Source organism: Megalobrama amblycephala, linkage group LG7 (assembly GCF_018812025.1).
Source record: "Megalobrama amblycephala isolate DHTTF-2021 linkage group LG7, ASM1881202v1, whole genome shotgun sequence".
Classification (NCBI taxonomy): Eukaryota; Metazoa; Chordata; class Actinopteri; order Cypriniformes; family Xenocyprididae; genus Megalobrama; species Megalobrama amblycephala.
The window spans coordinates 32,755,176-32,870,736 of record NC_063050.1 but is presented as its reverse complement, the minus strand read 5'-3'; the positions used below and the strand labels follow the sequence as shown (position 1 = coordinate 32,870,736).

The 115,561-nt window shown below is 38.0% G+C and overlaps 1 protein-coding gene across 1 annotated transcript; it reads left to right on the top strand.

Annotated features, from left to right (window-relative positions):
* Window positions 1-15,568: 15,568 nt before the first annotated feature.
* On the top strand, window positions 15,569-97,727 carry dachc (dachshund c). The gene is made up of 11 exons (XM_048197116.1): window positions 15,569-16,313; window positions 40,999-41,114; window positions 45,945-46,067; window positions 69,189-69,361; window positions 73,603-73,738; window positions 74,927-75,061; window positions 85,796-85,941; window positions 86,049-86,196; window positions 91,265-91,408; window positions 93,037-93,105; window positions 96,842-97,727. Exons 1-11 carry the CDS (start codon window positions 15,775-15,777, stop codon window positions 96,877-96,879), a joined length of 1,767 nt encoding a protein of 588 aa, XP_048053073.1. The 5' UTR covers window positions 15,569-15,774; the 3' UTR covers window positions 96,880-97,727.
* Window positions 97,728-115,561: the final 17,834 nt, after the last annotated feature.

The window sequence follows — 115,561 nt, the reverse complement described above, 5'->3', positions numbered from 1 at the left end:
CCTGGGTCACTAGCATCACTTTTCTGATCTGTGAAAACTATCACAGTTCAGTACGGGTCAGCTGACCCATGCCAGGGTCACTAGCATCACTTTTCTGATCTGTGAAAATTTTCACAGTTCAGTACGGGTCAGCTGACCCTTCCCTGGGTCATTTACATCGCTATTCTGATCTGTGAAAAGTTTCACAGTTCAGTGTGGGTCAGCTGACCCTTCCCTGGGTCACTAACATCGCTATTCTGATCTGTGAAAACTTTCACAGTTCAGTACGGGTCAGCTGACCCATCCCTGGGTCACTAATATCGCTATTCTGATCTGTGAAAACTTTTACAGTTGAGTTTTGGTCAGCTGACCCTTCCCTGGGTCATGTACATAACTTTTCTGATCTGTGAAAACTTTCACAGTTCAGTACGGGTCAGCTGACCCTTCCCTGGGTCACTAGCATCACTATTCTGATCTGTGAAAACTTTCACAGTTCAGTACGGGTCAGCTGACCCTTCCCTGGGTCACTAACATCACTTTTCTGATCTTAGAAAACTTTCACAGTTCAGTACGGGTCAGCTGACCCATCCCAGGGTCATGTACATCACTATTCTGATCTGTGAAAACTTTCACAGTTCAGAATAGTGATGTACATGACCCAGGGAAGGGTCAGCTGACCAAAACTCAACTGTGAAAGTTTTCACAGATCAGAAAAGTGATGCTAGTGACCCTTGGATGGGTCAGCTGACCCGTACTGAACTGTGAAACTTTTCACAGGTCAGAATAGTGATGTACATGACCCAGGGAAGGGTCAGCTGACCCGTACTGAACTGTGAAAGTTTTCACAAGTCAGAATAGTGATGTACATGACCCAGGGAAGGGTCAGCTGACCCGTACTGAACTGTGAAAGTTTTCACAGATCAGAAAAGTGATGCTAGTGACCCAGGGATGGGTCAGCTGACCCGTACTGAACTGTGAAAGTTTTCACAGATCAGAATAGCGATGTTAGTGACCCAAGGAAGGGTCAGCTGACCCGTACTGAACTGTGAAAGTTTTCACAGATCAGAAAAGTTATGTACATGACCCAGGGAAGGGTCAGCTGACCCGTACTGAACTGTGAAAGTTTTCACAGATCAGAAAAGTGATTCTAGTGACCCTGGGATGGGTCAGCTGACCCGTACTGAACTGTGAAAGTTTTCACAGATCAGAATAGTGATGTACATGACCCTGGGATGGGTCAGCTGACCCGTACTGAACTGTGAAAGTTTTCACAGATCAGAATAGCGATGTTAGTGACCCTGGGATGGGTCAGCTGACCCGTACTGAACTGTGAAAGTTTTCACAGATGAGAATAGTGATGTACATTATCTGTACAAGGTCATTTATACTATTGTGAAAGTTTTCACAAATCGAGCTCGACCTAAAACAATGTTATTTTATTCCAGCAGTCTGCGTGTTCATTGGTAATAGACGTTAAACATGAAGAACGCCTTTATTTCACATTCCTTACTGGCGGACTTACCAAGGGGTTTACGGACAAGAGCTTTGCTGTGAAAAAATTCACAGATCAAGCTGGTGAAGATGACACCAGTTTCATTCCTCTAAGTGTTCAACATTTGGAGCTATAGCCATTATAAAATTAAGAGTCGCTACGAAAAAAAACCCTGATTTCGGCCCAAAGGACAGCGTCACCTTAATTCACAAATCATGGAGAACGATATTCGGTATTATTTACATGTCTATGACAGCGCACTGCGTATTTATAGCCAAAAGAAATCTGAATATCAAACCGCAAACTATCTTTACTGCGGTGTATTACCGAATAGGCCATAACCTCACTGAGAAATGTTAACAAGAGGCAAAACTAGGTTAACAAACCTTATACCTAAAATTCTGTGTGGTTTTGCTGTTATTACTGTGATTTATGAAGATCACATTCTGGGAAACAGGACTCAAACGTGACAATCGCACCACAAAACACATTACAACGTCTCAATTGGAGTCGATTAATCTTTGCGCAGCTGCCACACCTGTCAAAAGACCTCTAAGAGAAAAGTAGCCTACTTTTCTTTCACGCTTAATAATATCCTTTACCCTCTCATGTGGAATGTCAAAAAAGCTCTACGTCCGACAGACTTGAACTCTTCCGGATGTCAAGCCTGTTAGTAACTTCATCAGAAGTGCATCAATTCCCATTAGCTGCAAATGAACGTGCGCGAGGCGCGTCACCTCGTTGCCCGTTTGATCAGCGGCGCCGTTTAAATGCCACTTCGACTCTCATTAACCTCCGCACCGGACATTTACCGCGCGTCCGAGCCGAGCTTCCCACTAGACAAACAAAAGGGGTTGATAATACTAATGCTCGTGGTGTGACAGCGCTATTTATAATGATTAATGATCCCGTGTTTTAGTTGATTACGGTGCCGCCGAGTCTCCATACTTGTTTCAATTAGTGTTGTGAAGGTCGCTAAACTAATCCCTCACCCCCGTGCGCATAATATTTTCCCATTAATAATCATACAATGCTTTCTGCCCTCGTGCTTATTTGAATCACCGACACTGCTAAAGGAAAAGACATCTTCAAGTACTACTGCTTTAGACAGGAAATATGATGATGATGTTGATGATGTTTGGTGTGCTCTTCCCAATGCTGTGACTCATTGACCTGCTCCCTCAAGGGATTTCTCAATTGAGCTTTAGTATTTAATACATCGTTATTTGTCTAATTAGAGTGGATGGAATGATATTTAGGCTTCATGCATTTGATCTGCTATACTGAAATCTTTCTCTGCAGGCTTGAGTAGGCCTAAGTCATAAAGCCTATTATTGTTGACAGGACCAGAAGCAACCTGTCATTTTAAATCAAGCCCAGTTCGTTGTACTTTACACAGAGCTTTATATCATTGCATGACTAAATTATGTTTAAGTAACAACATAAATGTAACCAACTACAGTACCTTGAGCCAAGTACTGCAGACAATTAGGTGATTCACTTCACTCAAAAAAATAACTTGTTGGTCTAACTTAATTCAATTATGACACCTATTTCCACACAGTTGAACTGATTTATTTGAACATAAGATAGGTTAATTGTACTGATGAGTAAAATTCATGCTAATTGAATGAGATCACACCAGTTTCATTTGACATATTCTGTGAATGTTTCCTGAACATAATTCATTCTTGTTGATCCAACCAGTGCTATTGCAATTCAGACTGGTGCCCTTGTGCAGTGTTGCTCAAGTTTTCTGCACTTTTAAGGAAATGGAAAGACCTGTTAGTGTTTAAGTGTTTAATGTTTAGTTATTTTGAACATTTAAAAGAGTTTGTAGCGTATATATATGAAACATTTTTTGTTACCATCATGGTGAAGATGTGCGCTTGTGCTTAGGTTGTGAATAGCTGTTGTACACAGACATACATGTTTCATGACCATTGAGAGGGATAAAGCTGATGACCATATGTAGACTGTGTAAATTATGTGCTGGCCCTCAAACTAATTTATTTATATTTCTATAAAAACTAAACTAAAATATCACTTTTTCATATGCTAAGTAACATTTATAGCATGCAAGTAATGATCAGGTAAAGAACTTCTCATCACTGGCTTTAGCACAGTTAAAGCTTGTTGAGAACAACATAGATTTATTTCATGCAGCCACCCATAGCCTAACCACAAGGTCTACACTTCAGCATAATGGTAACCTCAAAAAAAATCGACATAACAAACTCTTTTAAATGTCAAATATAACTGAACATCAAACTTTAAAAGGTATTTCCCTTTACTAAAAACACATTAAACAGCACTTAAGTTCATAATTTACTGTCCTGATCTTTCCCTACGCAAAGCATGCTGGGAACTAGAAATCCACTGCCCAGTTTCAATCAATGCAACATAAATGATTCATGTCGTCCCAACACAAATGGTTTAGGTTAACCTAACATTTTGCAAATTTAATTTCATTTAACATAATACAATTGAGTGCAAATGCCAATTAAGTAAAAAACTAAAGATTTGTGTTGGTTCATCTTATTTTATTTAAATAAACTGAACAAGCAGCTAGAATCATTTTTTTGAGTGTTGTAAAATTGAACGAAGGACAAAAAACGGACATTAGGCTATATTATATAGCCTATATTGTGAAGATAGGAACTAGTTGACATACAGAGCTGATACAGTGGCTATCTCAGTGCTTAAAGTTTTGAGCCCATTTTAAAAATCCAAATTCTATTTTGTCACACTCTATTTTAAAGGTTGATGTAGAAAAAGTTGAGATTACAGAAAAGAAAGTAAATAAAGTAAAAATGTTTAGTAGGAGCAATCTTATAATTTACAATCTTATAATTATAACTTATAATGTCAAGTTTGAAGGTGAAAGAACTGAATGCTCAGTTTGCTCACTGATAAGAGGCAGAACAATTCCACCTTGCTAACTATCACAACTAAGACATGTTCCTGGATCAACATATTTTGTTGATCCTGGAACAACATTCCTGTCTGAAATTTAGTCTTAACCCTATTCCTAATCCTACCCATAACTTATCCCTAAAATCAGAGGGGAAAGATATGTTAATAACACTTATGTAGAAGCACCTAACCTGGGTGCAAGCCTAAACTTTACATAAACGGTAAACTTGTTCCTCAAATCTGACTGGTTGATTGGAATGTTTTTCAAGAATCAACAAAGATGTTGATCCAGGAACATGTCGTACTTGGTGAAATCACATTCACCCACAACTAGTCTTGCCTTGATTTGAGAATTAATCATCTCAATAGAGTATATTTATGATGTAAAATTTAAAATACCATATACTTACCTGTAAAGGGGACAGTTTGAGTTTGCTTTTATAAAGTTATAAAGGCTAACCACTTTTTGAACCATCTATTACTGAGCCCACATATTGGAGAAGCATTGTGGATTGGGGGAATACCACTTAAAAAATGTAATTTGTATGTTTGGTTAAAACTCGCAAAATTACCTTTAAGTTTATAAAGATTACTTTTATCCCAATGTGTAATTCATACCTCTGAAAAATCAATATGGAAAATTATTTTGTATTAACACAGTACATGGTTCTAGTTCATCTTTCTCAGGATGTCCACCGTGATCATCACAGCTTCTTCTGGTACCTCATAAATTCTAACCAATTTTGGGAATTCTGTACTGCAAACTAAATTTTCAGTATCATCACATTTTGTAATGACTGTTGGATAAACGTGAGCACAATAAATTTTTACAAATTAAAAAATTAAATGAATTAAATTCAAGTTGGGGTAAGTAGTCATATTTTAAATGTTATAATTTACACAATTTACTTTTTTTGATAAACTGTCACGTATGGCTGTAATGAAGCACACAACAATGGAGAATTCAATATCTCAGTCTTTAATCACAAATATAAATGGGAACTCTCAGGAGTAATATAGCACAAACACATTTAACATTGACGTCACTGAACAAAGAATTGAGAGAACAGAAGGCTTAAAGAGTTAGTTCACCCAAAAATGAAAAATGGCCAATACTGAGCTGGCGTTCTGACGTAGAACCTGGAAGCGCTGAGCATAAACAGTGTAGGAGAATGAAGAGAAGATATTGTTGAATAAAGTTATTTTGTTTTGTTTTTGCGCACTAAAAGTATTCTCGTCGCTTCATAACATTAAGGTTAAACCACTGCAGTCACATTGACTGTTTTAGCGATGCCTTTAGTTAAATTGCTGTCTATTGAGGAGTCAGATACCTCTCAGATTTCATTAAAAATATCTTAATTTGTGTTTTGAAGATGAACAAAGGTCTTATGGGTGTGGAACAACATGAGGATGAGTAGTTAATGACAGAATTTTCTTTTTTGGGTGAACTAACAGCAGGTGTGGAACTCAAATCAGCAACCAAGATACTAGAGAACACTGGCAAGCAGGAACAGAATGAAAATTAAACCAAATCAGAACAAAATGAGACCATTACATGACCAATGGTTTGAATTTTGGTTTCATTAATTTGGTGAATCAAAACATGTATTGCAGATTTTTTTTTATGTATTTCAACAGCAGAAGCTTGTCCAAAATCTCCACAAGAGCAACGTCTTCCCAAGTCCTTAACTCACTCCACTGGCCCGAACTAGCAGTGAGTGTTTTACCCACAGCTTGCTCTGCTGTAGTTGAGTGAAGGTTATTTGCCAGCTGAATGACCCCTCTTGTTTAGGTTTGATGGATGTCGTAGAAAGTGAACCCAGCAGGGGGTCTAAGGGACAGAATGTGTGTGCGAGAGAGAGTGAGTGTAAGGAAAAGGATGCTCTATGATCTGTGAAGAACCAGAGCGAGAGAGAAAGAGAGTGTGCACCTGAGTGTTAGCATCAATGCTTATGAGGCTTATCCATCAAACTCAACACACAGCTAAGCACGAATGAATAACCCTCGCCCTCTCTCCGCCTCAGGAGGAAAGGATAAAAAATCACACTGCCTTTGAGGTCACAGAAGTTGTTGGTGGAAAAGTTCAGTTGCACTCGTTTTAAAGGAAGCAGTCTTTCTCAAAACAGGTTACAGACCTCTGGAATGGACAGTAAAGGGAAGATAAACCTCATGAAATAGAATGAAAAATCACAGGACAAATCTGAGTTCTAAAGTTCAGTAAACTCAGGATATATTTTTCAAAAATAACAGCAAAGCAAATAAAATGCTGATTTAGTGTCCAGTTGCTTTGTAAAAAGCATTATAGAAATATAGGGAAAAACTATTTGACTTATAATAATTCACAATTGGTGATCTATTCTGAAGTATTAGGTCTACTTTAAGGAGCAGTGTTGGGTAGATTACTTACAAATTGTAGTCAGTTACTGATTCCAAATTACATGACAAAATTGCAGTTAGTAATGTAATCTAAATTACTCCATTTAGGTAATGTATTCTGACTACTTTTTGTAGTCAGGTCTGTATGTGTGCAATTCCACAAACCTGGAAGACCTTCTGAACATATGTATAAGAAAGCTTAGAAAGGAAAATTTAAAACATAAAGTAGAATCAATGAATTATGAATAATTTACTGCTATTGTGAGAATAACATGTAATCATGTAATCAATAGAAAAGTAACCATAGTCTGATTACAAGTATTTTAAAATGTAATATAATCTATTTACAAGTACTTAATTCCAGTGTAACTTGAGTTACGTAATCAGATTACTTTTTTCAAGTAACTAGTAAAGTAATGCATTACTTTTTGAATTTACAACAAAATATCTAGGCCTAAGTTACTTTTACACATTTATTGACCAACAGCTCTCCTGTCCCATGCATGCTGAGAGAAAGGGGGTACTGTAAGTGCAGAGACGCTGTGTGAATATGATGGTTATTGTAGTTCTAGACAAGTAGTTCCCAAACTGGGAGGTGCGGCAAGGCTGCGGGATAGTGTACAATCAGCAGATCATTAGAAACCTCTGCAGGGTGAAACAAGACCACACTGCATAGTTATTAATTACCTTATTATGTGGCCACTTGCCAGATATGTAAATAATTGAACACAAAATATTAAATTGACATCTTAATCCAAATTTATTTATTTTTTCACTCAAAAATTACAATTATCCATGATTTACTCACACTCAAGCCATCCTATATGACTATCTTCTGAGATGAACACAATCGGAGATATATTCAAAATATCCTTAGTCCACCAAGGTTTAATGGTTTTGAATGGGGGGGGGGGTGCGTTTTGAAGTAAAAAATAATGCATCCATCCATAAAAAAAGTAATCCATACGACTCCAGGGGGTTAACAAGGGACTTCTGAAGCAAAGCGATGCGTTTTTGTAAGAAAAATATTCATATTTAAAACTTTATAAATTCAAATAGCTTCTGGCGAACGACCATACACAGAATGCGCAAGTCGATGCAAGTAGGCTATAGTTAGCTACTATATTACAATATAGTTCAATATTCAAATAATATATAATTTTTTAATCAAGGCCATGTCTGAGAGGGTGCATATTTGTATATTAATCAAAGAATCTTGAAAAAATAGTTTAATCAAAAATATGATGCAGCACAACATTGAAATAATCAGAAATGTTTCTTAAGCATATTAAATGATTTCTGAAGGATCACGTGACACAGAAATCTGGAGTTATGATGCTGAAAATTCATCTTTTTCGGAGGGCGGGGGGGAGATGGAAACAGTGTGAATAAAAACAGTGAAATGCAATCTTACAATTTTATGCAAACCTGTAATAATTTAATATATTAAATTACACAAATATACTTTAGGCTATGTATTTAATCTCACTTTATTAACCAATTTCTTTGCTGTTGACCTTCAATTATCCAGCATACTAATAAGCAAAAATTACTTTAGATTTAATTTAGAAATAAGAGTGTTGAACTTCCATCTCATGTATATTCTTCTTTAGACAGCACAGCTGAAAGGTTTGTTTGAGCTGCGCCCTCTACTGAACAGGCGTAAATATACATTTCCTTCGGCCTGAAGCTTATTCATTTCACTTTTGGTGTGAAAGGGCCTAAAATAGAACTTTTTTGTTGTTATTAAAAAACAAACAAGCAAGCCCAGCCCAGGTGAGAAAAAGTAACGCAATAAAAAGTAATGCAATTACTTTTATAGGGAGTAATGCAATATTGTAATGCATTACTTTTAAAAGTAACTTTCCCCAACGCTGCTTAATTCTTGGAATCTGATTATGTAATCCAGATTACATGTAATCAGTTACTACCCAGCACTGATAAGGAATCTGACGGTTGATTGGCCAGGGATTGCCCAATCATGTTCATGGAGAATTGTATTGGGAATTTAAAAAAAAAAAAAAAAAAAAAAGTGCAAAAATAGAGAAGTGCAGTAATTTTGCGGTGGATATATTTTACAGCACTATGGATTCACTTCTTTGGAATCTGCAAACGTGACTGAGGCTGACCATCATAAAACTCTGAAAGGTAATCAAGTCACTGGCTTTTGGCAATGATATGTGAACGTTGCCATCTGATACTTTAAGAAAATCTCTGATCCAACTGCACTGGGATTTTGCACTGTTTGCATCATTCCGCTTGTCTGTGTTTACACATCCTAGACAGGCTATCAGTCTATGCATTGGGTATTTTTCAGTAACCCTTTTGTTACACCAGTAGGTGGCGACAAGGCGCTGTCATAATGAGTGAGTCAATTGCTCTGTCCCAATTCAGGGGCTGCGTCCTCTGGAGGTCACATTTGAAGGCTGCATACGTCATCGAGTCATAGGCCCCGTTTACACTAGTACGTTTTTGTTTTAAAACACATAACTTTTGCTATGGTTACGCCTGTCATTTACACTACTCCGGCATTTTCGACCCTCAAAAACAGATTTCGAAAATGCTGCAGAGCCTATTTTAGTTTGAAAATGCTGGGATTGCGTTTCAGTGTAAACTTTTGAAAACGATGGCGTGGCTACCCATGTTCACTCTGCTTATCCTTGATGGCCGTGTAAACAATAACATGGAGACTGAACTGCAATCTTTGCTGGCTTTGTTGTCATTTTTAGCAGCCATTGTGCAGTTAAGTCCCTTTAAGATAAGTAATTTCACTCGGCAGCCATCTTTGAAATGCCTCTCAGGCATCCAAGTGCAGGTCTATCTTTTTGAATTGGGAAATATCACATTTCTTCAAAACTGTTCACTAAGTTTACGGTTAAATTTGATATTTGAAAACACCAATGAAATCTGACAAGGTTTTCAGTCATGTAGTGTAGACGGAGATCGTTTCTGAAATGCTGTGGAAAGGCTAGTGTAGATGAGGAACATTTTCATTTTAAAACGCCATTTTAAAATGAAAACACACTAGTGTAAATGCGGCCTTAAGAAAACTAAATGTTAGATTGCAAAGTAATAAAGAAATTACAGTATTTAACACCTCACGGGGAATAAGAGTCAATTTTATTATGGTTAATTTTCTTAAATAAGACATTGATGACGTATACAGCCTTCAAATGTGACCTCTGGAGGACACAGCCCCCAAAAATGAGATGCAGCAATCAAGTCATTCACTCAACTTATTTGTTCATTAAAAACTGATTCATTTAGGAACAAAATACTACTACTGTGCTGCTCTGAGACATACAATAGTTGATACTACAGTGGCTTTGTTTTGGACATTTTTCAGTTGTACGGGTTGGAGGACCAGCTAGATCAACTTAGTCAGGCTTGAAGACCAACTTAAACCAGCCAAGACCAGTTTAAACCAGTTAAGCCAAACAAACCAGGGGTGAACTATGGTCACAAGTTCCGTCCTTATCAATAGAGTTCAATGGGACTTACAACCATATTTGACTTATGATACTTTTGGAAAACACACCCCAGATTAGGCTTTTTTAATTTTTTTAGCAATGTCCCCCCCCGAATATGCCCTAACATAGGTGAAAAACAGTATGTGAAATGAGTAGTATGTCTGAATTCACAGTATTCATAAAACAGTAGGCAAAAAATACCTGGATGACCTCCCACTTCTGCTGAGTTTGGAAAGTGCACAACTGATGAACACTTTACCATCTCATGAGGCCACAGAAGAGGAGTTGTGACTGGCCATTGCCAAAGACACACACCATGAGCACACCTTAATACTACACATTTATACTATAATTTATAATAGAACACGCTCTTTAAACAATCTCAAAGTAAGTTCCTCATTAAATGTATTATTTACTCAGTATGCAGTTTCAGACAAAGCTAATGTAATACGTGCCATCATGCTGTTGGTCTGAATATCAGCATGAAAATGAGTAATGAGAAAAATAGCAGTCTACACTTATTCAGAAAAATACCACTGTGACTTCTATGTTATTGCTCAAATGACCTCTGTTGTGAAGCTGAGTGGCAGCATATATAAGAAAATAGAAGGTTAACCTAACTGTTGGGTGCTTGGTAATTATTAAGACATGTTTGACAATGTCAAGGAACTTGTTTTTAGAATAACCTATTCAGCTTTCCCTCACGTATATTTGATAAAATTAAACTTGTTCATTTAGAGTGACATTTTCAAAAAAGTTGAGTTTTCAGCTCTTAGGGGAATATCTTGTTCTGCATAATTACCCAAATTTGATTGGAACTGAACTTGACTTCTGGAGATGACTTTTAATGAATGTAAATCAGGCATCTCACATCCCCACGATTAATTTTGTCTGTAACAAAAAAAAAAAAAAAAAAAAAACTTGTTAGAAAACAGAAAAAAAAGTGTTAAAGCACTGACAGAGGAGTGCTGTCAGGCATTTTTCTGCTCTATCTCATCTCCATGACTGGCACTCCAGAGATATTTTCCCCTCCCTCACTTTGATCATGGAAGTGATGTTCTAGAAGAAGCTGTGAATTCCAATGTGAGGTGGGCATCTATTTAGCATACCTAAATAAAATTGGGCAACCATATTCCGTTTGACCCTTGGAACGTGGATCTAAATTACATAGCCTTAGTTTTGTGTGCTTCTCTCTTCTCTGACAACACGTTATCGTCCACAACAAGGTTTCAGAGAAGAGTGAATGTATCAAATGTTAGGTAACACCCACAGTAAGCAAGGAAGGGCAGGTCACACGATAGTCTTTGATTGATTTAATGGTTGCATGCTTCAGTAGATTTATGGCCATGTGAAGTAATTCAAAACGCAAGCATGCAAATTCATCTGATAGGGATCTGTTTGAGAGAAAATGAAATTGTCAGGTTCTCCAGTAGCCAGTTATTGATGGACAACGTTAAAAAGTAAGAAAAAGAACATAACTGTAAAACAAAAAAAGATTAGGTGTAGAAAAGTTATGAAGCTTTCCAAAGATAATCTTAAGGTTGCACAGTATATCTGTTCCATATGTTATATGCCAATATTTTTACAATTATATTTTTTTCAAATTTCCATTTTTATTGTTTTAAAAAAAAAGTGAGTTAGATTTAGAGTTAGATTATTTTAATATTTCAATATTAATATTACTAATAGTTTATTACTTACTTTTAAGTCATCCTACAGCATCCTTGAGAACCATCATTTAGATGACTTTTGCAACACTAATAATTGAATAAAACTGTTAAATGTAATCTTAAGCGAATCTGAAAAAAAAAAAAAAATTTATCTTGCGATATATTATAATGTTGTAATGTCTAAATTCACATTTAAAATGATTAATTTTAGTTTTTAGTGTTTCACTTTTAATTCATTTAGACAAAATGATATAGAATTTTAATACCGGCCATTTATCGTTATTGGACGTAGTATGAAACACGAATCTTTGTTGTATATGCTTTAAGGCAGTGGAAATATTTCATTTGAAGGTGAAGAATAGGATTTTTTGTGGTGTGGTAAATTCATACACTCAGATTTTTCCCCGTTATCCTTGAAGCTGTGAACAAATCCATACATTCTAATCTAACGAAGGACACATTCAAAGCAGCTCCCCAAAACCCACATCCATCTTCAGGAAAACAGGACACTGGCGTTTTGGCAGAGCTTGAGTTATGGCAGCAAGCGTCAGTGGCTGCATCAAACTCCATTCTCTTCTGAAGGACCTTTGTGGAAATGGCATGATTAATCCATCAGGGGACGTGGCTATGCAGGGTGTATGCATGGCAGGGGGAATTAAATTACAGGGACCATCCCAGCACAGTGCATTTTAAAGTGTGGCAGCTTTAGCTGATGGATGTCACTGGTCTTAATAGGCTAGTGGTGTGTGAATTGAGGCATTGACTCCCTCCTACTCCGTGTCCTGTACATAGGTGTTAAGGTTGACATGGGAGATAAGAGGAAGTAAAACATGAATTCGAATGGATAGGAGTGAGATTTGACTCAAGTGAACGTCCATGAGGGCTTATGATGACGTTCTCATTGCATATCAATATAGTAGTTGTATTGATTGAGAGAACAGCCTCACTTAAACACGCCTCAGAGGAATCGATAAGCATGTGTATTCTCCTATTTTAAATTATATCCACATGGTTGTCTCTCTATACAGTACTGTCTGTAGTTGAACATATTGATCGCAATTGCGCAAAGGCATCGGATGTACATTATAACAAATGTTCTCTTTGCATTATAATAGAGGAGCGACAAATGTGCCCGATCGATGAAGAGAAGGTCAGGGAATGGACTCTGGCCGCAGCTCTAATAGAGAAGTCAATGAGGAACTGCTGTAATCACTGTAGTGAATTGAATAAAGGAATGTGGAACTGAGGGATGCAGGCAGTTACTGCTAATTACTTTAAAGTAACTAGAAAACATCAGTGTTAAATTCCTCCTCAAATGCATAATATTACATTTAATGGGCCGTACCCATTCATTTAAAAGCCAAGGTTGTGCTGTGTAGCGTTTATGTTGGTGAATGCAAGGTTTAAAGGGTTAGTTCACCCAAAAATGAAATTTCTGTGATTAATTACTCACCCTCGTGTCGTTCCACACCCGTAAGACCTTCGCTCATCCTCAGAACACAAATTAAGATATTTTTGATAAAATCTGAGTGTTTTTTATCCTCCATATGTAACCCCTCACCCAGATCTTACTCACCCTGCTCTGCGCAGACCTTGAACCTGGGTCTCCGGCGTGGGAGTCGGATGCTCTAACGAGGAGGCTAAAGGCTACAACCTCTAACGTCAGTCGCTAGAACATCTCTTGAGATCAGAGGAGTGAGGTTTACTTGCACAGCTACTACTAGCTGGCCTCCGTTACACTCACCCTCCTAAATCTCACTCCCGTCCGGGTCACGGCACCAATGTAACCCCTCACCCAGAACCTACTCGCCCCGCTCTGCGCAGGCCTCGAACATGGGTCTCCGGCGTGGGAGTCGGACGCTGTAACGAGGAGGCTAAAAGCTGCAACCTCTAACGTCAGTCGCTAGAACATCTCTTGAGATCAGAGGAGTGAGGTTTACTTGCACAGCTACTACTAGCTGGCCTCCGTTACACATAGAAAGCAACAAAATTTCCACATTCAAGGTCCAGAGAAGTAGTAAAAACATGGTTAAAATAGTCAACGTGACTACAGTGGTTCAATCTTAATGATATGAAGTGACAAGAATACTTTTTGTGCACAAAAACAAAACAAAAATGATGACTTCATTCAACAATTTCTTCTGTCCCCTGTCATTCTCCTATTTTATTTACGTTGCAGCGCTTCCGGGTTCTACGTCAGTACACCATCTCAGTAGTAATGACAGAAATTTTTAGGTAAACTTTAACACCAGAAAACAGAACATGATGGTCTGACAGATTGCAGAGGACATGAAAGCAGAAAGCAGAAGTGAACTCTTAAATGATGCATATACAATTGTTTATAGTGCCCATATTATTGTAGCTATAAAATCTTATTGCAAAATAATTGTAAAAATATTGGCAGATAACATTGTGCATTCCTATTGTCTTGTTCCATTGCTTGACTGGCGAACTGTTCTACGCTTACTTTTTGTGAAATGTCACTAAACCCACTGACAGACCGTAAGTGTCATTGAAATTGGGTACATAAGTGACTTCCTGCTGTACCAGGAATATCACGATGCCTCTATGAGAAGTGTATTATGATAATTGAGATGTGTTGCTGTGCCTCAAGAGACTCCACAAGTGTTTATTCTGAGATTAACGGTTGTAAATGTTGAGAACCATTACAAACCGTAGGATCTGCGGTCTGTAATGAACACTTTGGGCTTGTGAAAATAACAAATAGTCGTTGACATTTCAGTATAATTCTTTTCACTTCCCAAATCCTTCACAATAGATGGCAGTATAAGCTTTATATCCTGCCTCTGTGCATGCTTGACCTCACAATGTAACAAAAACAAAAAATGGGAAATTATTCTAGAAGTAGTATTTTCAATTTTCTCCACTCTTTCACTTTTAAAAAGAGTGCCCAATAAGTTGTTTTATTCTCTCTCAGTGCTGACCGGTCATATGCTGATACTCGTAATGTCCATATTGGGATGATGTATAATTGTTTAAATCATTTCTTATTCAAATTTTCACCGTGCTTTTTAAGGCATATCAATTTTGTTAATACCATGTAATTAAAATATGTCAGTGCACTACAACGCTCGGGCTGTATTAATGACCGTGAAAATTGTTTTAATTAAATAGCCAATTATAGTAAAGCCCCAACCATGAGAATTGACATTTAAATGAGCTTTATTTAAATTGCTTTCAATATTGTTTCATCAGAATTTCTCACGCGGCGAATTAATCACTTGCCCGTGTGCATGTACAAAGCGCCATTAACTATTGGAGTGCTGTTATTATTCATATCATCTCGAGCATGAATTAAAGCAATACGTCTGTCCTTTCATAAACTTTCTGATACACTACGACAACTAAACAGCCTTTCACGCACTTGTTACATAATATAACTAACATAACTGTCAATGACTGCAAAAATAAACGTTCAATATGTAGTCTGTTGTTTTGTTTGTTTATCTTTAGTGTGAATATAAAGGAAGCCTTGTAAAGCACGCTCAACAATAGCAAGAGTTCTTCTGAAGTTCATTGTTTCAGATGTACCTGTTCTGAAAGAAAGGAACACACGTGCGCGCTGTGTCTCTTCCAAACTCTCTTTGTTTCTTGGCTCCTCCTCCTGACCACAATGTGACAGATTCAACTCGTCCGAGCACCACTAGCGCAGCTCTTCACTTTTTCCCACTGTCACTATCACGCTTTGATCGATGTTGTGACGCACAGACAATATCTCGTTTTTTTCCCCGTGCCAGGCTGATTTTACTTTCCAATCAAAACGGAATTGTTTTTGTTGTTGTTTTATTAACTCTCCAGTGAGATATTACTTTTGTTCGAATACTTTAAAGACATTTATTTAGTGTTGAACATGGCCACACCGGCTGCGCTGCTGCCCGCGACACCGATGGCCCACGCGCCTCCAATGTCGATCGCCGCGGCTGTCAACTCCTCGACCCCGGCGACCCTCTCGCCCTCACCGTCCGTCACCCCAGCCGGACCGAGCATCTTCAGATCGGAACTTCTCTCCTCCGCGAGCCCGGGTATCCCCATTGGTAGCCTCCCGCACAAACCCGTGTATTCCACTCCTTCTCCAGTGGAAAACACCCCTCAAAACAACGAGTGCAAAATGGTCGAGGTCCGAGGCGCAAAGCTCGCGTCTTTCACTGTCAACGGCAACGAGCTCATCTGCCTCCCGCAGGCGTTTGACCTCTTTCTCAAGCACCTGGTCGGTGGACTGCACACTGTATACACGAAACTCAAACGTCTGGAGATAACGCCTGTGGTGTGCAACGTGGAGCAGGTTCGCATCCTCCGTGGACTGGGCGCGATTCAGCCTGGAGTCAATCGCTGCAAACTTATATCGAGAAAAGACTTCGAGGTCCTGTATAACGACTGCACCAATGCAAGGTAAACTTAGCTTTCTCAAAGCTTCGCGAGACACTTTTCTATCCTGCACGCTTAAAAAATAAAAGTTCATAGAAGACCCATTTTTGTGCCACTGAAGAATCTTTCAATGACAGTTCATTGATTTAAAGAGTCCCTTTTTTCTGCTATGAAGAACATGTTGTGCGTTTGAAAGTTTCAATGGAATCAATGTTCTCCATCAATGTCAATAAAGAACCGTTGTTTTTAAGTAAGAAAGGATACAGAAACCACGACTTTGAAAAGTTGCACCAAGCTAAAAAAGAATTAAACAATCGCACCTTGTACTGTGCGCATTTATTGAGCTCATATCAGTACAGTATCTTGCGCAGACGTTATTTTCACATCTCTTCTTTGCTGATCGCAGCATATTTATCTGCTTATGATCCAGTCTGAACAGTTTGGCCTTTGATAATCGTGCACATATCAGGTTACTCATACTGAAATGCATCACAATGAACATACAGCACACCACACACACCTATCCAGACCTGGGACACCTTTGGGCAGGATAGGTGTCTTTCACCATCAATCAGGCAGTAAGAATAGGATTGAATGTAACTCTTTGTCTCTTTCTAAAACGTATCATGTGTAAACAAACACTTTAGGAGACTGATATGGAAAAGAGAGAGGGAGAGAGATCGTATCAGTGTATGATATGAATATTTAATGGGACTAGTCTGGTTTTGTTACAAGTTAAACTGAATAACTCACAGGTTAATCGTCAGTTGTCCCGTTTGTGGGTGTCAGGTTCGCTGTTTTAAACACTATGTCTCGTGTATTATCATTTTCTGAGTTTGAAATGTGAATTCCTGAATTTGCAGTGACTCACAACGTGGCCTGAATTTATTAGTCGTTATCAGGTCAGACGACTGTCATAAAAAGCGGTCATATATTCTTTGCAACCGACACTGTTGCCATCAAAGTCCGCGTGCTTTGAAAACAACGGCCCTTCAGTTGTATTAATAAAGCAAATTACATTGTCTGACCTTTAGAATGATGGCAAACATACCTGCGTTTGCGCGCGAGTGCGCTCGAGAGCCATGTGAGCCTTGGTTGAAAGAACTATGGGTTTGCTTATCTAAACCTCGCTGTCTACGAGCAAATTTATGACACCAGCTCATCTGCTTGCTTATTAAAGAGCGCATTTAGGCAGCCATGGGCACTGGCGAGGAGATGTTAAGCGCTTGTGACACAAGTTACTGGAACGAGATTAGAATCTCTGAATCCTGTCCGCGCGCTCGCTCTCCGGCGGTGTCTAATATAGAAATTGATTCTCCGCAGAAATTAATTAATTTTTCATATTGCCTAGAGCGGCAGTTTTAAAAGGGCGCTCTCGAACAGTTCCCCCGCCCATTTGGTCTCCACTTTGAAATATATTCTAATCGTATTAATACTTTTCGCCTCAGGAATAGGCTAATCTACAAATTTACGAGTGTGTTTTAAAATTTGTATCACGACTCATTTATGCACAAATTAGACTAATGTCCTGCCCTCTGATTTGCTCTTTTAGACTCATATAGGACATGAGAAGGTATTTAGGAATTTAAACTGCGACCAACTCATGTCAGAAAGCTCAAAACCGACCATTTTAAGAGTTTCTATCTTTGTAATGACTATTTAATCGATGTCTGGCCTTCTAATGTTTTAATTTTGGCAGAGCTGAATGGAGATCAGATAGCAAGTGGCATGAGCTAAACTTTTGGACCTCTGTCTCTTGAATTCTCCAAACACCAAACTGATTTGGAAGTTTATAAGTTGAGCTGAGTTGCCAATTCCTAACTATTTTACATTTTTGTAAATTAGTGGCTAATTCATATGAATTCATTTCAGTTGTAGCCCATGCTTTTGTACAATCTGTTTACTTCCCACTGATGGTTAAGTTTAGGGATGGACATTATGCTTACTTTTTTCTAAAACTCTTATGTTTAAATTGTTCAAATTCATATGAAATGTCCTCACAAAACAGTTACGTATTCTTATGAGATCGATTGTTGTATATAGGTTGCAAAGGGTGGCTCTTTGTTTCAGAAATGAATCATGCTGAGTCAAAGTTAGGCACTTTGACTCATCATGACCGGATAAAGGGATTCTGCTCAACTGGCACGTTGACATTTCCTTTAAATAGGTAGTTAATGCGACATGAGTTAACGAAAGGAGAAACTAAACAACAAAACCACATCTCCACCCCATGTTGTGAGACTCAAATGTCCTTTTTGGAGCTATGCTGCTGTTAATTCATCAAATCTGTCTTCTTCCTCAGTGCTTCTCTGTGTTGAAAAGATATGTCTTCTCTGACCGTCATCTAATCCATGAGCTTTTTCTGGCAGACAGAAAAAAATGCCCTGTAGGTGCTGACTTGGTCTGTCTGCTTTAGAGAGCCATTCATCACTCCAAGCATTTCCTTTTATGACTAAATTCTACCTGTAATTGTTTGGAAGCAAAAAAAAAACGCATCTTGGATCAGCATAAAACTAATAGTTGATTTACTGCAGCACTTCACAGACTGAGCCATCAGATTCTGTTGCACACAAACACAATGTTTTCCATTATTTAAAGGCTGATTCACTAACATGGAAGTTTTGAATGTCCATAAAAGGCATTTGGCTCGCCTTGTTTTTGTTTTTGCTCGTAATAGTAAAAAAATGCTTTGTCTTGTTTTACAGTTAGCCTGCACTTAGTCTGCCCTTATTTACTGAATTATTTATTTTCGTAGAATCACAGTCACTTCCAGAAAGTCTTAAATGGACGTGATGCATCACGACTCATTGGCTTTGTATTGTAACCTTTCTCTCAGAAACTCTGTGAAGTGGAGTTTACGCAGGTCTTGATGTGCATTAGTGTGTGCGTTTGTGGAAGACCAAGCAAGAAAGTGAGATGACAGACAGAGCTTAGCGCAAACCTTTTGCGAATACTCTGCAAAAATGGGTATTTGTGTCTTTGAAGATTTTCTTGTCACAGTGTTCAAGTCGTGTGAATGCTCAGTGTGAGAGGAGTGTGTCAGTGTGTGTTCTCTTTCTCTGATCTTCAAATGGGAGACATTTTAAAGGCCACGGATTACAGTCAAAACAAATACTCATACCAGCGGCACAGGCACCCTAGACAGCAAATTATCCGCAGACAATTAATTGATGTCAGTGTGATTGCTTTCATTTAAAAATTCCTGTTATCTTGCACTCACCCGCTGTTTTTTCCTCTTTCTTATGTACATGCACACACACACACACACACACACACTAAACTCAAACAGACGTCTCTGCACGTCTCTCTCTTCCCTTGACCTTCAGGTCCTATCCAGCAGTAACACAAGCCTCTATCAGTCAGCAAGGTTTGATTCGGCCCTTCCACAGTGTATTAGTGCAGAGCGAGGGATTAGTGGAAGGAAAAAAGACGAGTGTGTGAATGTGTGACACTGAACCAGATCTGTAATCCATCCACACAGTTTTTCTGCACTTGTATTATCACGAAAGGTTTCGATTGCCGCACTTTCAAGCCTGCAGTATATTTTTAATCCTCTAATATCAATCATTATATACGGCTGTGGAGTTTATGGTCTGCTGTTGTACATGTGTGGTTGAAATTGATATCCTTTGTGTGTGTGTGTGTTCAGATCTCTCAAAGCTTTAGTGACTCTATTGGAAACCGCCGATGCAGCTGCTCAGACAGCTGATAGCTTTGTTGTGGCATGCTGCGTATCATAAAAGAAATGTGTTAGCGAACAAGGGCTTAAAATACTGTTGATGTCTTTATGGTGCTATTGTGTTTGCGTGTCCATCTGCTGTTGTCTAAGTGTAAGACTGTGTGTGTACTTGACGATGAGTTGGATTGATGAGAGTTAGGAAAATATCACCTTACTGTGTGGGTTTCTTTGTGTGTGTGTGTGTGTGTGTGTGTGTGTGTGTGTGGTGTTTGTTTAGATGCAGTCATACAGAACGTAGGCTGTAGAATGTTTAGTGAGAAATGTCAAAGAATTTGTCACAAAGTGAATAAATGCTTTCTTGTAAATCACTTAAATTACATTTGCCAGGAACATAATTGCAAATGTAAAAAATATGTAAGAGAGACACGTAATAGGGTCCGTGATCAAGAACACATTTTTACAAATTTAGTTTAAAACGTGCAAACTTTCTAGAAATGTACATGGACAAACTTAAGTTAAAATACATCATTAAGAAAACTTAAAATTGAATAAAAAATGTCATATGATTGTCAATAAAAAGTACAATTTATCTGATGTTTTTATACACTTTTTGACCTTTACATATAGTCACGAGGGTCTGCAAGAGTTCTGATGATATTATTTCATGGTTTATTATTTTTTCATGTTTATTTTGCATGATGGTCATTTCACATGACTTTGATTTGGCCGATCAAGCGTTTTTAAGTGTAGCAGTTTAGTTTAAAAAATAATAAATAAATAAATATATTAATTTGATTAAAATGATTGATTAAAAATAAAAATGATGTCATGTATAATAGAAATGATTGATTAACATAAATCAATAACTTGTCCATCTAATTATAAAGTTTTCTTTTCAAGAATTTCACTATTTTTTCCTTAATTATGATTACATTTTTTACTTTATGCCCCCTAAAATTTATTTAAATGTATTAAAAATATACTCATCATAGAAGATTTGTAAGGTGTGAAGAGATCTAAGCCACTGTATGTATGAATTAGAATGATGTATTTTTGAATAAATGAATCTAGATACTTTTAAATTATGTTATTTCATCCACAGACAATTATAAACTATCTCACATGTGATATACAGTCAAACCAAAAATTATTCAGACATTTTTGATATTTTTGGTATATTTTTACTAGTGGGTGCAGGACACTATAGTTCATTTATGTAAGTGAGGATAGCAAAATAAAGTAAACTGTGACATATTATACCCAAAAATTATTCATACAGTGGACTACCAGTAAAATTAATAAAAATTTGGAACCAAACATTATTCAGACACTTTGACCTGACCATGTTTTGCTTTAGTGTTATCTGACATTTTTTTTTTTTTTCTGACACAGTTTAATTTAAGATCTTGTCATTTTTTAAACTATAGTGAATAAACTGTATTAATGAATGAAATGTTCAAGGTGTCTGAATACATTTCGGTTTGCCTCTATATATCTGAGATCTAAAGAGGAGATGATTTAATGTCTGCACAGGGCTAGTGTAGGTATCTCCTTCATGGTGAACCAAGGTTTAAAGTTGATATTGAAGTGGTTGTGGTCTGGTATTGGATGGATGAGTTACTTTCATATCAGCATTAAAGCACCTCTTTATTGGGCATAAAGTTCATCATGGGGTTTCAGCACTTTGTTCATTATTGTTCTTTCTCTGTTTGATCTGTGGGAAACTCCAGCTGCTTTTTAACACACACACACACACACACACACACACACACACACACACACACACACACACACACACACACACACACAGAGAAATGTATATTGTTGACACTTGCTCTCAGCGCACACACACACACACACACACATCTTCATAGGTGCACACCCACTGTTATTGGTCTTCAGAACATAACGGTGCTTAGTTCTTGTTTTTGCTTTTTGCTGAGCAGGTAAAACAAATGATGGATTACTCTGATAACAGCTGCTCTCACAATGTTGCGCACAAGTTAAATATGATGTCTATGGACACAAGGGGCCTTATTCATAAAACACGAGCAGAACGGATCTCTGTGTAAATCGCACGTAAAGCCGTTTGTACACAAATTGTACCAAGGGCTTTATCCTTAATTGACAAAATTCTCATTCGGGTGCTCAAAAAGACATTTTTTGGATCCATTAGCTGTTTGCATATGATGTGTTTTGGCGTCTGATGCTTCTCTTGTGTATTCAATGTAATGGTGGTGTAAGCAATGCTCTGAAAGTTCCCCTGGTGTTTACAGAATGTTACAGAGCTAATGAAACACAGGAGGACATTAGAGATAGAGTAAACATGTCTTTTCAAATTGAGTGTGTGTTTGTGTACGCGGGTGCCGGTGTGTGTGGAGGGCCGAGGAAAGAATGTGTGTGTGTGCGCCTGCACTGATGGCCTCTGTGGGAAGGCGAGCCAGCATGGAAGAGAGGAGGACGTCAGGGGGAGATTTTAATTAAAGTATGAAATGAGAGGTCACGCGCTCTGACCCCCCCTCCACTCACTACACACACAAGGACATGCTATCTCTTCCTTACTTTCTCCGTTCCTTTCTCTCTCATACACAAGCTAGTGGTCTCCTCCTCTCTCTCTCTCTCTCTCTCTCTCTCTCTCTCTCTCTCTCTCTCAGCTTGATGAGTTTTCCATGAAAGGGTTTTTCATTAATTCCACCTCAGGGAGTCTCTCTGTTCCGGCTCCCTCTGAAGCACATGGAAATCTAAAGTGTGTGTGTGTGTGTTTTTCTGTTTGTACGTGGCCACCATGATGTTTTGACTCGGTCTGATTATTAACACACTGTTCTGGCTGTTTGATCATGAAGTCTCTCACACAGACACACATGGTCGATGATCTTGTTGATGAGAGAGGATGATGGACAGAACAGAAATGGTTCGTTAGTTTCCTGTGATTGCTTCATAATGGGACATTTTAAACATTGAATTACAGGACTTTTACGATAATTTAATTCTGAAAAACACCTGCATACAGTATAACAGGAAGTGAAAGAAATACTATGAGCTTCAGTATATTAGAACGCTTTGGTTCTTTTTCTTTATATTAAAGGTGCCCTAGAATTAAAAATTGAATTTATCTTGGCATAGTTGAATAACAAGAGTTCAGTATATGGAAATGACATACAGTGAGTCTGAAACTCCATTGTTTCCTCCTTCTTATATAAATCTCATTTGTTTAAAAGAACAGGCGAATCTCAACATAACACTGACTGTTACGTAACAGTCAGGATCATTAATATGTACACCCCCAATATTTGCATATGCCAGCTCATGTTCAAGGCATTACACAAGGGCAGCCAGTATTAACATCTGGATCTGTGCACAGCTGAATCATCAGACTAGGTAAGCAAGCAAGGACAATAGCGAAAAATAGCAGATCGAGCAATAATAACTGACATGATCCATGATATCATGATATTTTTAGTGATATTTGTAAATTGTCTTTCTAAATGTTTCGTTAGCATGTTGCTAATGTACTGTTAAATGTGGTTAAAGTTACCATCGTTTATTACTGTATTCATGGAGACAAGAGCCGTTGTTATTTTCATTTTTAAACACTTTCAGTCTGTATAATTCATAAACACAACTTCATTCTTTATAAATCTCTCCAACAGTGTGTAAAGTTAGCTTTAGCCACGGAGCACTATCAAACTCATTCAGAATCAAATGTAAACATCTAAATAAATACTATACTTACGCGATTAGACATGTTGCATGACGAACACTTTGTAAAGATCCATTTGAGGGTTATATTAGCTGTTTGAACTTTGTTTATGCACTGTTTAAGGCAAGCGCGAGCTCCGTGGGCGGGGAGCGTGAGCATTTAAAGGGGCCGCAGCCTGAATCGGCTCATATTTAATGATGCCCCAAAATAGGCAGTTAAAAAAATTAATTAAAAAAAATCTGTGGGGTATTTTGAGCTGAAACTTCACAGACACATTCAGGGGACACCTTAGACTTATATTACATCTTTTAAAAAGACATTCTACGGCACCTTTAATGAACATGGGCTCATTGGAATAACTTGCTACCTACAGTTTTACAAAACTCCAAAAATGTACCTACAACTCACTGCAGTTTCTAGTTGAAATGAACACTAGAGGCAGTAAAATGTCACTTTTATTTCTTTTTTAACACAAATTGTGATTACAGGGGCAGATTATTGATTAATAAAGACTTATTTTCATGAAATTCCTTTTAGAATACTATATTATGACCTCAAAACACTTTTACCATAATGCATGATTTGTAAAACCAACTCCATATGTATGGCTTTTCTGACTTAGTAAACTTGCTTGGGAGCTTACGTGATACAGTATTGCACTTGCAAAGTGGAGCACTCTGGTGCAAATAATGTGAAACACGACTCATGATAAAAGAGCTCAAAGACTTGTAGAAGCAAGCAAGCTAAAATAACGTAGTTGCCTCAGCAAATGCATTTTTATCTCATACTAATGGTAGGGTTTAGCGTAGGTCAGAGGTTGCCTTAACCGAAAATTTTCCGTCATTGACTAAATTTTTTAGCAGTTCAGCCTCCAGTCCAACATTAAAACTGCTACGAGAAATCGTCTGTCCGTGGCAAAGACACAAAATCTAATAACAGTTGTCACTGCATCATGTGTTTGATTTCCTACAAATCACATTTTACGAATTTGTATAAAATTGAAACTTTGTAAAATATATGCGACCCATGCTGGCAAAATGAGTTGGAATGCGCACGGGCTAATTACGAGCTACAGGCAAAACAAGTGCAAAATGTCAGTTTTGGTCGAATTTGAGGTCTTCACCAAAATGAGTTCAGTAAGCCCTCGTCTAGTGATCCCAATGCTCCAAATAGCAATTAAACATCTTTATGTGTACGTTTTCTGAGAGGACAACCTTCCTTTGTTGTGAAAAATGTCGTTTTTCTCTGGATCTTTCTTTTGGATGACTGGCGCTTCCTTTGGTAAGTTTGGTAAAGCGCAGCATTCCAACTTTGTGAATATTCATAACGAATTCTCAATGGCATGAGTCTGAACCAATGAAATGTGATTTTCAAACTCAACTCAAAACGATCTTACTCTCGCTTAATGACAGATCCGAAGCGCGCACAAAGACGCCTCAGACAGCGTACGATCCCGATATACACATATACTCACAATTACAGTATTTAAGAAAATCTGTTTTGGCGAGTAGTCACACAAAGATTATTTGTTATTATTTGTGTCTTAAGTGAATGTTTGGATAACTGTTATGGAAAAACATCTGATGTGTAACATTATATTAGATAGCCTACGTGTGATACAGTAGGTCTTAATAAATATGCTGTCTGTTTCATTAATGTTAATCAAACAATTGTAGAATCATGGAAATCTTATTTATTTTTCCTATAGATATGGGTTTTGACTTGGTGTGTGTGTCAAATTTGGTGTTATTACCAGGGATTTTAAGATATGGTTGCTTGGTGATTTTGTTTTGGAACCTTCAGAAAACTTTTACTCGATTTTTCTCAAAATTGACTTTGCTGACTCAACTTTAAACAGGTGTAGCTCAGTCATTTTTTCCACGTGATTCCAACAAATCATACATCATGTTGAAGTTTTTTTAATAGAGAATTTGAGAATAACAATAACTAATTTTTTGAAAATTTGCCAGCACGGGTCACATATATGTTTTCTCACAAGATCAGGTTGGGTCGAAATTGTGCTATGAACGAACATGGAGTGGGGCTTCTGTCATCACTTCAGCAAGTGAGTGTAGAGTAGAAAAAAGGAAAATCAGCCAATCATAAACTGGTTACAATGCCTCATTAAAAATGAATGTGCTTTGCAGTCTCAGAAACTTCAGTTTCTGCATGTGAGGGTTAAAAGATAAAAAAAATAATAATGTTGTAGAGTGACGGCAAACAAGTTAACTTAAGGAATGAAGAAACAATATTCTATTATATTTCAGAAGTTTTGATAAAATCAGAGCAGAATTACGTAGTGACCTTTACACAGCTGGACAAGCAAGCTCTGAAACAAGCTACATGCTGTATTTCTTCATCAATGTTATTATTCTTTTAGATATGCAAATGGAAATATTAACCCTGGGATTTCAAATGTACAGTGTGAAATCTCATGGTTACTGCCAGGATTAATAACTAACCCAAGTTAAAGTATTAACAGTTGTTAACAATTAGTATGAAAATACCATGTTGTTGTATAAATTCATCATCTGGAAACACTAGACAAACATTTATACTCCATATGAGACTCTCAGAAGCAACAGGAGTGACATCAGAGACTATCATAATTTTAGAGTCAATCAGAAGATCTCACCTTTGTGAACTTTAAAAATACTACATAAAATGAAATCATCTTTGGAACACAAATTAACACATTTTAATATTCTGTAATTGTTTTTGTCCATCTCTTCAAAGTCTATGCAACCAAAACTTTTGCGCATTAAAAGTACAAAAAGACATTGTAAAGATAATATATGGTTTAATCCATGTCTTCTGAAGAGACACTTATGCTTTATATGATAAACAGGTTTAATTTAAAGGATTAGTTTACTTCAGAATTCAAATTTCTGATAATTTACTCACCCCCATGTCATCCAAGATGTTCATGTCTTTCTTTCTTCAGTCGAAAACAAATGAAGGTTATTGAGGAAACAATCCAGGATTCTTCTCCATATAGTGGACCTCACTGGGGTTCACCGGGTTGAAGGTCCAAATTGCAGTTTCAGTGCAGCTTCAAAGGGCTCTACGTGATCCCAGATGAGGAATAAGGGTCTTATCTAGTGAAATGATTGGTCATTTAAAAAAAAAAAAAAAAAAAGTATATACTTTTTAACCACAAATGCTCATCTTGCACTGCTCTGCGATGCGCCACGGATTACATCATGCAAAAGTCATGCATGACGTAGGCGGAAGTACCGCGGTAGGGTGAAGAACTCTACAACTTCAAAATCATCTGATATCGTTGTTTTACCTTTTTTTTTTGTAAAAGGAGTTTGGCTTAATCTTTTCACGTTCGCTTTGTAGACACTGGGTCTGTACTTCTGCCTACATCACGCATGACCTGTGATTACGTCATGCGTGGCGGATCGCAGAGCAGTGCAAGACAAGCATTTGTGGTTAAAAAGTTTATACATTTTTATTTTTGACCAATCGTTTTGCTAGACAAGACTCTTATTCCTCAGCTGGGATCGCGTAGAGTGCTTTGAAGCTGCACTGAAACTGCAATGTGGACCTTCAACATGTATGTTTTCCTGGAATGTTTCCTTCAAAAACCTTAATTTCTTTTAAACTGAAGACAGAAAGATGACATGGGGATGAGTAAATTATCAGGAAAATTTAATTCAGAAGTGAACTAATCCTTTAAGCTTTCATTCATATACGTAGGCTACTTGATGTGGGAACAAACCTCTTTGGATTATATATTGTATATGATTATAAATGATTCATGTGATTCATATTAAAATGTGTTTTATATTATTTTATGCCTGAACGTTTTGGATTTTCAATGAATGGACAAAAATTATTAGACAATAATAAACTTTGTGTTCGGAGAAACATGGAAAAACATGAGGGTGAGTAAATAATGACAAAATATAAATTTTTGGAGAAAATATCCCTTTAAGCACAGAACAGCCAATAAAAGCTCTTTAGACACATCAACAGCTGTGGCTGATTTGTAGTTAGAAGTCGTAACTGCTTTCCTCTTTCCTATTAATGTCAGGCTCACCTAATAAATCATAAAAAATTTGAAAAAGCATTATTTGACATGTCCGTGGTTAAATCTCAATGTTATCAGAGAAATTCTTTTCCATACAGCTACTCTTGGAAGTCTTGTGAGAGTCGGGAAAGTGTTACAAAGCTTCACGATTAGGCAGTTTCACCCCTCTGGCTTTGACATTAATGAGATTCTTCAGTCAAAAATGTCAAAAACTAATTGAGATGTCCATACTGCAGACCATGGAGAGAACTATAGATTTAGTTCAACTAGATTTGTCAATCTCTGCTACGTTTAGAACCAATCAAAAATCAACAACCAACACATTCTTATTAGTCTGTGCCGGTGTTTGTTTGTGATGTATCTAGGAAACGTGGCATGTAGAATGCAGCTGTTTGTGAAGTGCCTTGGTGGGTAAGAAACTAAATAGTTGTATGCTCATTAAACTACAGTGGGTTAGGGGGCCAGGAGAGTGCGGGGTCGACCGGAGACTCAAGTCAAGAGAGGGAAAAAAGAGGGAAAATGCATGGCTTAAAGGAATATTCCAGGTTCAGTACAAGTTAAGCTAAATCGTCAGCATTAATACAAAAATAATTTTGACTTATCCCTCCTTTTCTTATTAAAAAAGAAAGCAAAAATCTAGCTCACAGAGAGGAAGTTAATGGGGCCAATCTGCAAATGTTAAAATACTTGCTGTTTCAAAAGTATGGCCTCAAGATGTAAACAATATACATAATTTTAGAGTAAAACACTTGTTAACTTTTTCTTTGTAAAGTCTCAAAACAACTTTGCAGGTTTATTATACACTATACATTTTTTTTTAATTATTATAAATTATTTTTTAATTATTTTAATCATTATTATTTAATTATTATAACATTGTTTCTTTTGTCAAATCAACTTAAATAATTAATGTGGTACAGATAACATCATATTTTGAGTTTCTGTTGATTAAACCACTTGCCTTCATTGTATTAACTCAAATTTTTAATTTCAATTAACTCAAAATTTTAAGGCAACCAGGTAACTTACTTTTTCAAGTTAAACCAACAATTCTTTTTTAATAACTATCGACATTTAGAAAAAAAAAACTAAAACTAATAAAAATGGCAAAAACACAACTAAATTAATAAAATTGTCAATAAAATGAAAATGAAAAGGGAAAATAAAAAATAAAAACTAATTTAAAATATTTGTATCTCAATGATACTAAAATAACATTGCAAATTCATGGCCGTGACGATGAAATGCCTGAAACCCTAAAAAGATTGTAAAAATAATAAGGAAAAAAATACAGTTCAAATAATAAACAAGTTTTAACAGGAAAAAAACATATTATAAGGGCTTTTATAAACTTATAAACTTCAAGTTTATTCCCATTTACTTTCACTGAAGTGCCTTGATTTTTGCTTTTTTGTTATTTAAAGAGTTGAAATTATTTTTGTGGTAATCTACATTATACCACAAATGCTGTCGAATGAGCTTAGCTTGTATTGAACACCGAATATTCTGTGCTGGTGAAGGGGAGTATCCATTTGTGGGAAAACTCAGTTAAAAAAGCTATGCGTAAACAAAGTGCATGGGAATGCTGGGTTGTTGTAAACTTTGCTTACTTTTTTCATTCTCTTTTGGCTCTCTTTTTCTATCCTCTTAAAGGTAATGCTTCTTTAAGTAGAACAGGATAATGTAGCAGTAACACATAAAGGTTTTGCCTAAAGCTTCCTTTATGCCTGTGACCTGATTAGTGCAGAGAGGACAGAGGAAGGAAATTTTGCATCTCCCCAAAATACAGAGAACAGACGGAAATAGAGATGGAGAGATCACAGAGGATACTAAGGAACGAGGAAAAGATTAACCTGTTTAATGGTTGTGTTGATTTCACCTCATGTTTTTACACAACTCTTCTCAACTGAGGGTCAAAAGAAAGTGACAGTAGTTTCAAACAGTCCCCGTGAGAAGGTAAAGTTAACACACACATACCCGGCCCATATCTGCCAAAAGCTACTGAGAGAGAGAAAAGCGAGTGATTTATATGCCAGTGTGTGAAAATTACTATTTTTGTTGCGGACTTTTATTGTATGAAGGACAAAAGGATGAGAGGAGAGGCAGTGGGATGTTAAATGACCTACATATGCACAAAATTATGTCCTATATAGGTGAGTACATAGCTGAGATATTGTCCCTATAAATGGCAGATGTTATTGGCTTTGATTAGTCTTGTTCCAGTCGGACCACAATGTTGTTCTGCAATGGAAACACACTCCATTCAGAACTCCAATAAGCTTCTTACATTTCAATCTACGCTCTAAAAACAAACAAACAAACAAACACACACACACACGCAAAAAAACCCCAGTAAAAATAGGGCACAATGTACTGTGTTAAATTGATGGAATTTTCTGTATTTATTTATTTTTACAGGTGTTTTACCTGTGTTTTAGGGTTAACAAAGAAATACATTAAGGGCCAGATTTACTAAACGGGGCAAATTAACTTGAGAGTGCAAATCCACAAATACGCCAATGGGAGTGACAAGTTTTGCGTGTGATCTACTGCTGACGTACAAATTAAAGAACATAGACGCAGTCAAGTCATTTACATAATGATCAACGCATTCTAACAAGAGCAGCGCAAATTAGCGCTGGGTTGCAAATAAGCAGAGCTGATGCTCATCAGGTGTAGGTCGACACAGGCGCAACTTGTTGCATGCAAACTGACAAACACATATACACACATATATATGTGTTAAGACATGCTTTTGTTGGGCATTAAATAATGGCACAAATATCAGTAAATTGACTAGCACAAACATTAGTAAATCACATTGCGCGATTCAGTTAAATACTCTCCTCTCATAAATTTTGTGTCTGAAGGCCAGAACACGCCAAGCTGATGCCGACGAACTAGTAGAGACGAAAGCAGACTGCAGGGTTGGCTCACATCGGCAGCGTCTGTGTCCAAACAAAAAAAAGATGGGCGGACTTGATTTGTCCATTGTGAATTGATTGGATTGTTGGATCATTGTGGTTTGCTATTGGCAGGGCTGTACCCACTATTGAGGTTCCCGGTATTTTTGCGGTGTATATAATAAAGGTTGTGAAATAATTTCCTAATAATATATACTACTTTGGTGCTGCAAGGATATTGCACAACAGCAAGATAACCTTCTGAGTTGCCTCAGTCTAACACTGCTCGTCAATGTCAAAATGGCCAATCAAATCAAAGTAGGCGGGCTTTATTTTCACAGAAGCTGCTGAGCGCAAATTCAAGAGCAATGCTTCAGTTAACGGTCATAAAGTGTGAGATAAGATGTAAGTAGTTAAAACTAAACATTTAATATTTGACAGCTGTTTTACGATAGAAATGTTAAATGACCAACAGAAATAATCAGGGATGCAAACTAATAAACTTTTGTGTAATTTCACTATTTTGAATTGAAAATATATAATTTATGTGATTCATGTAATGTAATTCGTAACTGTCAATGTGGCAAGACAAGAATGTCCCCGAACCCCCTTAGCAAGCTCAATTTTTAGACCTCTGTAATTATAAAACCCTGCGTATGGCCCTGATTGTCCCACCCTTATGCCAGTGAACACGTCATCAGAGAAAAGAAGAGATGTCATTGCAAGCGGGAGGGGAAGTTATTTTGCTTCAAGATTACGAAGGCACGTTATTTTAAAAAAATTCTTAAAAAGAATAGTCGGTGACTTTTTAGACAACAAATACTATTATACTACTATTATACTATACTACTACTTTTAGACAACAAATAAATGTCTGTGTAATTCTAGAGAGAGACAGGACGAGGTGTGTTGTTACTTCACTAAGATTCAAAAGAGTATTTACTGGCCTCTCTGCTTTTTTGGGGGAACATGCCTTTTTATCTCTGCTTGGTAAATCCTAAAGTTCTTAAAGCATTAACATGAAGGAAATACTGGCTTATATAGGTCTTAAAATTCCTCTAGTAATCCGGAGTAGCAGCTTTATAACCCTCCCTCTGATGATAGGATGTCACCTGTCAGGTCCCTATTGGATTCTTCTGTAATGAGAGACAATAATAACAGCAAATTAAAGAGGAGCAAGAACCTGAACAGGCGAAATAGACTTTTACAATTAACCTTTTAACATCTGCCTGATATGAGATTGAACTGTTCCCTGGTTACAATATGATCAAATTGACCTGTGAACTTATTTAACTGAACTGAACGTTTGTCAAATAGAGAACAAGTAGTTTCATTTATTCCGTTTTTTCATAAGATGAACGCTTTTTGTTTTGTTAATGATAAAAAATAAATGCATCCTCTCTCTTTCTAGGCTCGGTTTTGTTACTTGCCACTTAATTGTTGCAAAAAATTGCTTTCAATTTTACCTATACCAAAAACAAAATATTTATTTAACTGTGTTCCATAATAAGCATGCAACCATGTGATCACATGATTTCCCCCTGTATTACAAAACAATTTAGTGTTTCTTAAACTTGTGACATGCTAACTTAATTTACATGCTTTGTACAACAAGTAAATAATCGGTTGTGTACTGTTTTTTTTTCAGGATTCTTTAATGAATAGAAAGTTCAAAAGAACAGCATTTATCTGAAATAGAAAGCATTTGTAACATTATAAATGTATTTACTGTCACTTTTGATCAATTCAATGCATCCTTGCTGAATAAAAGTGTTAATTTCTGTCCAATTTTTTTTTATTTTGAATGGTGTATAATGTTATAAAAGTTTTCTATTTCAGATAAATGCTGTCCTTTTGAGCTTTCTATTCATCAAAGAATCCTGAAACTGTTTTTAACGTGGATAATAATAATAATAAATGTTTCTCGAGCAGCAAATCAGCACATTAGAATGATTTCTGAAGGATCATGTGACACTGAAGACTGGAGTAACGATGCTGAAAATTCAGCTTTGCCATCACAGGAATAAATTACATTTTAAAATATATTTAAATAGAAAACTGTTGTAATAATTGTAATAATAAGTCACAATATTACTGTTTTTACTGTACTTTAGATCAAACAAATGCACATATGTTTCGCATAAGAGACTTCTTTTAAAACAATTAAAAAATCTTACCGATCCCAAACTTTTGAACTTTTGTTTCAGGCCCTATTTTGTACATTATTTGTGGAGAGTGTCACAGTATTCATTGGGAATTCTCTCAAAACTAGTTGAACTTCAGCTTAGCCTGACATGTTTTTAAACAGCCTTATGAAATGTGTTACACAAAAGAAAGACACAGTGGTGTAATGGTTCACTTCATATGGTACATATTTACTAACATACAAGACAAGTCAACAACTCCTAAATGAGTCCATTACACTCATCCTTTGCTCACCATTCATTTCCGCCCCATGTGTGTCTGGCTAGGCTACACAATCCTAACAATTCCGTTCATTACATTTATTAGGTTTTCAGACTATACATTTTTCACAGACTTTCTCATCAACACATTTCAGTGTGTTTACATGATCCTCAGTTTAATATAAACTGATAGACTCTCAAGCTCTGGAGCTTTGTAAATTCAATATAATTTCATCAATCATTTTTTGTTTTAATTGTGAGTATAATCTGTTATGAGTATGATATGATTTTTTGTTTATAATGTATCAGGCTTGAAAAGGCAAGCTGGCTTGCTGAAGTATGTCAAAGACAATATTACTCTAACACACACAATCTTAACTGACTCACTGAGTGATCTTCTTGAAGTTTGTTGGTGTGGTTGTTTGTGTGTGGATGTATATGTCTGATTGAGGAAGCAGTCTGTTTGTAAAATGTTTACAGTACTGTTTTTTTTTTTTCCATTGCTGTTATTTCCTGTGCATGTGGATATTTGTGTGTGTGCACGTATGCTTTGGGAACAAGAATGTTGAAGTGTCTCTCTGTGTGTGTGTGTGTGTGTGTGTGTGTGGACAGATGTTAAGTCTCTGTCTGTCTTTTTCTCTCCCCTTCTTTCTTCGTCCCCCTGCAGGGGCCACAACACTTATTTACATTTCATTCATCACAGAGAGCCGCAGATTGAAACACAAACAGTGGACTATTTGGGTTCAGTCTTTCACTGCGATAAGAGCTCCGATTACGCCCCATCATGAAGGAACTTCCTGTTTGAGCCCAGAATAAAGGATGTTTGCTCTTATCCTTTCAGCTGGGCTTTTTTCATCAAAGGGCAGTTCCGTCTAAATGTTTTTCCATTTGTTTCAAGTTGTCTTCAATTCATATTAGCTTAAATGTCAGGTGTAATTAATGTCAAGTTATATTTATAATACAATACAGATTGTTTCAAAGAAGCTTCACAGTAATAAACAGGAAAATAGCGGTGTTAAAGGGTTAGTTCACCCAAAAATGAAATTTCTGCCATTAATTATTCACCCTCATGTCGTTCCACACCGTAAGACCTTCATTCATCTTCAACACAAATTAAGATATTTTTGATGAAATCCGAGAGCTCTCAGAATCCTCAATAGACAGTAATTTAACCACCACTTTCAAGTTCCAGAAAGGTACTAAAGACATTGTTAAAATGGTCAACATGACTGGTTCAAACTTAATTTTATGAAGCAATGAGAATATTTTTTGTGTGCAAAAACGAAACAAAAATAACGACTTTATTCAACAATTTCTTTTCTTCTGTGTCATTCTCTTATGCTGTTTTTGTTCAGCACTTCCAGGTTCTTCATCAGAACACCGGCTCAGTATTGGCAGAAGCTGTTCACATGATGCAGGAGTCGGCCAATAAGGAGCCCGCATTCTGACGTAGATCTTGAACGTAAACAGCATAGGAGAATGACAGAATCTGCGAACATGGTAGTCTATGCGAATTTGTTGAATAAAATTGAATAATTTTTGTTTTGTTTTTGCGCACAAAAACTATTCTCGACACTTCATAACATTAAGTCTGAGCCACTGTAGTCATGTTGACTACTTTAACAATGTCTTTATTTGGCCTTGAATGATGGTAATTATGTTGCTTTCTATGGGGGATAAAAAAAACCTCTTGGATTTCATCAAAAATATCTTAAAGGGGTCATGAACTGCATTGGTTTAATGCTTTATAATGTTTCCTGGGGTGCACTTATAATGTTAGTATGCTTTTTACATCCAAAATTGTCATAAATTCTAAATAATAGGCATTTTTCCTACCCTGATTTTAGCCTCTGGTTTGAACGCTCTGTTTTAAGGGGCGTGTCTGCTGTGAGACTTCAGTGTAAACGCCCACTGCTGTGATTGGCTGACATCTTTACATTTGAAATAGCCAAGTATTACTCTCTCTTTTAGCACGTTTTTACTATTACAGATTACACTATTACTCTCAAGGTTAACTAATTGTGAAAAGTGTTGCATTACATTTAGATCTGTGGCATTATATTTAGATCGCGGCATGAAAGGTTGCAGAGATGAACATTGTAGCCGATCACAGACATGTTGAGTGAATGAAAGCAGTGATCTCGTCATTGCAATTCAATTTCTGCACACTAACAAATGCTTTCATCTTCACTAACAGTGCAAACGCGATATAACTAAAAGATTTGTTGAATAAAACGGGAGTTTTGCGCATCAGTCACTGATAAACTCACGCCGTTTGATTGACAGCTTCAGTGTGCGCTGCTCCAACGATTACAAAGGGGGCTTTCTTTGATCGATTTCTTTATATAATTTATATAGTTTGATTTACTGACACACAGACAAAGATCATCTGACTGTACATGAATCATTAATATCAGATCAGGCATTAGATTTAACACAGTTACTGACATGTTGTCGCATTACTGTCGAGTTCAGGCACTGCAATCCTCAACGGCATGTTTATTGCTTGGTTTATTGGACTAACAATGAAGTTTTCAACTCTAAAACTTACAGGATATTCTTAAAGTATGATGACCTCTTATATGTCAAAAGCTCAAGGAAATTTTGATTTCTCAGTTCATCACTCCTTTAATTTGTGTTCCGAAGATGAACAAATAATAATTTTTGGGTGAACTAACCCTTTAATGTTGCAAAATTCATCAATTATGAAGCAAATTCAGCTGTAAAGCACCTCTACAGAAGAACAGTGTCATTATTCACATTGAGTCAGTTCAATGTTGATTCAGTTCAGTTCAATAACTGTGTCAGCCAGTCTCAAAGTTCTATCAATTATGAGATGACTTCAAAGACATCTCTACAGAAGGCAATAGTGTCATTTGGCTTAATTTAGTTAAGTGTTGATTCAGTTCATTTCAATAAATGTCAAAGTTGCAAACTTCAAAGTCATCCCTACAGAAGACAATAGTATATTATCTAGTGTCATTCAGTTCAAGATTTGTTCTCATCTGATAGTGTCAGTACAGTCAAATGATTAATATTACTGAATATAAATTGTCTTTTAAACCTTACCTGAGCAAGCCCAAGGTGACAATTATAAAAACTAGCTAAACACCCTCTATAATGCAAAACAGGAGTGTCTTAAAAACTCTTGATTTGTTTTTTTTTTTTTTTCAATGCTAAAGCAGGAAGATCATGTAAACTTATTTGACAAAAGCTCTCCACCAGATGAAATTCACCTGTCAGAAAGAGACCGTCTCTGCTAATGGGTAGACAAACACACACACACAAAAACAGTGTCTTTTTCTTTGCTTCATTAACCCTGAATATTAAAATGGATCTCATTCTTTTTTGATTTGTTTGTTTTCTCCAGCTTACCCAGAACGACAGCTTTATAGTGAAACTGGTAGTTACTGTAGAGATAAGGGATTGAGGTATCTGTCTCTCTTAGTTCCTTTTTTTCTGTTTCTGTAATCTAAAGCAATCCGTTTCCTCTCAGAAATACTGTACCTCGTGCTCTGAACGCCCTCTCTTATCTGTTTGTGCCGTGGACACAGATCAGTCCCTATTTACAGCTTCAATTGGACGTAATAATTGAAAAGTACATCTGAATGTTTGTCAGTGGAAAACACTAGAATTAGACCCCCCTTCCTCTGTTTCTCTCTGTTTTCCCCCCTCTTTTGTTTGTGTGGCAGTGGGCAGCCCAGAGGGGGTTGTGCCCCTTTCATACCCCAGTAATTGATGAATTGTATGTGGTATGCAAATGAGAATCCATAAATCTTATGAATGACAGCTTAATTTATGTGAGCCTTAATGAATGCAGGATTAGATTTTAATTAAATGTCCTCAAAGGCACCCTGAGTTGTACATTGCATTTTTGTTCTCTCTCTCCCCCTCTGACTCACTCTTTCATAGACTACCATGTTAATCTTAAGTCTTGTTTCCTGTGCACATCTGTCCTCTCAAATGAAGTATCTAGAAAAATTGCAGTGATAAAAAAACTCTTCATTTTGCGAACGGAAGGGGGTCGTAGTTAATGAATCATACAGGGAGAGGGAGAGAGTTAAAATGGTGCCTTATCTTCTGATCTCTCTTTGAATTTCTTGAGTCATTTCCGCTGCACGGCTTAACCACATTTAATCTGATTCCATCAGTATCAGTTTAATTAAAATATCGCCCCATTAGGAATTATTAAAAATGTCAGCCTGTTAGGCATTCAGCATGGCTGTTGGAAGAGAGAAGACAGTCCTTCAGCAGAACTGCGTCATTAGCACTAACGTTCTAGCGCGTCTCTCAGAGTATGCTGTTATTGTAAACAGAATCAGAAGATGATTGTGTTTGCGCGGATATGTGCATGTGTTTGTATAAAACATGAAGCCGCATGGGTTTTAATTGGTTGTTTGTAAAGAGGAAAACTGTGCAAAAGACCACAGAAGGAAAAGACCACAGAAGGACATCCAGCAGGATCTCATATCTGGAAACAGAGATAAGATGTGTGTGTGTGTGCAAGTGTGTGAGAGTTCATGAAAGAAAGAAGTGCAATAGAATGAGATGAAATAAAATGCTGTTGTCATTTGGGTCAATGCCAATAATAGTGTCCATGAAAAAGAAAAGGATAAATCGTTAAAGGAGGTTAAAAAAACAGGTGCCAAATTCTTAGAAATGTGCTCTTAGAAATATATTCATGTTATTTCATATGGTTTTGAAAACTTTTGAAAAACTTAAAGTTTAATTACAAAAACATGTCAGGTGGTGTAACCCAGTAAAAAATAATTAAATATCATTAAGATTTTATCGAGTTGTGTCACATTTTACAATCTGAAATAACCTTATTGACCTTGTCACACAGTTATAAGTGTCTGCAGGGGTCCTCTCTATGATATCATTTCCTGTTTTGTGTTTTTCCCCCATTCCATTTTATCATTTAACATTATGGGAATGTTACTATAGGAATCAAACAAATATGTTACACTCAAAAAAATAACTCTTTGAACGAACATAAAAAAATCATGGAAAGGATTTCCACATAATTAAGTTGCTTTATTTCAGCATTATTCCAATTTAATGTACTTACGTTGGGTCAGCTTAATTTATTAAGGTTGATTCAACTTATTTACTATGGTTGGGCACAGCTTAATTTAATAGTGTCAGCCCAACTAATTTGCAATGTTTTGGAAAATAAATAAAAAGCAATAAATAAATAAATAAATAAAAAATTGTTTTCATATACATTTTACAATTAATTCTTCTTGTTTAATTTTGTGATTTATATAACTTCTGTGATGTTCCGTATTAGAAATCTAGATGTGATACTGGATTCATCCTAAATTAAACTGCCTTAACCAAAAACATGGTAAAGCCTAAATTGATCATAAGTCCATTGGTGGCAATGGTTTTACAATCAACATAGGCTTACAATGCTTTTGGGAAATGCAACCCAGAGCACTACCACAGTAATTACTTTCTTATTAAAGTAATTTGGAAGTTTGTTAGCAGGTCCTCAACCCAAGCACAAGTGCAACAATTCACCACAATGGTAACCCCAAAACTATTAATTAACAGAAACTTTTAAATACCAACATAATAGAACAGTAAACATTAAAAAGTCTCTCCATTTTCTCATCTTCCTAAAAACTGCTTAAAATAACACTTTATTTCAACATTTACTCTCCCAGTTCAGCACCTTTGCAAAGCATTATGGGAAGTGAAAATCCTGTTTGATTGAATCCTGGTTGGGTTTACTTGATTGAAACATGTTATTCCAATATGAAAACATCAAGTTAAGTCAAAGAGTGATTGTTTCAAGTCAATTTAACATGAATGAATCACATTTAAACCAGAAACCTGATACAATGGTGTTGAATCAAAATAAATTGTTTAAATAAACTGAACAGCATCAAAAAATCTTTTTTTGAGTGTAGATGAACATCCAACTAAAACTATCAGAAAAAACATTCCACGAACAAGGAATAAATAATGTTTTTGTGCTAACATTTTGAGAACATTATTAAAGACCAGATAACTCTGAACAAACATTATATTAACATTACTGGAAGAATGTTTGTTCATAACTTTGAGAAAACCTTGCCAGAATATTAGCCACATTTCTGAGAACATTCCCATTTACTGGGAGCATTATTTACTTAAAGACCCCTAAAAAATTAAAAGCTATTTTATTTTAGAAGTGCAAAACATTTCATTATAGATGAGGTGTAATCAAGTTATTATATGTATGAATTTCATTGTAAACTATTTTTGAATAAATTAATAGATCCAGACAAAAATGAGCATCATGTCTGGCCCATTTTCATCCACGTGTACAACAGCAGTCATCATCTCACACAGACCAGTCCTGACTCCTTTTGTGTGTGTGTGTGTGTGTGTGTAGGGTGAGAGAACGGGGTGAGAAATAAACCTGTGATAATCCTCTCCCATTTCAAAGGTCAGGCGCTGTGATAAAATAGCTATTTTGTTCATTTATTTACTCTCTGCAGTGGACAGATAAAGAAACACTACAATTAGGGAATTGAGAGAGGGAGATTTTAAAAGGGCAAACGGTGGGGACTTTAATATTTTATGAAGGATGATTGGCGCTCACAAGCACTGGGGGAGGTGTGAGCAGCGGCTCTGTGTGAAATAGAGGACTTTTTTCTAGAATACTCAGCTAAATGATGAAGTTTTTTTTTTAAAAAAGTGAATGCTTTCCATTAAAGGTTTCTCTAAAATCTGACACCCTCTTCAGTCGGTACAGATAGAGATACGCGGAGGGTCAGAGCAATCAAAAGTGTACCGTGTTAAGTCAAACAGGTGAAAATGGACCATAACCTACTTCCCATCCTATTTAGACTCAATTAGGTAAACCTGGTTGTCTAGATAAACACCTCAAGTTAATGCAGATGGTATTTGTGTGTGCTACAGAGAGCCGTGGCTGATTTTAGCACATGTACCGTAAACTCAACAAATTTAAATTGCACATGAATGCACAAGAGCAGGTAACAAGGTGCGCAGCATGCATTATACATGAGTAAAAAATCGGCTGATTATGGAAAAGGGAGATGAGTCTACTGTGTGATCTAATTAGAAAGAGAGAAAAAAGAGACGGGAGGGGGTACAAGAGATGGCAGAAAAAAGACTGTCCTTGAGAGTATTTACTGACGCATGCAAGTATGCATAGTAGATTAGTTTGGCTCTGAACAAAAATGGATGTGTGTGCTAATCATACCTTCATTTTTGAAAATAAATAAATAGTTAGTTAAATAGCTAGTTGTCACACTTTTTTACTCCAGTGACCATTTTTCATGTATTTATAAACATATACTTTGGCTACCAAAAAAAAAAAAAAGGAGACAAAAAAAGAAAAAAAAAGGTTCTACCATTATTGTGATATGGAGTAAAAATATAATTAATTGAATAGAAGTTGACAAGATGCCCCACTGGGAGTGGAACAACCTATTATCAGCTTTTCAGCAGAATCTAAACAGGAAAAAAAGTAAAACAATTCAAGTAACAAAAATTTAATTAAATTAAAATATCAAACTATCCCAGTTTATTTTTAATTATCCATTGTTTACCAAAGCTAAATATGATGAGTTTGGAGGACAGAAATCACTAAACTATTATTATTTTTATTATTACTAAGAACAATTTAAAATATATGTTTGAAACCAGCATACAAAACCACAGCAATAGAATACACACATATAATTAGACATTTGAGAACATATAGTTACTGTGATATAGCCCTTTTGACAACTTCCCTGTGTGACAACTAACCTCAGGCCTACTTGTTAGTTTCTAATCATTCTGTAGCATGACTACTCTTCATTTGAGTGACGTGATGCAGTAAAACTACAGCATTCCCATTATAATCAACAAAACTGTCTACACTGCAACTTGCAATGTGCAAGCAGTTTATTAGCTTCTAGATGGGTTGTTACATGTAACCAAAATGAAATGCTTGTCTGACATTTTGTTTTCATCTTTCAGCTCCAGACCTGGCAGACCTCCTAAAAGGACCCAGAGTGTGACGTCACCCGAGAGCCCTCACGTCCTGCCCCACTCCGTCTCTGGACTCATGTCCTCAGGAATGATGTCTCACACTGGTAAGAAAATGAGGAAATGCTCCTACCTCACTGTTACTGCCATAACAAACAAATCTCATTCCTTCTAAAATGAGAACAGCAGAATTTAAGATGATCAAATCAGGATTCATAATTAAAAGTGAAAGGAGAATAGGAAAAGGAAGTAGTTAATTAATCGTTTAGATGAAGACTTACACTGTGTCCTAAACAGATGCAACATAGTAAAATTCCAGCGACATGCAATTTGTCTGTTGACAACAGATGCGAAAAGGCTACAAGACGCAACAAAATCAATCACATATCACAGCCAATCAGATGAGCATGTGCATCTTCCCATAAGCACACTGCTGTCTCACACTTGCAACAAAATAATTAAATTAATAAAAAATGAACCAATTTAACATTATTCAAAATATATACTCAGTGATTGATACAATCCTTGTCATAGAATACACTCGGTTGTTCATATAAAGTTTAAAGTTTTAACTTTATTTTTATCTTTAAAGGGATAGTTCACCCAAAAATGTAAATTTTGTCATTAATTACTCAGCCTCGTGTTTTTTCCAAACTCGTAAGACTTTTGTCCATCTTTGGAACACAAATGAAGATATTTTTGATGAAATCTGAAGATGATGATACATGGGCCAACTTTTTTAGCAATGCTGCTGAGTGACGTTGCTTGGGCACTTTCCCATTGAGAATGAGCAACAAATTTCTGTCTGGATACTTTAGATAGGTCATTGGCAATTTTTTGAGATCCTCCAATCAGAATGCTAGCAGTCGTTCACGTGACCGGCTTGGAGATTTCAGAAATAATTAAAACAAGATGGCGGCCTCTCAGTGGCAGTGGAGCGAAGAAAAGAAAACTTATATCTCTTTACGCTGTTAAGTTGTCATGTGTCAACCCAAAACAGGTAATTTACCTCATTTAATGCTTAACATACCAACAGATGTCCAATTTAATGTACCTAGGCTGTAATATAGCCATCGAATATTTTTAGTTAAATACTAAAAAGACGCATTCTGTGTATTGTCTGCAGTGGCGTAGGCCCGTGAAAGTAGCTTTTGACGCGATCGACCCAGGTTCGAATCCACCTTTTGCCAAACTCGCTCTTCTCCCTTTTCCCATCACAAATCAGATTAGAAAGGCTTTTATTTTTAATAAAAATGAAGAAAACATTTGAAGAGTTGCCTAACAAGTGTTTAATAATAAAGTATGTATTGCTTCTGCTATTTATTGCTTTATAGATTTGCTTCTCTTTGATTGGTTGCTGCCAACTGTCCGTTGCCCTAATTAGTTGCCCTGTGTCTTACCACGTTGCCTGTTGATGGCAACATTTCCCAGCAACATTGCTCAAAAATTTGCCCTGTGTATCATCACCTTGAGAGCTTTCTGTCCCTCCATAGACAGCTACATAACTACCACTTTGATGCTTCAAAAAGTTCATGAGGAGATTGTAAAACTAATCCATATGAATTGAGTGGTTTAGTCCAAATTTTCTGAAGAGACTCAATTGCTTTTTATGATAATTAGGTTTAATTTAGATTAAACATTAAACATTCATCAGCGAACATAAACAGAAGCTCAACCAAAACTGCTTGATGCGTGAGAACAAACCTCTTGCAGAAGCTCTAATGTGCTGCGTAACACACAAGAATGAACCTCATTGGTTCTCGCACATCAAGCAAACATGCTTGAGCTTCTGTTTACCACAACTGATATGTGAGTTGATGAATAAAAGCCTATGTTCGTCATATAAAGTGATCGAGTCTCTTCAGAAAATTTGGACTAAACTGCACAATCTCATATGGATTTGTTTTACGATCTCTTTATGAACTTTTTGAGGCATCAAAGTGGAAGTTACATAGCTGTCTATGGAGGCACAGAAAGCTCTCAGATTTCATCAAAAATAGTTTAATTTGTGTTACGAAGATGTACAAAGGTCTTACAGGTTTGGGACGACATTTTGGGAGGTCATTTTTGGGTGAATTAAGTTATCTTCAAAATCTGAGGTATGTATTATGTATTGTCTCTTTCATTATTGCTATTAAGGTCATGCAAAAATAACTTACATGTTTTGTACAATACTACAATAGTTTAATTTAAGCAACTGAGATAATCATTGAATTGTCAACAAAAAATTCTAAAAGTAGTATCCCCAGTCGTGTATTGCTGCCATGGCTGGTTAGGTCAAAAGATACCCTTTATCATGTGTTGCGTCTTCAATTCGTGTCTAGCTAGGCCACGGTGTTACATGCATCTATAGAGAGGCTGAAATAGGAAATAAAGGGAATTTTTTTTTTATTGGGAGAATCAATCAACAAATGACTTTTTCTCGGCATCTTAAGCAGGGATAAGAGTATTTTAAAATAAAGCTAAATTTAGTTCTCAGTCCTTTCCTTTCTTTGCCTTTTTAATCGGTTTCTTGTGCTTATTGTTACAAACCAGTTGCAGCCTGTTATGCTTCTGTGTCAGTCACTTTAAACAGCACTTATCTGAAGTGACGCAAATAAACAATCTGACTCATGCTGTGCTGTGGAAAAGCCCAAAGCCAACAAAACACAGCTATTGTTTCCACACTCACAATGCAGGTTTGCCCGAGGTAGTATGTAACCTCATCTTGCCAACTCTAATTTGCCCTTTATTGTGTTGTGATATTATGATTAAAACCTATTAGATTTTGCCTGGAGATATGTTCACCTCACCCTCTGTGGTGTCAGCTCTCCTCTTGCTCAAGAGAGTATCATTTAAAGCGTCACAAATTATGTCCATTCCGCATGTGAAGCTAAATGCACAATTGCCGCCCGACTTCTAAGCTGCCCTTCTCTTTGTGTATGTGTGCGTGCTCAGTCTGCTCGTTGCAACTTCTCAAAGAGAGCCCCAAAAAGGGCCGCACATTTGTACTCGTTTAGAAAGAGCAGGTGATGGAGAGAGAAAGAAAATGCTCAACAGCACAGGCCTCTTTTATCTTCGGCAGAGGTCACACTATCAATGTCAGCCACAGAGATGGAAACTCAAAGGCCACTAGGGAGATAGAGAGAAAGAGAGAGAGGACAGTTTTTTCCCTCTTTGAGTGGATTGCAGACCGAGAGTGGGGAATGCTTTGATATCGTCCTCTTCACAGGCTGAAAAGGGACCTTGGCTTTCATGCTCTGATCTTGACATTTAGTGAAAGCATTTGGAGAGCAACTGAGAGAGTGAGAAAAAAAACACCCCACTCCTAAAGCTCGCTGCCAGAGCTTGCCTCATATTTGCACATAACTGTTGTGCATCGCAGCCAAATGCCAGCGAGCAAAAGTTAAATTTCAGAACGGTTTGCCCGGACTAGAGCGCTGATTTTAAAAGGATGGGTTTTAAACGTGTCAGAACTGGATGGATGCTTTTACAAAGTCAGTGTTTGGGATGAATAACTGTATTTTACTAGAAAGTGTGACTTTCAAATTGTCCTGCTTGTACAACAATGTACAGGAGCCGATCAAATACTGTCTGTATGAATGAGTAAGTCAAGCCAACGGTGATGCAATGTTATTTAATAAATGAATAAAGCTAAGATACTTGTTCATCTGTTACCTTAATTAACCAAAAACTGCACATTTGGGTTGTGCTCAAACCACAAAACTAGAGGTAGCAGTTCTGGTACAGTGGTAACTGTGACTAGATCTAAAAAAAAACTGTAGTCACGTTGACTATTTTAACAATGTTTTTACTACTTTTCTGGACCTTGAATGTGGTAATTTCATTGCTTTCTGTGGGGGATAAAAAAAACTCGATTTTTTTTTTTTCATCAAAAATATCTTAATTTGTGTTCCAAAGATGAACGAAGGTCTTATGGGTGAGTACTTAATGACAGAAATGTTATTGTTAAAAATGATTTAACAATAAACAATAGTATTGTAATGAATGAACATTAACCTAGATTGATAAGTGCTTTAAAATGTTGTTAATTGTTAGTTCATGATACCTAATTAATTTAGGTATTCATAGGGTATTAATTTAGGTATTCTTAGGTATTAAGTTCTGCAAACGGATTTGTTATTATTATATCACTTTGTTACAGAGAACATATTCAAGAAAAAAAATATAATACATATAAAATTAAAATTACAATAAATTACATGGAAAAAGTGAAAAGAAAAAAAAAACTTGCCTTAATTTTGACTTACTGAGATCTTTTTAAAGCTAGTGGAAGAGGAAAGAGATGAGTAGCCATCTGAGTTGCGTGACTAGAAGCAGCTCTCTGTGCAATGAAGGGAAGCTAATCTAATTTTAATTGAATTATAACATGTGTGCACTGGGGGCAAACACACACACACACACACACACACAAACATACTTAACAAGGGGTATTGGAGACTTGTGACAATGGGCAGGTGCCAGGCAGCTTGAATTATCAGCGTATGACAGGGGAAGCAGATCTCAACTTTAACAGATCCAGGACCTGCTGTTCAAAGCTGGTGTCTGATGTTAGTAGACAGAGGTATGTAGTTTGACTGACTGTAGAACAGTGACGTGGGACAGAGTGTGAGTGTAGCTTTGGGATGACGCTGTTGGTAATAATAGACCTGTTGTTATCATCTAATGTTTCAGTGCCAGTGTGTTCTTCTGTCAAATTCAATTATAGGATGTGAAATATTCATAATTGCCTTCACAAAAGCATTTGAATGAAGCACATTTATGGAAAAGCAGTGAGGTGAATCTGTTAACAATTATTCATATTCACATATTCTCACAAGATTTAGGCAACTGAAGTGATAGATTTTTTTTTTTTTTTTTTTTTTTGGAAAAGGCAAAGAAAACTGAATGATTATGAATTAACACTTTTTCTTTCTCTCTGTTTAAAACTCTGACAGGCCTAACAGCTGCCACGCTTGCTGAAGCCATGAAGAAGAAGATCAAATTGGAGGTGATGAATAGTTACCATGGCAATAACCACGGCACAGATTCTGAGAACGGTGACATCACCTCCAGCATGGGTAAGTGTCAGTTCCCCTGTTAAAGAGATGCTCACATGTCAAGCCATCTCAAATGCTCAGACCCTACAAAGTCTGGCCCAACACTAAATGCAGAAAAAATGCTTTTTTTCTGTTCATGCTGTGTATTAGACTTTTATTATCCAATCTTAAAGTAACCAACTGTTTGTATTCCTAGTGCTTCTCATGTTATTGCCTACTTAAGTTGAATTGCAAATATTGCCTCTTAATGGAAAAGTTTCTGTAACCTGTTAATGTAACGCAAAATGAAGATCCTGCTTGTTCACACCAAGAATGATTTCTTCCAAAGAAAAACACAAGACGAATTTTTCAAAAAAATCTTGGCCACTCTTTCCAATATAATGAAAGTGAATAAGAATTGCATTGATTATAGTTTATAAGAGAAGTAAAGATGTCAGATCACTCATATCATTCTTTTGAGTCAGACCTAATCAATGAATTGTTTGATCCAGTTCACTGAACTGTCTGTATGGTTGATTTGAATCAGACTGACCTGGATCTCAAGTTTAAGTCAATGATACAATCGCATCAGTTAACAATAGAAGTAAAGATAATCAGACCACAGCTTCAGCAGGCTTGGAGTCAAATGGATTACTTCTATACTGCTTACATTATGATGCTTCGCTTTTCTTTCTTTCTTTTTTCAAGCTTGAAATCTCCATTCCCCACTCTTTGAAGTGAGGGGAAAGGATGACAAGTAGCCTACATTATTCAAAATTTCTAGTTTTGTGTTTCATGGAACAAAATACGGGTTTGGAAAATTATGTGGGTGAGTAAGTGATGAAAAGTTTAAAGTCTGTGTAAAGTAAGTCTGCATGATAAGTATAAAGGCCCTAATATACTTGTGGCAAAGTTCATGTACCAGCACAAATTTTGGTGTAATCTCTGCATCAGAAAAGTAATGATTGTTTTCAGGCAGGTTTTCCAAACACTCCCCTGTCTGTCATTGGTTGAACCAACAAGTAGTCCCGCCCCAATCTCATTGCCACAGTATTTACACTGTGCGTGTATATATATATATATATATATATATATATATATATGTGTGTGTGTGTGTGTTTAACCCCTCACCCAGGTCCTACTCGCCCCGCAATGCGCGGGTCTCGGGCGTGGGAGTCGCTCTAACAAGGAGGCTAAAGGCTGCAACCTCTAACGTCAGTCGCTAGAGCATCTCTTGAGATGAGAGGACTACTAGCTGGCCTCTGTTACATATATACAGTCAAACCAAAAAATTATTCAGACATTTTTGTGATATTTTTGATATATTTTTAGTAGTGAGTGCAGGACATTATAGTTCATTTATGTAAGTGAGAATAGCAAAATAAAGTAAACTGTGACATATTATACCCAAAAATTCTTCATACAGTGGACTACCAGTAAAATTCATAAAAATTGGAACCAAAAGTGATCAAAGACTATAGAATAACACAAGACGCGTCACTCATATTATTATGAATGGGAGAAAGTGCAACGCGCAATATGGTGGAATAAGTCCCGCCTTCTAAATAAGAGCCAATCGCCGATTGGTAAAGTCTATAGAAACGCGTTAGTCAGATGCGTGCCTCCGAAATGAGGCACAAGAGATGAGCATTTAGGACTGCGCATGCACATTAGGTTGATCCAGCCTGAAAAATACAGTTTTTTTTGTCATGATTCAAGCGTTTAGAAACAAAATTTATGAGACAGTTGTTGTCAGATTTCATTGGTGATTTGCTTAAGTGTTACCTGACCTGACATAATTAAGATTTTTTTTTTTTTAATTGATTCAGTTTAACTCTGAGATCTTGTCATATTTTATTGCCATTTTTTTATGGTATTAATGAATGAAAAGTTCAAGGTGTCTGAATAATTTTTGGTTTGACTGTACATATACATATATATACATATATACATACATACATACATACATATATACAAGCTTTAATAAAATAGGGAACTTGCGATTATTCTATGATGCAGTGCTTATTTTACAGAAACTGTGCATTGATGCAGTACTTATTTTTCAGAAACTGTGCATTGTAAGCAGATTTAAGCTAGAAAATACCATGAAAATGAGGTTGTGACCTTTCTGGGGAGAAAAAACGTGAAAACAGAGGCCAGGATGTCACAGCGAGAGGGATAAGTGTGAATAAGATTAGCCAGGTTTTACCCACAAATGCTAATAGGGAAGAGCTTTTTTTTATCTTCAGCAATTTAGAGTGAGAATAACCTTGAGTGTGGACTCTTGGTGTGGAATATTAATATAGTTGAAGAGAGCTGAGTGGTGCAGAACCACTCTCTCTTATCAACTCTCTTTCCTTTAACATTCTATCCATCTTTGAAATTTCTGTCTCTTTCCATCTACCAGGTTTTGTGGCCTGTAATTTTAATACTGACACAAAGACAGCCTTATCTGGGGAACATATCTGAAAATATCAGTCTCTCATGCCTGTGTTTTGAACCTGAACCCTCATCCACTGATCATATAATTATTTACATTTGACAAACACAAACTGTTCCCAGAATAGTACTCTTAGTCTGAGAAATGTGATACATTTAAACCCTGAAGATTGAAGAGAGCTGAAGGGATGTGTGGCATGTATGAGGCTAGCCAGACAGATACGGCAGTGTTAGAGCGGAACTCCAGTGGCACTGATCCAGTTGGTGATTGGGGCACTGTTTTTAGCAGCTCCCCCTCTGCCCTGATTACCAGGATATGAGCTCATCTCTGGTTAAATAGAGGTTCTTATAACAGCTGTGCCCCTGAGCAGGAAGTGGAGGGCTCTGGATATAGTCACACCGTCCTGTCAAGGAGGAATTTGGAGAGGATGTGTCTTGTTGACGTTAAACTGGTGAAAGATAACATGCAGCTAGTTAGATATGTATAGTACACAATCATAAACTCACACAAGAAGGGCTTCATTTTAGATACATAATTCTCAGCAGGTTTTTCTGCAGGACACAGATTTTACATTGGACATTGAGTGGTGACCCAACACACTACCGAAATTGTTTAAAAGCAAAGATGTCCTTAAAATCAACATCAAAAAGTATAATATATTTAAAATACCAATATATGTTAATGTTGATTTATTATTAATGGTAATTTATTTACATTACCATAAAAACGTAAGATTCTTGTCTACATAACTTGAGTATTTAGTCTCTTGAGTTTTGATTTTATGTATTTATTAGCCAGTTCATTAGCCAGTAATTCACCATGCAAAACACATAATGATCACATAATTTAATGCATTCTGGGTCATATTTATGTTTTATTTATAAAGAAGAACAACAAGGATGTCTTTAGCATCTGCCTAATTTGGACAGTTTTGACAGCTGATTGGACACATGGCCCTTGACATTAACAAAAAAAGTGTTCTCCACCACTTAAAAGTTAGATTTATAATAATATCCATCCATTTCTAAAACCGCTCATGAGGATGCTGAGTGTGTCCCAGAGTTTTCCCACATGGAAAGAACCTATATGTGGATATATGCGCATATATGAAACCTATATGCAGTGTATATGTACATATATGCTGCATATATGCACATATATGAGAATATATATGCTGCATATATGCGCATATATACTGCATATATGCTATATTGCTTCTTCATATCCATATATATGCCCTATACATACAAGATATGTCTTCTATATAGCTAATGGCAGGATCTGGTCATTTTGTAGCTCATATCTCATTTTTGACTGTCATACATGATGCCTAGCTCATATTTTCTATTATCAAGGCAAAAACTAAGAATTAACGAAAAAAATTATGCAAGAACTTATGTATGTGCGAATGTAGCAGTTATGTATTTAGACAATTATTTTGTGATTCCACTTGCCATGACCATATTTGGGGTTTCCTGCCGCCATGCTGACTTGGGGTGTTGACGCACTTTGCTGCTTCCCAGTCTGCATGAGACATCACAGCGGTAGGTCGCACAAAGTTTTTGCGGTGATTCAATTAAGGCCATGTTTCATGTAACAGCTGAATTCACATGATATATTTGTATGATTGTAATCCAAAACCCCTCTGTGATGTACATTCAGATGTTTCGTTGATTATTTTTCTTTACTTAAGTTACTTTTAATATCTCTCTTTCTCAGCATTGTGCGTTGCTGCCGCATGCTGTTTGTATGCTGCACAAGTCCTCATATATTGCCATTTGTGTTATACAGAATAAAGTGAGGACCTGATGGCAAGATTTTTCGCAGTCTGTCTTTGATTACGACACAACGCAGAAAACACACCGCTACACGAACACGTGAAATTGGTCCCACATGGAAAAAACCTATATAAACATATATGTTTCAATATAGGTTTGATATAGGTTTTTAATATATGTGACATATATAAAATTGGCCGTTTTCCTATATTATGTGTACATATATGTACATATATGTGTATATATATATATGTGTACATATATGTGTACATATGTGTACATATATGTGTGCATATATGTGTGCATATATGTACATAAATGTACATATAATATAGGAAAACGGCCAATTTTATATATGTCACATATATGTAAAACCTATATCAAACCTATATTGAAACATATATGTTTATATAGGTTTTTTCCATGTGGGTTGTGCCATAGGCAAGGAAACACCCTGGATGCATGGGCAGCCCCTCACAGGGCAAACACAGACCTTCACACATACAGACAATTTAGTGTCAGTTCACCTTTTGTGCATGTCTTTGGATTGTGGGATAAACCGGTGAACCCATACCAACAAAGGGAGATCATGCAGACTCCACACAGAAAGCATCCTGACTCAGTTGGGACTCAAATCAGAAACTGTCTTGTTGTGGGGCAACAATGCTACCCTAAATGAAAATGTTGTCATTAATTACTACCCCCATGTCGTTCGACACCCGTAAGACCTTCGTTCATCTTCAGAACACAAATTAAGATTTTTTTGATGAAATCCGAGAGGTATATGACTCATCCATAGACAGCAATTTAACCAACACTTTCAAGGTCCAGAAAGGTACTAAAGACATCGTTAAAACAGTCCATGTGACTACAGTGTTTCAACCTTAATTTTATTAAGCAATAAAAATACCTTTTGTGCGCAAAAAACAAACAAAAATAACTTTATTCAACAATTTTCCTCTTCCATGTCAATCTCCTACGCAGTTGATGTAGAACACATACAGGTAGTGCAGCGCTTCCATGTTTACAATCGAACTAACCCTTTAATTCTATGCATAATATATACTACATTGCCAAAAGTATTGGGACACCCCTCCAAATCATTGAATTCAGGTGTTCCAATCACTTCCATGGCCACTGGTCTATAAAAAAAAGAACCTATGCATGCAGACTGCTTCTACAAACATTTGTGAAAGAATGGGTCGCTCTCAGAAGCTCAGTGAATTCAAGCGTGGTACCGTGATATGTTACCACCTGTGCAATAAGTCCATTCGTGAAATTTCCTCACTACTAAATATTCCACGGTCAACTGTTAGGGGTATCATAGTAAAGTGGAAGCAATTGGGAACAACAGCAAATCACAGAGCGGGGTCAGCGCATGCTGAGGCGCACAGTGTGCAGAAGTCTCCAACTTTCTGCAGAGTCAATAGAGACCTCCAAACTTCGTGTGGCCTTCAGATTAGCTCAAGAACAGTGCGCCGAGCAGCTGCATCCAAGCCTTACATCACCAAGTGCAATGCAAAGCGTCGGATGCAGTGGTGTAAAGCTCACCACCACTGGACTCTAGAGCAGTGGAGACGTGTTCTATGGAGTGACGAATCACGCTTCTGTCTGGCAATCCAATGGATGAGTCTGGGTTTGGCAGTTGCCATTAGAACGGTACTTGCCTGACAGAATTATGCCCAGTGTAAAGTTTGGTGGAGGGGGGATTATGGTGTGAGGTTGTTTTTCAGGGTTTGGGCTTGGCCCTTTAGTTCCAGTGAAAGGAACTCTTAATGCTTCAGCATACCAAGACATTTTGGACAATTTCAATTTCAACTTTGTGGGAACAGTTTGGGATGGCCCCTTCCTGTTCCAACTTGACTGTGCACCAGTGCACAAAGCAAGGTCCATAAAGACATGGATGAGCGAGTTTGGTGTAGAGGAACTTGACTGGCCTGCACAGAGTCCTGACCTCAACCCGATAGAACACCTTTGGGATGAATTAGAGCGGAGACTGCGAGCCAGGCCTTCTCGCCAACATCACTGCCTGAGCTCACAAATGCGCTTCTAGAAGAATGGTCAAAAATTCCCATAAACACACTCCTAAACCTTGTGGAAAGCCTTCCCAGAAGAGTTGAAGCTGCAAAGGGTGGGCCAACTCCATATTAATCCCTGCAGATTAAGAATGGGATGTCATTAAAGTTCATGTGCACGTAAAGGTAGGCATCCCAAAACATTTGGCAATATAGTGTATATACAGTTGAGCTCAAAAGTTTACATACTCCTTGCAGAATCTGCAAAAATGTTAATCATTTTAACAAATTAAGAAGGATCATGAAAATTGCATGTTGTTTTTTATTTAGTACTGTCCTTAATAAAGTATTTCACATAACAGTTGTTTACATAAAGTCCACATAAGAAAAAAATAGCAGAATTTATAAAAATGACCCCATTCAATAGTTTACATACCCTTGATTCTTAATACTGTGTGGTTACCTGAATGATCCACGACTGTTTGTTTTGTGATGGTTGTTCATGAGTCACTTGTTTGTTCTGAGCAGTTAAACTGAGCTCTGTTCTTCAGAAAAGTGACTGTATGTTTTTGAGATACATCTTTTCACATTGAGGACAATTGAGGGACTCAGACAAAACTATTATGTAAGCTGCAAACATTCACTGATGCTTTTGAAAAAGAAGTTGATGTGCAATTTTTTTTAATTTTGTTTAAAGAACGTCTCGGTTACGTATGTAACCCTCGTTCCCTGAAGGAGGGAACGGAGACGTACGTCAGTAGTGACCGACGAATTGGGATATCGCTTAGAGAGCCCTATCATCTTCGTGTAAACTAAAACAAGCCAATGGAATTGGCGTGCGATATTTGCATAATGCGCACCGCCCCCGACAGGTGTACATAAATAGGAAGCGGATGCAATCGCACTCTGTTTTTCGCTGAGGAGACAACTGGTGTCCGCACTACAGCGAGGGTACAGAAACTGTGGCGACGGGACGTACGTCTCCGTTCCCTCCTTCAGGGAACGAGGGTTACATACGTAACCGAGACGTTCCCTTTCAGTCGGTCACGTTCGACGTACGTCAGTAGTGACCGACGAATTGGGATCCCAACTAAAGCGCCACAGTTACGAAACCCCTTCCAGTGCCCAGCGCAAGCTCAGCCGCCCATAGCACCGGCTGACGGTGAAGGGGGCGCGCTTACACCGAGAGGGTCTACTGCTGTCTAACCACTACCCACTAGTAAACTAGACTACACTGGGGAAGCGAACCCGTGAGGGACGCTGCGGAGACCACTACCTACCCAATGGGGGAGGAGTTTACGTGGGAATACACATATGGACTGGCCCGGGGGGCAGTACGCATATGGAGTCCCTGGGATGGCTCCACCTGGTTAGGGGGAGACTCATCTGACAGGTGACAGCAGAGCTGGCTCTGCTAAGGGAAAGACACGGACTCGGCCCGTAGGGAGTTTTAAACCGTGGACAATTGCACATATGGGACCGCTCACGTAGAGGGGTCACGACATATGGGCCCCAGCCAACAGACAGCGTCAGCGACGGATGTAGGCCTGGCATCAGACACTCCGCAATGTCCGAGCCGAAGGGGGAGGCGGAGGAACTCGACAGGGTTCGCCAAGCGGGGAACTCGACTGGAGTGAAGTATGCACGTATCCGGCCAGTGGCGGGAATGGCATTGCAAGCCGACACTTAGAGCAGGTACAACACGTCTACCGACTAGTGGATGCGAGTACACGTGAAGATACTGGCTCTACACGTAGGCTATAAAACCTAGCGAACGTGTTCGGTGTCGCCCAGCCCGCAGCTCTACAAATATCTGTCAGCGAGGCGCCATGAGCCAGCGCACCAGACCACCCCTCTGGTGGAGTGGGCTCTCAACCCGAGCGGGCAAGGCACGCCCTGGGATTCATACGCCAAGGCGATGGCATCCACTATCCAGTGGGCCATCCTCTGCTTGGAGACAGCCTTTCCCTTCTGCTGGCCTCCGTAACAGATGAAGAGCTGATCTGAGGTCCTGAAGCTTCGCGTTCTATCCACGTAAACGCGCAGAGCGCGGACGGGACAGAGCAAAGCTAGGGCTGGGTCTGCCTCCTCCGAGGGCAGCGCTTGCAGGTTCACTACCTGATCTCTGAAGGGAGTGGTAGGAACCTTGGGCACGTATCCAGGCCGGGGTCTCAGGATGACGTGAGAAACGCCGGGCCCGAATTCTAGGCACGTTTCGTCGACCGAAAATGCATGCAGATCCCCTACCCTCTTCAGGGAAGCCAATGCAACCAGAAGAACCGTCTTAAGAGACATTAGTTTCAGATCGACTGATTGCAAAGGCTCAAAGGGATGACCCCGGAGAGCTGTGAGAACCAGGGTCAAATCCCAAGAGGGTACGGAGGAAGGGCGAGGAGGATTTAATCTCCTCGCTCCCCTCAGGAATCTGACGATCAGATCGTGTTTCCCCAGGGACTTACCCTCAACTGCGTGGTGATGTGCGGCGATAGCGGCAACATACACCTTCAGGGTGGAGGGAGACAGCCTTCGCTCCAACCCTTCTTGCAGGAAGGAAAGCACGGATCCGACCGAACATGATCGGGGGTCCTCTCGGCGAGAGGCGCACCATTCGACGAACAGGTTCCACTTCAACGCATAGAGACTCCTAGTGGAAGGAGCTCTAGCGGAAGTGATGGTGTCTACGACCGCTTGCGGGAGATCACTCAGAACCTCCGCATCCCGTCCAGGGACCACACGTGGAGGTTCCATAGATCGGGACGCGGGTGCCACAGGGTGCCCCGTCTCTGAGTCAGGAGGTCCTTCCTCAGAGGAATCGGCCAGGGAGGGGCTGTCGCGAGGAGAATGAGGTCTGAGAACCAGGTCCGAGTGGGCCAATACGGAGCCACTAACAGAACCTGCTCCCCGTCCTCCCTGACCTTGCACAGGAGCTGTGCGAGAAGGCTCACTGGGGGAAACGCATATTTGCGCAGACCCGGGGGCCAGCTGTGTGCCAGGGCATCCGTGCCGAGCGTGCCGCCGGTCAGGGAATAAAACCACTGGCAGTGGGCAGTTTCCGGGGAGGCAAACAGGTCTACCTGGGCCTCGCCGAAATGCTGCCAAATCAGCTGGACCGCCTGAGGGTGGAGCCGCCACTCGCCCGCAAGTGGAGGCTGCCGTGACAGCTCGTCGGCTGCACGGTTGAGCACACCTGGGACATGAGTGGCCCGAAGGGACCTCAGATACTTCTGACTCCACAACAAGAGATGGCGGGCGAGTTGCGACATGCGACGGGAGCGTAGACCACCCTGATGGTTGATGTACGCAACGGCCGCAGTGCTGTCTGAGCGGACTAGAACGTGCTTGCCTGACAACAGCTTCTTGAAGCGGGCCAGCGCAAGACGAACCGCTAGCAACTCGAGGCAATTGATATGCCAATGCAGCTGAGGCCCCGTCCAAAGACCTGCCACTGCATGCCCGTTGTACGTGGCCCCCCATCCCGTGGCAGAGGCATCTGTGGAGACCACAGCGTGCCTGGACACTTGTTCGAGGGGTACTCCGGCCCGCAGGAACGAAGGGTCCGACCACCGGACAAGGGTGCGACGGCAGCTCGGTGTCACGGGGACACGGAGCGTGCCGCACTGCCACGCCCATCTCGGGACCCGGCCGCGGAGCCAGTGTTGAAGCGGTCTCATATGAAGCAATCCGAGCGGCGTGACCGCGGCTGCAGATGCCATATGCCCCAGGAGCCTCTGAAAAACTTTCAGTGGAACCGCTGTCCTGCGCTTGAGCGAACTCAGGCAGTTCAACACCGACTGGACACGCGCCTCGGTGAGACGCGCAGTCCGTGCAACCGAGTCTAGCTCGAGACCGAGATAAGAGATCCTCTGCCCGGGGGTGAGTTTGCTCTTGTCCCAGTTGACCCGAAGACCCAACCGGCTGAGGTGAGCTAAAACCATGTCCCTGTGTTCGCACAACTGCTCTCGCGAGCTGGCCAGGATCAGCCAGTCGTCGAGATAGTTGAGAATACGAACGCCCTGTTCCTTGAGGGGAACAATGGCCGCCTCCGCAACCTTCGTAAAGACGCGGGGTGACAGGGCCAGCCCGAAGGGTAGGACCTTGTACTGATATGCCCGACCCTCGAACGCAAACCGGAGGAAGGGTCTGTGTCAAGGGAGAATCGAGACATGAAAGTACGCGTCCTTCAGGTCTATTGCTGCAAACCAATCCCGGGGACGGACGCATTCGAAAATGCGTTTCTGCGTGAGCATCTTGAACGGCATCTTGTGAAGATACCGGTTCAGGACGCGCAGATCCAGGATTGGCCGTAGCCCACCGCCCTTTTTTGGTACAATGAAGTAGGGGCTGTAAAACCCCGACTTCATATCGGCTGGAGGGACCGGCTCGATTGCATCCTTCGCCAGGAGGACAGCAATCTCCGCCCGGAGAACAGGGGCACTGTCCAACGACACCTGAGTGAAGTGGACACCCCTGAAGACCGGGGGACGCCGGGCGAACTGAATCGCATAGCCGAGTCTGATAGTGCGAATGAGCCAGCGGGACGGGCTGGGAAGCGTGCTCCACGCCTCCAGACTCCGAACCAGCGGGACCAAAGGCACCACAGACGCACCGGGGGTGGGGCAGCAAGGCAGAGAGGGACCCGACTCGGGCGGCTTGGAAGCGGCCGCGAGTGGGGTCGGACTCTGCGAGGCAGCAGTGTGCATGGGAGACGGCGCACGGGACGCGGTCTGCGCCATCACACTGCCGCCTGCTGGCGAATGGGGAGGGTGCTGCCAGCGGCGAGGCGGGGCCTGGCACACTGGCAGACACACCTTGTTGTGACCTGGAGTTTGAGGAAACTGCTCTTTTTGTGGCAAAGTGGGTACCGCTGGACTCCGGAGAGCCAGCGGCGGTAGATAGACAGACGCCACAAAATCCCCCCGGCCCTCCTCCGGGGGTGGGAGAGCAGATGGAATACTCTCCCGAAGGGCAGGAACCTTCCGCTCCAGGTCGCCCGTCTCAGGGCCGAGTTTTCCCCGACCGCTTGCCACCTGGCTTGGCAGAGACGGGCTGGGCACCACGTCCGCGACCGGCACCCTGCTGTTTGGCTGGTGTAGGCTGCTGCTTTGCCGACTTAGCAGGGGCGGAGGAAGACGCAGGCGGGCGCCCTCGGCGACGAGCGGGCTGAGGCTGAGCCACGGGCGGCTGGGTGGAGGCAGCAGCGGACCGCCGTGGCATGACATGTCTGATAGCCTCAGCCTGCTTCTGTGCAGCGGAGAACTGTTGGGCACAGCTCTCCACCGCGTCGCCGAAAAGGCCGACCGGAGACACGGGGGAATCCAGGAACCGATGTTTGTCGGTCTCCCTCATGTCTGCCAAGGTCAGCCAGAGGTGGCGTTGCTGGACTACCAGTGTAGACATCGCCTGGCCAACAGAACGCGCTGTCACCTTCGTTGCCCGGAGGGCAAGGTCAGTGGCAGCGCGCAGCTCCCCAAGCAGCTGTTGGTCAGGACCTTCCTGGGGCATCTGCGACAGCGCTTTTGCCTGATAGACCTGCAAAAGGGCCATCGCGTGCAGGGCAGAGGCAGCCTGCCCACAGGCACTGTAAGCTTTCTCAGTCAGACCGGCTGAGAATTCACAGGCCTGGGACGGGAGACGCGGCTCACCGCGCCCGCCAGCGGCCGTTGGACACAACTGCATCGCAATAGACCGCTCGACTGGCGGGAGCTTCGCGTACCCCCTGGCTTCCCCGCCGTCCAGGGTGGTGAAGGCGGACGAGGGACCAGGCCCTGTATGAGCCCCATACGGAGCTTGCCAAGACCTGGTCACCTCATCGTGTACTTCCGGGAAGAAAGGCATTGGGGCGGGACGCTGGATTTGACCAGCGCGACCCCCCCCCAAGTACCAATCGTCCAACCGAGATGGGCCGGGACAGGGTGGAGGGTTCCACCCAAGCCCGACGCACAAGGCGGCCCGGGAGAGCACAGCCGTGAGCTCGGGATCCGATTCGGGCAACACTACCGTCCCGGGCGGCAGCGCGTCCGGATCTTCCCCCGAGGACTCAGGCTCACCTTCCGACGCAGCGGTCGACATCCGATCCGCCGCCAGCACACCAAAGGTAACGGCTGGACAGTCCGTAGAGGGCCCAGCGGAAACCAACGGTGGCACGATGGGTTGCGGTGCTGATGAGGCGGCAGGGGCCCGAGGAGCGTTTCCGCTCGGCGGGAAAGCCCTGACCGGAATCCTCAGGTCGCCCTCTCTATACAGCGCCGTACCGTCATTCCGGTTCCCGGGGCCGGAAAAAACGGTCGTACGTGGCATAGGAGAGGGGACCCCCGCTTCCTGAGACTTCAGGAAGGAGAGCCTCGACCTCAGCACCGCGATGGTCATGTTCCCGCAATGGGAACATGAACCATCCACAAAAGCTGCTTCAGCGTGCAGAATGCCCAAACACGAGATGCAACGATTGTGCCCATCAGCAGGGACCAGGGAACGACCGCATCCATTAACGCACAGACGAAATGACATACTGTCAGGGTTCGTCTGTAAAGCTCTTTTAGAAGGGGAAGTCAACTCACTCGTGCTGAAGCACCCAGGGAGCGACGCGATGTGTCAGGTACACCACTCCCTGACACACCGAGGAACCGGCCCAAATCGCTCACACACACACTCTTTGTGTTGCTGTGAAAACAGCAGTTTTAGAGCTTATAGCTCAGCTCCTCGGACACTCGCGACCTCGCTGAACGTGCCCTCTTCACCAGCACTAAAAGCTCGCTGTGATCCTCTTCTGAGGCAATGTTTTAGAATAAATAACAAACGAAGAAAAGAGTCTTCTAAATAGGACACCAGTGAATGGCTCCGAAGCGAAAGACAGAGTGCGATTGCATCCGCTTCCTATTTATGTACACCTGTCGGGGGCGGTGCGCATTATGCAAATATCGCACGCCAATTCCATTGGCTTGTTTTAGTTTACACGAAGATGATAGGGCTCTCTAAGCGATATCCCAATTCGTCGGTCACTACTGACGTACGTCGAACGTGACCGACTGAAAGGGAACATATTTTTTCATTTAGTTCTGCCCTTTGGAAGCTACAAAAGATACTTACATGTTTCCCAGAAGACAAAAAAAAGTACAATTTATTCTGTTCATCCAATTCAAAAGGTTTACATCCCCGGCTCTTAATGCGTCGTGTTTCCTTCTGGAGCATCAGTGAATGTTTGAACCTTTTTTAATAGTTGAGTTTGAGTCCCTCAATTGTCCTCAGTATGAAAAGATGGATCTCAGAATTATACAGTCACTGCTGGAAAGCATTCAAATATGCAAAAGATGCTGGAAAACCAAAGAATCTGCAGGACCTGAAGCTCAGTTTAACTGCTCAGAACAAACAAGGGACTGATGAACAACCATCTAAAAAAAAAAAAAAAAAAAAAAAAAAGCCGTGGATCATTCAGGTAACCACACACAGTATTAAGAATCAAGGGTATGTAATGAATGGGGTCATTTTTATAAATTCAGCTATATATATATATATATATATATATATATATATATATATATATATATATATATACACACACACACAAATATATTTGTATTAGTTATTATTTACTGTCCTCAAACTTCAAAAGAGAAGAGAAGAGTTTGAAAAGTGAACAAGTAAAGACAGTGTATGTCATGGTCTCCAGGGCTGCAGTTCCACAAGCACATCCACATGTCCATTAGAGCCTGTCTCTCATTCTCATGGGATAGAGCTGACAGATAAGCCGAACTTCCCCAAAAATTGTAATAGAAAAGAAATGGGATTCCTGGAGAACATAATCAGGAAAAAATTGGATGATAAAAGAAGAGCAGTTAATGAAGCGGAACATTTTCTCATTTTTCCTTTTAATTCCTATAACATCATTTTAGAATCAGCATAGAAATGAAATATGAATAAAGAATTCTCAGAGGAGGCACTGAGCAAAAGATGACATCACTGGAGTAGTGTGAACTTTCCTCTAAAACTCTCCACTGATATAAAGTCATTTTTATTTTGAGCCAAAATGGATGACACTGGAAAAGATGACAGGCAGAACTGTCACAAGACCAGAAGTGTGGGGAAGTTTCACTGGTATTACAGAAAATAACCAATAGAGAACAAATGATTGCATGAAGTGCATGAGAAACTTCAGAAAGTTCATAAAGACGTATCGTATGAAAACCAGTGAGGTTTGTTGTCATGCATCATCCAAGCTCGTTTGAGCTTCTGTTGACCATATTTGATGTGCTCTATGTATGTGCATGTGCGTCGATTAATGTCTGTCCATATAAAAGCGATGAAGAGTGGGTGGGAGAGAGTTAGTAAAGCCCAAAGTATAGTTTGCTTTTTACGCGCATGTGAGAGTCAGCGTATAGTCAGCGTGACGCGAATTTCTTCGTCAGAAGAGTACGCGTGTACTGTACGCGCACCACCGGATTTATGTAACCGTACTTGTACGCAGAGGTCGCATTTACGCATTTAATTTTTTTTGCAGTAATTAATTTATCCACAAGGTGGCAACTGTGCCCTGTCGGCGTCGATTCACGAGGTAGTCAAAGAAAAAATGCATAAACAGAACAGACCGGAACCCATGCAAGCTACAGTGACAATGGAGGCAATATGAGAAATTGTGCGAAGAGGTTAGAAATTACCCTCATTTGTACAACTCTAGCATGAAATAATACAAAGATGTTTACATGGGTTGTAAGTCGTGGCAAGAGATTGCTCAAAACTGCACATGCGTCGAACGCCTGTGTATGCGTACGAGTCAAGTGAAGTATACTTTCCAATGCTGTGTGTTCGACTGTGTGCGTTCACGTAAAAAAAAATCTAAGTATACCCAGTATACCCAGTATTTTCATTGCTTTTCATTATGAAGCTGTCGTATGGAATACAGCGACCTTTAGAAAAAAGGACTGAAACATGAGACAGATGTGAGAACACAATGTGAGACGACTCTGCTACACTGATCGAGCACTTTTTATAATTAGTGCCATAAACATTGGTGTGGGAGAAAAAGAGAGAGACTTTTCACAGAGTTCGATGAGTTGAATTGAGTTGCTCTTTCTGAAATGTTCTTGTGAACTCTTGGGCCACCTTGAAGAAAGAACACATTTGAAAGATTTGATAAAAAAACTGTATGTTGGGTTCTACACAAATTTAAAGGTGTGTGTAATTTCACCTCTGGTGTGTAATTTCTGTACTACTAGAGGCACCAAACTAAATCAAAGCTAGTGAGGTAGTCCTGCCACACATGCCACTGGTTGAGCTTATGTTGTTAGGTTCATGACCAAGAGATCACTGCTTGACTGGTTAGCATGGCCCTGTTAGCCCCTGCTGGCAGATGGGTCAATAAAATAATGGTCATTTTTTCTGTGTAGAAATACTTCAACTTTAAAGGACACAGGAGTTTAAAATACAAAAAAAAAAAAAAAAAAAAAATAGAAGAGATGATATAACATATGTTTTTATTCTTTCGTCTTTTTACCATATTCTCACACACTGACAAACACACAATTAAGACCATAATGGTAAAGCTGAATTTTCAGCATCTTCAGCGTCTTCAGTGTCACACGATCCTTCAGAAATCAAATCATTCTCATATGTTGATTTGGTGCTAAGAAACATTTCTTATTATTGTCACAAAAAACACCCAACCAAACAAACAAAAAACAGTTGAAAATGGTTGTGCTGCTTAATATTTTTGTGGAAACCATGAAACATTTTTAGGAAACTCAAAAGAACTATTTTTATTTTAAACAGCTGTGTGTGTGTGTGTGTGTGTGTGTGTGTGTGTGTGTGGACATGGTATTCCCTATGTTATGGTGACCAAATGTCCCCACAAGTATAGTAATACCAGTAAATTTTGACCTTGTGGGAACATTTTTTTGGTCCCCCTGAGGAAACAAGCTATTAAAGTATACAGAATTATCTTTTTTTTTAAATATAAAATAGCAGAAAGTTTCCTGTGTTGGGTAGGTTTAGGGCTAGGGTTAGTGTAGGGGGATAGAATATAGTTTGTACAGTATAAAAACCATTATGTCTACGGAATGTCTTCATAAAACATGGAAACCCAATGCGCGCACGTGTGTGTGTGTGTGTGTGTGTGTGTGTGTGTGGGGGAAAGTTTTTACTGTCACTTTGAATCAATGTAATACATCCTCGCTGAATAAAAGCATTAATCTCTTTCAAATAAATACGTAAATAAATAAAATGGATGGTCATTGCTACTTGAAAAGAAAAAGTCATTGTCCGATCTTTACATTGACTCACATTGAGATGTCTCCTTAATATGTTTATTTGCAGTCATTTCTTTTTTTTTACAAATTCAAATTTTAATAGTCTGTGTTTGTGCTTTAATAATGTGTTTTTGTGCACATGTGTCGTTAGGTTTTTCCACAGACTCTGGGTGTGTATGTTTTGGATTACATGCAGCAGATGCCTGATGCTCATTGTAAACACAAGTAATCACAAGCAGCTGGTCAGGACGACTGCTTCTCTGAGTCTCTGTGTGGCTGTGGGTGGCAAAAGTGTGTGTGTGTGTGTGTGTGTGTGTGTGTGTGTGTGTGTGTGTGTGTGTGTGTGTGTGTGTGTGTGTGTGTGTGTGTTCTCTGTCTAGAGCACTCAATAATTCTGCTGCGTGTTCCTCTGACCAGACAAACAGTGCAAGTGTGGGAGAGCATGTATAGTTTAACAAACTGCCTGTTAATACTTCTTCCTCCAGTTTTGTTCCAAGCCAATCTAATAATTCTGTTTTAAAATTAATTTTGAGCTCAGATTTATTTCTTGTCTCAACCATAGAAGAAAGATCACCTCTGTTTTACAGCCAAATACTGAAGATTACATCCTCCCAGGTTCTTTCATCTGCGTATCAAAATATCTGCACCTTCATTACCTTTTCCTGAAACAGGCCCCAAACCCCTTCAAGGGCCTCACCACATAACCCCTTATTTCCATCTCTCTTTTTCATCCCTTTCTCTCCCCCACTGCGGTTGTTGTTGCTTGTTTTGTGATTATTTCCATAAGGGAAGTAACTCAACAGTAAGCACATGGAGGCATCATTAATTTCATTCTAAGGAGAAACAAGACTTCCGGTTTTCCATAATCCCCTCCCCCACCCCCTGCTGACGGGAATGTGGAAATTACTCCATGGTGTCTAACCACTACAAAGACCAGAGCTAAACGCACAGACTAAACACCTAGACCACAGCTGCTTACTGGCAGCCGCACCTTCGTCTGGGAAATAAAGCTCGCCTATCGCTACTGTTTTATATACGACTGTCAGGCTACAACACGTTTAATGCCTTTATTGGGGAAAGAGAGAAAACAAATAGTCTTATCGTTGGTTAATAATTCATTGGAGATGTTGTAGTGTGTGAGAAATAGAAGTGTACACTGGAATTGGTGCTGTCAGGCCAACAAATGCTTCTCAGAAGTTGGCGTCACAGATAGAGTCTCTTCTTCTCACACACACCTGCCGGTGGTCTCTGTCTCAGGGGAGGTTGGCTTGAGGAAAAGAGAACTGCTGCGTTACCTGCAGGGGGTTACAACACATGCCATGAGCACAAACATTTATGACTGAGATTAAAGTAGCAATAAAGAGGAAGGGGTTTCCAGTAGCACAAGGAAAATCGGAAGCCTCACTTCTGTGTGTACAGTTAATTTAACTATTAAAAGTTGTTTTTATTAACATGTTGCATAAGCTCAAGAAAATATAGATATTTAAACAATAGTTGCTATTTCAGAAAATGAGAAGATTTTAAAGTGTAATGTCAAAATAATGGCATAATTTGCCATTTTGTAAGAATGGTGTACAAAATAATGCCAAAACATTTTATAAACAAAATTTTTACTTTTAAAAAATAATGTTTTTCTTTGATTATAAACACTGTGACAGAATAAATGTTGCACATTTAGCCCAAATTATCATGGAAAGGGGTTATCTAGTACCAAATGGTAGTTCATAGTTATTAATGAACTTATAGTTGCCAAAAATAAAGAAAAAAAAAAGTTTGTTTGAACATTTTTCCTTAACTTGGGTCACAGAGCTAAACGTTTAAGACTGACAAATTCAGTCCACACCATAACTAAAGGATTAGTTCACTTTCAAAAGAAAATTAGCCCAAGCTTTACTCACCCTCAAGTCATCCTAGGTGTATATGACTTTCATCTTTCTGATGAACACAATCGGAGATATATTAATAAATATCCTGACGCATCTGAGCTTTATAATGGCAGTGAACAGGGTTCACGATATGAGCTGAATATATCCACATATATCACGATACATCCACATCCATTCATCATAAACGTGTACTCCACACGGCTCCGGGGGGGTTAATAAAGGCCTTCTGAAGCGAAGCGATGTGTTTGTGTAAAAAAATCCATAGTTAACAAGTTATGAAGTAACTTCCATATTCAGCATACAAAGAAAGTGTAAAACTCTTGCAGTTCAAAAAGCTTACACTACGTCCTACGCCTTCCCTATTCAACTTACGGAAAAACTTAACTGACGAGATGCCAGTTTACACTTTCTTCGTAACTTGAATATGGAAGGCATTCTGGCGTAAGCTAGATATTTTACTTCATAACTTGTTAAATATGGATTTTTTTTGTACACAAATGCATCGCTTTGCTTCAGAAGGCCTTTATTAACCCCCCGGAGCCGTGTGGACCACATATTTATGATGGATGGATGTGGATGGAGACACTTTCTTCAGCAGATACTTGTGACCCCTGTTCACTGCCATTATAAAGATCGGATACATCAGGATATTTATTAATATTTCTCTGATTGCATTCATCAGAAAGAAGAAAGTCATATACACCTAGGATGGCTTGAGTGTGAGTAAAGCTTAGGCTAATTTTCATTTGAAAGTGAACTAATCCTTTAAGAAAAAAATAAGAAAATTGAGATTATTACATGTCCAACTAATGTTATATGGGTGTCACAAAGGAATGTTTAAAAAAATGGTATTGGGGAAGTTTTTCCTTTTTTTTTTTTTTTTTTTAATAATTAAAAAATACTTTTACTACAATGTCAAATTTATGAGTCTGGACAAGACCAGACTTGGACTTATGTCCGCCTCAAGTCCGAGTCAAAGACCATATTTTCTATGACTGGCCAATATCTGCTAATTCAAGTCCAATGCAGGCAGAGTCCAAATGCTCCTGAAAATAGGGTCTCGACTTAAGACAGACTTGAGTTTAAGTTTGGTCTTGCCCAGACCTGAATTCTACACTACTCATTTTTGATGTAGGACATGCCAGAATAACTAATCCTTTGATATGTTGAAAACTTGCTGCTTTTTATGTAAGGTTGATTTTATTTTAGATAATAAAAAACATGGTATTTTTGCCTCTAATGCTTTAAAAAAGTAATAGGGCACCAGAGTGTACTATATTCATAGACTGTGCCATTATCAAGGACACGCAAAGACGTTGTTTAAGCTGATTCCTTATTCAGCTCAAACAATATCATGTGATAATCAGCAGGTAAAATCTTCACACTTCATTCTGTTGCTGTTTCTTATTTGAATCCTTTCCAGGTGTTGTGTTGTTTTGTTGCCCTCCACGCCTTTTTGCGCAACAGTTTTGTGCCCAAATTTGTACCAAGATCCCTGTTGTGTTTGGATTTATCCAGCCGAGTACTTGGCTCCTTCCCAGCCCTGTCATTAGACTTCTTTTGTTTCCTTTCCTCAGCATTCAGCTTGTTTTGTTTCTCCTTTTTATTAAATGCTAAATATTTATACAATTTGCAACTTCCTGTCAAAATCATTTACACTCCCACAATAGCTCAGGCTCGAGCAAACAATGGCAACTGCTGCGGGGGGATATTTTAAAATGGCGCGTCTCCAATTTCTTTTAGCCGTGGGCTCTTTTGTTTTAGGTAAATAAAGATTGAAAGCTCTTCGTGAGTGATATCGGCCACCATGTGTTTCAGAAACAGGCCTCAGTGGTGCTGTGGTGTTAGCAGACGCTAGCGGATCACATTGTTATTCTTTTTGCAGCAGAAGCTGAGACGTAGGCCCCTTGAGATACAGATGAAGGGTGATGGATGTTGATGCATTTGGCTGAGTTCCAGTCTCATTCAAAAGTGTCTTTTTGGATGGGGAGGGGGTTTAGTGTTTCCTTGCCACTTTGGCCCTTTCCCGAATGTGCTTAGAAGGCCAGATATTGCTCCTATCAGCATTTTCTAGCGTAATATGGCAGTTTAAATTCCACTTGAAAAGAGGATGGCACTGTCGTTTTTATCTTTAAGAATATTAGCGATGGCCTACTGAGAAAGACGGAGCAGCTTGCATGTTCTTGGCATGTGCTTGTGCTTGGCTCACATCCCCCTCCCATCTATACATCAATCCCTTCAACGCTCAATTCCTTTCTTTGATCTGCCTTTCACTTCCTTTCTGTCGCCCGATCACCGTGACTGATCTGCGTGTCATCTATTTCATGAAAATCAGGGGCTTTTTTATTCTTTCTGCTCCCTCTCTCCATCTCTGACTAAAAATGTCATGACGAAAGGGAGGGGGGACTTGGGTAGAACTTTCATTTGTAAGTCTCTGTGGTTGAGAGGTGACCTCTGACCCCCAGAGCTGCCTGGTATTTGGCTGAAAAGCAGAGGGAGATGGAGGGTCTTGAAAACTATCACCTCCAAAGGGCTCATCATCTCCTGGCCTTCCTTTTCATCATCGCCGGCCACGGCTCCGCTACTAGTGCGAGTATCAACCCAAGTGAATCCATTACCACGAGGCCAACACAGTTCAGGAGCGTCTCTTAAGGCGACTGATGGGAAATGAAAAAGTCTTTGAGAGAAACTGCCGAAATGTCCTCTCTCTCTCTCTTTCATCCTTCACTTTCAAAGTGGCGGTGGAGTACAGGCGGCCGTAGAGTGGCTGACTGTAACCTTATGCCCTGACCTGTTCAGTTGTGAGAGGATCCATTTCCTTTTTCTGCTGTTATTCCTCTCTGGAGAATATCCGCTCACATTCCTATAAAGCATAACACTGTTAGAGTGCTGCAAGGGATTGGATCAGCACACTAAAACAAGCAAAACACCGGTCACACAGCAGGCGTATGTACTGCAGTCTTGCTGTCACGTAGCTTGTTGTGCTACAAATAGAGTGTGTGGTCTAATTTATCACAGGGTTGTTATGTATGAAGACATTTGCAGCAGTCTGAGAAGCAGCTAATTGGTTTGAGGTGCAGACTCCAGCAGATCTAGTTATACTTGTAGACATGCTGTGCCATAATGGCATGTCTTTAAAGAGAGCTCTAACAAAGCAGAAACTGAAATTTCATAATGTGAAGCATCATAATTTGAAAATATGTACATGTTTTCCCATTCAATTTGATGAGTGTTTCTTAATATTCTTAAATTGTTGGTACAGCATGTGTTATTTTAATGAGCTTGCTTTTTTGAATGCATTTTTTAAGTTTTAATGCATTTCATTAGAGCGTTTATGCAGAAATATGTATTAGATTAATGTTATGGGTGATTAGTTAAAAGGTTAGTTCACCCAAAAATGAAATTTCTGTCATTAATTACTCACCTTCATGTCATTCCACACCCGTAAGACCTTCATTTATCTTCGGAACACAAATTAAGATATTTTTGATGAAATCCGAGAGGTTTATGACTTTAACCACAATTTAACCACTTTCAAGGCGTTCTGACGTAGAACCTGGAAGTTCTGAACGTAAACAGTGGATGAGAATGACACAGAAGAGAAGATATTGTTGAATAAAGTTGTTATATTTGTTTTGTTTTTGCGCACACAAGGTATTCTCATCGCTTTATAAAATCAAGGTTGAACCACTGCAGTCATTTCAACTTTTTTAACCCTTAAATGCATGACTGTTTCACCAATCATTCTTACATATTCGGGTCTTTATCGACCCGGATCTATATCTAACACGGAAGGATCTCTACCTGTCGCGATAATATAAATCTCCTCTGATATAAGAGTAACAATTACAGAAGAATAAAATAAAGCATATTTTGTTACCTTTTGGAGCTTGAAAGGGTTCAGTTTGAGCAGATGTTTTATGCCATCATCACTGTCCTCGTCAGAGCTCATTTCCCAGTAAATTCAGCAAATAATGGGCTAGTTTTATGTTTGAGGTCACGAATATGAGCCCATTCGCGATCTCAAACGTATTCTCAAAACTATATAATTTTCAACATCTTCAAAATCAATATTTCGAAAGCTAACAGCTTCACCAGATCAATCCAGTGAACAGTTACAGTCATATTTGATTGCGTTCAGTACTTGCTCTGCAGTAAATCGCTGAGCCATTTCATGTTTTTCTTATTATTTCGTTTTCTGTCTAAATGAGTCGTCACTTCAGCATTGTGTATCAGACATTGCCACCTTGTGGAATAAAGGTGAATTGCACTTATACCGTCATCTAAGATTCAATTGAAAAAATATACGTACACTCATACACACCTCGGGTCGTTAGCGACCCTATACAATTTTTACAAAAAATGAATATAAAAATAGGCATTCTTTTATAATTTTAGGATTTGTTTTGTCTTGTTATACTCTTTATAATGAATTGATTGAGGAATACCAAGAAGGTTGATGTCTAACTTTAAAAAATGAATGAGGAGGAGGGTAGTGAATGAAGTCCCGGGTCACTAAAGACCCGAGGTATGCATTTAAGGGTTAACGACGTCTTTAGTACCTTTCTGGACCTTGAAAGTGGTGGTTAAATTGCTGTCTATGGATAAGTCATATTCCTCTTGGAGTTCATCAGAAATATCTTAATTTGTGTTGCGAAGATGAACAAAGGTCTTATGGGTGTGGAACAACATTAGGGTGAGTAATTAATGACAGAATTTTTATTTTTGGGTGAACTAACCCTTTAACATTTATAATGTTTGTTTCCATATAGAATGATTTTGTGTGTGTTTCAATGCTTTTCTGTACAGGTTTGGAACTGCCATTCATGATGATGCCACATCCCTTGATTCCAGTTAGTCTACCTCCTGCCTCGGTCACCATGGCGATGAACCAGATGAACCATCTCAGCACTATTGCCAGTATGGCAGCTGCTGCTCAGGTCCAGAGTGCCCCATCCAGAATGGTGACATCAGTTATAAAGGTACAAGGACACAAATTCTACATACGGTTCTTAAGAAGATTTAAAGGGATAGTTCGCCCCAAAATGAAAATTACTCACAATTATGTCGTTCCAAACCCATATGATTTTCATTCATCTTCGATAGAGACAAATGAAAGACACTTTTCATGAAACCTTAGAGATTATTATGCCTTCATTGAAAGTACAGTCCACCAAAACATTCAAGCTTCAAAAAATTCATAAAGACATTGTAACAGTAATCAATATGAATAGAGTGGCTTAAACCAGATTTTCAGAAGAGACACAATATATGATGAACAAATTATATTTAGGCTTTTATTCACAAATAAACATTCATCAGCCCACATACAGTATATAGAGCACATCAAATATGATAAACAAAACCTGAACTATACTTTCTTGATGTGTAACCACTAACCTCATTGGTTCTTGCGGAAACTCAAATGTGCTTTCATGATACACAAGAACAAACCTCAGTACTTGTGCATGAATTTTTCTTTTTTTCTTACATCAACAGTGTAGTGCACAAATTGTATAAACTACGTTTTGTGAACTTCTTAGGGCTTTTATGTAAGAATTATATGAAAAAGATCAATGTGAAGCTATCCTAAAAGTTATTTTGTTGTATTCCACTAAAGAATAACAGCATACTGGATTGGACTGATGTTATCATGAATAAATAATGACAGAAGATTTGGGTGAACTATTCCATTAACTTATTTTTGATCCCTTAAGCCTGGCCCACACTAAAAGATTTTTAAAATCTTATGCTTCCATCTGCTGGCAGCTTGCTTTATGATTGGGTATTGTTTTGTTCCAATCTACAGAGTGCGTGTGTGCACGTTTGTCCTCAGGCTTCCCTCCGAACAAAAGGATTTAGGATCATGTATATTGGATAGTTACGAACATAAACATTTTGGATAGTTACAATTTGAGATCGATACGGCCCTGAAGTTCTTCCAAGCAGATTTAATCACTCTTAAAGGGATAGTTCACTCAAAAATGAAAATTTTCAAATGATTTACTCACCCTCAAGCCATCCTAGGTGTATATGATCTTCTTTCAGATGAACACTATTGAAGTTATATTAAATAATATTCTTGCTCAAGAATCAATATTCAAGATTTTGAAGCCCTAAAAAGTGCATCTATCCATCATAAAAGTAATCCATACAGCTCTAGTGTATTAATAAAGGACTTCTGAAGCGAAGCAATGTGTTTTTGGAAGAAAAATATCCATATTTAAAACTTTATTACTGTAATACTATAATATAGTATTATAAACTATAATAACTAAAAATAAACACCGGTCATGAATTAGAAGTCTAAAACTAGAATTTTTAAAGACAAATGTCAGATGATTTCAATATAAGAGAAGATGAGCTTGAGTTTGTTGTATTTGTTTGAACCTCGAGAGGCATCTAAGCTTACACTACTCCTACATCCTACGTTGTGTCAGAGGTTACTCTTTCGCCATAGATGCGTACGGCCACCTGCCGGAAGCTAGTTATTATAGTTAATAAAGTTTTAAATATGGATATTTTTCTTGCAAAAATGCATCGCTTCGCTTTAGAAGGCCTTTATTAACCCAGGAGAGATTAGAGCCAGGATATATTTTAATATAACTCCGATTGTGTTCATCTGAAAGAAGATAGCCATATACACCTAGGATGGCTTGAGGGTGAGTAAATCATGGGATTATTTTCATTTTTGGGTGATCTATCCCTTTAACATGTCTCACAGGACAGGAAAATATGATAAGATAATCTGTAAAACCATCAAGATAATCGGGACTTTACCGCTTGACCGCGAGAGATTTTGCGAGATTTCCCATGTTTACAGTCAGGACTCTGATTGTTTGTGAATGGAATCTGTTAGTGTGTGGTGTGCTGTCTTGGTCACATTGCGGCACTCCACACACTATAGGAACAAAACTGTTAAATGTTTTTTATTTTTTTTATCGTCATGTTTTAGGTCTCTCACATTTTGAAAATCTTATATGATTTTAAAAATCTTTTAGTGTGGGCCAGACTTCAGGAATCCAAAATAATTTAATGAAATAGTTCATCAAGGGGTGGGCAATGTGACCATTTTATTTGTAATATGAGAAATTTTACTTCACAATAATTAGGCTACTGTTATATAAAAAAATATAAACAATACGACAAATACAACAGAGATACAAATTAAATAAACTTGTTTTTCAGATACAGTAGGTTTACTTACCATGTATACATTTATGTAACATATTTTGTTGTTTGATCAACAAATATTAATTAGGCTACTGTCCCTTTAAGACAGAATTCATGGATGTAATATACTGACGCATATCTGGTTTTCACCCACTTGTTTACTTCCACTTAAGCCATAACCGAATGTATTTATGTCACATGTCTTGTGTTTCTGTTTCCCCTGTGACCCAGTTTTCCCCAGTCTGATTAGTTCATTTGACCCACCTGTGTCTAGTTAAAGGTGCTAAAGAGGATGTTTTGTTTTATACATTTTTGCAATATTACTTGAAACTGTCTTTACTAACTGATAAAAGACTATTTATTAGGTGCACTGAAATGAATAATATCAATATACATCATCTGTGCACGAGGTAGGGCCTTAAAAACATCAGCCAATTGTTTATGCGATCATCGCATAAACGATTGGCCCTCTGGCTTGTCAATCACTGCCGTGACGTTCCTTGTGAGAGACGTGCGTGGATTGGCCCTCTGGCTCGTCAATCACTGCCATGACGTTCCTTGTGAGAGACCATGACGTTCCTTGTGCGCGCTCCAGTAACTTTCCACACTCCACAGGCGCTGCATGCAATTTTTTTGTCAGGAGACAGGAATAACAGCTGCAGATTATGAGTTACCTGTGGTGAGTCTGACATAATGAATCCACTAACATGACACAGCAAATGCCGGTGGTAAACACTCGTGTTCCAATACTCGTGCACGAGTTTTGGGAGGCGTTCCCTTGAAATGAGCTGTGAAGGAGGGGGGTTGTTCTTACTCATGCGCTCATTTCAAAAACTCAGTAACAGTCTTTGGTTTCTCAGTCGACGAAAAGATCCTCTTTAGCACCTTTAATTAGCTCATCACCTTGTTTAGTTCTCTTTGTTGGTCTCTTGTATATATACCCAGTGTTCTCCTTCACTCCTTGTCCGTTCTCGTTTATGTGTACATGCTGTCATACCTTGTTGGAATCGCCTGTGTTTTATTAAAGTATTGCTCGCATTGTTAACTTCATCTCTGTCGTGCTTTGATATACAGCTACTGTAACAATTTACATGAGATACTCCAAACGATGGACATTTTGTTAACTGTGTGCATTTAACCATTCAGGCGCAATGAGAACTGATTGCGCGCTGTCTGAGAGAACTGGGATTGCGCACAAGGAAAGAGAGAGAGCGTGCACGAGGGAGAGCGTGCACGAGAAAGAGCGCTTCTGTTGTTTGTCATTCAGCACGATTCCGCCTATCCCGCCTTCACTAACGGCAAGTTAATCGATAACGAATTGTGATTGGATGGTAATTTTGTTCTATGACGAATTTGATTGGGCTGATCTCACGTGACAGAACACTACTACTACACAGTAAAATCCCCAGAGTTAAATCAACTCTGCTCAGAGTACATATGGTCCCTCTCTAAATAGTGTTAAAGTAACACTGAAGCAGAGTTAAAGTTAATGAGATAATTAAGCAATTAATATGGCTGTGACTGAAGTCAGTTGTAGTTCTTGTGTAACTCTTTTCTTCAGTGATTGTTAACAGCAGGTGTTCATCACTAATGCACAATCATCACTTAATTAATTGCTTAATTATCTCATTAACTTTAACTCTTCTTTAGTGTTATTTTAACACTATTTAGAGAGGTACCATATGTACTCTGAGCAGAGCTGATTTAACTCTGGGGATTTTGCTGTGTACTCGTTCTATCAGTCATAACGAAATTTTAGGAAATATGAAATGCGGGACAAAACGTGATTTTTTTTTCCTTAAGTCGGGGACTTTTCGGGGACTTTTTTTTTTAGTGGAACACAGCGAAAAAGCAGAAGGGGAGAATTGGGACAAAAATTTGCCTGATTATCTTGTAGTGTGTAGGTGCCTTTACTCAGTGTACTATTTACCATTGAGAACAGTATATGAAATGTCACAACAGAGAAAGTTCTTCTGCAATGATTTAGCATTTATTATGGTCTTATAAAATATTACAGATTATGGTGACTAATGTGTGTGTTCACCATCAGGAGCGAGTTCCAGACAGCCCGTCACCCGTACCCTCTTTGGATGATGGCCGCAGGTCAGCTAGCCACTTATCCTCCAGACAGAGCAGCAGCGTGTCCAGCTCTCCTGCCCACACAGAGAGCTCTTCTGACCGGCCACGTACGTCTGACTGACCACATTTTGTTTTATTTCTCTGTGTCTTGTTACAAAGTCTACATTGCATATACAGTCAATTCAAGATTTTAGTTGTCATCAGTGTCATGTTTGCTGTAATAATATGTATACTTTTACATTTTTATTTTTTCTCTGTATATGGCAGAAACCAAACATACTAATTTAGCACCACTGAGTTTGGTCCCTGAGCACTTAGCACTATGCTCTTACGATAATGTGAAACTGCACATATAACCTTACAAATGTGCTTTTAGAATTAAGAATAAGGTGATATCACAGAATCTACTAAAAGCAAAGCCATCAGAGCTGTTCATGTGCATTGCTTTAACCGGAACTAAAACTATGCAATTACAGATAATGCTGTCTACTTTTTTCAGTCTGTCATCAGACGCATTAAAAATATTACCCAAGATATCAGATATCAGTGGTGTGATATAATTTGGGACAGAATATGTGTTTTAAATCCTAGGTTCAACTCTTGTAATCATTTTTACGCTTTTTGAAATTGCTTTTATAATATTATTTACTTGACTTTTTGTTAAAAAGCTTGTTCAGTACCAGATCAGTACAGTACAGTACAGACTTAATGTTCACATCTTGATATAAGTGAATCTTTCATTATTGAATTAAAACATCATACTCTACCGTTCAAACATTTGGGGTTCGCAAGATTTTTTAGTGTTTTTGAAAAAGGAGTCTGATGCTGACTAAGGCTGCATTTATTTGACCAAAGACACAGTAAAAACTTTTTAATATATTTTAAAATATAATTTATTTCTGTGATGGCAAAGCTGAATTTTCAGCATCATTAGTCTTCAGTGTCACATGATCCTTCAGAAATCTTTCTAATATGCTGATTTAGTGATCAAGAAACATTTCTTATATGATTATAAATGTTGGAAACGGTTTCATATTTTTGTGGAAATCTTTTGGAGCATTAAAAATGTCTTAACTGTCACTGTTGATCAATATAATGTGTCCTTGCAAAATAAAAGTGTTATTTTCTTTCTTTAAAAAAATACCCCCCAAATTTTGAATGGTAATGTACATATTTTTATACTTACTATATGAATTTATACCTACTATATGAGTACACTGGGCTTCAAGGATCAGTCTTTGTATTTACGTTCTTTGTTTGTAAAATCTGTTTATATGCCCCTCCTTTCCCTTTAGATTTACATCAGAATGGTCTTTCTCTTGGCCACGCCTTGTTAGGCCTGTCTCCAAGTGCACCACCAGGACCAAAAGAGGGGGATCTGGCAACCCATGACACAGGCCTTGAAACAAAGAGGGCTTCTACAGAAAAAGGTTAGATGCTAGTATTGAATTATGTGTTGAATACCATTTGCAAGTGAAAGCCATTCTACAAGAAACTTTTATTAAATTATATCAAGACGTAACTGCACTTACGCAGTTTCAAACATTATCTTTTGCCTAATAAATCAGGCCCGTAAATATGGCTTATAAGCTGTTTATTTAAAAAAAGTATTAAGAAGGTGCCTTCTGTCTGATACTGGTTAACAGCACAGATCATCACATTGTTTAAACAGTAAAAAAGTGCTTATCTCAGATGCAAAAACAAGTTCATTACAGTACAGTTCAACAAGGTCAAAAAGTTTAGCAGTGACTGCACTTTTACCATTCTTCTAATGCAAAAAAAAAAAAAACATGTTTTGAATTACATAACAAAAAAGTCATGGAAAATGCAAGCATTTTTCCTAAACAGATTTGAAATTATCTAATATTTTTCCTTCAGCTTAGCAGATCATTTATCAGCAATGGTTTAGATTGACTGCAGGAAATGATTGCTGATCCTGCTGATGTGTCAATTAATACTCAGTGTATTTCATTTCTGTTCATATGTGAATCTTGATGTGCATATTCTGAGAAATCAATGAATACTCTCACTCACAATTCTGTGAAAATTATCCATAGAGGTAGAAATTGCACGGTAGTGGAGCTGAATTAGTTAGCGATTTGCAGAGCGTGAAGTAATGAGCAGGACCCCCCCTCTCTTTCCAACCAACTCTCTTACCCTGGCCCTCCTGGAGGTGTAATTTTCCTAATAACCTCCCAGAACCCTTGTTTGGTTTTTGCGTTTGAAGGCTTTCATTAGGCTAATGAGGACTTTGCAAGGACGAGTAGTCAGCACAATTTCCTCATTGTGCCGTGGAGAGAAGACAGTGCACCCAAAATCAGAAAAGGCGGCTTTAGAGTGACTGGAAACACAGCCTTTTGGGATTTGGTGAAATCGTGGAAATCACACAGGTGCTAAAAGCCTGTATCAATTTTTTCATATTTCAAAGGATTTCTAGCACATGATGACATTGATGTGCTGACACTGATGATGAGGTAAACTGTGACCAAAGAGGTTTATGTAGACTACCTCTCAAAAGTTTGGGGTCAATACAGTTTTTGTTGTGAAAGAAATTAATACATTTATTCAGCAAGAATGCATTAAATTGATCAAAAGTGACATGTTCAATTTCAGATAAATGCTGTTTAGTTAACTTTCTATTCACCAAAGAATCCTGAAAAAAGTATTATGGTTTCTACAAAAATATTAAGCAGCACAAATGTTAATAAAAAATTAACAGCAACACTGATAGTGATAATGATAAGAAATGGTTCTTGAGCACCAAATCGGCATATTAGAATGATTTCTGAAGGATCATGTGACACTGAAGACTGGAGTAATGATGCTGAAAATTCAGCTTTGACATCACAGGAATGAATGTGGAAATAAAAAAAGTTTTTTTTATTGTAATAATAGTTCACAATATTACTATTTTACTGTATTTTTGATTTAATAAATGCAGCCTTGATGAGAGAATTATTTTAAAAACGTGAAAATCTTACTGACCCCAAACTCTTGAAAGTAATATCTGTATATCTGGTGAAAGATATACAGTTATTAATATCATCAATAATACTACTGATTGAAATGTTTGTTAATGAGTTTTTTTTTTAATTAATGATATGTGTATGATGATGTTAACTGAATGATTGTAATTAAAACATACTGATAGCAATAATATGACAAGACAAAAAGCAAGACGCATTTACAATGGCTTATAATGACTAAATAAAAAAAAAAATATATATATATATATATTTTCATCAAATGTCAAAACTATGACTAAAGCAAAAAAACATTGTAAAAATTAACACTAACCATTTGAACTGCCATGCATATCAATGACAGTTGTTTGGCTGGCACAGGACTTGAAGAGTTCAGATGCAAAAACCTCTAAGTCCTTGTTTTTTTTTTGTTTTTTTACCAGGCTCCTATGTTTAGGTTCAGCAATTTCACTTTAAAGGGATAGTTCACCCAAAAATGAAAATTTGATGTTTATCTGCTTACCCCCAGCGCATCCAAGATGTAGGTGACTTTGTTTCTTCAGTAGAACACAATTGATGATTTTTAACTGCAACTGCTGCCATCTGTCAGTGGTATAATGCAAGTCAGCGGGAACTTGGACTATAAGAGTAAATAAAACACGACAGACAAATCCAAATTAAACCCTGCGGCTCGTGACGACACATTGATGTCTTAAGACACGACACATTGATGTCTTAAGACACGAAACGATCGGTTTGTGAGAGAAACCGAACAGTATTTATATCATTTTTTTACCTCTAATACACCACTATGTCCAACTGCATTCATCACTCGATTCGTGAGGTCTGATCGTGCTCTGACAACGGCAGTGATGTCTCGCGCATATGCTTCAATGAGTGCTAGACATCACTGCCGTTGTCAGAGCGCGATCAGACCTCACGAATCGTGATAGTCTTATAGTCTCTTATAGTCCAAGTTCCCGCTGACTTGCATTATACCACTGACAGACGGCAGCGGTTGCAGTTAAAAATCTTCATTTGTGTTCTACTGAAGAAACAAAGACACCTACATCTTGGATGCCCTGGGGGTAAGCAGATAAACATAAAATTTTCATTTTTGGGTGAACTATCCCTTTAATGGCAATGAAAAGGTTATTATTCAGTTATTAAAATGCCTTATTTTAAAAAAATGTCTTTAGTCAATTGATTGGCATTTAACAAATTTGACTGCGTGTGTGTGTGTGTGTGTGTGTTTTTTTTGTTCGTTTGTTTTTTGCAAAAACCTCTAAGTCCGCCTCTTTGGACAAGAAGACTTTTTTTTGTTTACTTGCAAAATCCTGTCATTGCACTGTAACGATGGATAAAACATAATAAAAACTTGCAGCTCGGCAATTGAAAGTCAGCTCATAAACACGCCATCATTCATCTTGAAATCATATGATTCGATTCACATCTTCCGATTGGTCCTTCTGTGGACTTAAAGGCTTTTGCTAACAAAGGGAAGTGGCGTTTAGCGGTGTCTGCCAACAAACCGGTATTTCTGAATGGCCTGACACTGGGATTTAGCGGATTTGAAGCGGAAGTATTTGATGAACGTATACTATGTGCGGAGAGCATTCGCTCGATATCATTATCTCATTTTTAACGGAGGTGCCATTCAGCTGCTTTTGCATGTGAACTCTTCATTTTGTTTTCCCTGAATTCACAGTTACTTTAGAATGTCTGTCAGTGCGGAAAGATGCTTTTTGGAATGGCTTCTGTATGGGTTCCAGCAGCAGGGAGTAATAGATTAGGTTATAATGTAGGGGGAAATACATATCACATTTGGTTAGTTTTTATTTCAGTCTGAAAGCATAATGATGTTTTGGTCTTGTTCTTAGGAGAATGAACTACATCAAAATGGTATCATGACATTAAATATGACCATGGAATTCATGCAAAATTATGAAACGTGTCATTTTAAGTCGGGTCAAACGCTTCTTGAAATGTACAGGCTTTTAACTGATATTTTTCATTTGTGTTTAAAAATACATTTTACGGAAGGCTGCATAAATTTGAACAGCTAAAGGATGAATTCACTTCTGAATTAAAATTTCCTGATAATTTACTCATTTACTCAGTTTCAGTGCAGCTTCAAAGTGCTCTTCACAATCCCAGATGAGGAATAAGGGTCTTATCTAGTGAAACGATCTCTCATTTTCTTTTCTACTTTTTAACCACAAATGCTTGTCTTGCACTGCTCTGCGATCCGCACACATGATGTAATCACGTTACAAGGTCATGCGTGACGTAGGCAGAAGTACCGATCCAGTGTCTACAAAGTGAATGCGCAAAGATTAAGCTAAACACCCTTTATAAAAAAAAGGAAAAGCAATGATATCAGATGATTTTGAAGTTGGAGGAGAAAATTAGTTTTTCGCCTTACGAGTGGTACTTCTGCCTGCGTCATGTGTGACTTTTCAATGCGTGGCGCATCGCAGAGCTGTGCAAGATGAGCATTTGGGGTTAAATGTATGTAAAGTATGTAAAATGGCAGATTGTTTCACTAGATAAGACCCTTATTCCTCATCTGGGATCACGTAGAGCCCTTTTGAAGCTACACTGAAACTGCAATTTGGACCTTCCACCCAGTGAACCCCACTGAAGTCCACTAAATGGAGAAGAATCCTGGAATGTTTCCTCAAAAACCTTAATTTCTTTTCGACTGAAGAAAGAAAGACATGAACATCTTGGATGACATGGGGGTGAGTAAATTATCAGGAAATTTTAATTCAGAAATGAACTAATCCTTTAAACTTAGTGTCATTAAAACTATGTCCTGTCCTTTAACTAGTTTTGATTTTGAAGTTAGCCCCTTGGCACAATTTCAGTCCTGCTGAGCTCTTGTGAAGTTTTTTATGCATGCTTATTTTATGAAACTTCAAAAATCAATGGCTCCCCCTTTGTAGAACGTCATTCTAGACTCTCAGTCACTGCCAGGACACCTTTACTAGTCACTAGACTGAAGGATAACTTCCACCTTCATGTTCCTGAAATTAATCTTTAGGGGCAGCGCTGAAAGTGTGAAGATCAGAAGTTGTATCTCTTCTTTATGGCTTGTCAAAGACAGAGGAGTTCAAAGACGATTCCTTTATCCATCTCAGAGCTTTTCAACCTTCATTCACTCTCCGCTCGCTCTCTTATGCTGACTGTGGAGGACTTTTGCAGTGGACGCAGGAGTTCATTAGCCCAGGGAATCCAAAACAAGAGGTGACCTTGGTTGAGGAGATGCATTTATGATCTAACAGGCTGCCAGGATTTTTTTGCTGGAAAGCAAGTGCACAAACCATAATAATTCAATGGAGGATCAATCAGATTTGAAGGCAAAGAGAGAGATGGAGAAGAGAAAACAGAGTAGTGCTAACTCAGCACTGATTGTACCTCCGGGGCACCGTAGTTCAGCGGCATGGCCCAAGCTTCCTCCCGCTGAGTGCTCCGGCGGCCGACACTAATCACATTCCAGCAAACACCATGCTTTTAGGTACCCTCGAGGAGAGGAGAGGAGAGGGAGGGAGGAAGACAGGGAAAGAGAGGGAGATCGGCAGTGAGGGGAGCTGACAGTGAGCGAGAGCCAGCCGAAGCGGGAGACCGATTGTTTTCCCTCTTTGAAACACCTTGAATGTGACAGAGGCATCTCTCTTCTGCCAAGATGTGAAGATCAGATAGTGTGAGATTAAGATGCTTTGGTCAGCTAAGTGAATCCGCAGAGATAAGGGAGGGGTGAGTAAATCTAATCAGACCTTATCAGGCGCAGGGGAAGGTGAGATTTTGAACACCTACTTGTTTAAATGGATCCTGAGTTATATATACTTTAAATACAGTACGGGCAAAGAGCTGGGCTGAGCTTTTTAATGCATTTTTTAAAGCGAAGGACATTCAAGAACAAAAAAAGAAGAGATGCTTTGGATTTTTGAGGTTAAATTATGAAAATGGGGCATACAGAAAGAAATAGATACAGGGAAAACAATGGACCGAACGAAAGACTGGGAAAGAGAAAGATTTTGAGGTTGAGTTCATGAACTTCAATACATCTGCTTAAAGGATTAGTTCACTTTAAAATGAAAATTACCACAAGATTTACTCACCCTCAAGCCATCCTAGGTGTATATGACTTTCTTCTTTCTGATGAACACAATCAGAGTTATATTCCTGATGCATCCTAGCTTTGGCAGTGAACGGGACCAATGAGTTTGAAGCTCAAGAAAGTGCATCCATTCATCAGAAATGTACTCCACACTGCTCCAGGGGGTTAATAAAGGCCTTCTGAAGCGAAGAAAAGCGTTTGTGTAAGAAAAATATCCATATTAAACAAGTAAAATATCTAGCTTCCGCCAGACCGCCTTCTGTATTAACTTACGAAGAAAGTGTAACGCTTCTCGCAGTTCAAAACGCTTACTCTATGTCCTACATCTGGCAGAAGCTAGATATTTTACTTTATAACTTGTTAAATATGGATATTTTTCCATTGCTTTCCTTCAGAAGGCCTTTATTAAACCCCTGGAGCCGTTTATGATGGCTGGATGCACTTTCTTGAGCTTCATACTTGCTCCCGTTCACTGCCATAAAGCTTGGATGTGTCAGATTAATATAACTCCGATTGTGTTCAACAGAAAGAAGAAAGTCATATATACCTATATGGCTTGAGCGTGAGTAAAGCTTGGGGTAATTTTCATTTTAAATTGAACTAATCCTTTAATATATCTGAGACATCATCTAAAGCATGGCTGTGTATGGCCTCACCACACCGGCTCAATCGGATCAGACCCAAAAAGATTTTGTCATGTTTAATGATATTAAAATGATGAAAGAAATTAAGTATACATTAAATTGTTGAAAAGTAACTTTTACAAAAAAAAAAAAAAATCTATTTCAAATAAATGCTGTTCCTCTATTCATTCTAATACTTTCTATTAGTCAAAAAATCCTTAAAAAAAATCATAGTTTTTACAAAAATATTAAGCAACACTAGACTGTGTAAACCCAGCCTGATCGCCCGGCAACTCAGTCTGGAAACCCGTACATTCATTTCTACTGCTTCTGTTACACTTTTGCGGGAACCAATCACAGACTGGCTTATCCACCTTGCTCGCTATTGGCGAGTATAACACGATGACGATAGAGAAGCGACGGCAAGCACGACCATCAATCCAATTCCTTTTAACCTCTCAACGATGCTGAATGACTTCTTTAGTTTAGCAAACAAATCGCTCGAGTGGGTGTAAATATCATTCACTTTCATGTTTTTTTTGCACAACCTGCAAAAATCGCTCGATGCCATTGCTGCTTCTGCAAACCGCTGATCAATGCTACAAACCAATACAAACTAAACCTGTCTGGAGTTTTCGCGTCGCTCTGCAAAGTACGTCACCCGGATCGTTGATCTGATTGGTTGAAGGACTATCCAAATGCGTGAATAATGCTCATTGATCACGCTTTTTGTGCAGTAGAAAATACATACAGACTCCCCAGACCAATGTTCAATTTTAAATTGAGCTTGGTCTGGTGATAGCCAGACAAAAGCAACACATCACTGATAATACATTTCAATATCTTAGACACAGATTAAGAATTTGTTCCTACATATTTGTCCATGTTTCATTAATTAATTCCTTCAGTTTACTTAAATTATGGCCACAATGTACTGAATTAGCACAAAATGGCCACGATTTACTTAACATGAGGGGAAAATTAATAAATCATGGGAACACTTTTAATTTGTGGCCACATTTATGTTTTTTTTTTTTAATTTAATTTTTTAATGTATTTTGCAGTGCTCTGTATATTTGAGTGAACTATTTCTTTATCTGGTCTGAAATTCTAGTCTGGAGGGGAAAACAATGGAATTGTTATTTACTCTCACATCCAGGCAGTTCACATGATAATGCCATAGAATGGTGCAGTGAAATAATTAAAGGTACAATCCCTCTGGAGAAACCTGCAGTTAAGTGCTTTGGTCAAGGGAACAATGGCGATTGCACATGCCTTGCTCTTTGGTGGGATCACCAGCAACTTTTCAAGCTGAGCATTAACTCTTACATCACACCACAACAAATGTATTAAACAAAAACTTTTATTACAGTGTAGAATGTCCAGCTGACTATGTAGTCAGTCTACTGATGTAGTTAGGCAGCCCTAGTGATTTTGAAGTTTTTCTTTTGAAGCAGTCTTGCTGATTTATAAGACAACTGTTACAGCAGTACAATCATTTTGAACTTCCATGCCCTACCCTACAGTATATAATTGTAATGCCAACGCCATATGGCAGTTCAGTATGCTAATAGATCAGCTGTGTTAGAACAGAAAGTCACCTTTCTCTGGCTTCCCTGCTGACATTTTTATTAGCATACACAGGGCTGGTTATTACCACTACAGAACTATGGATACCTGCATAAACCCCATGCTTTAATACAGCCCTACAAAACGAACAGAGCCCATCTGGTCTCACTGTGCAAATGTATTAAAACAGCTTTGATAGGTACAATAGTGCCTTAGGCTGAAGAAATATGTCTAATAGTTTTAATTTATTTTACTGGAGAAAACCTGCATGGTGTAGAAATGAAAAATTAAAAATCTTTGTTATTTACATTGGTAACTATCATTGCACTAAAAAATATTATCTAAAAATGCCATCTTAATTAACTGGTTTTATTCAAGTCAAAAATATAATTTAACTTCACTGAATCAACCTAAATACATAAATTTATATCAACAATTTTTTGTTGTTTTTGTTGTTGTTTATAATATTTTAGGTTAAATATTCTATAAATGTTCTTTATTTAAGTTAAAGACCTTCTGTCCACTATTCATGAAATAAAATTCTACTGTACCTCATCTTGCACATTTGTCATGATTTGGAATTACATGTGTTAAAAATTATGGCAGTAGCTATTTACATTACATTACATGTTCATGCCAGTTATGAATAGCAACAAATAGCATCTTGTTTACAATAAGTGCAAATTGTGCTAAATGCTCTTCACACTAAAATATACAAAATACACTAAAATACACTGCTGTTCAAACGTTTGGGGTCAGTAAGATTTTTTTTTAAAGAACTTAATTTTATTCAGCAAAGATGAAAAGATGAACTTACTATTAATCAAAGAAGCATGGAAAAGTGTATTATGGTATCCTCATGCTGCACAGAAATGCTTGAGCATTGAATCACACTTTATATCAAAAATAAGTACTTATTGTATTTCATATTGCAAAACACTTGCTGCTATTGAGGTGGGATACAGGCAAGGTTAGGCACAGGTTTTGTGGCATGGGTAGGTTTAAGGGTGGGTTAAGGGGTAAGTGAAGGGTCAACAGAGTGTAATTGTATTTGTAGTTACAGAAATTAATTACATGCAGGTATTTTTTAAAATATAAGTACAATATAAAAATATAAAATCATGTATGTACACAATAAGTGCATTGTATCAACTGATTAATTTAAATGTTATTACATAGTTAAAGACACAAAGTGGATTTCTGAAAGATCATATTTGAATAAATTACATTTTAATATATATTACAATAGAACTGTTATTTTAAACTGTGATAATATTTCACAATTATATTGCTATTTTTTTCAGCATTTTTGATCAAAGCATGCTGCACAAAAGCATCTTCGACCCCAAACTTTTGAATGATAGTGTAGAAATAACATACTATTTGTACTAAAGTAAAAAATATCTAAGCAATGATGGGCAGAGGTAGTGAAAATAGGCAAGGTTGGCTGTTTGCTCAGTGTAAATAGACACTGCCAACTATTTGTTGGTACTAATACAGCAAAGTTCATATAAATGATGTTGTACTGAATTTTAGACAATAATTTTCCACCAAATTAAGATAAAAATTAAATTATTAAATGGTGTGTGATTCATAAAGATTAGACTAAGGCTCATTAAAGATTAAGATGATATTGTTGAAGTGGCAGAGATGAGAGGAGGAGTAAGATGAAATTGTTCGATCGAGACACTCTGGTGTTTCTGTTAGTTCTGGAGGCCCCATACATTAGCAAACTCTTTGAAGTGAGTGACAATGACAAGATCAAGGCTTCAGCCTGATCAAAAACAACATTTCTTGGTGCTCTGTATCTTAAAACCTCTTCCTGTGCTTTAAGTGCTAGTCTTTGGTGGGTATTTTTTTTTCATTCTAAACCTTTTGATGACATGGGTTGTTGAGTAAGGACTCATTGTAATGGAGAAGTTTTACAATATTGTCTCAAGGCATACACAGGAAAAAGTTTGTATGCTAAATACATTTTATGAGAATCCTTTACATCTCAGCAGTCCTAGGATCCAAATGAAACCATTTTTATATTATTAACCGATATTATTAAAGACACAGGGCTGCTCTTGAATCATCAGTTTTATGTTACAGACATATTTTAAGCCTTATGAATGCCATAATACATCTGTGTTTAAAACCTTAGAACAGATGTAGAGCCGTTAGAGCAGGAATATCTGTTTCGGCTTAAGTTAAATGAGATTTACTTCCCTTTAGACCACAAAACCGAACCAGAACCAGTGTGTAGTGTCTTATTGAAACTAAGTTGATTTGACTAAAGACATCACTTTTTCTCAGCAAATGAATTGGCTGACATTTGGAGTCCATTAGAAACAAAGTAACACTGATGGGTACCGACCTTGAATCATTATGACACTAGTATTCTGTCCTCAAGACTCATGGCTTAAACACTGAACACTGATATGAAGATGTGGGGGATTTCACAGTTCTTCTGCAAAAGAAGTATGAGTCTAAAACAGTAATATTGTGAAATATTATTGCATTTTTTTATATATTTTAAAATATAATGTATTCCTTTGATGTAAAAGCTGATTTTCACCCTCCATTATTCCTTCAGTCTTCTTCAGTGTCACATGATCCATCAGAAATCATTCTAATTTGCTGATTTGGTGCTCAAGAAACATTTCTCATTATTATGTGGAATACTGATCTTCATTATAAATGTCTTTAGTCACATTTATGTCAATTCGTCCTTGTTGAATAAAAGTATTAATTTAAAAAAATCTTACTGACCCCAAACTTGAACAGTAGTGTAAATAATAAAAAATGTTTTTAAAGTTTTATTTATTTTCTTTTTAATAAAAACTTTAAAAAAGTTATTGCTAAAAAAAATAGTTACTAATGTGCTATGTTCTCTTGTGATAGAAGAGAATGTCCTTTGCACCCCCACGTCCCGAGACAGCTATGAGAGAGTGTCTCATTCCGGGCCGACATTACCCCCAGGATTCCCTGCTCCGCTGCTCTTCCCTGAGGGCCTGTCCTCCATAGAAACCCTCCTCACCAACATACAGGTATGTAAAGCTTTATAAAAATATGTATTTCAGTAGTTTGAAAAAAAGGAAAGATTCTCCCCGCTAAATGTAAATCTCAAATCTCAAGCCTATTTTCTCTTTTCCAGGGTCTGTTAAAGGTGGCTATTGATAATGCGCGGACGCAGGAGAAGCAGGTGCAGCTGGAGCGCACAGAGCTGAAGATGGAGCTGTACAGGGAGAGAGAACTACGTGAGACGCTGGAGAGGCAGCTCTGCGTCGAGCAGAAAAACAGAGGTGAATAGATGATCTGAGACAAGTCTGCAGACAATGCTCTGCTAAAGAAGTGGGTTTTTGTGCAGAATCCTGGTTAGGACAGGTCTTTGTCACCAAGGTGTCTATTCTGTTCATCTTCATCTGGAAAATGTCATTTTTAAAACCTTTGCTCATCTACAATACAGTGCTAAATGTCTAATTTCAGATGTTCAGATGCCAATTTAGGAATAGTTCACCAAAAATACTTATACATGGTTTATTTTGTCACACATACCTTGACAAAGGCTTTTTGCTGAAACGTTGGTAAATAAACTATTCGCAAGTTGAGTGTGCGGTCATATATTTTTTATATACATTTGAATTCATCTCTCCTGACTGGCACCTCAGACGGTAGTGCATTTGTTTCCTTTTTCTATTATTTTGTCACTTTGACAGTCATGGTCACTGTGAACTATTGTTACACTGCAAGAGCCATGTAAAATTATACTTCTATGTTCCAACAGCATACAAGTTTGGATTGATATGAGGGTGAACAATGATTCACTTTTGGGTGAACTGTCTCTTTAAGATTTAAAATATTAGTCTATGACATGTTGCAGATTTTTTTTGGTCACACATTAGTTGTCTTCAACTACTATTCATTTACATAAAAAAAAAAAAAAAATGTTAGGTACAATGTAATTGTTTTTATGTTGTATTGCAAAACATACGGGCACGGGTGGTTAGACACAGGTTTGGTGTTATGGTTAGGTTTAAGTGTGGGTTAAGAGTAAGTGAAGGGTCAACAGTGTAATTATAGATGTAATTACAGAAATTAAAAACATGTATGTACACAGTGCACTGTATCAAATGATTAATTTAAATGTTAGTACATAGTAGTTAAAGACGCTTAATATAAAGTGAGACATTTTTTATTTAAACTAAAAAAAAAACTTTTATTTTTCAGATCTATTTAAGAAAAAAATAAAAATACAATTATACATGCAATCACAAAGTTTGTGTAAAACTCATAAAAAATCATAAAAAAAGTTTCAAGGTTGACATATTTCCTGTAACTACGGAAGAGGATTAGGGCCAAGCAATAATAAAAAAATAAAACCATCTCGAGGTTAAAGTTATTAAATTTCGAGAAAAAAGTCTAAATAAAATGTTGAGAATAAACTCATTAAATTACGAGAAAAAACGTGTTAAATTTCGAGAAAAAAGTCGAGATAAAATGTTGAGAATAAACTCATTAAATTACGAGAAAAAACGTGTTAAATTTCGAGAAAAAAGTCGAGATAAAATGTTGAGAATAAAGTCATTAAATTACGAGAAAAAAGTCGTTAAATTACGAGAACAAATTAAATTACGAATTTGTTCTCATAATTTAACGACTTTTTTCTCGTAATTTAATGCCTTTATTCTCAACATTTTATCACGACTTTTTTCTCATAATTTAACGAATTTGTTCTCAACATTTTATCTCGACTTTTTTTCTTGAAATTTAACGAATTTTTTCTCGTAATTTAATGTTTATTCTCAACATTTTATTTGGACTTTTTTCTCGAAATTTAATGAGTTTTTTCTCGAAATTTAACAACTTTAATCTTGAGATGGTTTTATGTTTTTTTATTATTGCTTGGCCCTAATCCTTTTCTGTATGTAACAGATAATTTAACAGATTATCAGATTAATAAGTGATAGCCATTTTATGACAAAGCAAAGTTAGTACAGATTGTACCATGTCATGTAATGTGACTCTGCAAATGTAATATTTATCAGTTAATAATTCATGATATTTGAAGGAAAAATATTTTTAAAATTAAAAAAAAAAAAAAAAAAAAAAAATTGTGTGCATTCACATCTATTTAGGGTGTAAGGAAATATGTTACAACTTTTTACTTGTAACTCTCTTATAAATGTTTTCCAAACAATATGAAACATGAATACAGAGAGTGCATTTCTTTATAAAAAAAAAAGAAAAAAGAAAAATGGTACATGCTTTGTCCTTTTCTTTTATCATGGACACTCAGTCAGTGTTTGCTGGATGTTTGTGCAAAAGAGAACACAATGCATACAACATACAAGTGCTATCAGCAAGTTCTCATGTGCATCATGCGTGACTGATGATTGACAAGACATCTGCAAGATAAGCTGTTGTGAAGTTGTAGTGATTCTGTGCTTTCACAGTTGAAATCGTATGCGTTTTATAAGAAAAGCTCATCTTCAGTTACATGTAATGTTGTCTGCCCACATCACAAAAACAAGTAAAACAGGTTCTCAAATTTAACTGTCCTGCACTTGATCTTTCATATCACGTTTACTAACAAATAAATTTACTCTCAATTTAATCTCTTAATCTTCTGTTCTCCAGAATGTACACACAATCGTAGTCTAAATAAGTCAGAAACCTCAGAGGCAGCCATCATAAAATGGCGGAATCATTAAAAAAGGTGACAGGGCAACATGCACCATTAATGAATGTTGTTTAATTAGAGAGCCCCTCATCTCGTATTCTCCTGTCGCCCTCATTGTGCTCCAGCTAGTCATGTTACTGCAAATTCAGCACTTTCTTCAACCACACACACACTAACAAACACATATAGAGACACAGAGAATTACCCTTTGTAATTACAAGTACATATTATGATATTAGTGTGAATGATTTATTATCAGCGTAAACAGAATTGCTGTGTTAATATTCGCCACATCACATTTGATGAGGATAATGATTCTCCTGCATAATTCATCAAATCAACTGGCTCCTCCATTAGTGCGAGATGTCTTTATACTGCAGCCAGTTAACTTTGAGTCTGTTTCTGTTTATATCCAGTGGTCAGAGGAAAGATTAAGAAGAAGAAGAAGGTTGGTCCTTCTTGATCACTCAAAGAGGAAAGGCTCACAGCTATCGGACAGAAAGCGTTTTTTTCCCCTCCCGTTTTTTTTTTTTTTTTCTGCTGACTGTGCCGTCTGAATTAAGCTCTTACTGCAAACTGGAAAATTAACATGTTCCACTGGGCTCCAGCCTAGTTTCACATTAGATGTGCATTATATCAGACACAGTATTTAGTGAAAGGCTGAATAAGGGCATGTGGAACAGCTTTTCATGGTTTGCTATAATTACTGTTTGCTGTGATGTGGGATTTGATGTAATAATTTTTCTATTATCCAGTGGCATAAAGTTTTTCCAAAGTCATTTTTCAAGTTTAATGTCAAGTCAAGTGTAATATTTTACAGCAGGTATATAAGATATAGCAGATGTTTACTATGAAACACAATACCAAAAAATATTATGGTCAATATTTTTTAAAATGCTTTTTTAAAAATGAAATTATGATTTCATTCATCAAGAATGCATTCAACTGATCAAAAGTGACAGTAAAGAGTAATGTTACAAAAGATTTCTATTTCAAATAAATAATAGTGAAATGTGTCATCACAGGTATAAAATACATTTTAAAATGTATTAAAATAATAATAATAATAATAATAATAATAATAATAAAACAGTTCTGTCATGGCGACTCTCTGAGTGTTTGGCATGGTAATGGATATGACAATGGTGATATGTTTGGCTTTGGCGGAATAGATCTGCTATGCTGCTGCTGTTATTGCTGCTTCAGAGTAAGTAAGGAACTTGCTACTGCCAACATACACAACACGCTGCTGTAAGCAAGTAAGACATGCTGCTGCTGCACAGTAGCATACATGAATTACCCCCAGCAGATCTATACAGGTGGAGCTGGGGAAGGTGGAGGGTTTCTGAAAGCGTGCTGCAAATTGCTTAAGCAAATGCTGAACAAGTATTTGAAAGTTGAGCAGCAAGCTCATTGGCTACTGATACAGCAGGAATCAATCAGCTGTGCCCTATAGATAATCATGTGATCGCAAGCAGTTAAAGGAGACCTATTTTGCAAAATTCACTTTTACATGATGTTTGAACATAAACGTGTGTCGGCAGTGTGTGTAAACAACCACCCTATAATGGTAAAAATCCATGCATTCTTTTTTTTAAATTCCCATAAATCATAAGCAGTGTCTCAGAATAAGTAAAGTCACAATGCACAAGCCCTGCCCATGACTGTTGATGGACTCTGCCCTATTAGCATAGACCCCACCCAGAGTGAGCTGTACAAAGTCCGCCATGTTTATCTCCTCGCCAGAGCATTTAACAGCAGCATTCAAGGAAGAAATGTATTCTTATTAAAGCTATTAAAGTTATTCAGTCAAGAGCAGTGAGTGATTTTCTGTTTTTCTTTTGATGTTTGATTCATATTAACATCATGTACAGGTACTGCATATTACACTGTTTTCACTTCAATATACAGATCTAATATACATATGCGATTTCTTTAGTTGCCGTTTACGTTCACAGACATAACCGACTGTGTTTTTGTGAACTTTATGTGTTTTTATATAACATTTGTTTATTTGACAGTTTAAGTGCAATAAGACGGATATGTGCGCTCTGAGAACATCAGAAGTTTAGACTGATATGGCTTTAAAACGCATGGAGATAATAAACTTTCGTGATGATGAAGAACTGCAAAGTCACATGAGCATGACAGTGATAGAGACGATAATCAAAACCAAACAGATGTTTTGTTAGTTTTTAGCAGAGTATCCGAGGCACAAGTTGTACAGGCTCTGCCCTCTTCTGGAAAGCGTGTGGGGAGCAGCAGCTCGTTTGCATTTAAAAATGTATGCATGAAAACAGCATGTTTTTCCTTCCACTCAAAAATGGGCATTTACAACATGGTATAATAAATTATATGTGGGGTATTTTGAGCTGAAACTTCACAGATACATTCTGGGGATACCTGAGACTTATTGCATCTTGTAAAAAGGGACATAATAGCTCCCCTATAAGGATATCAGCCTGCGCCATCTAGAGTTTCATGACAGAACTTTGTGTTTATTTTAAATTCCAAGAATATTTCACAGTATTACTTTGTTTACTGCATTTCTGATTAAAAAAATACAGCCTTGGTGAGCATAATGCTTCTTTCAAAAACATTTAAAAAATTTTACAGATCCAAAACTTTTGAACAGTAGTGCATTCCTATCAAGAACACTATTATTTAATTTTTCCCTGTGCTTTTCTTAGCACTCATCCAGAAGCGGCTGAAGAAAGAGAAGAAGACCAAGAGAAAATTGCAGGAGGCTCTGGAGGTCGAGTCTAAGAGAAGAGACCAGGCTGAGCAGACGCTGCAGCGGACGGCCTCCAGTGAGAGATCACCTACTCAAAACGGTTAGAATGCACATCTGCTAAAATGCTAATGATTAAATCAATATTGTACAGAATTTTTTTCTTCATGTTGAAATGAAATCCTTATGGTGTCACTGCCACTTAAAAAGTCATGACCACACAACCAAGACTGAAAAGAATACACTGTAAAATCTAATTAGTTAGCCTTACTTAAAAAAAAAGCATGCAAACCAATAGCCTTAAAAAAACTAAGTGAAATAGCTATAGTATGTAGCATTGATGAATGCTTAGTGTAGTTCACATACACAAGAGTTAAATAACTAAAAAAGAATTGTAGAGAGTACTTGATCATTTACTTTAGATTTACTAGCTATTCAGAATTATTATTTTCAAAAACTAAATTTCAAGTGAAATATACTATGCTGACTTCCAGAGTGCATTGCGGCATGAATAAATTAAGCAATTGCTTTGTTTTACTATTATTTGGCTTTATTTCCCAATTGTATTTGTCTTGTGTGTAGTAACACAACAAAGACAGCAAATTATTTTGTAATGGTCAAAGTCTTATTAAAATTTATGTAATTGTTAGATCTGGATTATATCAACCCAATTAAAAGTTCGATGTTTCACTAGGTGTTTATGACAAGTGCAATACAATTTTAATAGATCACAATTCTACATGAAAAGAAGACTGTGATTTCTTGTTGCATCACTGCATCAACTGGAAGAGAAGGGAATTCTAGTAATATAAATGAAGTTCCAAGTGCCCAGACAAACATGGAACACTAATCACCATAATGGTGACTTCAAACTAAAGCATTTCTAGAAATCAATTCATGACATCGGTTTATGTGATATTCTCTCAACATTTTCAGTTGTATTGTTAACTCAACATTCAAGATGACTTTGGAGAATTAGTGAAGGCAACTAAGCAGAAAATAACAGCAGAAGTGGAGGAAATTAATGAAAAGTTAAAAATTGACCCACCTCAAAAACTCTTTTTTTGCTTGACAAAATGGTACTCAAACCAGTCAAATATTCTTGAGTAACAAAGGCATAGTATGCAAAAAGTACTAGATTTTTGCAATTAAGTTCAACAAACTGTTGCACATTAAGTAAATGTAACGGTAATCTGTTCCCTGTTTCGGTTTGCCTGAGTTCTATTTGCTAGTTACTGTCACTGATTATGTTGATAATTACTGATTACACACCTGTTTCAGTTTCCGTTGATTAGACTCCCTTGTGTATTTAAGCTTTACGTTTTTTGTTGTTGATTGCCATCTTTGTATTACGGTATTTGGTTGTTTATTATATTTCCTGTGTTTCTCTTATGTGTTCCATATTGGATTTATTAGACTGTTTGTTTCTTGGATTCTCCTGCATCGTGGGAATTGTACAACCACCCCTGACAGTGAAGTTAGCTAAAAAGTGTTAGTTAAAACACCTGTTGATGGTTGTTTTACAGGGTGAGATGTAACACAATTGTTTTAAGCACTTTACATTGGATAAATAGCATAAGGTATAGGCATTAAAGAAAATGGTGTTAAAATTATTCCAGATCTTCTCTGTCTGCCACATCATCATGTCAAGTACAAATGCTGCTATGACAGCAGTATTCTAAACTTTAAAATGTGTTTTACTTGTACTGATAACTGTTTTCATGTTAACAGACCCTCCTCAACATGAAATGGAGACAAACCATAACAGCATCAAAACAGACACTGACAGAACAATACAAGGTACAGATGTCTGAATGGACAATTAATCTGTCCATGTTTTGTTGTATTGTTCCTTTATGGATCTACAAACCCGATTCCAAAAAAGTTGGGACACTGTACAAATTGTGAATAAAAACAGAATGTAATGATGTGGAAGTTTCGATTTTCAATATTTTATTCAGCATACAACATAGATGACATATCAAATGTTTAAACTGAGAAAATATATCATTTTATGGGAAAAATAAGTTGATTTTAAATTTCATGACATCAACACATCTCAAAAAAGTTGGGACAAGGCCATGTTTACCACTGTGTGGCATCCCCTCTTCTTTTTATAACAGTCTGCAAATGTCTGGGGACTGAGGAGACAAGTTGCTCAAGTTTAGGAATAGGAATGTTCCATTCTTGTCTAATACAGGCTTCTAGTTGCTCAACTGTCTTAGGTCTTCTTTGTCGCATCTTCCTCTTTATGATGCACCAAATGTTTTCTATGGGTGAAAGATCTGGACTGCAGGCTGGCCATTTCAGTACCCGGATCCTTCTTCTACAAAGCCATGATGTTGTAATTGATGCAGTATGTGGTCTGGCATTGTCATGTTGGAAAATGCAAGGTCTTCCCTGAAAGAGACGGCGTCTGGATGGGAGCATATGTTGTTCTAGAACTTGGATATACCTTTCAGCATTGATGGTGCCTTTCCAGATGTGTAAGCTGCCCATGCCACATGCACTCATGCAACCCCATACCATCAGAGATGCAGGCTTCTGAACTGAGCGCTGATAACAACTTGGGTTGTCCTTGTCCTCTTTAGTCCGGATGACATGGCGTCCCAGTTTTCCAAAAAGAACTTCAAATTTTGATTCGTCTGACCACAGAACCGTTTTCCACTTTGCCACAGTCCATTTTAAATGAGCCTTGGCCCAGAGAAAATGCCTGCGCTTCTGGATCATGTTTAGATATGGCTTCTTTTTTGACCTATAGAGTTTTAGCCAGCAACGGCGAATGGCACGGTGGATTGTGTTCACTGATAATGTTTTCTGGAAGTATTCCTGAGCCCATGTTATGATTTCCATTACAGTAGCATTCCTGTATGTGATGCAGTGCCGTCTAAGGGCCCAAAGATCACGGGCATCCAGTATGGTTTTCCTGCCTTGACCCTTACGCACAGAGATTGTTCCAGATTCTCTGAATCTTTGGATGATATTATGCACTGTAGATGATGATAACTTCAAACTCTTTGCAATTTTTCTCTGAGAAACTCCTTTCTGATATTGCTCCACTATTTTTCGCCACAGCATTGGGTGAAATGGTGATCCTCTGCCCTTCTTGACTTCTGAGAGACACTGCCACTCTGAGAGGCTCTTTTTATACCCAATCATGTTGCCAATTGACCTAATAAGATGCAAATTGGTCCTCCAGCTGTTCCTTATATGTACATTTAACTTTTCCGGCCTCTTATTGCTACCTGTCCCAACTTTTTTTGGAATGTGTAGCTCTCATGAAATCCAAAATGAGTCAATATTTGGCATGACATTTCAAAATGTCTCACTTTCAACATTTGATATGTTATCTATATTCTATTGTGAATAAAATATAAGTTTATGAGATTTGTAAATTATTGCATTCCTTTTTTATTCACAATTTGTAGTGTCCCAACTTTTTTGGAATCAGGTTTGTATATTTAAATGTCTTTTTCTCTTGTAATGTTCAGTATGGATAGAAACCGAACACGTCTTCCATCTCTCCTTCTTATATACAGGTGCATCTCAATAAATTAGAATATCATGAAAAAGTTATTTTTGTTTTCTGTAATTTAATTCAAAAAGTAAAACTTAAATATATTCTAGATTTATTAGACAAAGTAAAATATTTCCAGATTTTTTTGTTTTCATTTTGATGATTACAGCTTGCTGCTCATCAAAATAAAAATAAAAAAATCAGTATCTTAAATTATTAGAATATTTAATTTCAAGTTCTATTAAATTACCATTCTCAGGGTATAAATACTGGGTTTAGGTCAGTAAACCCAACAGCAGTCATGGGGAAATCTGCTGACTTGACAGTTGTCCAGAAGACGATCATCAAGACCCTCTACAATGAGGGTAAGCCATAGAGGGTCATTGCTGAAAGAGCTGGCTGTTCACAGAGTGCTGTGCCAAAGCATATTCATGGAAAGTTGACTGGAAGGAAAAAGTGTGGTAGGAAAATGTGTACAAGTGAAAGGAATGACCACAGGCTTGAGAAGATTGTCAGGCGAAGCCGATTTAAGAACTTAGGAGAGCTTCAAAAGGAGTGGACTGAAGCTGGAGTCAGTGCATCAAGAGCCACCACACACAGATGTCTTCAGGAAATGGGCTACAACTGTCACATTCCATGAACCAAGCCACTTCTGAACCAAAGACAACATCAGAAGCGTCTTACCTGGGCTAAGGAGAAAAAGAACTGGACTGTTGCTCAGTGGTCCAAAGTCCACTTTTCAGATTAAATTAAATTTTGCATTTCATTTGGAAATCAAAGTCCCAGAGTCTGGAGGAAGAGGGGAGAGGCACAGAAACCATGTTGCTTGAAGTCCAGTGTGAAGTTTCCACAGTCAGTGATGATTTGGGCTGCCATGTCATCTGCTGGTGTTGGTCCACTGTGTTTTCTGAAGTCCACAGTCATCTACCATAAATTTTAGAGCACTTCATGCTTCCTTCTGCTGACAACCTTTATGGAGATGCTGATTTCATTTTCCAGCAGGATTTGGCACCTACCCACACTGCCAAAGGTACCAAAAGCTGGTTCAATGACCATGGTGTTACTGTGCTTGATTAGCCAGCAAACTCGCCTGATCTGAACCCCATTGAGAATCTATGCAGTATTGTCAAGAAGAAGATGAGAGACACGAGACCCAACAATGCAGATGACCTGAAGGCTGCTATCAAAGCAATCTGGGCTTCCATTACACCTGAGCAGTACCACAGGCTGATTGCCTCCATCCCATGCCACATTGATGCAGTAATTCATGCAAAAGGAGGCCCTACCAAGTTTGAGTGCATAGAAATGAACATACTTTTCAGAAGCCTGACATTTCTGTTTAAAATATCCTTTTTTTATTGATCTTATGAAGTACTCATATCAAATCATCACAATTAAAAGAACCAAAGACTTAAAGTATGTGTGCACTGAATTTATTTAATACATGAGTTTCACAATTTGAGTTGACTTACTGAAATAAATGAACTTTTCCACGACATTCTAATTTATTGAGATGCACCTATATATATATATATATATATATATATATATATATATATATATATATATATATATATATATATATATATATATATATAAAAATATATCACACAAGCCTTTGTTAGAATATTAAACATTTAAAACATTGAATGTAAAATGAAATTAAATGCCACTGACGCAAAAAGGAAAGAAAGACTAAAGACAGAAAGAGGAGCAGTAATTAATGGTCCCTTAATTGTCCTCATGAAAAATTTGCATGGGCATAATTTACATAATCTATGTGTTGTAATTAATCTTTCAAAGGGTTTGCTTTCTCTTTTCGTCTTGGTTGAGAGGAAAGGGAGGGAAGGGCTCTTTTTTGTTTTCTTTGACATTTATTCAAATACTGCATCTTCTCCTTTAACAATCCTTTCATCTCCCTCTCAGTCCGCACGTTAGAACATTATGGATTTGTCTGTTCATGATATGCTGCTTGTGACATCAGCCAAGCTTCATTCATACCATTGTTTTTGTCCACAGATGGAAGGCTCTTTCTGAAGTCCACAATGATGTACTGAAGAACGAAGACAAGGAGTAAATGCATTCATACTGTATAGAAGAGACTGTAGTCAATTGCCTGGTAAATAATGTCTGCAATTCTGCTGGAGGACTGATGGAAGACAATGAGGCAATTTTATAGGCTGTTGTCAGTGTGTTACAGCTCAAGGACTTGACAAGATTATTATGGCCATCGAAAGTCAGCATTCAGTAGAATGAAGCGTGAGCCAAGCTATCGTCATCAGATGGCCGAGAAGAAAATGGTATCACAATGCACACCTGGTTGGATAACCAGGGACTTTTCGCAACACTGAGACATTAAAAACATTTTATAAAGCATTTAAATCTGCCTGACTACACTGACAGATGAAATATTTAAATCAGACTTTGCCATTTAATGCCCTTCTATCATTTCACGTTTTAAGTCAATTTCAAAGCATCATTTCCTGAAGGGAGGTGTCTGAAGAAAGATTTCAATTTATTTAGTTATTTATCAAATATAGACACTGCATTTAAATGTGTATTGTGTATCTGTCTGTTATTTCAAAAAGAAAGTATAGCTGTCCAGATTTTTTTTTTTTTTTTGGTCATTGTTGTAAAAGGGATCATAGCAGAAATGTCTCAAAATTCATCAAATATGTACATAAAAGTGTAGACATGCTACTGTGCATTGTACGCTGTAGATTTAGAAAATCAATACAAACGTTTTTAATAAGATCTCTTGTATCTAAGTTATTTTTTGTTCAGTTGCCGTTTATTATCCTACCCGACATGGAGAGCATGCTGGCATGTCGTTACTTCTGTCCTGTCCATCTGGAATACAATAAAGATTTTTCCCACATGCTTTACAAGGGAGACGTTTCAAAAACTGACTGACTGATACTTGTTTTGTGTGACTTCTACAGCAACACAAAATCAAAGTAGTCAAATGCAAATAGATTGACGTCTACCCTACCGCTCTTGTTTTTGTTTACCACTGGTAAAGCATGCAACATTGTTGTTTTGTTTATTATTTATTTTAATTTTTATTTATTTTTTAAATCTATTTTACTCTTGATTTATTTTATTTTACTTCCAAGACATAAAGACACTCTTGTTCTAGTTGACATCTGGTAAAAATTCACAATGCCTCATTATCGTATTTTTTTTCTCTTTTTTTTTTTTTTTACTTTTTTATTTATTTTATTTTATTTTCAATACATAAAGACATTCTTGTTCACAACTGGTAAAAGTTTGCAATGTTTTTTTTTTTTTTTTTTTGTTATTTTAAACTTCCAAGACAAAGAGTCATAGAGATAGACACTTTCGCTTTTCTCAAGAGCACATGCACTAAATGTGTTGACGCAGCATTTAGCCAATCACTCAAGCTGTACTGTTTAGCGGTATGCGCTCTCTCTTTCTCTCTCTGAACATAATAAGAAGCCAGGAGAGATGAATAATTGACTGATTGTTGCATTATTCAGGCCCCTATTGTGGAAAAAGCCCAGTCTCTGGCACATTCCAGGTCTCTCTGGCGTATTGAATATGAGGTTAAAGTTTCAATCAACCTTGAAAGGGAGAGGCATTTTTCATCACCTAGCTCTTGTATCAAGTTGGTGCACTCAGACTTACTGGACAGTTCTGCCCAGACAATAATTTGTTTGCTATATGTGTGAAAATGGATTACACTAGACCAAAGTTGCCTTATCAACTCAATCTGAGAGGATTGGTACATTTATTATCTATTATACAAGTCCAATTGTACTTATTGTGGTGATCCTTAACTCTGATTGTGGCAAGCTGCATTTGCATACTTAAACTGCAGTCTATACAGTTAACACTGGGGGGTGGCAGATGTTTTCCCCTTTAGTGATCACTTTTATCTTCTTCTATAAATCTCACATTCATCTATGGGTCCGTTTTGAACCAAAATGACTCTAACAAGACTGTTGAATGGCTCGTCACAGGCTGTAAGACACCCAGCCACGACGGAGTAGTGCAAATGTATAATCTAATCAGAGAGTGGCTATTATACGTTAGTACAGAGGTGCAGGACAAGTTATCCAAATGAGTGTTAGAGCAGCATGAGAGTCAGGCCCTAGACGGGTAATGAAAGGGCAAGAGAGTAGCGTTCAGCTTTTCAAACCTTTCACTGTCATTACTAATTCATGTTGCTCCTTCTCGCTCCTAATGAGAGAGAGAGTCGGGGGAAAGGGAGAATGGTGCAGGGATAATGTGCCGTGAAATTGACTCATTCTCGAGAAGAGGAAAGGGAGAGGAGATCAACTTTTGATTTTAAACTGCCCTCTGAGGAAATGATGGAGAATTTAGTGATCCTGACAAAAGAGGGGACTGTTTATTTAGTTCAGCTTTTTCATGACATAGAAAAAAGGAATGAAGTTAACAGACATGCAGCAGCCCCAAAAAGCATGTGGACACTTACACATTTAACATTATCAAAATATCAAAGAAATACAGTACAAACATTTTAAAGAAAACACTTCTGAAAAATACTATAAACGATGCATTGTTCAAAATGAAGACACAATGTAGGACACTTTCTGGCTGTGAAATGTCAGTGTTAATGTGAAGAACTGCACCTGGTTACTCTGCTAGGACACCTGTGTGAACCTGATGGTAAATGACTTCATTCGTCCACTATAAATGACTTTGGGACCAGCTGGTGAAAGGTAATTAAGTAGCATTTTATAGTAAGATTTTAATAACATTATGAACTAATGAACAACAGCACATTTTAAAGGTAGGTTAGGCAATGTTTTTCATAAACACTTTTTGTTAAACTGTTTGAAACTAGGGATGTTAGCGATTAATCTATGATTAATTGTTGATAACAGTTTAATAAAACTTATCATTGGTCGATTAAGCAAGGTCACCATTAGAATGGTAGTTTTGAGGTGTGTGAAGCTCATGCGCAAAACTGTGTATTAATGTCTTCAAGTCATGCAATGGATTAAGGTAATGAAGGTAAGCTAGCTGTTTATTTTAAAACATAATTAACCAAGGGTCCAGAGGTGTAAAGAGTACGTAAAAACCATACTTGAGTAAAAGTATTGATACCTTGCATTGAAAGTGGTTCCACTACAAGTTACAAGTAACCAATTCCAATATGACTTGAGTAAAAGTCTTAGAGTATCTGATTTTAACAGTACTTAAGTATTTTACTCATGCTGAATGTAGGCTCAGAAATGCACTAGTTATTGAGACTGCCAGTGAAAATAAGAAACAATTGATTTGTAAGATGAGAAATCAAGTTTATTTTCTAAAATCAAAATAAAACTGAACACCTCAGTGTTACAATAAATCAAGGTCGACACAACAACCTTTTAAATATCTACAAACTCTCAAGTCTTAGTTAAAGGTACAATTTGTAAGATATTCGCAGTAAAATATCCAAAAACCACTAGGCTAGTGTTATATATTTTGTCCAGCTGATTACTAACAATATCTCTAATGTTTTCAACTACTTGTAAATCATGAGAAAATTCCCATTCTAAACAGTGACACGGGGCAGTGCAGTCGCCTGTCAATGACGTCAGTTACCCTTTGTTACCGCCTTTACTGACGTAGAAACCACATGACAACAGTGTCGTGGACAAATGCGGAAGTAGTGTCTAGCGTCCAGCAAACCACTAGCTTGCTTCAAGCAGTTCTTTATTTGCTTCTTGCACATTTTATGGTGGATTGTGTTACTTATTTATGGAACATAATTACTGTTTACCATCTGCCGCTGGTTCTGTCGACAAGGACAGCTCCCGTAAACGTAAGCGTATGGGCCAACCAAACGACCCAAGAAGAGTTTGGGACAAGAGGAGAGAAAGAGCGAGGATCAATATCGGTGTTGCATTTTCTAGATGGAGAGAGCTTCGCGACAAACTTCACCTAGAAAGAGATGCCGATCTCGCTTGTGTTTTACTCGACAGGTGAGTTGTTTTGATTCGTATCTTTACAGAAAACGTATGCCATTATAACGATCAACATTAGTAGTATTACACAACAATTAGTATTATGGGGCATACACGCCAAACGCGAGGACGCGTCTCTAGACCCACGTGAGGACGCGTCTGATCCACATTTATAAAACTTTACCTCATCCGTTAAATCCATGATTTATCTTTCATCTGATTGATGGCCGTCAGCGGTTGGGTAGAAGACAACAAATCCCATCATTCCATGCACCTTCTTAGCGTCATCAAACCACGCGATTGTTATTGTTTTGGTAGTGCGCCCTCTAGTGGCAGGTCCTAGAAATTGTACCTTTAAGTTCAACTGGCCATAAGTAAACCAATATCCTTCAAAACGGTCTTGTCAATGTAGTGGATAAATAAAACAATGTTAAGTAAAATTAAATAGTCAAAGTCTATGTGCTGGTTTGAGCCTCATCACCAGCTGCAGTCAATTCCCCATCAAATAAATCAAACATCTGCGATCAGCAACTACCTGCTAATGCACTCACTTTCACGTAAAAGTATCCTTGTTGACAAGTTTTGGGGGAGTAAAGTCAAAATGCACAAGATGTAGTACCTTCAGCGCCCTTAGATGGCGATATCGCTTCTTTATAGCAGAAACAAACTGCTGCAGAAGAAGTTAACTACCATGAAAAATTTAATTTGTAATTGCATTACTCATCACAAATGTAGTGGAGTAAAAAGTACATTTACTTGATCAAAAATGTAGTCAAGTAGAGAGTAAAAGTTGCCAATATCTTTGATACTCAGTACAACTACAAACTAGCCAAAAAAATACTTAAGTACAGTAACTAATTACATTTACTCAAGTACTTTACACCTCTGCAAGGGTCCAAAAAACCCTACAAACAAGTGACTTTACTGAACATAAGAACTACAAACTTGTGTAAACGCCACAACAAAAGTACAAGTAATAAGATCCTGGTTGATGAGTGATGAGCTTCTGGTAAATCAAGACCTGTCAATATGAGCGATCAAACCAATCCAAGCACACTCCAACCGTAAAACAGTGTTCAATTGTTATCTACACACCATACACACCCACCATACCCGAGATCCAGTTTCCATTGGTTGAACTTTCAAATGACGTTGGAAAACACTGCATCAGATCCCAGAAGTCCTATAGCTTTAGCCAAGCAGCATGTCATGTGATCTACGCATTTTCTTGTGTTGTGTTTAGACTCGTTCGAGACCACCTGCTCTAAATAAAGATGTGCGATCTACCATGTTTTACTAATGTTTTGCAAGTTACCAACCAAACGTGGCACAAAAGCATCATATGAATACTGTTTACACGTTCGTAAGCAGCATTTTTACACACAACGATCAATTATGGGAATTTTTGTAAATTGACATCCCTAGTTGAAACTCTCTTTTCATCCTGATAGCAATCAATAATAGAAGTGATTTTAATATTAAAAAATTTACATATATCTTCAGTGACTGTCTCAGGACCAAAAAATGTTCATCCAATCATTGCATTCGGTCCCACAGTATGGTTGACAGGCAGGTAGGACACCTGAGGTGCTGTTCACTTCCTCAGACTCGGATTTATGCATTTCTATGGCAACACAAACAGCACCAAAATGAATCTTCAGCAGTCAGGTGGTCAGAGCTCTGTAAGTTGTTTACATTCATTAGGCTATTATTGTCATTTTATGTGCTTTGAGACGAGGGAATTTAACACCATCTCCCGTGATGCTTTGCAGACTCTGTTTTGGCTGTTCTTGTGTTTTGAAGGAGGCGTGGCTTTAGAGAACGCTCTGAAAGAAGGGTAGTATCTCATGCTTTTAAAGCTAGCTTGCTATTGCTAACCTCTCTGATATTGCCTACCCTACCTTTAATTGACATTTGAAAAATAAAATGAAGGAATCAGTTATCAATTTAATTGTTAAAAAATAAAAAATGGAAATAAATCACTTTTTAAATGGACAAATAAAACTGTTTATTTAGTTTGTTTTAAATGTAGTTACACAATATACATATAAATGAACATGAACTAATGAATGCTTTAAATAATGCTTTTGTTTATTGTTAGCTAATGATACTTATGATGCATTGATAAATGTTAACAAATTGAATCTTACTGTAAATTTTTTTGTTGTTGTTGTTGTTTTTTTAAAAAAAGGACTCAGAAAGTCCTGATAAAAAAAAGTCTAGCATAATTTGTAGCAGATGACACTTGATTTAATATTTTGTTTCAGATGCAACACATTCTCACTCCCAACTCATCACATATGGATGCTTGGCCAGGACCCCTCGGCAAAACTTTTTAACGCGTGTAAATGTTTCTCTTTGTGAGATTTGGTTAGTGGTGGCTAAAAGGCATCTTTATGCACAACTGCCAGCCTGCATGAAGAGCTTCTTGAGACTCCAGAGACACCAGCAGCTTCAAATACCTGTTTGCTGCTCAACACTGGCTTTTTTATATCTGCCCTTTTAACAAAATTAATTTTTTTGACAGGAACTTTCCTTAACTGTGCTCTAAATCACTCACAAATCTTATGATAATTCGATAATCTCCATTCAGTTTCACACAATATTAGTTGTTTTCATGCCTTTTGCACAACATTGCAACATTTCATGCTTTTCATCTTCAGAAAGATCTTTCTTCCTCCCCATATTGCATGAGAACTGTGACTTGCTTAATAATGTGGAACAACCTCTAAGTAGGGTTTCCATAGACCTGGAAAATTATTTTGTTTGAGATTGATACCAGTTATCTAAAAAGACATGGATAAATAAACAAACAAACATTTTCTTAGAAAAACTAAAATCTGTCACTTGCATAATAATTTGGAATGCGGTGTATATATATATATTTTTGAGAAGTGGGTAGGAGTTGGGGTTGGGTGCTCCAAAATATCTATGAGATTTATGAATATTTATAAAACCATTTCTACTTTTACAAATGCACAGAATTAACTGCATATTGATCTGACACACAAGTCAAACAACTGAAAGCAATGGAGTTCCCTGCATGTTGAAAAATGACACTAAAGAGTTGCATTAAAAAGTGACACTGAGGAGTCCTGACCAAGTGTCAATACATGTTGAGAGTGTACATGTTGCAACACACAATAACATTGGCTAAAAATGTATTTCTAAATTCTTTTTTGAAGCAATATGATCTCGGGTAACTGCACATTTAGTTTTTATATACGCCTATACACATATATGAAAAAAAAAAAAACTATAAAAATATAAAAATAACAATATTATTAGAGAATGATACAAAACCTGGATATATAAGAAAGCCTATTTTTAAATGTGTGATTTCTAGACCTCTAGAAGTCATGTAAATAAATAAAACATTAAAACTCAATGGGCATTTTTATAATGAAGATTAAATTTTGTTGCTCTAAAATATTTTAAAAATTGTGAGTAAAAATCCCTATCTTTTGTCCAGAACACCTGAAAAGTCATGTAAATTCATAAGTTAAAAAGAGTGAGAATGTTGTTGTAGGAATGGGCCTTCGAATGTCATTGTGGGCAATCAAAACACATAGGTACCTGTACTTCTGACACTCAAAAGTGTGATGCATTTTAAAAGTGGTCAACATTAAAGTAGTCAGAGGCCCAGAGCCTTAAGCTTAGAGCCCTGTATTTACCTAAAACACAAAACAAGGTGCTGCCAAAGTCAAATTGATATTGAACAGTGCTTGAATGTGTTCCAGTTACTGCTGGCGCAATATGAAATAAATAAGGAAATGAGAAATGTTATTCATCCCAGTCCAGGCACCTCCTCAGCATTATTTGAGGGCTTCTGAAATCATTATCACAGCTTTGATGTTGTACGTGCTTGCTGAAATGTGTTAAACACGTGTTCATTCTTGTAAATATGACTTCATTTTTCACAAATGCTACTTTATTTCTTATATTTGTGACAATTTCTTGATATTTATCAGTCAAGTTACAAAGTTGTAAGTAATGAGAGGCTAAAGATCTTAGTAGCAGTAGTTTTGGTTACACAGAAGAAATAAAGTCATACAAGTTTGGAACGACATGAGGGTGAGTGAATTGAATTATCCCTATAAGTCACAATTGCACCTGCACAACAACTCACTGTAAGACATTTTTCACATTCTACCCTTTGTTGTAAGGATATCTGTATAATGAGAATATATTGTTTTGTTTGTTTGTTTATTTTGTCTGTTTTTTCCATTGCCTTGTCACAGATATGTGTGAGTGTGTGTGCGTGCTCTCACTCAAGCTGCTTGACAGGGGCACTGGGTGCTTGAGAGGACTTATGTCCCTTCGCTGGACTTCTGACAGCTGGATTGGCTTGTTTTCCCTCCCTCTCCCTGGGGGCTTCGCTGTCAGCTCTATACTCAGGCAGATTGTGAAGAGAGAGATTAATGGACAATGAGGATGCAGAAAGGGAGATACATCGAGAGAGGGAGAAGAGAAAAAAGGACGAGAGGAGGCCAACTGCCATCTGCTCATTTCCTTTTAATGGACAAAGCAAACAGCAGGAGACAGTGTTGCCGACAAATCTGGATTTTCTTTATTACAAGAACACACACTCTAATTTGTTGAGGTTGACAAAGACAGAAACATAGCTACTTTTTCTTCCATTGAGGTCTTTTACTCTCTTTTCTTCTGTTCTTTTTTCATGTAAACAAGGTGATTTGGTCATTATGTCTGGCTTTCAGACAAAATGTTAGTTTGTTTCTGTTTAGCTTCTATTTTTACAGGTTATACTGAGACTATTTGAAATTAAAAGTTGATTTAATTAAAAAAATAAATAAAATAAATGTAATGATGTACATCAGAAAAATAATGACTACACTGTTAGCCTGGATAAGTTGAATTTACTTAAAAAAAATTGAGGAAACTGGTTGCCCTAAAAAATTAAGTAATGTTAACTTAATAATTCGAGTTCATTTAACTTAAAATGTTTTGTAATATTAATTACTTTGTAGTTATTACACCTAGTATATTTAAGTTCAATGTACTAAGCAAGTTAACTTGCCACCAATCAAAATTCATCCATGCCTCCCATCATGCATTGCTGCATGAATAAATTATGAACTAAATTGTCTTAGTAATTTTCTTTATTCTCACTATTTAAATTTTGCTGTTTTTCTGTGACTTTTTAGTAGTTTGTTTTCTAATGTTCAGAGTTGATCTGTTTATCAGAATATGTTGCTTGTCACCGTTGTTGAGATTCATACGCTGATTCTTGATGTCTGTGTGTGGGGTTTTTTTTTTTGTGATGACAACTTTTTAAAAAAAAATAAAAATAATTGTATTGTAAAAGTTGATCTTCCGCTGTAGAATCACAGTGCTGCTGTAATCAATAATGTAAATCTAACTCAGAGATTGGGCTCTAAATGAGTTCAGTGATTCAGATCAAATAATGATTATGTGAAAACATAATCAGCACCACCTGATCATCTTTTAACTTTGCTTGTCTGGTTGGTTTTAATGCACATTCCACTCTTTGTGAATCTCCCCCACATTTTTGAATGGGTTTTGTTTCACAATCCTCTCCAGGGTGCGGTTATCCCTATTGCTTGTACACTTTTTTCTACCACATCTTTTCCTTCCCTTCGCCTCTCTATTAATGTGCTTGGACTCAGAGCTCTGTGAACAGCCAGCCTCTTTTGCAATGACCTTTTGTGTCTTGCCCTCCTTGTGCAAGGTGTCAATGGTTGTCTTTTGGACAACTGTCAAGTCAGCAGTCTTCCCCATGATTGCGTAGCCTACAGAACTAGACTGAGAGACCGTTTAAAGGCCTTTGCAGGTGTTTTGAGTTAATTAGCTGATTAGAGTGTGGCACCAGGTGTCTTCAATATTGAACCTTTTCACAATATTCTAATTTTCTGAGATACAGAATTTGGGATTTTCCTTAGTTGTCAGTTATAATCATTAAAATTAAAAAAAAAATAAACATTTCAAATATAGCAGACTGTGTGTAATGAATGAACATAATATACAAGTTTCACTTTTTGAAGTGAAATTTTTTCACTTTTGGAATTAGTGAAATAAATGAGTTCAGTGATTCAGATCAAATAATGATTATGTGAAAACATAATCAACACCACCTGATCATCTTTTAACTCTGCTTGTCTGGTTGGTTTTAATGCAGTTAAAACTGTCCAAACAAAATCTAATATTAAAAAGTCAAGGGTCAAGAGCTCAACTAAAACAAACCCTGACCTCGATGATGGTAACTTAAAAATTGTGATTTTCTCCTTTTGGTGAAAAACTATAAAAAGGTAAATGTTTGGAAGAAATGTCTGTAGAACAGCCAAAACAAATGTTCCAACTGCTCATAACAGCTCCTTGAATTCACACACACACCACGACAAAATGGCGTCATTACCTGCCGCAAACCAGTGTGTAGGAGGCGTGGTCAGGAGAAAGACTTCATAATTTAAGTGCATTTAACTTAAATTTTTTAACACATTCAAATACACCCACAAATTAGTAGAATATACTTATATTTTACAAGTAATGCAACCAAACTTAAATATTTTAAGTATATTGTAATTATATTTTTAAGTAAATATAAAATCCGGGCTAAGAGTGTATCTTTGTTCAGTTAATAAGTTTAACATTCAGTGAATTTGAATGTTATGAATGAATAAACATGACTGTGGCAAAAATCTGTGGTTTCTCGTCTTTATGACTAACACCAGTATTTCCTTTCAGTCATCTGTTGGCTCTATCACAAGCCTTACTTACTGTTTAAATATCATATTGAATACAGCTGCTAGAAAAGTCAAAATTGTTGTAGCATTAGCTAAATATAAGTGAGAAATTAGATTAGAGAGGTAGGAAAGAAGTGGTGAAGAACTGCCTGTTTAGCTTCCCATTAGCCCACATTTTAATAAAACTAAAATGAGACATGACAAGGTGTAGGCTGATGAATTCAAGGTTAATCTGGGATCCATTTTCCATCTCTTCCACTTGCATGCGAGTTTGACTGCTCTGAGATTACGATCAAAGAGCAGTTTTTACTTTTACTACAAAGTCCTTGCATGACAGACCCATGTGATTCAGGCTGGTCATAAAAAATAATTGGACTTATGTACTTTATTTTGAGGCATCTGTGATTGGTTTCCCATCATCTCATTATGGGTTAAATGTCCGGTCAAAATAATACAGTCCTGTAGTGCTTTCATTTGGATAGGACATGATTAAAATTATAATAAAGCAGTGACAGGAATTTATGTGTATGCTGTGGATGTAAAGGTTTTATTTGTTGCCTGTTAACCAGCTAACAGCTAACTTCTAAAAAATTTCCTAACATTCCCATTAAGTTATGAAAACATGATTTCTGATTGATCTCTGAATGTACAGTATGGACGTTCCATTTTATAATTTTGCAAACATATGGGATTGTTACTTTTGAATGTTCTCTAGTAGGCTAATGTTTAAAAAAAGTTAGATGAACGTCCAACTAAACTTTCCATGAGCAATGTATAAACAATGTTTTTTTTTTTTTTGTGCTAACATTTTGAAAACATTATAAAAGACAGATAACTCTGAACAAACATTCTGTTAAGGTTACTGGTTTGATAAATTTGAGAGAACCTTGCCAGAACGTTTGCCACAGTTCTGAGAACATTCCCAGTTAGATAGATATTTATTCCACTGTGGCACTTACATCTCATTTTAGGCTACTTTTAGCTCGAAAATATGTAGGTCTATACTCACTAAAACAGATTAGGTAACAAGTTATTTTAGTGTCGCTTTAAAGCTGGGTGCACACTGTGCGATTTATAATAGTAGCCTACTTTACGATTGTTGCTTGTCAGACTGTACGAACATGATCCTCATGTCACACTGTGGGATCTCAGCTGTCCTATACAGGTGCTGGTCATATAATTAGAATATCATCAAAAAGTTGATTTATTTCACTAAATCCATTTAAAAAGTGAAACTTGTATATTATATTCATTCATTACACACAGACTGATATATTTCAAATGTTTATTTCTTTTAATTTTGATGATTATAACTGACAACTAAGGAAAATCCCAAATTCAGTATCTTAGAAAATTAGAATATTACTTCAGACCAATACAAAGAAAGGATTTTTAGAAATCTTGGCCAACTGAACAGTATGAACATGAAAAGTATGAGCATGTACAGCACTCAATACTTAGTTGGGGCTCCGTTTGCCTGAATTACTGCAGCAATGCGGCGTGGCATGGAGTCGATCAGTCTGTGGCACTGCTCAGGTGTTATGACAGCCCAGGTTGCTCTGATAGTGGCCTTCAGCTCTTCTGCATTGTTGGGTCTGGCATATCGCATCTTCCTCTTCACAATAACCCATAGATTTTCTATGGGGTTAAGGTCAGGCGAGTTTGCTGGCCAATTAAGAACAGGGATACCATGGTCCTTAAACCAGGTACTGGTAGCTTTGGCACTGTGTGGAGGTGCCAAGTCCTGTTGGAAAATGAAATCTACATCTCCGTGAAGTTGGTCAGCAGCAGGAAGCATGAAGTGCTCTAAAATTTCCTGGTATACGGCTGCGTTGACCTTGGACCTCAGAAAACACAGTGGACCAACACCAGCAGACGACATGGCACCCCAAACCATCACTGACTGTGGAAACTTTACACTGGACCTCAAGCAACGTGGATTGTGTGCCTCTCCTCTCTTCCTCCAGACTCTGGGACCTTGATTTCCAAAGGAAATGCAAAATTTACTTTCATCAGAGAACATAACTTTGGACCACTCAGCAGCAGTCCAGTCCTTTTTGTCTTTAGCCCAGGCGAGACGCTTCTGATGCTGTCTATTGTTCAAGAGTGGCTTGACACAAGGAATGCGACAGCTGAAACCCATGTCTTGGATACGTCTGTGCGTAGTGGTTCTTGAAGCACTGACTCCAGCTGCAGTCCACTCTTTGTGAATCTCCCCCACATTTTTGAATGGGTTTTGTTTCACAATCCTCTCCAGGGTGCGGTTATCCCTATTGCTTGTACACTTTTTTCTACCACATCTTTTCCTTCCCTTCGCCTCTCTATTAATGTGCTTGGACACAGAGCTCTGTGAACAGCCAGCCTCTTTTGCAATGACCTTTTGTGTCTTGCCCTCCTTGTGCAAGGTGTCAGTGGTTGTCTTTTGGACAACTGTCAAGTCAGCAGTCTTCCCCATGATTGTGTAGCCTACAGAACTAGACTGAGAGACCGTTTAAAGGCCTTTGCAGGTGTTTTGAGTTAATTAGCTGATTAGAGTGTGGCACCAGGTGTCTTCAATATTGAACCTTTTCACAATATTCTAATTTTCTGAGATACAGAATTTGGGATTTTCCTTAGTTGTCAGTTATAATCATCAAAATTAAAAAAAATAAACATTTGAAATATAGCAGTCTGTGTGTAATGAACGAATATAATATACAAGTTTCACTTTTTGAAGTGAAACTTTTTCACTTTTTGGAATTAGTGAAATAAATCAACTTTTTGATGATATCATAAAATCATATAATCATATGACCAGCACCTGTATGTCAGACTGTACGACAGTCAAGACGCGTTAAAAAAGGACGCACGCTTGAAAACTTGTCCGGAGTTTTACATCATTAACCCATACACATTCGGTGACATTCGGTTACACGGACTGAAATGGTGGCTAACAAAGAAATCTCTAGCGTTAATTTTGATCACGGCTTATCTTGAAAGACAATTTGACGTTTGTCGTAGGAGAAGTCACATTGCAGGACTGTGAGCCAAATCTTCTGACACTGCCAGAATTTCGTCGGAGGTAAAATTTGATCGCAGCAGTCATTAATGTCGGTGAACATGTCAAACTAGCGATCAAAGACTACAGATTTTTGCCTAGGATTATAGGAATCGTCTCAGACGACCAAATCATGGCCAGAATTGCACAGTGTGCACCCGCCTTTACACAGTTTAAGCCCGGGATATACTGCACGATTTTTGGCTGTCCCAGACGAAAGATTTGTGAAACAATTGTGGCAATTTCTGGGATCGGTGGTCCTATGTCGTAGAGTGAGAGAGGTTTAAAGACGGACGTTTTCCCGGTCTTGCTACCAAAGATAGCCTACAATAGTTTTCTGACAGTGTTAGAAATTCAGCCTGATCAATGCACAGTGAAATCTGCTGCTACAACCTACGTCTACTGACCAGCCAATAAAAATGCGACATGAAATCAATGCAACATGGCGCTAAAACTTAAAACAGCTTACCTCAAGCTCTTTTCCCTTCTTCTTTCACCGCTTCCTTTTTATTTTCAGCACACATAAACACTACAACTGCCAGAGTGTGATTCAACATAGTGTTTTGTTTACCAGTAGCGCATGCTGATGACGTTTTATTCTTCTTTAGAAACTTACATCGTAGCCTACGAGTCAACAGGTGTCATCATCGTACAGTCTACATGCATGTCATACCCAAGTTTAGTAGATCCATGTCGCATAAAGTAATGATCTTATAGGATTGCTAAAATCGTGCAGTCTATCCAGGGCTTTATGCCCTGAACACACCAAGCCGATGGTCGGCCGTCGGGCAGTTTTTGTTCGTCGGCCGACTAAAGGCGGGCGCACACTGTGCGATTTTGGCCACGATTTGGTCGTCTGAGACAAATTTTGAGAATCCTAAAAGATGTATGTGGGTTGATGATGTAAAACTTTTCAAGCGTGCGTCCGTTTTTAACGCGTCTTGACTGTTGTACAGTCTGACATGTAGGACAGCTGAGATCCCACAGTTTGATATGAGGATCATGTTTGTATAGTCTGACAAGCAACAATCGTAAAGTACTATTATAAATCGCACAGTATGCACCCAGCTCATATTTTAAAGAATATTCCACACCATCGGCAGAAGTTGGTCCTCGTCGGCTTTTTTCCGGCTGAATCGACATGTTGCGTCCGAAAATTGGAAAATGCTGCCTTCGGAGGAGACATTTCAAGGTAGGAAGGCATCAAGGCACGTCCGAATCCAATGTTAGCTTCACTTCCTGTCTCATGATATACCTTCATCTGATCGATTTCGGAAGGCAGCATAGATGTATCCTTCACTGTCTTTGATATCCCACAATCCTGTGCATTCTGTGACTGTTGAACTAGAAAATTAAAGATGGCGTCCGAAAGTTGAATTTGATGGTTTTTGTGTAAATGTATGTTTTTGAGCAACATTTTCCACTTTTGATGTCATTTCTAGCGAGAAATTACTACTCTAGTAATTTAATATTTGTTTAGTTCTCACCAAAGCTTGCGCTATTTTTCAGTAGATCATTAAAATGTTACGCTGCCTCAGAAGTCCGTTTCATGAGGTTTCACAAAAGCTGCCTTACAAGTCATTGCCTGATAGGGCAGCAAGGCAACAAGTCAGCTTCCTTGGTTTTCGGATGCAGCCGTTGAATCGGCGTCGGAGCTCGTCGGCCTGTCGGCCATCTGATCATTCTTCTTGTCTGTTCAGCTTCCACTTGCTGGTATAGAAAGGCTGGTATAGAAAGGCTGGGACAGAAAGGCTGGTACAGAACGGACATACTACTTGGCCGTCGGGTGTTGAGCATCGGTTTGGTGTGTCAGGGCAACTTTGAACCCAAACGCTGCCAACATAAGCCAACCCCTCAGTCTGCTTTCATCACCACTAGTTTGTCGACATTGGGTTGTTGTGTTCCGGGCTTTACATGTAGGCGACTTACTATAATAACAAAAATTATGCATAATTACAAACATATTGTTAATTAATATTAGGCTACACAGACTTATTTGTATAATTACAATGTAACAAGGGCACCTTGACCCAGATGAGCCATTTCTCCCTTTCTTACACCTTTCAGACAACTCAAGTAGCCTACCCCAGAAACCTCCGTCAGTTGGCAATAGTTGGGACACAGAAGCTGATGTCTTCCTTTATCTCCATTAGGCATGACTACTGTGTCCTATTTCATGATTATCTTATGAAAACCAGTAACTCCCTATAAGCATCGTCACCGCCAGCCTGCGCAACACGTCTAAAACACCCAACAGATGGTCATTACACAAACAGGCTAATTTATCTCAAAGCCAGCAGTGGGGAACAAACAAAAGTATTTTACTTAATGTAGCAGCTTGACGTTGACTTGCAGCTGAGCTTTCAAACCGGCTCAAATGAAAGATGTCTTGTTTTCATTAATTCTCCAGCAGAGAAAGCTCTTGTTTGTGAAATTGAAGTCAGACGATATAGCACTGATCATTTATCAAAAGCCAAACGGCCCGTTTCATCATTGGAAACTAGTTAAAGCCATATTGGCTTTATTTTTTCGTGTGTATGATAGCAATATAAATTTATTCTTGTTTATATAAACACAACCAATTCAGCTATTTGTACACTCAAAAAAATGTAAGCTTGTTTTTGTAATTCCTTTAAAGGGATAGTTCACCCAAAATGAAAATTCTGTCATCATTTACTCAGCCTCAAGTTGTTCCAAACCTGCATGAATTTCTTTCTTCTGCTGAACACAAATGAAGATACTTTGAAGAATGTCAGAAACCAAACAGTTGATGGGCCCCATTGACTTCCATAGTATTTTTCCCCCATACTATGTAAGTCAATGGGGTCCATCAACTGTTTGTTTACCCATATTCTTCAAAATTTCTTCTACAAAACAATCTCCCATAGGCCTATAACTGGACAAAACAACGCAGATAGTTCAGTTGTATTGAAGGTCAAGTAAAAAAACAATCAATCCACACGCTACATGGATGAATTGCCCGAACAATGGTATGAGTGAAAACAAGTTTGTATTTTGATGAAATGTTCACATAGTGGTAGGCCTACTGTCAAATATTCAAGGAGACTCACCATGCAGGTTCTGAAAAACTCACAAAAGACACACAGGAAGGGCAAGAAGAACAGTGGATATGGCCCACTGTGGATGCTGTGTAATTCCTATATATATATATATATAAAATAGAAGTGTACATGATTGTAAAGTGACATCTTTAATGCAGTCGGAATAGGAAATAGCAAAAACAAAATATCAAATAGTCAGAATATCATAATATCAAAAACAAAGTGGACAGGGATAATGAATGTTAAATATTGTAAAAGTCTTTAGCATCAGTGATGTGGCTCTGTTGAAAGGTTTCTCCCTAAAAGTAAAAGGAAAGACATCAAGAACACAGTAAATCTGTTCCACTTTGGGTCATTTCATCAAGTCATTAAATTCCTTTTTTAAAAGGATTTGAGCGAGTTTGACAAGGGCCAAATTGTGATGGTAGACGACTAGGTCGGAGCATCTCCAAAACTGCAGCTCTTGTGGGGTGATTCCGGTCTGCAGTGGTCAGAATCTATCAAAAGTGGTCCAAGGAAGGAACAGCCGTGAACCAGCGACAGGGTCGTGAGTGGGGAGCAAAGGCTGGCCCGTGTGGTCCGATCCAACTGATGAGCTACTGTAGTTCAAATTGCTCAAGAAGTTAATGTTGGTTCTGATAGAAAGCTGTCAGAATACACAGTGCATCAGTTTGTTGCGTATGGGGCTGTATAACTGCAGACCAGTCTTGGTGCCCATGCTGACCCCTGTCCACCGCCAAAAGCACCAACAGTGGACACGAGCATCAGAACTGGCCAGCAGAGGCAGTGTGATGCTTTAGGCAATGTTCTGCTGGGAAACCTTGGGTCCTGCCAACCATGTGGATGTTACTTTGACACGTACCACCTACCTAAGCTTTGCAGACCATGTTCATGGTAACGGTATTCCCTGGTGGCTGTGGTGTCTTTCAGCAGGATAATGCGCTCTGCCACAAAGCAAAAAATGGCTCAGGAATGGTTTGAGGAGCACAACAACGAGTTTGAGGTGTTGACTTGGCCTCCAAATTCCCCAGATCTCAATCCAATCGAGCATCTGTGAGATGTGCTGAACAAACAAGTCCGATCCATGGAGGCCTTACCTCGCATCTTACAGGACTTAAAGGATCTGCTGCTAACATCTTGGTGCAGATACCACAGCACACCTTCAGGGGTCTAGTGGAGTCCATGCCTCGATGGGTCAAGGCTGTCTTGGCAGCAAAAGGGGGACCAACACAATATTAGGAAGGTGGTCATAATGTTATGTCTGATCTGTGCATCTGACTAGTCAATCAAACCAGCAGTTTGCGCTGCCATCGTGTGGTCATAAATCACAGTGCAGTAGAATACAATCTGTAGGAACACAATTTCCAAATGTTTCATATTGAAAATAAATAAAGATGACATGACACTACTGCTACTACTACTAAATAAATAAAAATGATTTTTGTAGTCTCATTATGATGCAACTAAATAACATTATTGGATCTGTAGTCTTTGGTACATTATTCCCATCTTTATCTGCTTCAAATTAAAGAAAGTTACATCATATCCATAACTGTGTACATTTTAGACAAGGAAATATTTTTAATTTTGCATTAATTTATAGTGGTAATTAAATTTACTTGTTCAAAATAAATTGTGCCATCCCCCATCACCAAAAAAGAAAAACAAAATAGATGTAAAGAAAAAAATGTAATTAAAAGAAAGAAGAAGAAAATAAATAGAATATAGCCTATAAATCATAAATGGCCGGCTAAATTTAAATTTACAACTAAAAAACTTAAGCTTATGAGGAGGATGTTTCTCTGTTTATTTTAGCATGTTAAATTGTGTTCTTGTCTTTACCTTATTACAATGGATATAAATGAGTAAAAAATATAATGTTTAAAATTAAAATGCTAGTGAGGGTTTACAAAGGTAATGGTAAACTGGATTTTCACTCCTAAAATCATAGTTATTGGATAAGCAACTGCTATTTATAA

Coding starts and splice junctions, on each gene's coding strand:
- dachc (XM_048197116.1), top strand. CDS start 15,775: ATGGCCACACCGGCTGCGCTGCTGCCCGCGACACCGATGGCCCACGCG. Junction 46,068..69,188: donor TGACATCACCTCCAGCATGG/GTAAGTGTCAGT, acceptor TTTTCTGTACAG/GTTTGGAACTGCCATTCATG. Junction 93,106..96,841: donor CACTGACAGAACAATACAAG/GTACAGATGTCT, acceptor TTTTGTCCACAG/ATGGAAGGCTCTTTCTGAAG.